Source organism: Pleurodeles waltl, chromosome 2_2 (genome assembly GCF_031143425.1).
Source record: "Pleurodeles waltl isolate 20211129_DDA chromosome 2_2, aPleWal1.hap1.20221129, whole genome shotgun sequence".
Classification (NCBI taxonomy): Eukaryota; Metazoa; Chordata; class Amphibia; order Caudata; family Salamandridae; genus Pleurodeles; species Pleurodeles waltl.
The window spans coordinates 687,619,095-687,763,273 of NC_090439.1; the positions used below are offsets into that span (position 1 = coordinate 687,619,095).

The window sequence follows — 144,179 nt, forward strand, 5'->3', positions numbered from 1 at the left end:
GGACCTGAGACGCAGGACCCAGAAGATCGCAGAGGCCCAGCTGGGGACATCTTTACACCGAGGGAGTGGTGCTCGTCAGACCCTAAGCCCCCTAATGGCCCGCATACTGGCGGTGGCCAACCCAGAGTTGGATGGGAGTTTGAGGGCAGCATAGCAGCTACAAGGGAGTGAGTACTCACTGTGTACATTTGTTTCCTAAAGCTGGGCATGGTCTTTAGATGCCAAGGTAATAGTCAGTGTATGCCTCAGTATACCCTTGTAGATTATGTTGTATAGTTCTGCATTGCTATGGTGAGTGGTATGTACGATTGGTATTAGTCATTTGCTGATAGTTCAGCTTCAATAAGGGCCTACATCCTGACTCACCAATGTTGGAGTGATGCACTGATGTCCACTTCCTAGGTGGTGTAACCTGGCAATTGCACATTGTGCATTCACTGTGATGGAGTAAGTGTAGCTGTGCCTTTGTCAACAGGCAGACATGGATTAGTGATCCAGTAAATGTGCAGATGGTAGTGTCTTCAGAGTTCATTTCAGTTGTTGTTCCCTGGCAATGGTGTGGTATTTTGGTTGTCAGTGGATTGTGTAAATCACCAGTGATTCATTGTGATGTGTATGCCATATATGCTGTTATTGCTGTTACTGACCCTGTGCCCCCTTTCTTTTGCCCCCACCCTCCCTCCTTTTCTTCATCTGTACTTGCATGCATTAGCATCATCTGGCGAAGGAGCAGCAGCACTGGCGAGTGGGGGAGCTGCAGCCACAGGACTCAGAAGGCAGTGTCCACCAACACTGAGCGGACCAGTGGGTTGGAGTGCGATGGGAGGACCAGGGGGAGCTGATACTACTGACTCTGATTCTTCCTCTGATGGGAGCCCCCTGGTAGTGGTGAACCCCTCTGGGACCACCCCGGCATCATCTTCTTCCGCCACCCCCGTTCCAGCACTGCCTTCCCAGTAGCCCCCCACCCAGTTGCCCGTGCCTGTTCACCCAGGAGGGCAGGCATCTCCTTCATCACAGGCACCTCAACCCCCAGTTAGCCTTTCTGCCCTCACTAAGGAGGCTATTGACCTCCTGAGATCCATCTCTGTAGGGCAGTCAACCATAGTGAATGCCATCCAGGGTCTGGCATCCCGGATGCAACAATGCAATGCTTACCTGGAGGGTATTCACGTTGGCTTGGCTGGCCTACAGAGATTGTTTCAGGATCTGGCCTCCTTTGACGGCAGCCAGTGTCTCTAGTTCTTCTATCCCCCCACCAACTACCTGTACCCAGTCCCAGAGACCTCTTCCCCACCCATCCAAAGCACACAATCAGACGAGCATGCGCCCAAGACAACAGACAGAACTTGCAAAGACAAGCAGAAGCACCACAGATCACACCACAAGCATGCACACAGTCAACACACAGAAGCACACACTACAACAGTCACTGCCTCCACTGTCTCCCCCTCCACCTCCTCCCTCAGTCACATCGTAACTCACACCTGCAAGCACTGCATCTTCAGTCCCAGATCCTGCCACCTGTTCAGCCTTGCCCACAGTCACCACAACTGCAGATACACAGACTAGCACCCCATTTCCAACATGCGCAGTCACCACCACCACCATCACAACCACATGCAGCACACCCACCTCACTTGCAGCCACTACCCTAACATACATGCATTCAACCTGTTTGTCCTCTCCCTCCCACTCTTCCCCCTCCCAAAACACATATACACTGCCAGTCAAACACTCAACAGTCATCCACCTCACATATGCACACTTTGCATGCTCCTACAACCCAGTCCAGCACACCTACATGTCCCATGACCACTCCCTCTATCTCCATTCTCCTCCCACAAGCCTCCCCACTGTATCTAAGAAACTTTTCCTTTCCTGCCTTGATCTCTCCCCTACTCCTGACCCACCTCGTGTTGTCCCTAACATAAGGTCTTGCTCCCCCAGCCCAGTCCCTACATCTCCCAGTCCTCCCTTGCCCCCCCCAGTGTTTCCAATGTCCCTCCCCTGCTAAGAAGGCTTCCACTCCGGGACACAAGGCAGCCACTCCCACCCCCTGCTCCAGACACACTGCCGGTCCCTTTAGTAGAGGAACAAGAGCCCACCCCCTCCCAAATCCAATCTAAAGACCCTCCTTCCAAGAAGAAATACCCCCCCACCCTCTGCCCAAGTTGGGCCTATTTTGTTGCCCTGTGGGTTGCCATGGACAAATGGATTGGCCAATGGCCCATTGTATATAGTTCTTGTTTTGTTGTTGGCGCTATTCACACTGCAATACAGTGGTTGCATCACAGGTATTTGTCCTGGCTTTCTTTTTTTCTGCCTTTTGTATTTGTTGTATTTTTCAGCCGATTGTTCTCAATGTGTGTGGTATGTGTGTATGGTGTTTGTTGTGCATGTGGGCGTATCACTCTCCCCTCCCTCCCTTGTGTGCTAAACGGCTGTACTCACGGTTGTCGACTTCATCTACGTCGCTGCTCCTGGACTCCCATCGCGTGGTACAGCATCGGCAGGACTTCCAGTTTGGATTCCATGGTGACTGCAGACTCCTCTGTGTCCCTAGAGGTGAGTGTCTCCTTTTATATGGGACATTTCCACCAGGCTTTTCATGTTGGTGGTCCCCCGGAAATCCTGGCGGGCTGCTATGTCATATTATGGTGGGTGATGAATGGTGTTCTGCCAGGCTGAATATGGCAACCACCGTGGTCGGTAGCCAGACCGCACTAGCGGTTCAAGCGATGCATTGGCTGCATACAGGAGGGATCACTGCCGTGGTCATAATATGGCAGTCTGCACAGCCAGCCTGGTGGCGGTACTACCGTCATTGCCGGCGTGGTGGTCAGCTGACCGCCAAAGTCATAATGAGGGCCTATATCTTATTTTGATATAGTATATACAAAGGCAGCTTCCTACATTGGGGCAACGGTGAGATCTATGACTGCAATTGCTGGACTACTCAGCCAATACCTGATCACACAACTATATTCCAAAATTGCCTTTAGATTCAACTGATTTCTTAATTGGACAATTTTTCCAATAAAAAAAAAAAAAGTCCTTCTAGGGCATTGGCTAAGTCCCCTTTAGCATTTCTTTTTTAGATATAAAAGTTACTATAGTTAGGGGTTAGTAGCTAGAAGTAGTTTTTAGTTCCTAAAAGTAATCCCAACTTTAGTAACAAAATGAGTAGCTCAGAGGACATGGAGGTGGAACTCGACCTCACCCCTTACCTCCATCTTAAGATGAATTAGCTAAGGTCCCTCTGTGGCTTCTGAAAAATGAAAACTAGTTCCAACTCTACCAAGACACAGCTCCAGGAGCTCTTGGCAGAGTGTACAAGGGAACACCCTGCTGAGGAGGAAGACCTCCCCTCAAATGGGGAAGAAGTTAGGGATCAGGAGGATTAACTCCCCCCTCCCAACATAACTAGGGAGAACAGGCCCCCAGGGTCCCTGTCTCCATGGATAGTACTCATAGGATCTGGGTCTCCCACAGGGGAGTCCAGATCCTCTGGGAACAGTGAGGGCAGCCTCAATAAAGAGGACCTCCTTTTAGCAAGAATGGCCAAAGATTAGCTTAGGAGAAACAGCTCCTGTCTATAGAAAGGAAGAGAGTAGAAATGTGCCTTGCACCAATAAATGGTGGCAGCAATACAAAATCTAGGGACAGAGAGCAATCTGATACCCCTTAAATCCCCAAAGTGATTGTCCTCAAGTATGAGGATGGTGATGACATCACCAGGAGGGTCATAGCCTTTGAGAAGGCCTGTGGAACTAGACGACTAAAAATATCACACTGGGGAGCTGTCCTGTGGGAACTGTTCACTGGTAAGTGAAGGGATAGGCTCCTCAAAGTCTCTGGTGCAGATGATGAATCCTCTGACCACATGAAGGCTACCCTGATTGAGGGCTTTGGATTCACCACTGAGGAGTATAGAATTATGACCGGGGGCTCACAAAACCTCGAGCCAATCCTGGGTTGATTTTGTAGACTACTCAGTGAAAATACTGGATGGTTGGGTAACTGAAAATGAAGTGCATGACTATGATGTGCTTTATAACTTGTTTATGAAAGAACACATTTTGAGTAACTGCTTTGATGACAAGTTTCATTAAAATCTGGTAGACCTAGGTTCAATTTCTCCCCAAGAATTGGGAAGGAAGACAGACCACTGAGTCAAGACTAGGGTGACCAGGATGTCCACTGGGGGTGACAAAAGAAAAGGGATTACGAAGCCTCCCCAGGAGAAAGTGGGTGACACTCCTAGAAACAAAGAAATAGAGTCCTCTGTAGGCCACAGCGGGCTTTTAGCTTTACATATAGGAGTAGTCTGGCAGCAGAGTCCTGAATCTGTTGTAGTATATTCATAGTTGATTGAGATGGTCTAAGGTAGAGGCCATTGACATAACCCAGTTTAGACAGTACAAGAAAGATAGTAGCCTGGACTTTGTGGGTAAGTCCCAGGTGGGTGAAGATGCGTTGCACAGTTCTCATAGTGATGAAGCCTGAGCTTGCTAATTTGTCCACTTAGGCATTCATTGTTAGCTTGGAGTCCATGGTAATTCCAAGGTGTCTTACTTCCTTAGATACTTAAGGAGGTGGTCCCAGATTGTCAGGCCAGGCACAGAGTATGTCATAATTTGTCCAGTCACCACATGTGAGTATTTGCTATGGCTCCATGTCATCCAGTGATCATTGGCTCACACGCAACTGATGATTTGTGAGTTTCTAATGTGTTTTTGCTTTCCAGTTTAAGGAGAATGTATGTGTCATCTGCATAGTTGTAGCATGTGAGGTGAAATTCATTGATCTTTGCTGGTAATGGCTTCATCTAGATGTTGAAAAGCATGGATGAGATGATAGAGCCTTGAGGGAGCCCTGCTTTTGTGAAGTATGGTTTGATTGAGAAAGGTAGGAGAATGAAGGCATTAGTCCTGTTTTGAAGATAGGCTGTGATCCAGCCAAGAGCAGTCTCTATGCCAGCTTTGTAGAGTCTTTGTATTAGGGTGTCATGGTCAACTGTGTCAAAGGCATCTGAGAGGTCCAAGAAAAGTAGTGCAGCAACTCCATTGCAGTTTACTGTGTGTATAAGGCCATCCTAGATGGCCATAAGGGCAGATTCTGTGTGTCTTCCTGGGTGGAATCCAGTTTGGTAGTCTAAAAGTATGGAGTTATCTTCAATGAATTGTGACATATGGGCCAATGCTGCTCTTTCTATCAGTTTGGCCAGGAAAGGTCAGTGTGCAATTGGTCTGTTGTAGGGATCATATGCCTAGGTTTGTTTTCTTTAATAAAGGGCGTATGTATGGCTTTTTTAGGACTTCTGGAAAGCTTCCCGTAGTTAAAGAATTATTGATGACTCTTCCTACTGGTGCACAGGTAGATAAAAGACTGTTCTTGAAAATGGGTGGTAGACAAGGGTCAGAAGGGCATCCGGAAGCCTCTGTTTCCTTGCAGTGGAGATATTTCAGTTACGCTTCATTTTTTTTTAGATTTTGTGATATAGAACTTGATTATAGTTGTATTGTTTTATTCCTTGCATGCTCACACCACTACGTATGTTGATAGACCACCCTTTCCCTGGAGGAACAGTTATTGTAATGGGTATTTATAAAGCACAAGCTCACCTTCGTTTCTTTGGTGCTAAAATAACCAGTCTGGACACAGCAGCAGCCAGGTACTAACAGATAAATAGATACATTTTTTAAAATTTCCTGAAATGATGGAGTGATGATTGAGAGCATAAAGCCAGAGGTAGAGAATTCATCCTTCAGGCTGCTGCAACGTTCGTTCACCCAGAGATACTAATTTAGTTTTCAGAATGGCAAGAAGAAATTTACCACTGCCTTATCCTGGGGAGTGCAAAGCCACAGTCTCTCAAGTCTCTCCAGTGGGTTGTTTGCCCACTGCTTTATCCTGGGGAGTGCAAAGCCACAGTCTCTCAAGTCTCTCCAGTGGGTTGTTTGCCCACTGCTTTATCCTGGGGAGTGCAAAGCCACAGTCTCTCAAGTCTCTACAGTGGGTGGCTTGCCCACTGTTACATCCTGGGGAGTGCAAAGACACATCTTCGCAAGTAGATGCAGTTCTCTACTGGTACTGGGTGGGACTGGTGCCCAGACTGGATGAGTCTCCCAGTGAAAGTACATGTCCTGTCACAGTCCCAGCTGCACATGGGAGAACGATGCCTGATGTGCCGGACTATTCATACCCACACGGTCTTTGCCCTGTTCAGCGGTCTTCACCATGGCGGTCTTTGCCCTGTTCAGCAGTGCCTAGCCATGGCGGTCTTTGCCCTGTTCAGCGGTCTTCACCATGGCGGTCTTTGCCCTGTTCAGCGGTGCTTAGCCATGGCGGTTTTTGCCCTGTTCAGCGGTCTTCACCATGGCAGTCTTGGCCTTGTTCAGTGGTGCTTAGCCATGGCGGTCTTTGCCCTGTTCAGCGGTCTTCACCATGGCGGTTTTGCCCTGTTCAGCGGTGCTTTGCCATGGCGGTTCTGGTACGGATATTGGTGTGTGGCATTACGATTTCCACACTGGACATTGGTGTGTGGCATGACGAACTCCATACTGGACATTGGTGTGTGGCATGACGAACTCCACACTGGACGTTGGTGTGTGGCTTGACGTTCCATCATTGGCCTGCGGGCTGTGGGATTCTGGACCCTCATGGGCTGGGACTCCGGCGGTGGCGGTGGTCTCCTGACCAGTAACGATACTTGGGCCCTCCTGGGCTATGACTCTGGTGGTGGTCTCCTGACCAGTTACGATACTTGAGCCCTCTTGGGCTGTGACTCCGGCAGTGGCGGTGGTCTCCTGACCAGTAACGATACTTGGGCCCTCCTGGGCTATGACTCTGGCGGTGGTCTCCTGACCAGTAACGATACTTGGGCCCTCCTGGGCTATGTCTCTGGCGGTGGTCTCCTGACCAGTTATGATACTTGAGCCCTCCTGGGCTGTGACTCCGGCGGTGGTGGTGGTCTCCTGACCAGTAACGATACTTGGGCCCTCCTGGGCTATGACTCTGGCGGTGGTCTCTGGACCAGTTACGATACTTGAGCCCTCCTGGGCTGTGACTCCGGCGGTGGCGGTGGTCTCCTGACCAGTAAAGATACTTGGGCCCTCCTGGGCTATGACTCTGGCAGTGGTCTCTTGACCAGTAACGATACTTGGGCCCTCCTGGGCTATGACTCTGGCGGTGGTCTCTGGACCAGTTACGATACTTGAGCCCTCCTGGGCTGGGACTCTGGCGGTGGTCTCCTGACCAGTGACGATACTTGAGCCCTCCTGGGCTGTGACTCTGGCGGTGGTCTCCTGACCAGTGACGATACTTGAGCCCTCCTGAGCTATGACTCTGGCGATGGTCTCCTGACCAGTAACGATGGTGCTGGCGGTTGTGTCTGGACCGCCGAAAATGATGGCGCACTTCTCCGCCGTGACACTCACAACAGGTTGGAGAGACTTCTTTGGGACCTTCCCCACCTTCTTTTGAGTTACAGATGACTCACCAATCGCCTTTGATCCCATTTCACTGTTTGTCCCACCAGGAGTCTTGACACGGTCCCGTCCTCCACTCTCCAATTTCGGAGCCTTTACAGGGGGTGGGCTGACAGTGCCTTGGCTCCGGGTCCTACTGCCTGCCCTGGTGGACGGGGCACTCCAAAATCCTGGTACACGCACCACTGGTACTGGAGGCTTTTTGGCTGAGGCGCTATGACGGGACTGATGAATTGGAGGGGGGGGTGGGGGCAAAAAGGTCAATTTGACATAGGGACAGTTTCTGACGTACACTGGGATGGGTAGCTGGAGGGGCAATGGGAGTGGAGGAAGAGGAGGTGGTTGTAGGAGGTGTCACTTTAGCTGTTTTGGGTGCAGGTGCAGGTACTGGAGGCTGTCGTGAGGTGGATGGATGTTGGGTGAGTGATTGCCGGCGTTTGTGTACTCTGGGAGGGGGCGTCACAGACACACTGGGAGAGGATACAGGGGACGTGTAAATGGCAGTGGAGGTGGTGAGTGCAGGTGAGCGGCCTGTGGTGCTGGGTGTCCTGGTGCGAGTCCTAGTGCCTGTAGATGTGGTGCATGCAGGTGTGTGTGTAGACGAGACTGGGAGGGAGGAGGGAGAAGAGGAGGAGGGGGACACAGTGGAGACAGTGGATGTATGGGTCTGATGCTTGTGTGAGTGCCTGTGGTGTGTGTGCTGCCTATGTTTGCTTGAGCTACTTGTGTGTGTTGACTTGTGTGCATGCTGGTCTGTAGGTGTGCTTGGGATGGGCTGGGGTACAGGGGATTGGGTCTGGGTGGAGGAAGTTGGAGGGGGGAGGCTGGACACAGGGACAATGGCTGCCATCAGTGCTGAGGCCAGAGATTGCAGGGTTCGCTGAAGGACAGCCTGACCAGAATGAATGCCTTCCAGGAATGCATTACCGTGTTTCAACTCTCGTTCTACACCCTGGATGGCATTCACAGTGGTAGACTGCCCAACAGTGAGTGACCTGAGGAGGTCAATGGCCTCCTCACTGAGGGCAGCTGGGGTGACTGGGGCAGGGCCTGAGGTGCCTGGGGCGAAGGTGATGCCCATCCTCCTGGGTGAGCGGGCACGGGCGAATGCTGAGGGCCTGCTGGGAGGGCGGTGCTGGTAGGGGAGGTGGCGGCTGTACCTGTAGAAGTGGGGCGCACAGATGGTGCCGCCACCACAGGGGAGCTCCCATCGGCGGACGAGTCCGTGTCGCTGTTTGGTGATCCTGTGGCCGACGTGAAGCTCCCCTCGCCCTCCGTCCCACTGGTGAATTCAGAGTCTGTGGTGTGGCCCTCCATGGCCATGTGGGATGCAGCTCCCTCGTGCTCCGGTGCCACTGTACCTCCGCCTGTTGATGCTGATGTACAGAAGGACAGGGAGAGCAGAAAAAGGGTGGAGACAGAAGAAAGAGAATTTTAGTGCATGGCATACCGCTGCCGTTGGCGGACAAGACAAACGCAGCAGCCCCCTGCATTACGCCGTGCTCCTGCATTCTGCACATGCAATTTCTGGGATGTGGCCTACACGGCAATGGTAGAAATCTGCCCACATGGATGGCAAAGGGGCAACTATACATCAATTTGCCATTTTTTTGAGCTGGGGTAGAGTGCCACATGGCCTACATAATGGAGGGGCCTTGCCTACCTAACTCGCCCTGGCCTAGGGACACCCACAGCCCACCTCCCCCACCCAGACAGCTCCACTGCACGCAAAGTCCATAGGATGAGGTTGTACTCACCCCCTTGTGTCTGCTGTGATGTCCTTAAGCGCCCATCCAACTCCGGGTAGGCCACCGCCAGGATCCGGAACATCAGGGGGGTCATGGTGCGACGGGCACCCCTCCCACGTTGGGAGGCCATCCCCAGCTGAGCCTCCGCCATCTTCTTTCTGCAGTGGCGAATGTCCTCCCATCTCTTCCGGCAGTGGGTGCCCCGTCTCTGGTGGGCCCCCAGGGTCCGGACTTCCTTGGCGATGGCACGCCAAATGTCCCTCTTCTGGTGGGCGCTGACCTACATGACATGCACAAGGAAAGAGGAACAGTCGTTACCTACAGCACCGTCTTTGTAATTGGCCCCCTCCCAACTCTATCCCTGTGGCCCATTCATCCCCATGCATGACTGTTCTATGTACTCTGCCCCCTTCCCTCATCCACCCAGCCCTCTCCACCCAGGCCTAGCCCATACAACGTGCTCCCTGTGTACTAACCTGTTGGTCTGGAGGACCGTAGAGTAGCGTATACTGGGGGAGGACCCCATCCACAAGTTTCTCCAACTCCTGTGCAGTGAAGGCAGGGGCCCTTTCCCCAGACGCAGCGGCCATCGTCGCTTCCAGACCGAGGTCACAGCAGCACTAGCAGTGTAGGTCCTCTCCTGTCGAAGGTCAGGTATCTAGTGATTGAACAGATAGAAAATGGTGGTGACGTCGGCGGCGGTGACGTCCGCGGCGGGGGGCATCATCACCGTCAGCGCACCTGTTCATTGGCTCCTGGGACCCATAGGGTCCAATCTTAACCAATGCAGCATTGCGCTGCACTCTACGACCGCTTACTGCGACGGTGTCCAACGCCAGCGCAGTTACCCCACAATTCCAATGTCCCAGTTTAGAGGTCAGGCAGCCGCCATTTCAGGGGCCCACATGGCTTCAATTACTACTGCGTCACACATACCGAGGCCTACACTCAAAACCTTTCCCGGATGGGTTAATTGTCTGTTGTAGTCTTGTGTGTGACTGTGGGTACATACCTGGAGGAATGCTGACAGTTTCTTCGCTGTTGTCCTTCTTAGGCACCGTCAGTTGGGACATATTGGAAGATGGCGGAATCCGCTGGTGTATCGACCACTGGTGGACCTGTTGACAATGGAAGAGCGACATGTCATCGTGACCTACCGGTTTGACCGTGCCACAATCCAGGAACTATGTACCCAGTTGGAGCCAGACCTGATGTCTCCAATCCGCCATCCGACTGGAATCCCCCCAGACGTGCAGGTGCTGTCAGTGCTCCATTTCCTTGCAAGTGGGTCTTTTCACAGTGGCCATGGCATCAGGGATGTCCCAGCCTGTGTTTTCCAATGTGTTTTCCAGAGTGTTGTCTGCCCTGCTGAAACACGTAAGGAGCTACATCATTTTCCCTGAGGTGGCGGATTTGCCTACAGTGAAAGGTGACTTCTATGCCCTTGGACATATCCCCAACGTCATAGGTGCCATTGATGGGACCCATGTAGCTCTGGTCCCCCCCGCAGGAATGAACAGGTGTACAGGAACAGGAAGAGTTATCATTCCATGAATGTCCAGATGGTCTGTTTGGCAGACCAGTACATCTCGCAGGTAAATGCAATGTTCTCTGGCTCAGTGCATGACGCCTACATCCTGCGTAATAGCAGCATCCCTGATATGATGGGTGAACTCCAGAGGCACCGTGTATGGCTATTGGGGGACTCTGGTTACCCCAACCTGCCCTGGCTACTGACCCCAGTGAGGAATCCCAGGACCAAGGCAGAGGAACGGTACAATGAGGCCCATGGGCGGACTAGGAGGGTGATCGAGCGGACCTTCGGCCTCCTGAAGGCCAGGCTCAGGTGCCTCCATATGACATGTGAGTCCCTATTCTACTCACCGAAGAAGGTGTGCGACATCATCATCGCCTGCTCCATGCTCCATAACTTGGCATTGCGACGCCAGATGCCTTTTCTGCAGGAGGATGATCCAGATGACGGTGTTGTTGCAGCGGTTGAGCCTGTGGAGCCTGTGGACAGTGATGAGGATGAAGCTGATGAAGATGAAAACGACAACAGGGAGTCAGTCATACAGCAATATTTTCAATGAGACACAGGTGAGTACAATTTCATGTTTCACATTATGTTACATTTCACACTTCTACCTCTATCGTGTACCTACATTTCACTCCCTATTTGGTAACTGAGTTGTCCCCTTCCATTTCAGTTTCAGTAATGTGGTAACCTACGTGTCAACAGCTTGCACCCTTGAAAGGCTTGTGATGTGTGACATTGGTATGTTGACCTTCCAATGGGTAACCTTTTTTAACACTGTAATTGACAATACAAAGTACACAATCATTGACTGACTCCAATATTATTGAGGTTTCAAGGGTGTGTATTGAAGTGCATAAAAATGTAGGGGGGTTGTGAAATGGGGAGAGGTCATGGTGGAAGAATGTCCATGGCAGAGTCCAGTCTATTAGTCTCATAGGTACATTGCACATCTGCCCATTGGAAGTGGAGCTGGGGCTGTTCCAATGTGGACAGGGTAACAAAGTGGGACAGTGGGGGGACAATCAGGGTGGTCTTATTTCCTGGCGGGGGTCTTGCCATCTTGCTCTGTCCTGTTCCTGGATCTCAGGGCCCGCTTTCGTGGTGGTTGTCCGTCTGCAGGGGGTGGGGTGCTGGTGTGTTGGTCCTGTGGCGGGCGTCCTGTCCACTAGCGCCGGCGGGGGTGGTGGGCATTTCATCGTCCTGGTTAGTGTCAGGGGCCCCTTGGAGAGCCACGGTGTCCCTCAAGGTCTTTTGAATGTCCGTCAGCACCCCTACGATGGTGCCCAGGGCGGAGCCGATGTTCCTGAGATCCTCCCTGAACCCCAAATACTGCTCCTCCTGCAGATGCAGGGTCTCCTGCAACTTGTCCAGGACTGTTGCCATCGTCTCCTGGGAGTGGTGGTATGCTCCCATGATGTAGGATAGGGCCTCGTTGAGAGTAGGTTCCCTTGGCCTGTCCTCCCTCTGTCGCACAGCAGCCCTCCCAGTTCCCCGGTGTTCCTGTGCCTCCGTCCCCTGGACCGTGTGCCCACTACCACTGTCCCCAGGTCTTTGTTGTTGTTGGGGTGGTGGGTTACCCTGGGTGCCCTGTAGTGGTGGACACACCGCTGATTGACCTGTCCTGGGTAGGGAGGTATGGGCCCGCTGGGTGGGTGCTGTGCTGGGGTTACCAGAGGGTGTAAGCTCGGTGTTGGGCTGTGGCTGGGCAAGGGGAACCAACTGTCCTGAGGCCCACAATGGTCCGGGCTGTTCATCAAGATCCAGTAGGGCAGAGCTGCTGTTGTCACTGTGAGCCTCTTCTGGGGGTGGAGTGGTGTTGTCTGGACCCTCTGGTGTGGTGACGTTCCTTCGGGTTCCTGCGGGGGTATAAGTACATGATTATTGCATGTGTGTGTTTCATGGTGTGCAATGGTTGGGTGTGCATGAACCCCAGTGCAGGCATTCCTGTGTGGGGGCTTGTGTGGTGATGTTTGGGGGGTGTTGTGGGTATGTGCAGTAGGCATGCTTTAGTGATGGGTGTCCATGCTTAGTTGTGTCATGCAGGTCTTGGGGTTGGGATGGGTGGTTGGTGTTATGGGTAGATTAGTGAGGAGTTAGGGTGATAGGGGAGGGTGGGAGGGTGGGGGTGTGTGATAGCATGCAGGTAGGGTGGGGGATATGATAGTGAAGATTTGACTTACCAGTGTCCGTTCCTCCAACGACTCCTGCGAGGCCCTCAGGATGCAGGATGAACAAGACTTGCTCCTCCCATGTTGTTAGTTATGGGGGAGGAGGTGGGGGTCCACCCCCAGTCCGCTGTACCGCGATGTGGTGCCTGGATACCGTGGAACGCACCTTCCCCCATAGGTCGTTCCATTTCTTCCTGATGTCCTCCCTATTTCTTGGGTGCTGTCCCACAGCGTTGACCCTGTCGACTATTCTTTGCCATAGCTCCATCTTCCTGGCTATGGATGTGTACTGTACCTGTGAGCCAAATAGCTGTGGCTCTACCCTGATGATTTCCTCGACCATGACCCTGAGCTCCTCCTTGGAGAAGCGGGGGTGTCTTTGGCGTGACATGGGGTGGTGTGTGTGATGTGTGGGGTGGTGTATGTGTTGATGAGTGTGGTGAGTGTAGTGGTATGTGGTGTTTTGTGCGTGGATGTTGTGTGGGTGATGGTGTAGTGTGCCTCTTTGTGATGGTGTTATCTATTCTGTGCTGTCTCTATCTGGCCTTCGACTCTAATTTGTGGTCATAGGGGTTTGTGTGTGATGTGGGTGTGTGTTTTATATTGTGTTGGGTGTGTGGGAGTGGTGTGTGTATGTGTATCAGGTGTGTGTATTTGTAATTGTCCAATGTGGCGGTGTTTTGGAGGTGTGTGCGTATTTTGAGCGCGGCGGTGTGTACCGCCAATGGAATCCCGCGGTTGAAAGACCGCTGCGTGGATTCGTGGGTCGTAATAGCATGGGCGTGTTTCTGTTGGCATGGAGGTGGAGGATTTGTTTCCGCATATTTATCGCTGACCTTTGGTGTGGCGGACTTGTGTGGGTGTCTGAATTTCAGCGGAATCCGTGATGTGTGTCATAATAGCTGTGGCAGTCTCCCGCCGCCGCCGCCGTGGTGCATTGGTGGTCTTCTGCACGGCAGTAAGCGGCTTTTACCGCCAATGTTGTAATGACCCCCTATGTCTTTGTAAATATTTCTGTTACAGACAGGAAGCCTGTGCAGTTCTTTTAATTAAGGAATATATGCTGCCATCTAGGTAGATTGCCAATCAACCATGCTGCTGTGTTTTGAATCATCTTAAGTCACTTGATTAGTGTGACAGGAGCAGACAAATTGATGGCGTTACCATAATGCAGTAATGATTGCACCATATCATCGAGGATCGGGATACAGAACCTCTTTGTGAGCAAAGGGATGATGTTACAATGAAATAAAGCAGAACTAGTCACTTTGACAACTAGGGGTACAAGAGACATTTTAGAGTCCAGGGAGTGCCGATATTGTGGACCACCTCATAGGGCTTAGGGCAGGGGCCTATAAACATAGGCCAAGAAATATTAAAATAGGTTAATAAAGCATGGTTAAATGTTCAGTTTTGAACAGGTTTAACTTCATAAGATTATTTCCATTTATCAGGGAAACAGATGAAGTCTATGGAAAATTGTGGATGACTGAAGTGAGCACTGATCAAAGCTGAAGACCAACTCTGTCTAATTGGAGTACGAAAACTCACACAAATCAAGGACAACAGTTAAGCAAGAGGAAACATAGGTGTTGAGAAAGAGGTGGGTGAAAGAATAGAGCCCTGGGGAACATCACAGGTAAGAGGTTTGGGTTTAGATCTGAAAGGTGAGTGGTGAGAATGTGATGGCGCAATGTCAGATTTGAGATGAACGCGTGTTGTACTTGGCCTTCTGTGCAGGGTCATCCCCAAACATTTTTCCTTCACTCCTCCTATTTTTGCTTAATTTGATTTTGTTGGCCTTAAGACTTTGTGCACTTTACCATTGTTAATCAGTGCTAAAGTGCATGTGCTGTCTCGTATACACCCGGTAGAATTGGTTAACATCTATATGGCATATTTACTTTACATGTAAGCACCTAGTTCAGTCATACTACATCTACTTATGGCCTGTAAGTTAAAATAACACTAGTGGGCCTGCAGAACTTCTTGTGACACCAACTTAGGTGACCTTGCAATTGCAGCCTGTGTATGCAGTTTTAAGCTGCCATTCTACCTGGCAAAAAAAATCTTTTGCCAGACCCAAACCTTCCTTTTTAATATACAGGGAGTGCAGAATTATTAGGCAAATGAGTATTTTGACCACATCATCCTCTTTATGCATGTTGTCTTACTCCAAGCTGTATAGGCTCGAAAGCCTACTACCAATTAAGCATATTAGGTGATGTGCATCTCTGTAATGAGAAGGGGTGTGGTCTAATGACATCAACACCCCATATCAGGTGTGCATAATTATTAGGCAACTTCCTTTCCTTTGGCAAAATGGGTCAAAAGAAGGACTTGATAGGCTCAGAAAAGTCAAAAATAGTGAGATATCTTGCAGAGGGATGCAGCACTCTTAAAATCGCAAAGCTTCTGAAGCGTGATCATCGAGCAATCAAGCGTTTCATTCAAAATAGTCAACAGGGTCGCAAGAAGCGTGTGGAAAAACCAAGGCGCAAAATAACTGCCCATGAACTGAGAAAAGTCAAGCGTGCAGCTGCCACGATGCCACTTGCCACCAGTTTGGCCATATTTCAGAGCTGCAACATCACTGGAGTGCCCAAAAGCACAAGGTGTGCAATACTCAGAGACATGGCCAAGGTAAGAAAGGCTGAAAGACGACCACCACTGAACAAGACACACAAGCTGAAACGTCAAGACTGGGCCAAGAAATATCTCAAGACTGATTTTTCTAAGGTTTTATGGACTGATGAAATGAGAGTGAGTCTTGATGGGCCAGATGGATGGGCCCGTGGCTGGATTGGTAAAGGGCAGAGAGCTCCAGTCCGACTCAGACGCCAGCAAGGTGGAGGTGGAGTACTGGTTTGGGCTGGTATCATCAAAGATGAGCTTGTGGGGCCTTTTCGGGTTGAGGATGGAGTCAAGCTCAACTCCCAGTCCTACTGCCAGTTCCTGGAAGACACCTTCTTCAAGCAGTGGTACAGGAAGAAGTCTGCATCCTTCAAGAAAAACATGATTTTCATGCAGGACAATGCTCCATCACACGCGTCCAAGTACTCCACAGCGTGGCTGGCAAGAAAGGGTATAAAAGAAGGAAATCTAATGACATGGCCTCCTTGTTCACCTGATCTGAACCCCATTGAGAACCTGTGGTCCATCATCAAATGTGAGATTTACAAGGAGGGAAAACAGTACACCTCTCTGAACAGTGTCTGGGAGGCTGTGGTTGCTGCTGCACGCAATGTTGATGGTGAACAGATCAAAACACTGACAGAATCCATGGATGGCAGGCTTTTGAGTGTCCTTGCAAAGAAAGGTGGCTATATTGGTCACTGATTTGTTTTTGTTTTGTTTTTGAATGTCAGAAATGTATATTTGTGAATGTTGAGATGTTATATTGGTTTCACTGGTAATAATAAATAATTGAAATGGGTATATATTTTTTTTTGTTAAGTTGCCTAATAATTATGCACAGTAATAGTCACCTGCACACACAGATATCCCCCTAACATAGCTAAAACTAAAAACAAACTGAAAACTACTTCCAAAAATATTCAGCTTTGATATTGATGAGTTTTTTGGGTTCATTGAGAACATGGTTGTTGTTCAATAATAAAATTGATCCTCAAAAATACAACTTGCCTAATAATTCTGCACTCCCTGTATATGTCATCCATAGGTTAGACCCTGGACAGTCAAGAGGCTTAAAACATTGGATATGTAGTTTTAAGTTTAACATGTCCTGATAGTGAAACACTCTTTTACTGTTTTTACACTACTAGAAGGACTACCTCTTCCATGGGATAACATTGGAGCCACCTTATTACTTTTTCTAAGTAATAATTTTCAAATGAGAGCAGGTGACCACTTTATGTTTAGTGTCTATGGAATTGTAATGAAAAATCCTCTTTCAAGCTAAAGCTCGATTTTCAAATACTATTTTGAAAATACCACTTTCAGAAGGTTGGCTTTTTCCTACCTTAGCCATTTAGTGCCTGCAGACTGTCCCTGGGTCGCATGACTGGGTGTAGATGGTCTTTGTTTATTTCTCCTAGACAGCCACACACAATACAGAGCTTAAATATGCCTGGATTGGCCATCACTGGCACGATGGGAGGGTGGAGCAGGGTACAGCTCTACTTACAGTTGAATAGGATGTGTCATGCCTCTGTATAAAGGAGTGCATATCCCCTGTAGCTAGTCTGAAGCTAGGTGTCATGGCTACCCAGTTTACAGACTGAGGTGTCTCACAAAACATCCCAGGGGATTACTCTTTTTGGGTACATTCATGAAGGTGAAAAAAGAAGGTTCCCAAAGCATTAGGGGGGGGTCACAAGTGTTAAAATGTAATAGAACTATAATGATATAACATAATTTAAGACTGTGGTGAAAGTAAACAAGGTTGTCTACTAATCGCTTATAAATATACTTTGAAGTTTCTGGAACCAGCCATGTGATAGTAGCAGCCATCCTTAATTTCAAGAAGATACAAATACCACTCCCTCCGACTACACCCTTAGTTTGGCAATCAGAGTTCCAGAGAAGACATCACCCTTGTTTCTCCTGCTGACCCAGCTTACCTGCACAGCCAGGAAATCTTTCCCTCTGGGGAACATGTGCATCCTGGATAAAGTTCCTGACAATCTGCTAGTGATAAAAGAGACAAGAAAAAGCTAAGTACATTTAATGTTTACTTTCTTAATGTGTGCATGCAAGCAGGAATTTTAGACAAAGGAATCATGATTGAGCATCAGTAAAAGAAGTAGGTGGGCACAAATGCAAGATACTTCATTATTTACAAGGTCCTTCGTTATTATTTTTGAATCTGCACTAACCAGAGAGAGACATCATGAAAGCCAAGCAGTGTGCCAAATCCAGAGACTAGTTTAATTCTACTGAAGAAATGATAAGAAGAGAAAGAAATAACGTTTTAAAGGATTCTCATGGAACATAACAGGTATATTGAGTCTAGATTGAGAGAGACAATGTAAAGGATTGAAATTGAAAACAAAAGCTGTAAAGGTTTTTTTTTTTTGTTTAGAAAAAAGTAAATATTTGATATTTGTTCTTGTTGATCGGGCACTCACACACTGAGCAGCAGATGACAGGTGAGCTGGAGGGAGATACAAGGAAGCTGTCCTACAGTCAATGGTTGGCTATTTTTTATTATGTCCCATTTCCCCATTCTCTTTCATGTTCCTCCAGAATGAGTGATGTGTACAACTCGCTTGGTGGAGCAGCAGAGAGTGTCGAATGATATGTAGTATGCATCACTTCTGCCAGGCCATTTATCACAGGTTAGTCAGTCTCTGTTCAGGAATTGTGGTTTCTGACACCAGGAAAGGGAAGGCAGGATGCCTGGGGACCGAAAAAAGAAACCGCTAGAACCTTCTCCCATCTTCCAGAGATAGGGTAACAGTTATAAATATCGGACCTCAGGCACCACCTCTTCTGTACAGTTCTGGACCTGTGAATAGTCTGCGAGAAAGAAGGACTGCTATACTACTGAAGAGACTGCCACTTTGCTGGACTGCTGCCCTGCAGGACCACTGCCTTGCTGGACTGCTGCCTTTTACCTGGGTGAGAAGGACTGGATCTGCATCTCTGAAACCTGGACCCCAGAGTGACTCCAAGTGCTAGCTGGTTGGTCCCATGATCAGAAATCTCAAGGACATGACAGGCTTCCAACAACCTTGAACCCAGCACCTTTCTCTGCCATCTGTGAGTCCTGCCCTCCCAAGTGGTGCCAGCCCAGTCCTGGACCCTTGGTAGTGGGCCTGAAGGTGCTCTTCTTCCAAGCTCAGCTGTGGTCCCCATTGGAACCAATACAAAATGACTCAAAGATCTGCAAAGCCTTGCCGTACAGATGCCAGTAAAAAATGAACCAGCAAAAAGCCTCATGACACAGCTACCAGCCTCTTCAGAACAGCTGCAGAACAGCTGCAAAGCAGCACAAAGCCTTCAAAGCCTCGCCACGCAGCTGCCAGCTTCAGAGGAAATGATGCAAAGCTGGGCAAGATACACCACACAGCTCACCAGAACCAATGCACAGTGATGCAAAGCCTCAATGCACAGCTTCATCGAAACCAATGCCAGATGACTTGATGTTTTGCGACTGCTCGCAATACTGCTCAGATCACTCACCAGGATTTAAAGTACTTTATTCAGTGGACCTGAGTGGGTCCCTGTAGTCGGCCCGCACACCATCATGGTCGGCCTGAACTTGTGACTTTGTACTGGTCCAGTGCGACCAGGTAACCACAGCTGGCGTTTTATACCTTTTGTCACTATTTTTACTGCAAACTTTAACCCTGCATATCTCCAGTTCTACTGGTTGGATTTTTGTTATTTTAGTCTTGTTTTATTTATGAAAAATACTCTCTGTTTCTAAACTGGGGTGAGATCCTTTTGTGGTTTGTTTTCACTATGATACTCTTTGAAGTGTTGCACACATACTTTACACTTTGCCTCTGAGTTAAGCCTGAATGCTCTGTGCCAAGCTACCTAAGGGTTGAGCACAGGTTAACTTAGAGTTTGCTTGTGACTTCACCCTGACAAGAAATGTGGTTCCTGTTTGAGTAAAGTTTTACCCCTCTCAACCAATTTTCTTGCAGCCAGTCTCTAACAGTACAAGAAAGTCTGATGGATTCAAGTCTGGAAAATAGCATTGAATGCTTAATAGTATTGAAGGGAGTGGATAGGTGTAAGAGGACCAATGCCCCAATTTGACCACAGTTTGCAAGCCAACGCAGATCACCTAGGATTTCCAACCATGCAACTTCAGTACTGCATTGGGGTCTAAAACTGGCTTGAAATGGCCGTAAAATTCATTGTATTCTGTAAAAATTTGAATCTGATAAAAGGCCAGCTTTTCCAGGATTTTAGACCAATAAGGAAGCAAAGAAACTAGTCTCAAGTGGCAAAGATCAGATTTTTTTTTTAGAAAGGTTTACCCATTGCTGTTCTGCAGATATCTGCAATAAAAAAAAAAGATGAGCTGAAAATAGTTAACAACTCACTTACCATCATAATATTGAGAGCACAGCGTTATTTTGCTGGTGCTGAGTCTAAAGTAGAGCCAGACGGATGTCTCTTAATGATAGTTTGCCAAAGTGCTTCTTTGGAAAGGGTAGCAAAATTGGACAGATTACAGGGGCAAGATATATCAAAGGTTAACGGCCTAGAAGAGAGTTAAAATGCACTGGAATCAGTGATTTCAACATTTTTATTATAACTATTTGACAAGGTCTTCACAGAGGCTTTCAGAGAGTAAAAAACTATTTGCTCTCACAGCTGGAGCTTGACGTTTGTTGGAATTTTAAATAGCTCCTTAGGTAAAAAAAAGGGGGTGCATAGACATTCTGTTATTTTAGTCCAATTGTTTTCATAATTTATTTTAGGCTTATACATTTCGTATTTCTGGAGAATTGAGATCAGGGAATAAGATATCCTCTAGAGCCGTTTAGGTTGTCTAGTTTTATATTTTAGTGTACAGAGTTCAGGAGAGAAAAAAGGGCTAGACTCTTTATTGGAGTAAATTGTACATAGGTTTATAGGAATATACAAGTGTTGAGTGAGTTCCGAACAAGAGTTGAAGGAACAGTATTAATGGTGTCTCCAGACAGTTGTTACAAATCCCTTTAGACATAGAATTGGCAGCAGTGGATTCCAAAATGAACTATTTCTCCACTGTATCTTTTTGATATGCCTGGAAGTAAAGGCAACTGGGAAGGGGGCACGATCAAAAGGAACAGCAAAGTGAAAAGAAACGATAAAGTCGTCAATCTTAAGATTACTGCAGTCTGGAAAAATGGGGTCTAACAAATGACATATGATGTATGTAAGATAAATGCAAAGAATGTTAAATTAAAGCTTTCTAAATCCTCCTTAAACTCCATAGAAACACCCTGTGGGTTATCCAGCCATAAGTTTTAATCGACAATAATGGTCATGTTATTCTTGTTCATACAATAAAAACAGTGTCCTTCTTCAGCTCAAGGGGGGGAAAGCAAGGTAGCTTCCATGTTCAGTAGACTCAAAATGCTTACGTTTTCTTTCAAAAGTTCTTAATAAATCAAAACTACTTCACTACCCCACTTATCCATTAGATTCCCCAAAATATTGCAGTATAGATTAGCAAATTTTGCAGCACAGAAATGTAGATTGCACTATTTGCAGCATTATTGCTGCACTTTATTTTATTTGCAATCATTGCTTTTCAACCATAAATTAATGGAAACGACTCCTTCGAAGTATTCCACATTGGTATAGACAGGTTTGAGGCATCTGAGAATGCTCATTTGCTATTGCCATTTACTTTATCAACATCAGAAGGCTGAAAGCCTGAACTAATTCTGCTAGGCTTCAAACTCAAACTCCTACTTATCCTAAAAGGTAAGCCTCAAGGGCTCAATTCCTCAAGTAACTTGGTGCTAAAACACCCGGGCCTAGATGTATAAACGTTCAGAATAGTGGTTATGTTACTTTTTTTAGCGCAGACCAATGCAAAATCCTAACAATTGTCCCTTCAGGGACTCTACTGCATCCTGAGAATGTTCCCTGCAACAGCTCACAGCAACCCCTCACTCCACAATATACCGCTGCACCCCTCACTTCCCGGTGTCAACGTGACCTCCTTACAGTGCTCCAGCACTCTACTCAAACATTCCTCACAATAATTCATCGCTGCACGGGCTTCTTGCACCTCTCACAGCCCTCACTGCAGGAGCTCCTTGCACCACTCACTCACCTGTGTCTATACAGCCGGGCTGAGGAAAATGCACAAGCCCCAGGGTTGTGTCTGAGCGAAAGTCACTGCAGCTCAGACCAATCCTGACACTGCTTACATGCTATATTTGGCATATAAGCAGTTCTGGGATTGCTGGGGAGCCTTTTTTGGGGTCTCAGCAAATGCTGGGACACCAGAACAGGAAAGGAGGACGAGCGAGGCTGCAGAAGAGGAAGACAGCAGTGACGAACTGTAAGTTTAAAAAATATATATATTCCACTCCCTGCCCCATCGTCCCCGTCGCCTCTGCTCTTTCCTTTGATATCTGTGGTAGCTGCCGCTGAGCAATGGCGGGGGCGAGATTCTCCTCTGTCTGCAATTCACAGAAAAATGACTTAGAATTAATCCTATAAATGAACACAGCATAAATAGAAGAGCAATCAGAAACAAGGAAGGACGAAAGATGAGTAAATACGCAAGGGAAACGGAGAAGGAATAGTAAATTAAAGAAAGCAAAGAAGGATGGATGGGTGAGTGGGTGAATGTATGAGTGGGTGAAAGAATGAGCCCATGGATAGGTGGATGGATATGTGAAAAGAGGGCAGAGTAAAGGGATTGATGGGTAGGCAGATAGATGGAAAGATGAAAGGATAGCACAGTAAAGGGATGGCTAAGTGAATGGATAGGTGAAAGGATGGCAGAGTAAGGGGTGGATGGTTGAGTGAGTGAAAACATGAGTCAATGGATGGCAGAGTGGATGGGTAGATGGTAGATTCAATGTACGGATGATGGATTGCAGAGTGGATGAATGGATGGATAGATAGGTGGCTGAGTGGATAATTGGATCGCAGAGTGGATGGATGGATGGCAGAATGGATGGATCGATGGCAGAGTGAATGGACGGATGGATGGCAGGGTGGATGGATGAATGGCAGAGTGAATGAATGGATATCAGAGCGGATGAATGGCAAAGCAGATGGATGGATGGATGACAAAGTGTATAAATGGATGAAATGGGGGTAGACTGACTGATGATGAAAGAATGAATAGATGACAGCATGTAAAGGTAAAAAAGTGGATATCAACGGGTGGATGGAAGGGAAAAGAGATGAATGGATAGATGCTTGGACCAGAAAGACAAGGGAGCTCTTCTAGGGAGGATTGAGATCACTTGCTGCGCTTGGTTGGTGCCATCAGATCTTTTGTTCAAAGTGGGGAGTATTTTAATTTCCTGGCTACTCCAATGCTGTGCCATGTAAGTGACCTGGCCAAAGAGCGCATGAGAGAATTGAAATAGGACCATAAATTCAAAGCACTTCCAAAGTGGAGCCCCCCAAATACATTTGACCCACGGCCCCCTAAATCCTTTAAATGTTATTTACTGTGCACCTCTCCCTGAAGGAGCTCCCTGCATTCTTCACCGCCCTCAATAAGAAGTTCCCTGCACCCCTCGCTCTTCTGTTTAATACAGCTTCAGAATGTTTCCTGCAGAGGTACGCTGCAACTCTCACACACTCCCTGCAGAAGCTCATTGAATTCCTTAAACTTGTCCGTGCATGAGGAGAAATAAACGAACAATGACACACTCCCTGCCTCCATAGCTCTCCTCCCAACACCTCTTACAGTCCTCCCAGCAGGAGGAAATAGCATGGGGTCACTCATTCCCTGCCTCAGCTACCCATTCTGTCCCTCAACAGACAGTACCTATGTGTAGTGCTAGACGAGCTACTGAATGCTTGAGCCAAACTCTAGCATAACGCCTGGCTCTGGCTCAACTTAAGGTCCCGTTGGAACCTTGAGCCCATAACAAACCAAGATTTCATATGGCTTCTGCCTGCCACTGTCAGTCTACCCTAATGCACCAAGGGGTAAAAACAGATGTTAACATTTGAGCTAAAAAGGACAGACATTTAGTAGATGATTTGTACAAAGTGAAAGCAACAAATTCTGGGAATAATCACGTCTTCCCTGTTTAAGCAAATTATGTGATCTTAGCAGTGCTTCATTTGTAAAAGAATGAGTGCCAGTGCCCAGGGCTCTTGCCCTGAAGCCTGCGGCAGGTGCAATTGAATGTTAGGATGCCAAATACCAAGGCTGGTAGTCCTAAACCATCGTATACCTCTTCAATCCACTACTAGACACTCCCTGCCCCTTTATTTCATGCTTGCCGGCCCCTGCTTTCTCCTTCTGTGACAGTTTTTACATTATTCATGACCTCTGTGTTTCTGTTCTGCTTGTTTGTCTCTCTCGTCTTCTCTGTAACAGTCTGATGCAGAAAAATAAGTACCGGTCCCCAAAAATGAGTACCAGTGGCCCCCCATCTGCAATCACTAGTTTAAATTAAGCACCGGATCTTAGACAAATACATTTTTTTTACACATTCTCCTTTTTCTTTACTATCTCAGAGTACCTTCAAAATCTGTGAGTTCAGAATGCTAGCTGTACAAAATAAATATTGTGTTTGACTTCATACACTCTAATGTTGCTCTATCTATATGAACCTGGGTCACGTACAAGGTTCACATAGCTAGGCCCTGATTTAAAAGAAAATGACGGAGCGCGATGCTGCACCACATTTGGCAGTGCTGCGTTCCGTAATTTTCGAAATGCAGGAATGCGCCGTATTTAATAGAATATGGCACCTTCCTGTGTTGCCCCCTGCATCAGTGCTAAATTTGCTGTCAAGGGCCAATGCAGCCACCCTTGCGCCATAGTGCAGCGATGGCTGCTCTGTGGGTGAGATTGTTTTTGGGCAGGAAGGGACACCTTCGGGCACAAAAACAATCGTCAATAGTGATTTGCACTATCTATGTATGCTGCAGAATACGAGGAGAAATTAAAACACTTCTCCTCGTTGCACCATGCTAATGCCCCTGGGGTGGCGTTAGATTGTGGCGCAGCCTCAGGTTTATGAAAACTCATAAATCTGGAGCAGTGTCAAAATACAATGGCACAGCAACACCCATTGCACGCAAAGTGCTGTGTATGAAGGGGACGTACTTACAAGGTGGCGTTATCTTTGAACATTTTTGTGTTTCCAGTGCATTTCTAAATCAACATGTAGTCTGTTATCTTTAGGAGCCCATCGCTGTACCGGAGCTTGGCCTGTTTCCTAATCTGATTTAAATTGGGCAACTTTTGCCCAAGTCAGGTCTGGATATATGCTTTCATATCTGTAAGTAGATTCTCCTCCTTCCCTGCTCTCAACAGTTAACCACTCGCTGTCCAAATCTGCCTCCTCTTTCCGTTGTGAAGAAACATTTCTTTCCCTTCCTGTTCCATCCTCCTGCGTATGTGGCTGGCCCTGATTCACTTGTTTATTATCCTGATGGTTTACTTTTCTACTGCCTTCTTTTTTGTCCAGACCCCTTTTATGGTACATCTCCCACAGGCTTTCAGTATCTATGCCATCAATCTGCTCCTTGCTGACACCATGCTTCAGTAATGCCATGAACATGTCTCTCCTAGATACTCAGGCGTTATCTGTGTGACCCTCAGACCTCTCAAGTTTATTCCAGTCTCCAAGCTCTCCTACTTCACAAACTGCCTCCAACACATCTTTCAAAGACTGCCATGTTTGATTAATTAGGAGAGTCATTGTTACTTGCTTATAGGCTGGAGGAGTGAGGCAAATTATTTTATTTCATACTGATACAGAGAGCGATCCGTCTAAAAAACGGCGAGCATCACTCAAGAAAATTGCAGTTTCTATTCCCCTAGTCTTTAATTCTCTCCATTGAATCTCTTAAGGTGTACCAGGCTTTGTCATTTGGTGGCCAATCTGATTCTGTAGGATACTTACGGTTGCACCCCTCAACTGCTAACTGCAGTCGGATGATCTGTTGGTGACCCTGATAACTCCTAAACTGCTCCTGTACTATGAAGTCAGTGCTAAGAGTACAAAACCTAGGAGGGTGTCCTATATTTAACATTACTCCAGAGGATCTTGTGTCAAATAATTGTACCATCCACATGAGTAATGTTTTCCAAGCTCCCTGCTTTAATCTATCAATAATATTAACTTTTTGCTGTGTGTAATCTTCTAGAGAGTGTATCTCAATTCCTGCCGGATTCTGTGGGGTGCCCTGTATATGTTGTCTAAACATGGGCTGTGTTTGAACCATTTTTGGCTTGTCTGACTCAAACTGGCCCCCTACTTTTTTAACCCCTTTATCACTAAAATTTGAAAAGTCAGTATTATCCCAAGTATTCATATCCCATTCATCTGGATTCCAATCTAATCCTGCTTTGGCAATTGATAAATTAATTTTTTTTAAATTTATTTTACCTCTGCATTTACAAATTCTGTTCTGAGCAACTTTGATAGCTGCCCTTTCTGCGACAGACTGATAGGTATCAGCCTTATCTTGCAATAGCTTATTTTGACAAGACAGCATTGTTACAGTATTTTTAGCTCACCAAGCTGCCTCTCTAATTTCTGGTTCTCATGTTTCAATTGCTCATATTGTTCATGCATTTTTCTATAAGCCAACATCAGTATCCATCCCCTTCGACCTAAAGTAGATAAATTACCACCTTGCTCAATATGTTCTTTTTTTAAGCATAAAAGCACATCCTGGGGTTTAGCGTCACCAGGTCATTCATCCCACAACTCTGAAAGCCCCGAAAAACAAGACCATTTGTTTGCCAAGACATTATAAGGCTATTTAATCCACCCTGGAATATCGCATGAGGCTTCAGAAATGGCTTGTGAAGTTGCTTTTGACTTTTTGCCACACATATTTCACTTTTAAACTTATACTTTTAAACTTTCCCTTGTAAAATAAACTTTTCCTCGTATTGCCAACTACACTAGATTGTTCTGCTTTACTTCAGACTGAGACGAAATGAAAGGAATGCAGCACTCTTAGTCTGAGGAATGAATTTATTTAGATGCTTCTCCAGTATCATGCACATACAAAAATAACATTAGCTTTCATTTTAAAAGCAGTGATGTAAATCCAATTCTGAAAATAATCACAGCAGTGAAATAATAATGATCACAGAACTCAACAATGATTAGTATATGTATAAATATACAAATATATAGAATGCCCAACGCAAAGGTAAAAATAAGAATTAAAAATGGATCTCCATGGGGTTTGACAGCGACATCCCTTTTGCCAGCATCAGGCTGAGGAACCCTCACAACTGAGACAGAGGGAGTTTTTCCAACCGCATGAGATTCTTCTGAGCAAGGTGACCCCCCTCAGAAATGAACTTCTTCTAACCCGGTTGTCAAGATTCCTTCCCTTATAAACTTTAAACAAGCTGGAGAGGAGAACTCTAGAAAGCACCCCTCCCATCAGGTAAGTTGTTGTTCAAATGCTGGCGTCACCAGGTCAGTGTTGGAAAGGAGCACGCGTGAGACTGGCCAACTCTCACAGTGTTTTTCCAAGACTGAGCCATTCCCTGCCTTACCATAAACATTCTCCACCTGGTACATCTTATTATCAGTGCTCCTCACTCCTCCATGTTATCTACCCATCCTTCAGTGAGAAAGAGCAAAAACATGTTGCACAAGCTGTGTGCGGAAAAATACCTGACGGTGTGTGAAGCTAAGCTAAGCACAAAATGGAGTCAGTGGTCAAGAGTTGGTGGTTAAATGCAAATAACATTACAACTGCCCAGAGACTATTTTTCTTTTTGCAGCCAGTATATTAAATAGTGCAGCCTTTGCACTCCTTACCTAATTTTGCGGTTATCTTATGGACCTCAAAATTGTAAAATGACGGAGGCTGTGATCCATGCAATGTGTATGAATGCTCTTGCAATTAGTTGTAATTTGTTCATTAAAGAATGGCTCAGAGTGAGGGGTAAACCATGTTTAAGTCAATTTAAGGATATCAAGCTGTTAAAAGGTAAAAACACATGTAATTCCTGTCTGTGAGGTACCACCAAGCTGTATGAAAAGTAGCATTTCTATCTGACTTCTGAGGAAAACCTCTTTGTTAGTGTGGGATAGAGGGAGGCAGAATAAATGAGGTTTACATGTTGACATAATGAAAAAGCTACAAACCCTCTGTAACAGTCTTTCCAGTGAATACTCTATCTACCTGCAGATTCCTAACATTGTGAACAACTGGTGAACAACTCCTGATCCCAGTCCAAACCCAGAGAATTTTCTGGAGTACCAATTGACGTCAGCATCTATATTCTTGGTGGCATCACTGTAGGTCTGAGGTGCCCAAATGGCAATCCAAAAGCAGTTTCCTGTCTATTTTGACCACACAAACAAGGCAGGATAATGAGACATTTATAAATTTGCAAAACAAGAAGTAACAACTTGAAAATTATTGACAGTAAATATCTTAATGACAGTAGACCTTCTCCAAGACACTGAGAGGGTAGGTGAGGAATCTGAATGTATCTAGAGTATAAATAGAACAATCAATATGGAGGTAAGTAACAATTTATTCAGATTGATATTTCTACCTGCAGATTCCTCACCTTGTGAACAGATTACCAAGCAATACAGTACTTGGAGGATGGACCTGGAAGAAAGTTAAACCAAAAAGCCATGTAGGACAGAACAGGCAAGTTAACCACTCCTCTGTATCTCTGTATCCAAACAGTGGTGTTTGGCAAACGTGTGCAGGGATGTCAATGGCAAAAGTGTGCATGGATAGTAATGTAGCACCTCTTTATATCTCTGCTGGTGAGACTCCTCTTGCCAATGCAGAGGTAGAAGAAATTACCCTCCTACTATGGGCCTGTATGCTCTAAAGCAGATTTTTAAGTGCTTGTGAATAACAAATCTTAATGCATACATTAATACATTCTGCTAACGTCCTCCTTTGAATCAACATTCCTCTTCTCTTATCTATGTAGGATATAAAGACCTGAATATCAATATGGAAGTCTTTTGTTTGTTCAGTGTAAAAGCTAACCGCTGTCATTGGATCTGTGGTGTGCCGTCTCTCTTTCTCTTTCAAAGAGTGTGGAAGTGGGTAAAAATGAAAGAATGGATTTAGAAGGTTAAACAAGGTCACAGTCTTAAGTGAGAAATCAGCTCTGGTCCATAGGATCAATTTGTTGGGTAAAACAGACGTAAAAGGTGGACGGTCACCCAAAGCCTGCTTTCACTGTGTGATGCTATTAATTGTGTTTGACCAATGACTTTGTGTTTCACCATTGCGCATATTAGTTGCTCAATGTTCACCAGTAGCACATTACATGTTGTGTTCAGTTTAGCTGCCTATTGGCTTTGACATGGCATTAGACATTACACTCTGTATTCAGTTTAGTTGCCTATTGGCTTTGACATGATATTAGGCATTACATTTGATATTTAGGTTAGCTGCCTATTGGCTTTGACATGACATTAGACATTACATTTGATATTTAGGTTAGCTGCCTATTAGCTTTAACGTAGGGGTAGACATTGCAGTTGAGACATAACAGATGTCTGTGTTTTTTCCAAGCTGTGTTTTTCCACAAGATGGACCAAGCTGTTTTCTTCACACCAGACCTTAGCTGATAAGAGCACGTAGATTTTGTGTCTACCTCGCAATCTAGTCTGAGAACAAAGAGCTCAGGAGAATTGTCCGCTCTCCAAGGTTCTTTGGCTCTCACACTGAGTTTGCTTTTAAGGATGACTCTGGGCTACAGAGAGTTAGATTTGAATCTGCTTGACTTCAGACTGGAACTAGACGTCAGTTGCCAGTCTCCCGTTTGGGTAGAGAATCTCTTTCTCGCAGTTGACCGGAGTCATCAACTTGCAGACCCCAGAAAGATGAAGCTGAGTATAGGCCCTACCGCCTTGCCCATATGGTGATGAATTTGACTTTTATGTTTTGCTTTGCTTTGCAGTTATGTTATACTATAATCACCTATATTTGCTGTGTACATTGCAACTGAGAAGTACTTTGATATATTGTGCTTTCATTGCTGTGACTACTTTTGAACGTGTGCTTCCAATCTACTAATTTCGTCTCTCAGGAACTTGTGGGTGGGGAGTTAATAACAATAAATGTCTTCTTTAAACTCAGAAGTGCATTCCAGAGAGGATCTGTAAACTCCGATAGGAGATAAGCGGGAAAGCAGAACACACTGATACATTCTTGTTGAGAGAATGGCCACTAAGAACAGTGTTTTGAAAGTCAACAAACTTATTTGACAATTATCAAGAAGTTCAAATGGGAAAACCATCAAGAGTGTTAACACTAAATTAAGGTTCCACTTGGACCATAATAAAAGTAGTAGTGGGAAACTTGTAGGTAAGACCTTTTAAGAAACACAAAACAGTAGACAAGTTAAATAGGGATAGGTAGTCCAGAAAGCAGAGAAATGCTGAAAAAGCCTCCATGTAAACCTTGACCATTCCCCACAGCACAGACTTGTTGTGCTAATAAAAGAGCAAAGTGTATAATATACTGGCGATGGACTTTCAAGTAATCCATCGTGTTATTAGTGCAGCAAATGACAAACCTTCTGGAGTGACCTGTTTTCTCCAGGCAAGGAGGTGCAGGTACTGGAGGTTGAGGAGGAAACTCTCTCCCTCCAACTGGGAAAGAAGATCCACCTTGAGAGGAGGACATAAGGGAGGGCACAGTAAGAGCTGCAAGAGGTCTGTATCACACACTTCTCAGTCAATCGAGGGCAATAAGAATAACCTGTGCCCGGTCTTGGCAAATCTTCCAAGGAAAGGTGTAGTTAAATGTATAATTCCATTTCATTTTGAACACATCTCTTAAGGCACACAACAGGTACTAGATAGCACAGAACTGTGGGCAATTGATGTTGCTTCGAATGGTAAAAGGTCACCTGTGGTTTTCTCCCAAAGAACAAAGGTGTGATGGATCACTTTCAGGTGGAGACGCCATTCCTGGTCCGCAAGATGTTTTTTAAAAATATTTTTTATTAACATTTTAGTAGGGAAGAAACTTGATACAACATGTATTTTCATACAATTTCCCCTAACCCGTCCCTTTACCACCCTGCAAAACTTACTAGAGTGAACATGTGTATTGGATTTCTGCAGGGCGAATGTGTAAACCGGGCAATATCCACCCATGGTTGTGCTCCTGTAAGTTCGTGGGTCTTTGCTGATGTTTCTTTTGGAAAGTTGTCCTGCTTCACAAGCTGTTATATATGAGGACACTGCATATGTGCCGTCATTGTCCAGTCTTGAAGGACACATCATTAATGATTTATGATGTTTTATCATTGTTGTGTCTTCACTCTTTAAACCTGTGTGTTAGTTTATCCAATAGTTCTGCTATCTGATTTTTATGGATGCCTTTATTTTCTTCTGTTTTAAGGGCTCTGCTTTCTTTGTCTGCCCAGTGCACAAAGACCTGTTCTTGTTCAGCAAGATTACGTTGACTAAGACTGTCAGCTCAGCTATTTAATGAGTTGACCACATGTTTGGCTATCATCAATACACTATTCTTGTGTGCCTAGGTTCATAGTCTCAACCATTCTTGACAGAGATGACAAGATCCCTCTCCTCCTTATTTGTCGATATATCACACATGTATTGTCCATCAAAATCTGAATAAAGGGACTGCAAATGGAGGGGAGAAAGGTATTATGAATGCTAGCTAAATTGGCCTGAACTCTAGGAGGTTGATATGAAGAACATTGTCTTTTGGAAACCAGTGACCTCTGATCTTCAAATCCTCCAGATGTGCTGTCCATCCTTGGATGGAGGCATCTATCATTATTTGGTCTCCGTTGTGGAGGACAGAAAGGCAGTCCTTTGGTGAGGTTGTTTTTCACATCCAACCAAGTAACATCTGCCTCAGCATTCCAAGAGATGACTATTTGGCGGCACCACTGGAAAGCCCTCATATACCAGTGTGCATCCTTGGCCAATAGGGTGCAAGAAGTCAATAGACCTAATATATGTAAAACCTTCAAAACTGGAATCTGGGCCCGCCTCAAAACAGCATACCTATGAACTGAATGACTCAAATCCTCTGCACTGGCAGAAAATCTCGGCGAGATATTATATTATTGTATATGTAAGGAAATGCCTCCTTGGCATGGTTACCCCCTAACTTTTTGCCTTTACTGGTGCTAAGTTTTGATTGAAAGTGTGCTGGGACCCTGCTAACCAGGCCCCAGCACCAGTGTCCTTTCCCTAACCTGTACCTTTGCTTCCACAACTGGCACAGCCCTGGCACTCAGACCTTGTAACTGGTACCCCTGGTACCAAGGGCCCTGATGCCAGGGAAGGTCTCTAAGGGCTACAGCATGTCTTATGCCACCCTCGTGACCCCTCACTCAGCACATGCACACTGCCTCATAGCTTGTGTGTGCTGGTGGGGAGAAAATGACTAAGTCGACATGGGACTCCCCTCAGAGTGCTATGCCAACCTCACACTGCCTGTGGCATAGGTAGGTCACCCCTCTAGCAGGCCTTACAGCCCTAAGGCAGGGTGGACTATACCACAGGTGAGGGCATATCTGCATGAGCACTTTGCCCCTAATGTGTCTAAGCAAAACCTTAGACATTGTAAGTGCAGGGTAGCCATAAGAGTATATGGTCTGGGAGTCTGTCATACACGAACTCCACAGCACCATAATGGCTACACTGCAAACTGGGAAGTTTGGTATCAAACTTCTCAGCACAATAAATGCACACTGATGCCAGTGTGTAGTTTATTGTAACATACACCCAGAGGGCATCTTAGAGATGCCCCCTGAATACCAATCCAACTTCTAGCGTAGGCTGACCAGTTTCTGCCAGCCTGCCACACACCAGACATGTTGCTGGCCACATGGGGAGAGTGCCTTTGTCACTCTGTGGCCAGGAACAAAGCCTGTACTGGGTGGAGGTGTTTCTCACCTCCCCCTGCAGGAACTGTAACACCTGGCGGTGAGCCTCAAAGGCTCACCTCTTTTGTTATAGCGCCCCAGGGCATCCCAGCTAGCAGAGATGCCTGCCCCTGCGGCCACTGCTCCCACTTTTGGCGGCAAGGCTGGAGGAGATAATGAGAAAAACAAGGAGGAGTCACCCACCAGTCAGGACAGCCCCTAAGGTGTCCTGAGCTGAGGTGACCCCTGCCTTTAGAAATCCTCCAGCTTGAGTTTGGGGGATTACCCCAATAGGATTAGGGATGTGCCCCCCTCCCCACAGGGAGGAGGCACAAAGAGGGTGTAGCCACCCTCAAGGACAGTAGCCATTGGCTACTGCCCTCCCAGACCTCAACACACCCCTAAATTCAGTATTTAGGGCACCCCAGAACCTAGGAAACTAGATTCCTGCAACCTGAAGAAACAAGAAGGACTGCTGACCTACAAGCCTGCAGAGAAGACGGAAGATGACAACTGCTTTGGCCCCAGCCCTACCGGACTGTCTCCTGACTCGAAAACCTGCAAACAGCGACACATTCGACAGGGACCAGCGATCGCTGAAGCCTCAGAGGACTGCCCTGGACTAAAGGACCAAGAAACTCCAGTGAGCAGCGGCTCTGCTCAACAACAGCAACTTCTTTGCAACAAAGAAGCAACTTTCAAAGACTTCATGTTTCTCGCCGGAAGAGTGAGACTTCACACTCTGCACCCGACGCCCCCGGCTCGAGATCCAGAGAACAAACACCACTGGGAGGACTCCCTGGCGACTGCGAGCCCGTGAGTAGCCTGAGATGACCCCCTTGAGCCTCTACAGCGCCACCTGCAGAGAGAATCCAGAGGCTCCCCCTGACCGCGACTGCCTGTAACAAGGGACCCGACGCCTGGTACCAGCACTGCACCCGCAGCCCCCAGGACCTGAAGGAACCTAACCTCAGTGCAGGAGTGACCCCCAGATGACCCACTGCCTAGCTCAGGTGGTGGCTGTCCCAACCTCCTCCCTCCTCCTGTGCCTGCCTGCACCGCTAGAGTGACCCCCGGGTCCCTCCATTGATTCCTATCTGAAACTCGATGCCTGCTTTGCACACTGCACCCAGCCGCCCCTGTGCCGCTTAGGGTGTGTTTTGTGTGCCTACTTGTGTCCCCCCCAGTGCTTTACAAAACCCCCCTGGTCTGCCCCCCAAGGACACAGGTACTTACCTGCTGGCAGACTGGAACCAGAGCACCCCTGTTCTCCATAGGCGCCTCTGTGACCTCTGCACCTGACTGGCCCTGAGCTGCTGGTGTGGTAACTTTGGGGTTGCCTTGAACCCCCAACGATGGGCTGCGTATGCCCAGGAACTGAGACTTGTGAGTGTCTTACTTACTTCACAAACTAATCTTTATTTACCTCCCCCAGGAACTGTTGATTTTTGCACTTCGTGTCCACTTTTAAAATAGCTTATTGCCATTTTAACAAATACTGTATATCAGTGGTTCCCAACCTGTGGTCGGGGACCCCTATGGGTCCCCTAAGCCTTCTCAGGGGGTCCACGACTGCTTAGAAAATGAAAAAATATTGACAAAAATTTACAATTTTGATCCCAAACTTCCAGTAATGACTCATTAAGGGGTCCCCGGATTCCAATGATGATTCAGTAGGGGGTCCCTGGGTTCAATTAATTATAAATTGGGGTCCACAGAATTCAAAAGGTTGGGAACCACTGCTGTATATGATATTGCTTTTATTCAAAGTTCCTAACTTACCTGTGTGGAGTACCTTGCATTTTATGTATTTACTTCAAACCTTGAACCTGTGGTTCTTAAAATAAACTAAGAAAATATATTTTTCTATCTAAAAACCTATTGGCCTGGAGTAACTCTTTGAGTGTGTGTTCCTCATTTATTGCCTGTGTGTGTACAACAAATGCTTAACACTACCCTCTGATAAGCCTACTGCTCGACCACACTACCACAAAATAGAGCATTAGAATTATCTAATTTTGCCACTATCTTACCTCTAAGGGGAACCCTTGGACTCTGTGCACACTATCTCTCACTTTGAGATAGTATATACTTAGCCAACTTCCTACAGTATCCAGTACCACCCTATGTAGGTGAGATTTGGGCATGGTTACAGAAAGAGGCAGGTTGAATAGCAGGGATGCTGTGGACTTCCAAGGGCAAGACACCACGTCTCATGACTGAGCTTTCAGAAGCCAATTGCCTGCATATGGAAATACCAGGATCCCCAATCTTTTTAGTTGAGCCGCTACCACCTCCATTACCTTTGCAAAGACCTGTGTTGTAGTTGGGCCAGAGGGAACTACTGCTAATGGGTTGTAAGTGCACCCTACTATGAAACACAGCTACTTCCTATGTGACTGCAGGATCAGTATGTAGACATACATGTCCCTCAAGTCCAGTGACACCATCAAGTCTTGTCCTTCTAGTGCCAAAAGTACCTGAGCCAAGGACAGCACCCTAAACGTTTTGTCTCTTTGCAGGGAAAAAGGTTAAAGATCCTGAAGTCTAGAACTGAGCAGAAATCACCTTCCTTTTTAGAGATCAGAAAGTACAAGGAGCAGCAACTCTGCCCTATTTCTTGTTGTGGCACTGTAGGAGGCTGTCCTAGCTTATAGTGGGTACCTGATGGTACTTATACCTTGTGCCAGGTCCAGTTCTCCCTTATTAGTAGACTAGTAGTGTTCTAGCAGCTTAGGCTGATAGAGATAGCTATAGCATAGCAGCTTAGGCTGAACTAGGAGACATGCAAAGCTCCTACTATGCCACTTATATCATATAGGTACTATATGACAAGAAACACAATGCTCAGAGTTACTAAAAATAAAGGTACTTTATTTTAGTGACAATGTGCCAAAAATATCTCAGAGGATATACTCCCTTAGGAGGTAAGTAAAATACACAAAATATACACACAAACCAAAATCAGGTAAGTAAAACAGTCAGAAAGTAGTGCAAACACTGTAGAATACAATAGGATGCAATAGGCCTAGGGGCAACACAAACCATATACTCTGAAAGTGGAATGCGAACCACAAATGGACCCCTAGGCTAGTGTAGTGTTTAGAGGGTGGCTGGGAGTGTAAGAAAACACTAAGGGTGTCCAAGATACCCCAACCCAAGACCCTGAAAAGTAGGAGTAAAATGATACTACTTCCCCAGAAACACACTAAACTCGTGATAGAGGATTCTGCAAAGACCACAACAGACTGCAAAGCACTGAAGACGGATTCCTGAACCTGAGGACCTGCAAAGGAAGGGGACCAAGTCAAAGAGTCGCGAAAGTGTCCGGGGGGGGACAGGAGCCCACTGAACCCCGGATGAAGAGGAAATTCTTTGTACTGCATCCTGGGACTGGGATGACCAGACCCCAGGAGGGCAGAACCCTCTCTGTGGGTTGGAAGCAGCAGTAGCTGCAGAGAAAACCCCAGAGAGCCGGTTTGGCAGTACCCAGGGTCCATGGTGGAGCCCCGGGGATGCATCGGATTGGCACCCCAATACCAGATTTGCCATGGGGGGGACAATTCCATGATCTTAGACATGTTACATGGCCATATTCGGAGTTACCATTGTGAAGCTACATATAGGTATTGACCTATATGTAGTGCACATGTGTAATGGTATCCCCGCACTCACAAAGTCCGGGGAAATTGCCCTGAACTATGTGGGGGCACCTTGGCTAGCTAGGGTGCCCTCACACTTAGTAACTTTGCATCTAACCTTCACTAAGTGAAGGTTAAACATATAGGTGACTTATAAGTTACTTAAGTGCAGTGTAAAATGGCTATGACATAACGTGTGCGTTATTTAACTCAGGCTGCAGTGGCAGTCCGGTGTAAGATTTGTCTGAGCTCCCTCGGTGGCAAAAGAAATGCTGCAGCCCATAGGGATCTCCTGGAACCCCAATACATATACTAGGGAATTATAGGGGTGTTCCAGTGTGCCAACTAGAATTGTTGAAAATGGTCACTAGCCTATAGTGACAATTTTAAAGGTAGAGAGAGCATAAGCACTGAGTTTCGTTTCTGGTTAGCAGAGCCTCAGTGACACAGTTAGGCACTGCACAGGGTTACACATACAGGCCACAAACTATGAGCACTGGGGTCCTGGCTAGCAGGGTCCCAGTGAGACATATAAACCACAATGAAAAATAGGGTTTTCACTATGAGCACTAGGGTCCTGGCTAGTAGGATCCCTGTGAGACAGTAAAAACACCCTGACATATACTCACAAACAGGCCAAAAGTGGGGGTAACAATGCTAGAAAGAGTCTACCTTCCTACAGGCACCAGCTCCACTGTTCCTTTTTTCAAACAGTAGAGCAAAATGGTGTCCACCAGAAGTCTACGTCTCTTAAATTAGAGGTGCATTAATGTGCTTTGGATATCCGTAGAGAGTCTCAGAGAGCTCTATGATCCCCTAGCTTTTGCCACAGTATCAGCAGTGTCTGGCCCAGAATGAATGATATGTTTAGAAGCTGCTTGCCCATCCTGGTATAATTCTGCAAAAATACCTTGAAGATGTTCAGGGAGATTGGAGACAACTAGATTAACTATATCCTACAGTTTAATGCCCTCACAAACAAGTGGCATTGAGCGATTTTAATGCCAAATGCCTTGCAGAGAACTTATTTTTCCCACAGCATCTAGTTGCTTAGACTACCACTCAGCACGGGCTGCTATGAATGGTCAAGGAGAGAATCTAGAAGAGCATGATGCCTGGACAACAAGACTTTCAGTAGAATGGTGAATGGAAAATGAGCTAGGGTCTGCAGGAGCAGGTCTATAACTTCTTTCTATGGTTTTGTTCACTGCAAGGTTAGTGTGGGGTCTTTCAGAGGCAGTTAGAAATGGGTTCAGTAAAGCCTCAAAGTCTCATTGAAAGGCAGGTGATCTTCATTTGTATGGAAGGCAAACTGAACAACCTCAGCTAGGCTGTTGAATGTTGCCTCAAAAAAGGGAGCTGTTCTGCCTTTTGCACAACCAAATGATAAGAAGCTACTTAAGGTGTTAAGATGCCAGATGGATTTAAAATTTATAACTGAAGCAAATTATTCAAACCACTTGTCTCTCCTAAATCCTAAAATTCATCAGGGATCTGATCTCATAAAGTAAAATATGGAGGTTCTGGCTCCCTATTCTAATCAGGATCCTCCTTGGGATCTGAATTGGTACCAAACAAGTCATGGAGAGTTTCTGCTCTCCTAAATTAACTCACCTCTAAAAGTATTTGTGCTTTTCTTCTAGACCTGTTAGGCATCCCCGGAGGAATACAGAGAGATACCCAAGGCTTGAACATTTAGCACTTGTGTCAGAATCCGCACTATCAATGCCAGGACAGCAGAGAAGCCTAGAGCTGCACCGGGGAAAGAGGTGTCAGATGGATGGACAACAGTACTGATTGTAGAACCAGTTGCTCCAGAGGAACCAAGGGTTGGGGCGCAAAGGGGACGATGGGAGATTCATAGGTGGGAGTCCGCATGGTGCCACCTCTGATCCCATGGGAAGGAACCATGGACATTGAAAATATCCTTCAGTAAAATGTAATAATGGCATGCAAAAAGAGCATTGGATCTGCCCCTAGAGTATGAAAGTCTAGGTAGTGTTGAGAAGCACTAGGCCAGGTGTCTCCAACCAGTCAATGACAAGCTACCAGTAGCTCCCACACCTCTTCAGAGTAGCTCACTGCCTAGAGTTCATTTTTAAATTACACCAGGGTCACATATTCATTTTAAAGTTGAGGGAAGGCTGTGTTTATTTTAGATTATTATCACCACACTGCAGATATCAGGAACTGATAAGGAGCAGCTCTGGAGTCAGATTTATGACCCAGGGCATAGAGGTGAAGAACTGAAGCATTAAGGTATTTAACTCCTAAATAAAGTCCTTGTCAACTCAGATTTGGAAGTGAGAACAAAATGGTGTTTGTCAATGCTTTTAAATCAGAGAAAATGAAAATGAAAAGTTACCTTTTAATTAAATTAAGTTTTCGTTTTAATTTCTCAAATTATTTTTCAAAGTGTTGCACTTAGAAACAGCAGGCCTCTTGCTTCCAGTGGCCATTAGACATATGTGCAATATTCATAACTGACAAATACAATAAAAAAATTTGGATGGGAGAAGTTAAAAACATGGCTGTATGTTTGTGCTAGACAAAAAACGAAGGGGGACAAGGAGAATAGTTAAGGACCAGTGTACAGTCTCCCAAAATATTAAACACATCAAAAAAAGGGTACACAGTTCCTAAACAACAAAAATAATGGCACAGGTTCAGCACCAGCACTTCTCGTAATCAGAAATACAGGCCCTCACACATCCATTGGATGTCATGCTTCATCATAGGGCCCACTCCATGCCAGACCGGTGCTGCAATGTCTGACGGATCCCCCCTGAGGGGGCACTTAGCAGGAGAACTTCAACAAAAGTGTGTGCTAAAGATGGGGTCTGGAATATATTCAAACCTACCCTCAAAGAATGAAAGGCACAAGAGAGAAAAAACAAGAGTTAAAATTGGCTCAAGGACCTCCTAACAGATAGTTTTAATGAAGTGGAAGGCCTTGGTCAATATTAAAAACAAATCGGGAGTGGGCAAGGAGTAAGCTTCCTCCACTCTCTAAAAATAGGAAAGAAAGAGCTGCTAGGGATGCTCTTCCCTACAGCTTGTATATACAGTCAACATGTTTCATGCCCTTGGAGTCCCTACGGATCGGGCGGAGCTTCAGCAGGACCAGCAATCACAACAATGCTTCTGCTATGCTGCATGCCCCTAATGGGTTATTAATGTACGAAATTTACTTACATAAACACTACACTTTGAAAGGTCTAAATAAGCGAACCTGTGTGGAAAAAGGGGCAAAACGTTATAAAGAACTAGATTGAGGTAAACAAACTGATGAAAACACCCAAAAATGTAGTGACAATCTATGTGATAGGTGTCACCAGAAATAACCATGCTGTCGCGCCGCTGCACGCGGCACAAGCCGAACATTCGGCTCGGGCCGCAACACGCGTTTCCAAGACGGGGAGCACCCCCAGTCTGTTGTGTGCTTTCCGAGGCCCCAAATTGGGTATGGGCCCTTGCTCTTTTTCTGAGCACTGCGTTTTCAGGCATTTCTGACCCCCACTCACCTGTTCTTTTCTTCTCTTTTTTTCTTTTCTTCTTTTCTGGGACACCTGTTGTACCTTCCTTTATGTTTTTTCCCCCTTCCCATGTTACCTTTCTTTCCCCAGCATTCCTTGTTCCCTATTCTCTATGGTTCCTAGTCCATCCTGTTCTATGTACTTTTCCCTATCTAAGATGGTGTCCTTTTACTTCCTGTTGGTCGTTTCCTGTTTGTTGGTATTTAAGGGCTGTGATTCTTTCTCTCCTTGCGCTGCAACACTTTCTGTTTGGATGGTGTCTTCGCTCCTGCTTCCTCGTATTCTTGTGCTGGTTCTCGACAGTTCGGAAAACTTTTTTCTGTATTTGCTCTTGTTGTTATCTCTTCCTTTTTGTTCTTGTTATAGAAACTTATCCTTGTGGAGGTGTTTTCCCCTTTTCTGGGTTTTATTCCCTCTGGCACTACTTCTGAGGGACACGGCCTGCTCTAGGAGTACCCATTGCCTGCAGCACCGTGGTTACCAGAAAGAGTCACCCCTACTTGGGCCAAGGCCGAACATTCAAGAACAGGATCCACGCCACTCGCTCTGCGGCCTCCAGGGTAAAGCAGCACGTAAGTTGTGACACATGCATCACTAGGCACAGTATTGTACTCCTTACCCTTCCCTCCTAAGGAACGAGTTCCTTGGGATCAGGTGGACCTTAGGACTCTCAATACTCTGAATAGACAAGAAAAAGGATAAACAAATATGATTTTTTTTCAAAGAGAAAGGTCTCTGACTCAAGTTCAATTCACAACAGTAGTTCACCATGAAAATATAAATTCTCCATCAGTTGGAACAACTCCAATATTATCATACATGAGGTATAGAGAATCTTTGTCAATTGTGAAAACCGATTTGAACTAGTCAGGGACAACTCATGGAATGAATCTCTTAATAATGTAGTATCTTACATATGACAGAATCAGTGAGAGTCAACTTATTCGGTGTATTATACATATGGCCTTGCAGGGACAACGAGCAATGTGAATAAGAAATAAAATAAAGATCAAGCAAAAATTCAATCAAAAACAATATAACCGGGCACAGGGCATAAATATGTGCGACCACCGGTACAGTCGTCAAGAAGAAATGTGGCAGTCAGTTACGCTTTCGCCGCAGGTGAGCGAAAACCTCGTGTGAGCTAAAGGAATACCTCATCATAAATGTTCTCCAAAGGGCACTGAAACCTATAATATCACAGTTAGCCGGGGTAGGGTATTCATAAGGTAAGAAAGGAGAGCACTTACTTATTCCGTGTGGTCCCGGAGCCGGAGACCTACCCGGCGTACGCTGTCCCAGAAGTACTGCATAGGAAACAGCGTGCCAGGTAAAGGTCCCCGGCAGAACGTGGACCAATCAGAAGGGGAATTCCCCTGAAAGGAGGGGCTGGCGAGGGACGGCAGATACGCCCAACTAATGCAATCGAGGAAGGACTTGGATTTACAAGCCTATTCTAAAACGTATGGTAACTGTCCGGAGCCGACCAAGCCCCAATTAGTAACGCTCCAAAAATGTTTATCGAAGGTAGTTGGAGCGTCCCCCAACTAATGGGGGTGTATTCAAAGTAAAAAATAATATGTCATCCAAAATCCCTCAGAATAAAGAGGGTAATGAAAAAAAGGGAATATCATAATAGATAATCACAAAAATCTGGAAATGACAAGAGGGGTACTAAATCAGGTTGCAGTACATCCAAGAGGAGTTGTAAGCTCCATTTTGGGTTCTAGTGATCACTCTAAATAAATGTAGGCAATCACGATTTGATAACAGGAACCCCTAAATATCGGATTTCCAAATTAGCACGTAAACACCTACAAAACAAAAAATATTGTCTGATGTCATGAAAATAGTCAACCTAGAATTATCAGGGCTGTCTGTTGAGAGTAAAATGCAACTCAATAGATTCACTTGTAAATGACAGACCTTAAAAGAAAGACGTCCATGGGATATCATTGTTTAGCCCATGGATGTAAATTTCCAATCTGTGCACCCAACGTTGCTCCCTCTCAAAGAGGCTGTGGGGATTGTTGTTATAATTGACAGACTCAAGGACAACCCACCACAGATCATCTGGGGTATGATGGGTCTCACAAAAATGGGTGCTCAATTTGGTAGTGGTATGTCCACATCTAAAATTACTGCGATGTTCATTGATCCTTATCTTTACAGGACGTGTTGTCATCCCTACATTACGTAACTGACAGGGACATTGGATCATATAGATGCAGTTTCGGGTGTTACAATTAGTATGTTTTAGAAGGTGCCACTGTCCAAACGGTTGAAGGTCTAAGACTTCAGTGCGTGTGGTCAAAGGACAAACATTGTAATTCCCACAAGGATGATGTCCCTTAACTGGAGGTAATTCCCATAAAGTTGTCTGTCTCTTTTCCGAGGGTGGCAGCCTGGGGCGAGTGTGAACCACCATATCTTTGATGTTGTCAGTGCGTTTAAATGCGAATAGAGGTTTCGGGATATCAATTCCCCTGCTGCCAAGTATCGACCATTGCTTATTTTTTTGATGTGTTTGTTTGTGCTATGCTTGTATAGCACATGTATGGCTAAAGGTATACCCTGTGCCACAAGTACATATGACACCGGCTCTCAGTTACCCATACACATATATCCCATTCATATGCACACATTTTCATATATCCCCAAATACCACACTCTCACTGACACACATGGCAACCCTGCCATAGTGCCCCTAGCCAAAGTATTTTGTTCAAACCATAGTATCTGGCTCTATGAGCATTAGGCTTAAAGTCAAGAAAGTTTGGCGTAGAGGTGTTTGGTAACACCTCCACGCCTGTTTAGCCTTCGGTAGCTACAGAAAAGGTTGGAGAACCCTGCACTGGACCCTGGAATCAGATCCTGTAATGGAGTCAGGCTGGGTTTTGACTATGCCAATGCCATCAGATCCACTAGTATTGCCACGAACACTGGCTTCAAAGGAAGAGTCCAAAAGGTGAGGAGAACCCTTGGGAGACTTGCCTCATTTTCTATATGCCTCCTCCTCTTCTTCTTAAGTTTGTGTATCCTAGAAGTTTTTGGGATCTGGAGGAAGAGGTATTGCGCGCGGCGCGCGGCACGAGCTGAACATTTGGCTTGGGCCGCAGCGCGCGGCACAAAGACACGCCACGCCCCCAGCCTCTTGTGCAGCATACAAGGCCCCAAATTGGGCATGGGGCCTCGTTTCTTTCTAGCGCGGCACACATTTGGGCATAATTAACCCTTCCCCACTTACCTGCTATTGTTGTCTTTTTCTATCTGTCACCCTCATTTGTGCCTCCCTTTATGTTTTTCCTCCTTTCCCATTATTCCCCTCTCTTCCAAGCATGCTTTGGTTCCCTTCTTTCTATGGCTCCTCCTCCCTTACTTTCTATGTGTTTTTTCCCTATCTAATATGGTGTCCTTGCACTTTCTGTGGGTCGCTTCCTGTTTTTGGGTATTTAAGAGCTGTGATTATTTCCCTCCTTGCGCTGCAACACTTTCTGTTTGGATGGTGTCTTCGCTCCTTCTTCCTTTGTGTCAGATTCTGGTTCCCATCAGTTCCAGTGTTTTTTCCTGTTCTTTTTTTATCTTATATTTACTTGTTGACTTTTGCTCCTGTTCTAGGACATTTTCCTTTTTGGAGGTTTTTTCCCATTTATAGGGATTTTTTCCCTCTGGCACTAATTCTGTAGGACACAACCTTCCCTTGGCATTCCTATCGCTTGCAGCACCGTGGCTACCAGAAAGAGTCGCCCCTACCTGGGCCAAGGCCGAACATTTAAGAACAAGAACCTCGCCACTCGTTCAGCGGACTACAGGTTAAAGCAGCGCGTAAGTCGTGACAAGAGGAGATCTTGAATGTGAATGAGAACTTTTCCTACCCCCATTAGCCTTGACCATGAAGAGCTTTCTCTCAATCTCTTTAACAGCTTGGGAGTGCATGCTATTACAGGAGTCACCCAAATGTGTGCTGTGATCTATGATGGCCCTTACAGTCTCTTCATGGCTTGAAACCTGATATTTTTCGGAAGAGACGTTTTGAAATTTTGAATTTCGGGTCAGAAATAAAGATGAGCCAGCTACTGATCCACTGTGGGAGCGTGGAAAAAAGGGAACTGCCATTGAAATGCTGGTTTGGTACCTTGTACCTTCAGTGGCATCACCAGGATTACAATTGCTGACGTCAACAAGGAGTTGGTACCCTCTAATATTTCAGTATATTTTTTCGGTCCAGACTGGCACCAGGGGATGTTCACATGGTAAGGAATCTGCAGGTAGTATCGTCTGAAAGGCCCATTTTAGTGAGGGCTTGAAACACCTACAGTTTAAGAAATTAGATAGATCAAAAAGTGAAGATGAGAATAGCTGCAGCATAAGACACACAAATTGTACTTTCTGGGAAATCAAACGGCAGAGAGGCAGCACGGCTGGACGATGTGGGGAGTAGATGGGTGCAGTGAGGTTTGCCTTTGGTGTATCTTTAGTGCCCCATTAGCACAACTGATAATGCATTTAAACCATGAACCCATTAGAGTTGTACACCTGGAACAAACAGTCCACCTAATATTAAAGCAATGGGCAAAAATAAATGCTGCAGCCAATCCTTGCACTGACACAGCTGTGGTTTAGCTGAAGTGTGGAGAGTAAACAAGTAAAATCATTTGCTCTTTGCCCATTTACTGTGGTCCAAAAAGCCCAAACTATGTCTCTCATTGCCTCCTCAATATCCAATTCACTCCTGACTGCTATCTACAATGTGTCTTTTACTATCCTATTCACGCTCTCCACTTGCCAATTGGATTGGGGATTATATAGCGAGGCTCTAAAATACTTTATGATATGTTTACCTAAATATTCCTTGATTTGATTGGAAACAAACTGTGTGCCATTATCCATGACAATATACTGAGGCACTCCTTCCCTTGTCCTTTAATACCTTCATTGTACTAAGAGTGGTAGTAATTCTCATGAAAAGCACTTCAACCACTAACAAAGAATATATGTTATTATAGTTGCATATTGTTGTGTATCAGGCAAAGTGGTAAAAAGGACCAATATAGTCCATACAAATCTTAAACCAAGATGCACCTGGATATATCATGTGTTGCGCTGGAGTACCAGCACCAACTCAACCTTTTTTCACCCTTATTACTTATGATACAATGAATCAATACACTTTTGCATCCATTCTTGACCCCTATCTTTGAGACTCTTCTTTGTCATTATCTGACTCAGATAATGGGATGTCCTAATGGAAATAACTTACTCCTAACATCAGGGGGAGGCATAAACATATCTCCTCTTATTACTATTTTTTTTTATTTCTTAATTGAACATTCAAACAAGCTATGAAATGGATAAAGATAAATTCCACTGATATAGACTTCATACAGAGTTAATCAAACAAAGCAAACACAGATTCTGAACCAAAACAAAATCCCCACAAACCTCAGGACATCTGTTTCTGTGCCTACAACCATTATCTGGTGCCAAGTCTCTCCCGCAGGGCACTCTCACACACTTGGTACTCTAGTGACTCAGCTTAGTTGACGTCCAATCCATTATTTTCTGACCCTTACCTCCCCATCAACAAGCTGTCCCGAGTACGTGACACCTAGGACTGTGCATGCCCAGTTCAACCATTGTGTGGTGCAGAAGTGATACCCCCTTACTTTTTACTCTGTATATTACCAGCCTGGAGATGGCACTTTTAGCTTCTGAAGCAGACGTACCTATTACAGGCATCCACCGCCTATCTGTCCTCATATGCTGACGACGCTGTACTTTTATCATGTACAGCGAAGGGACTGCAGTATCTCATTGATTGCTTTACCACCTTCATGGATGGGCTTGATTTTACCAGCAATTATTCTACATCTCATTTAATAGTGGTGGAGCATGGAACACCAGGTCTAAAAGCTTTTTGATTTAGAGTCGGTCCATTTATAGGTTCGACTATTTCACATATTTAGGGATTTTGTTAGACTCCAGATTTTCCTGCCATCCTTTGTTGAAGAAAAGTACAGTTTTTGACACACTCAAGTGGAGGTTAAGCTAAGAGTCTATAAAGCCAAGAGTGTCTCAATTGCCAGTAATAGATGCAACATTTGTGGCTAGGTGCACTCTTCTTAGCTTCAGGTAGCTGAGAATTTCTTTTTGAGAGCCATTTTCAATGTCCCCCAGAGCCCACCTTTTGAGTTTCTCCTTGAGGCAGTGGGTCTGAATTGACTGCATTGCATCCTCTGTTATTTTGGTTGTCCATTTGGTTGAAAGAGGACTTGTCCCTTAATAGGTTCACCCTATGTGATTGTCTGGTCCTTGATAGCATGTCTCAATTTCCCTGGGTCATCCTGAGCTTTTTGCAGACTCTGGATGTATAGTTAAGAGAGATATTTTATGGTTAAAGAAGGCTTTCCTTACCCAGGCAGCTGGGAAGCGAGAAGACGGAGCCCTCCAAAAGTGTACTGTGTGCCGCTTTCTTATGGTGAAAAATGTTCAGGGATTGGAGCCCTACTTGACTCTCAAGATTTCCAACTTTCACCAAAGGTTACTCACTTATTTTAGATTCAATTTGCTCTACCGACTTTTGTTGCCCAATGGGGTTTGGTGTAAACAAAAGGACCTTTTGGCATGCCTGTGTGATGATGTTTCCCTTCCAGATACATTCTATATCATCATGATATGTCCAAGATTCAACTACCTTCCCCACAAGTTTATTCTCCCCCTTTTTGTTATCCATGAATTTTATTCAAGTAAGGCTGGCATTTCTTTTTCTTCAGCTGTTAAAATTGCCCACTATTTGTTATTTCATGAGCTGCTTTCTCTCTGGAGTGCTGCATGGGCATAAATCTTAGTGTATGTTTTGGGAGGGCTCTTGGTTTTCTTTCAGCTTATATGATGTGATTTTTACTTGTTTCTACTCTGTTTTTTACATAGTTTATTTGTTGTTTATTTTGATCAGTTGTAATTATCATATGTGGATGCACTTTAGAGCAGTGGTTCCCAACCTGTGGTCCTGGGACCCCTGGGGGTCCCCGAAGCCTTCTCAGGGGGTCCGCGAGAGCCTAGAAAATTAAAAAATATTAACAAATATAGACAAATTAGGTCCCAAGCTTCCAGTAATGACTCAGGCAGTCCCCGGATTCCCATAATGATTCAGTGGGGGTCCCTGGGTTCCATTAATGTTAAAGTGGGGGTCCACAGAAATCAAAAGGTTGGGAACCATTGCTTTAGAGTGTTTATGGTTGCTTTTTACTGTGTACCCTGTTGGTGTGTTTTTTGTATACTTTTATGATTTCATGTAAATCAAATAAAGTTTATTATCACTCTCAGATAGGGATTCGGCATTTAAAACTCATCCATCTGTGACCTCATTACTAATTGACTGTTACACACAGTCAATTTCTTCAAAATTTTGCAATTTGGTCTGACACTTACTGGCAAAGAACTTTCCCTTCTTGCTCCTCTATGAGTCATATTTACCACCTCTTTCATTATTTCATCTTTTTCTATCACAGCGGCCCACTCTCTTAATTACCACACTATACAAACCTCATCACTCATATATCCATCACCTCATTGTTTTAATATCTTCAACAAGTTCATTCTCCTCAGGTAAGTGGGATAAGCAATTTACTAAACAGTTCTCAACCTGAAATACATTCCATGGTGTATGGGAAGTTTTATAACCTAGTAGCAAACCTTGTTAATCTGTTGGAAATCTTTTCCGTTCCCCAGGGATCATAAACCAGTGGTTTATGATCAATTTGTAAACTTAGCTTGCTTTCTCAGACATAAATTCTAAAATATTCTGTACCCCAGGCCGCTCCCAATGCTTCTCTTTCTATGAGTGAATACTTTTTTTCTCTGAATCATTCAACATAAAGAAGTCTGAGTGTTTTTTTTTTATTTCCCTACACTTCACCATAGGGAGATTTTACAGTTGGGGTGGATATCTCAGCATGGTGAACTATTGGGAAAAATTAAAACGTATATTTTACTTGGAAACAGATATTAAAAATATGTGTATATTAAATAATAGCATAAATCAATTTAAAATATGTATTTTAAATGCAAAGCAAACTAAAAAAATGCAACAGCACTATTAACATATTTTTTAAATACTTCTTTTATTAATAGAACCATAGTAATTTAAATTAAAAGATTTTTCCACAATTTAAATTAAAACATTATTCCAACCTAAAGAAAAAAAAGATTTTTTATCATGCCTTAATATTTATCCACGGGATGCACAGAATTAATGTTCATTTTGTTATATTAATTAAAATTTATTTTTATGTTCATTTCTAGATTCAAAATAGGATATTAAAATATTTTGTAATTAAAAAATAAATATGCACTATTTTTATACTTTCGTAACATTAAATTATAATTATTTATATGTTTAACTATTTATAAAATAATTTAATCACACATGAGCAAACACTTGTATTGCAACGCCATGTCATAGAAAATAATGAAGGTAGGAAATTAAAATAAACCCCCATAGAAAATTAGGTTACATGAGATTTAATTATGTTAAATAGTTCTCAATCTAAATAAATACAATATAAGGTTAAAAAAAGGTAAGAGAAGGACATATTTATTATTAAATTGTAACATATGTTAACCATTTTTAATGTAAAAAGTAATATAAATTCTTTAAATATATTTTTAATAAAGTTTTATATTGAAATTTAATAAAACATCAAACAGGTGTGTTCACCCCTCCTCTTAACAGTGTAGACATTGCAAAGTTTTATATGTTCATACCCCTTAGCACCGTCAGTTTGACTCCCATCCCGGAGTGTGCACTATATAGTTAACAATGCAGCTTACCTCACATTACTATTTAGGAATTAGCTTCTTGCCACAGTAACTGCTATTATTACAAACATATAAACTTTTACATTTTAGTATGAATAACCCAGCAGCCTCAACATGGTATTTCAAGGCCACCGTAGTATGCACCCCCCTGTCCTGCCTCTTTGTCCTTTGCACCCTAGGGGTCTTATGATCTGCCATCAGCTCTGGCTGTGTTTCACTCACCTCGAAGTCATAAGATGAATTCAGAGTGGCAATTGTGGCGACATAGCGTTCCTAATCGTAGGAATCCTCTATTGTCATCTGATGCATTCCTCATTGTAGGAATAGCTCAATTGCCAGCTGAAGTGGCACTTTACATATCCAGGTAAACTAAGCACCACCGCAAGCTGGTTATTTTGGCACCATTTTGATACTTCTATACCCATGTGGTCCCTGAATTAACTCAAGCACCTCCCAGGTCATTGTTCGTCCTGATGAGACTCTGGTACCCTTTTTTTAGGGTCAAAACATCGTTGAGAGCTAAACGGGACAGACCTCTTTGGCTCAGAATGATGTTAAACCATTGAATGGACAATATATATCCTAATTGTAACAAGAGGTTGTTCTTATGAAATACACCAGAGATCAGCATAAATACCTGCTATTTTTTCTAATGTGATTTTGATGTTGCTTTGACAGATCAGTCTGTACATCCTTGGTATATATTTATGTATGAAAATAATTGTACATGCTTTCACAAATATATATTCATTAAGAAGCATGTGTCTATTTGATCTGTTTTGGCATTATAATAAGTATCATTCATTGAAATCTTTTTCCTGGAAGAACGTTTGTTTATTTGGGTCATCTAGTTATTACATTGTGGTTTAAATCAAAGAGCTCATGGATGTCTTTGGGCTCCACTTACACAGTACAAAGAAGTATAGTGAGTATTGTTTGCATGATGTCTTTGTGAAGCAACAGTGTTCCCCATCGTCACCAAAGATTTGAGTTTCGTAAGTGCTAGTGCTTTTTTTGCTCTGTAAGTGTGCCAGATTCGACCCCATACCATCTAGGTTAGTCTCCTTTTGCAAGTTGTGGGTTTCCCTAGTAGCTGTCTCCTTATAGTCCATGAGGTCGCCCAGGAACTGCACCTTGTCCAAAGTATTGAATCTCAAGAGCCCAAAGTTCTGATGCAAATGTGAAAATAAATATTACAAATATGTTTATGTTAAATTTTAATGTTTTTTTTATATTCATTTTACATGTAAGACAAAAGAAAAAATGCTACACCAGTATTATATTTATTTTTTTAAATAATTATTTAATTAATCTACATATATTAAATTTAATTTAAAATATTTTTTGAAGTTTAAATTGAATAATACATTCCCCATAAGAAATACAATATTTTAAAATGCTATAATTTTTTTTGAGCCAATTTTAATTGTTTTCATCTTAGAGATACAATACAATATATTAGTTAATGCAAAACTGTTTACAGATTCTGTATAAATATGACACAGTTAGTATTTTGGCAGGAATAGATGGTTCATAACATGTATACAGAAACATTTTCAAACTTCAGATCACAACAGTGAGGATCCCACCCCATAGACCCACGCCACCGTGTCTATGCCCTCTTCTATATTTAGGCCACTCCTGTGTGCACAGGTAGGCGAACATTGTGAAAAGTTGCGTGTGACTTTTGGCGGTGGATCACTTGGTTTGGAGGTCGATGAAGAACCCAGCTAGCTGCGAGAATTAATGTAAATTGCAGGACACATTTATCATCAACACTTCAAACACACCTTGCTGCCCAAGATTTCTCCTAGGGCTATGTCAGTCTGTGGGTTTCTTGACCGTAAATCCCTCTGGGGCTTTTCCTGTGGTGTGGCCGGGGCCTGTTTTCCCCCCTCCAAGGTCAGACCCCCGATTGCCCACATCAGGATCCCACCGCCGTCCTGTCCTGGAAGTATTCGGCTGGCACACCTAAGTCTTGCCACATTGGCTCACCCGTGTGCCCAGGACATATCCCAGAGCACCTGGAAGTTGGAATCCATTAAGTAGCGTGTAACAACTCACCTGCCAAATCAACTAGCCCTGAAAATGAATGGTCCTTGAGTGTCAGGCCCATACCTTGTAGTTTTTTGCAGTAGCCAGTGCTGAGAGCCACATGCCCGAGCAGCGACAAGTGAGAATACTGCTGCGGTGCACACAGAAGCTTTGGGCATGTTCGGGGTGCCTGGCTGTGTGCCTGTCTGTGGTGTCCCACGGCTGCCCATGTGCACCGCCTCAGGTGCCTACCTCCACATCGGGCTCCCTGGGGGTAGGCCAACTCCCCTGCTGTGCCTGCAGGCACTGTTTGCCTTGTGGGCCACAACCTCTGATCTGGGAAAAAAAGGTATGGTGCCGTGACCCCCGGTCTCAGCTTCCCCCCAGTGCTTCAGCATCTGAATACGCCCTCAGATCAAACATGGTAACCCACTGAATTTAAGCATATTAATAAGCATAGGAAAAGAAACTAACGAGGATTCCCTCAGGAATGGTGAGTGAAGACGGAAGAGCCCAGTGCTGAATCCCTGCCTGGCAGTGGGCATGGGAAATGTGGCCTACAGAAGACCAAATCCCCAGGATCACTCAGGGGTCCAAGTCCTTCTGATCGAGGCTCACCCAGTGGACAGTGTTAGGCTGGTAGCAGCCCCCAGCATGCCAGGATTGGGTCTTCTTGGAATCAGGTTGCTTGGGAATGTAGTCCAAAGTGGGTGGTAAACTCTATCTAAGGTTAAATACAGGTGTGAGACCGAGTTCCATCGTACTCCACTGATGATGTGCTGTTGCAATAAAAATGATGCTCAGTACAAGAGGAACCACAGGTTCAGAAATTTGGGCCCATAAATAAAAGAAAAATACAGAGCGCGACGCTGCGCCAAAAAACACAGGGATGTGCCATATTTAATTGAATACAGCGCACCCCTGTGTTGTCCCCTGCAACTGCGCTAAATTGAGCTGCCTACTGCCAACGCAGGCATCCTTGCATCATTGTACAAGGATGTCTACGTTAAGAGGTTTGATTGTTTATGTGTGGGAAGGTGTCTCTTGCTGCACATAAACAATCACTAATGGCAATTTGGCACTTCTGTGTGTGCTGCAGAATGGCAAAACATAATTTTGAAATAATTATTTATGTGCAGGATGGGACATGTTCCAGCACATAAACAATCATGTCTGCCATTTTACTCTTTCTATGAGTGCTGCAGACTGCAGCACTCATAGAAAAAGAAAAGAAACGAGGAGTAAAAAAAAGTATTCCTCCTCGTTGCACCTGTTATATTTTGTTGATGCCTCTAGTTTATGAAATCTCATAAATCTGAGGCAGCGTCATAATGCAATAGGTGTTGCTGTGGCACGCCCATTGCAACACCCATTACACGCCCCTTCCACACAAAGTGCTGCATGTAAAGGGGTCGTATTTACAAGGTGCATTAAGCCGCAAAATATATGCAACGGCGTAGGGCATAGCGCCACTGAAGCATCACTAAAAGTGACGCTCTGGTGGCGCTAGGGGCTCTTAAATATGCCCATTGGTGTTTGGGTGAGAAGCCAATGGGGTGAACCTGCCATCTGTGGGATTATGACTGAATACCTCTAAGTCAGAATTCCCTCTAAACTGTAATAATACAGCAGTGCTGTGGAGCCTTGTTTGGCCTAGGATAGAAGGCCTCTCGCTTGGGGACCAGAGTGTGGACGGAAAAGGGACACCTCCATTGCCATAAGTGCACCGCATGTTCGCCACCATGTGCCACCCAGTACAGGGGGGCCTTCCCCTCCTGCCCTATGTCCCTGGGCGCATGGTTGGGGGCTTGATCCCTTGTAGGTCATGAGGGTGACCAAATGGCTGGAGCAGGGTCCCTACCTCTCAAAAGTTGCCCAGAGGCAGGTAGTCCCAGGAAGGAGCCTCCCCAGCGCCGGTTTCAGAGTGCACAGGCACTCTGCCCTTTGCTGATGTCCATGATCTTGGGTCATCTGGTCACTGGGTCATCCCGGGCTATCTGGTCTTCGTGCTGGATGCCCAGATGGCCTGGTGGGCTGGCTGACCAGATGGCCGACTGGCCGGCAAGGCTAACTCTAACTTTTGTCCCCCAACGGGGATTCTGTAAGCTCCCACTTTGTGGGGGATTAATAATTTAGGAAAATGGGCTTCCCTGGCAGGTCCATGGGGAGAGGTGGCAGTCACTATCCAGGGCTGTGTGACTCTTGCTTCCCCACTGGGTTTGGGGTAGAGAGCAGAGACCAAACCTGCAAGAATGCCCAGCCCCCGGGGCGCTGAGCTGAAACACGAGCCCAGGAGAGTGCCCTCGGTTGATGCCTGGGCCCGGTCTTGCATGGCAGCAGCTGTCGATGTCCTGTGACACCCAGCAGGACCAGAGCAAAGCTTACCATTCTCTTAAGAACAAGTGGGGCCTGGAAAGAGGAAGCAGCAGGCCCGGGAAGGCCTCTCTCCCTTCTCCGGCAGGGAGGGAGGCTGTGGTAGTGCCCTCGGTCAGAGCTCCGAAGGGGCCAGGGGTCCATCTGCTTGGCAGTCCACCCCCTGTATTGAGATGCTGGCGGGTCTACGTATGAAAGATGGTCCCAATCCCGCCAACTCCTAGGATTGTTCGCTATCTAAATACAGCAGAAAGGACTCCATAAGCTTGACGGAGTACTTGAAACTGCTGCCATGGAGGGACGGCTGCCACCACAAAGGGAATCCGCCTCCACAGAGGAAATTCAGCTGCCACGGAGGGAGTCACTCCAAGGTCGTAATTAGGCCCTTATAATTATAACATTGGCCTCACCCATTTTTTGATGGGGTGGAGAGATATAAGTTACTCTTTTGAGTAACTTTGCACTTGGATTTTGTAAATAGCTAAAAAGTAGTAAATTCATTCAAAAGTGTTAACTACTAAAAAAGAGTTACTTTTGTGAATCAATCCCAATGATTTTAACGATGATACTTAATACTCATGTACAATCTATATACTAAACAGTTTTTTGCAGGCCTGAAGGTGGTACAAAGTTTATAATTTTAATGTTTAATGGTTCAAGGAATATTGTGTTAATTGCTATCTTAAAAAGTATTTCTCTATTAACTACTTGACTCCTGCAACTATTTTTAGCACCTGTAATAAGCAACAAGGTGTAGGAAAGTGCCCTTTTGACATGGTCATCCCTCCACTTTTTGCCTGGTTTTGGGCATAATGTCAAATGAAAGTGCACTGGGTTACTGCAAACTAGGACCCCAGTGCCAAATCGCGTTCACAAAAAACTGCACAGTTGTTTTTTCTCAATTGGAAAAACCTTTAGCACCCACTGTAAGTCCCTAGTAAATGGTACCCCTGGTACCTAGGACCTGGGGTACTAAGGAGGTTCCCTAAGGGTTGCTGCACAAATTGTGCCACCCTAAGGGACCCCTCACCAAGCACATGACCTGCTGCCATTGCAAGCTGCATGTCTTGGTGCAGGCAAAAGTGAAAACATGACATGGCACACAGCCTCTGTGCCATGTCCTCTAACCTCTGCATGCAATATATGTAAGTCACCCCTCTAGCAAGCCTTACAGCCCTAAGGCAGGGTGCATTATATTACATGTAAGGTTATATCTGCACGAGCAGATATGCCCTGCCATGTCTTTGTCGATTCTCAGACATAGTAAGTGTCAGAGAAGGCCGGCCAAACATACATGAGCCACAACACAATTGTGACCCTGCCCCTTTTAATACAAAAGGATAATAAGCTTAGTTTACCATTGTTTTGTAATAGCTGCTTCTGCTGGCTGGGGGGCGAAGCTCCTCCGCCCTAATGGAGGAGACACACCCGGTAATCAGTGGAGAACATGTCCCAGTGGAAAAATTCATGACATTAGAAATGGTTTGGTTGGTTTGCTACATACATAGAGCCTGATTTAGAATTTGGGGGAGGGTACTCCATTGCAACTGCGACGAAGAATATTCTGCAGTAAACCCTCTGTCCACTGGCATGATTTACATTTGGGCGAACCTTAAGTATGACAGTGACAGACCCTACTCCAGATCTGTTGCTGACATACTCCTCCGACAGCCCGACAGAGCACTGCCCAACCAATTTCAAGTGGACAGTGTTATATTTTTTTATTGCTATTCGTAACTGCCAGGTTTGAGGGACAATAAAAACAAGCATTTGCAATACAACGGGTCTCCCATTTGCTCGAATTAGAGCTATTAGCATTGTAAACTCCTAACCAGACATTTCTTGTCACACAAATTAAAAGAAAAAAATGAAGTGTGATCGCGCTATGTAAAATGCAGCGCGATCGCGCTGAAATTGAAAATGGAAAAACAGAACACGATTGCGCTATGTAAACCTGAGCGCAATCACGCTGCGTGGCAAATAAAAAGATAAAGTAGTCCGCAAACCATGCTGAAAACATGGAGCCTCATATGTTTTCAGTAGTTTACCAGTGCTGTGTAGGTGTGCTAAACACCAGAGAAGGCATGACATATGCATGTATGCCTTTCACGAATGAAAGCAAGCAGATTTTAAAAGGCAAGCCCACAAACTAATGAAAGTGACTGGCGTGACATGGGTGTGGTTAGAAGCCCAAAGAGAGATTACTGCAGGGAACTGAGCACTTTGCGCTCACCCCTAAAAAGTAATGACCCCATCACATTAAGAGATAACTGCTCTGGTGTGGGGATTATTAGTCTTTGCTTTTTTTAAACCAAAATCCCTCTTACAAAGGTAAACACTTAAACTTAAAGTTTGATGGGTGCCATCATGTTTGAAGGAGCTGTCTGTCAAACTTCAACACATTGACAAGAACGACCAAAATGGCAGTTTCGACCATTAACTAGATATGTCCGCAAGCCCGACGAACATTCCTAAATGAGGCGGACTCTGTCACCGTGGAAGAATCCAATCTATACTCCATGACTTAAATCAGGCCCTAAATCCAATATATTGCCTGTAAACACGTTGGCTTGATGCCACATGGATCTGTGTACATATTTGTTTTTCCTGGCTTTATGTTAATATATAATGTTCTCAGTAGTGTTCATGGAACTAGGACAATGATTAACGGATAGCACTACTGTCATGTCAGTTTTCACTGATAAAAAAGTTACAGAGTCCATCGAGCAATAAGGATGTTATTGATCTTCTAGTTGAATTAAAATTGTTTATACATCCTTTGATAGTTGAAAAGTTCGAAATAAAATTATTTTTGTGTGACTATAAATTAAAAGATGTTCTGAAGTATTTTTAAGTTTTAAGTTTAAGTTTCTGGAGTCAGTATCAAGAGCCTTGGAAGCAGAGTTCACATTTAGCTGTACACTGGAAGATTAGCAGGTCAATGAGAAGCAATACTGCAGCGGTACAAAAATTCAAAATGTGCACATCTCTCTGCATAGTTGTAAAACCTTTCCCGCCTTGTGCACCTACATGGCACCTGCAACTCACTACTTCTGGCTGTTCATTTGGGGAGCTCTGCTCGTGTGACCTCGGCACAATCCATCCTCTTTTACAACGTATATGCACAGCCTCAGCACAGCTGATTTTGTTCTGAGGTGGAAGTAACATGGTTGTGAATAAAAGGTCACTACCATTATCACCACAGAAAATTATACCACTTCTAATTTCAGACTTATTCTAGGAAAATCACCAGACCTAGTTCTGCATAGATTCAAAAAGTGACGCTCAGCCTCTGCCACACAGCCCTCTAGAAACACTTGATTCAGAAAGTAAAGCTATGGAGCTCACTGTGGACCCATAAACTGGAATGATTTTAATAGAAATGCCTTTAATTGGTATTCAGTAAAAACAAAAACAGAAAGTAAGAGTGCTCCAAGCCTAGGAATTTAATGGGAGCAATCGGCACTAGTACGGACATTTCTTTGACCGCGGATTAAATGTTGTACAATATGCATACAGAGACTTGTAGCGGTGAGAAAATAAGACGGCCGATTCACAAAGGGAATCGTAACTTTAGACTTGTAAAAGTATTCTGACTCAAAGGATGCCTGGAAAAGTGTGCCACTTTACTAACGTACTAGTGACCGAATCGTGTTTTTACATCACTGTTATTTCTTCAATGCTTTATTCCACTGCCTGGAAAGGCAGACCAATGTGCAATTGCGCATCTTATTTATTTCGTTTCAACAGAGAAAATATTTTTCCTTGTGGAGAAACCACTTCTCCACCATCACCCAATATGTGGGTGTTCCACTACCAGTTTCGCTCTGGAACAGGAATTACTCAAGACCTTTGTTAGTGTAAAATCTCTGACGTTTTTGAGAATGGGAAGTGGTCAGAGCCATTGTAGCCATTCACAGGAAAGTCACGTTTTGGGCCTCCCACTACCCACCCAATAGGTGGAGTTTTTCATGTCACAATTGTACGCACTTTCACAATTATGGAGTAGCAAAACAATTTAGTGTTGATATGGATCATTTTGTGGATAGCTTTCCAGCGTAAATGTATCAGATATCCTCACTTGTAGACTTTGGAAGCCTGATTCCACTCCTCAAATCCATAATGTGCTACCCATCTCATACCAAAGATTTGTGTTTTTGGAATCTGAGGGTAATGGCAGTAGACTAGCTTCTTTCATGTGAATCTTCTGCATAATACCTATTTCTTGCTTGACTGCAATCAATTTAGATTATTTAATAAAATACATGTATTAGAAATTTCACAAATTTCATAACATGACATACTTGAAAATCAGTACCATGTCCCTCCCATCGCCCATGGGAAGACATACATTTGTACCAGGTTCCTACAACAGCAAGACAAAATACATTCTAATGTGTTGGAAAAAGCACACTTCATTCAGCCGAGACAGCATTGGGCCCCTTCGTCCTGTAAAGACTGACTGTCTTCTCCCTCCCATAGTCAGTTCCTGTATAACTTTGCCATTCAGCCCATATCTTGAAGTTCTAGCACAGGCCACCCATGGACTCACAGATAGGCAATTCCAAAGACATACTTTAGCTTAGTCCCTTGGCACACCTCGCCAAGGATGGGCTAGATGCATTCCCCCATTTGCTGGTGATTATCACTGTTAGAAAAGGGGTCTTTGGTTGGTAGTCAGGTTGACCCCTGTCCAAGCAAGGACCCTCACTCTAGTCAGGGCAAACGAGAAGCATACCCAGTTAACCCCTGATCATCCCCTTGGTAGCTTGACATGAGCAGAAAGGCTTAACCCAGAGACAATTTGTAAAGTATTTGTACCAACACACACAGTAATACAGTGTAAACACTACAAAAGGACTCAGCACCAGTTTAGAAAAATAGCCAATATTTATCTGAACAAAACAAGACCAAAATGGCAAAAATCCAATATACATAGGCAAAGTTATGAATTCTTAAACATTAAACTCCAATATAATGCTTAGAAACACGAATGCTTCGATAAGGTGATATCACGGTGCTGTGACGGAGTCGTTCCCAACAATCTGACGCTAAGGGTGCCGGTCACAGAGTCACACGGACTCCCAGGTACAGTACCTTGTGAAAAATGAGGAAACAAGCTGATGCTGCAACCGAAGCGGCAATGGATCCTGCGATGCCTCGATCCCCGACTCTGTATACTGGCTTCTTTCCTCATTTTCACAAGGTACTGTATCTGGGGGTCTGTGTGACTCAGTGACCAGTGCCATTAGCATCAGATTGTTGATAACGACTCAGTCACAACGCCGTGATATCACCAATTCGAAGCATTTGTGTTTCTAAGCGCTTTGTCGAAATGTAATCTTTAAAAATTCATAACTTTGCTTGTGTATGTTGGATTTTGTCGTTTTGGTCTTGTTTTGCTCAGATAAATATTGACTATTTTTCTAACCTTGTGTTGAGTCATTTTATAGTGTTGTCACTGTATTACTGTGTGTGTTAGTATAAATACTGTACACATTGTCTCTGAGTTAAGTGTTTCTGCTCATGCAAAGCTACTAAGGGGCTGAGCAGGGGTTAACCAGGTGTGTTTATCCTTTGCCCTGACTAGAGTGAGGGTCCTTGCTTGGATAGGGGGTAACCTGACTGCCAACCAAAGACCTCATTTCTAACATTGGTGGCAGCAGTGGGACTGAATTTGTATTTCTACTTGACATACAATGATTAAGTGTACACTGCTACTTTCAGTGCAGACCATTACGTGACCACATAACACTTGTTTTTGTGATATTGCTTTTTTTCTCTTCTTGGACTTCATCTGCTTCAGTTTTTTGACTTGTGAACTTCTCATTGGGAACTCTTTGTTTTGCCTTTGTTCTGCAATTTTGACTTGCCATAATGTCTCAATCTGGAGATGCACCACCTGGAGCTGTTTTTGAGTTGTAGAAGCTAGAGATTTATACAGTTGCCCAACTGAAACAGTTCAGTAACTATCTTGCCTGTCCCATTAGGAGCTCCGCCAGGAAAGAGGAGCTGCAAAAGGTACTAAGGGCTTGGGTTACAGCCAAGGAGGTTAGGGGCACACAGAGGAGGAGATTGAGGGTGAGGAGGTGCAAGACAGCCATGAGGGTGAGGCAGAGGTGCCTGCAATACCAGAGGGGAGGGTCTCCAGGATGGGTAGCATTGTGTCCTCTATAGGTCTGACTCCTGAAGAGTTGCAGGACAGACAGGCAGAGAAAGTGCACCAATTTGAGTTGGAGAAGCTCAAAATGCAGATTTAGGAAAAGAGGCTGGCCATTGAGGAGAAGAAGATACTGCTGGCTCATGAGCTCAGTTTAAGGGAACTAGATCAGAGGAGCCAGTCTAGTAGAGATGGTGGCAGAAGTACTGCAGTGCAGCCTGAAGGGAGGTTGCACATTCCCAAAGACCTAGTTAAGGATTACAAGAGGGAGGATGTTATCTACTTGTGATTTAAGAGGTATGATTCTGCTCTCCATGTGAACATGGTCCCTGAAGAACATTGGGGGGCAGGTCTGTGGAAGCAGTTTGAAGTAGAAGGGAGGGACACCTTGACATCCTTAGGGGATCCTCAGGGACTCACCTACACTATAATGAAGGACAACCTACTCACCAGGTATAGTCTCACCCCTGAGCAGTATAAGGGAAAGTTTGGGTCCTACATGAAGAAGGAATTCCAAACATGGTTAGAATGTCTTGACTCTTTCTGCAGGTCACTGGATGGTTGGGTGAAGGGCAGTAAGGTAACTTTAATTGCCTGGGAGCACTTGTGCGGTCTTTGTTTTCCAGAGCAGTGCTAGCATCTGATTGACTGCAAGCTGACTGACCACAGGAAGCTTGCGTAGGAAGTGGACCATTGGGAGAGCACCAGGGTCCAAAAGAGGTATGGGGAGACCACGCCAATGGTGGTCAGGATCCCTCTCAGAAGAAGTGGGGGATAAAGGTAAACAAGGGGAGTTCTCTAAATGGTCCCAACCTAGATCCCTGGGTAAGGATTTCCAGCCACTAGTTGAAAAGAAATCATGGTTTTCTAAAGGGAAACCTGCGGAGTGGGGTTTATGCAAGTGTTATGCATTTGATCAGGTGGGTCATATGAGGGGGGATCTCAAATTGTCGGGCCGCACCGCGCGGCGCGAGCCGAGCGTTCGGCACAAGCCGGGCGTTCGGCTCGGGCCGCGATTCGCGTCCTTAAGACGCGGCGCGCCCCGAGCCTTTCCTGCACCCTACGAGGCCCCAGACCTTACATGGGGCCTCGCTCTGCTCTTTCTCTCCGCATTGTTGGGGTCTCCTGACCCCTCTTACCTGTTCTTGCTCCTTCTTCTTTCTTTTTTCCTGGATCTGTTTGTTGCACTTTCCTTTATGTTTTCTCCCCCTTCCCAGGTTCCCTTTCTCTTCCCAGCATTCCTCATTCCCTATTCTCTATGGTTTCTACTCCATTCTGTTCTATCTACTTTTTCCCTACCTAAGATGGTGTCCTTTTTCTTCCTGTGGGTCACTTCCTGTTTCTTGGTATATAAGGGAGGTGTTTTCTTCTTTTCTTTGCGCTGCAACACTCTCTGTTCAGATGGTGTCTTCGCTCCTGATTTCCTAGCTTTTTGGTTCTGGAATTCGCCAATTCTGTGTATTTTGAATTCAGTTCTTTTTGATTCCTGTCTTCTGTTCTTGTTTTCAGGAATCATTCTGTTGGAGGTTTTTTCCCCTTTTTCGGAAGTTTTTTTTTCCCTCTGGCGCTATTTTCTGAAGGTCACGGTCTGTTCTTGGCGTATCCATTGCCTACAGCACCGTGGCTACCAGAAAGAGTCGCCCCTTTTTGGGCCAAAGCCGAACACTCAAGATCCACGCCACGAGATCTGCAGATTCCAGGCGCAAGCAACACGTAAGTCGTGACACAAATGTCCCAAGTGGACACTAGCACCCACTGGTACTCCGTCACAGGGTCTGGCCAGTGTAGTGCTTGGGTAGGAGTTGGTTCAAGGTGGAAGGGAGCCAGCTGAGATGACCCATGTCTCACTAGGGGACAGTGAGATGGTCCAGAGAACCCTCGTGCCTGAGAACACTAAAATGTACAGGCAGTGGGTGACCATCAATGGATAGAGGGTGGGGGCTCTGAGAGACACAGGAGACAGTGTGATTACTGCGAGAAGTCATCTGGTGTCTGAAGAGCAGGTAGATCCCCATGTACTTCACCAGATAGACAACTCAGAGCACCTGTGCAGAGTGGCGCAGGTTCCCTTTGAATGGAAGGGGTCTCAGGTGCTTTGAGAATAGCTGTGAGTCCAACCTTGCCTGTAGATTGTCTGCTTGGCAATGACGTGGAGGATTCCCCTGGGAAGGAGGTAGAACACAGATCTCACTTGGAGATGTTGGGTCTGCCTGGGTGGGTTTGTGTGTCCACCCGGTCAATGGCAGCCCGTCAGGGTGATCAGGAGACCCTGGAGCCTGAAAGAGTGGCCCAGGTGTCTGTCAGAAGGAGGAAGGGCAAGGGGCATGGGAAACCCACTCCAGAAGTTACCACGATTCAGGAGGAGGCTGAACCTTGGGGGGAAGCCCTGGAGCCTACAGGGGAACAGGTGGCTGAACTAGGGGAGGTTCTCGAGCTGACTCAGTGGCAGCAGGAAGGAGGACCCACCAGGGAAGCATTCTGTGAGGCACAGAAGGCATGCCCTACTCTGGAGATTTCCCAGCAGCAGGCCGCAAAACAGGCATCTGGCGAGGAGTCTGGTTCACATCTGATTTATTGGGAGGGTGGCCTCCTGTATAGTGAACCTAAGGTTGCTGAGCCTGGGTCAGCCTATGTGCTAGTGGTACCCCAGTGCTTCAGAGCCTTCCTACTGGGTCTGGCTCATGATGTGCCTTTAGCTGGACATTTGGGGCAGGAAAAGACATTTGGGGCAGGAAAAGACCTTTGAATGGCTTGTCACCCACTTTTACTGGCCCCAAATGTACAGGCACTCAGATGCACACTGCAGGTGTTATCAAACTTGTCAGGCAAGTGGCAAGAGTGGGGGGAAATGTAAGGCTCCCCTCCAACCTTTTCCTGTGGTCAGCATCCCCTTTAAAAAGGGTTGGTATTGAGTTTGTGGAACCTCTGGATCCCAAGACAGCCATGGGCAACAGGTTTATCCTTGGTGGACCATGCCACCAGGTACAATGAAGCCATTCCTGTAAGATCAATCACTGCCCCTGTGGTGGGACGTGCTTTGATCGGGGGTTTACCCACATGGAGTTCCCCAAGGAAGTGGTATCTGATAGGGGTACCAACTTCTTATCTATATATATGAAGTCTCTCTGGAGGGAGTGTGGGCTAACCTAAAGGTTTACTACTCCTCACCACCCCCAATGGTTAAGAGATTCAACCACACCTTGAAGGACATGATCATAGGGCTGTCAGAACCCTTGAGGTGTAAGTGGGACATCCTCTTACCATGCCTTCTGTTTGCCTACAGGGATGTGCCACAAAGGGGTCTTAGATTTAGCCCTTTTGAGTTGTTGTATGGCCACCCTGTCAGTGGATCTTTGAGTCTGGTTAGGGACGGCTTGGAGAAAGCCTCCAGTAAGCCTCCCAGAATGCATTCAGTTACATGCTGGCTTTTAGAAACCAGACAGCCTGCTTCAGGAAGCTCGCTCAAGAGAACCTGAAAGCAAGCCAGTGAAACACTGGTATGACCAGAATGAGTTTTAACCTGGCCAGAAAGTCTGGGTGATGGCCCCATGGGAGCCTCGGGCTCTCCAGGACAAGTGGACTGGGCCTTTTGAGGTGGTGGAGCACAAGAGTGATGTCACCTATCTGATGAAATTGCGGACTCCTAAGTACCCTTTTAGGGCCCTACATGTGGACCGCCTCAAGCCTCACTTTGAGAGGAAAGAGGTGACAATGCTCCTAGCAATGGATGATGGGGTGGAGGAAGAAAGTGAGCCTCTTCCTGACCTCCTGTCTGCTAAGGAGAAATATGGGTCTGAGGAGGGTGTGAACCTTTCCCCCTCACTGACCCCAGAGCAACACATGGACCGTCGCCAAGTGTTGGGGCAGTTTGCCTTATTGTTTTCCTTGATCCCAGGGGTCATGCACTTGTGCATACATGATGTGGACACTGGGGACAGTCCACATGTGAAACATGAAATTTACAAAGTGACTGACAAGGTTAGGGCCAACATTAAAGATTAAGGCCCATATTTATACTTTCTTTGTGCCGCATTTGCGCCATTCTTTGACGCAAAAGCGGTGCAAACTTACAAAATACAATTATATTTTGTAAGTTTGTGCTGTTTTTGCGTCACAAAATGACACAAATGAGGTGCAAAAAAGTATAAATATGGATATTGGTATCCAAAATATTAGCTCTTGGGGTTATTGAGTTCTCCAGTAGCCCATGGGCCACTCCTGTTCCAAAAGCTGCGGCTCCTGGTTCCACTTCAGAATTCAGGTTCTGTGTGGATTACCAGGGACTCAATGCGTTCACTAAGACTGACGTGCACCCCATCCCCCGAACTGATGAGCTAATTGATTGGCTGGGGCTGCCAAATATCTAAGTACATTTGACCTGACCTCTGGATATTGGCAGATTGCTCTGACTGAGGAGGGTAAGGAGAGGTCTGCATTCTCTACCCAGCTAGGCACTACCGGTTTAGGGTGATGCTCTTTGGGATTAAAAATGCCCCTGCCACCTGTTACAGGCTGGTTAACCAGGTGTTGGCTTGATTGGATGATTTCAGTGCAGCCTACCTGGATGACAAACCTGTGTTCAGCTCCACTCAGAGAAACACTTGCAGCACCTCTGCAAAGTGTCAAGAGGCCCTATAGAAGGCAGGCCTCACTATTAAGGCTAGCAAGTGCCAAATAAGCAGGATTCTTTAGTGTACTTGAGGCACGAGGTAGGGAGTGGCCAGGTGGCACCCCTAAAACCCAGCATTTACACTATTTCGGCTTGGGAACCTCCCAAGCCCCAGAATGAGGTGAGAGCCTTTTTTAGGTCTCACAGGTTACTATAGTAGGTTTGTTAAGGGGGGTGGCACCATTTTTGTTCCCTTACAAGAGTTAACTTCTAAGAAGCAACCAAAGAAAGTGGTCTGGACAGAGTCTTTCCAGACAGCGTTTGATGCCCTGAAGGCCGCCCTGTGCAAGGCACCGGTGCTGAAGGCACCTGACTTCTCTCTAGAATTTGTCCTGCAGACTGATTCTTCAGAGCATGGTGTAGGAACAGTGTTGTCACAGCTAATGAAGAGGGCCTATATCAACTTGTAGCCTTCATCAGTAGGAGGTTTCTTCCCAGGGAACATAGATGGAATGCAATTGAGCGTGAAGCTTTTGCTGTGGTGTGGGTGCTGAAGAAGCTAAGACCCTACTTGTTTGGGAGTCACTTCTGGGATCAGACCGACCACAGGCTCCTCAGATGGTTAATGCAGATGAGGGGTGATAATCCAAAACTGTTGCAGTGGTCCATTTCCCTACAGGGGATGGACTTTACAGTGGAACACTGCCCTGGAACAGAACACTCCAATGCTGATGGTCTGTCCATATTCTTCCGCCTTAGTGAAGAGAACTCCAATGAGGTTGGGTAGTTCTCCCCACTTTCAGCTGGGGGGGCACGTGATAGACCTGCCTTTCTTGGCTTGGTCACCCCTAACATTTTGACTCTGCTTCCCAAGTTGTTGCAGTGTGCTGGGCTCTGTTTTTGCTGTTTTTGTTACTCTGGGCACTTTACCACGGCTGGCCAGTAGTAATGTGCAAGTGTGCCCTATGTGAAATGGTATGCGCAATTGGCTTTTCCCTGATTGCCATATTTGAATTACTAGTAAGTGCCTAGTAAAATTCACTAGAGGTGCCCATGGACAGTAAATCAAATGATACTAGTGGGCCTGCAGTACTGGTTGTGCCACCCACATTAGTAGCCCTGTAAACATGGCTCAGACCTACCACTGCAGTGTCTGTGTGTGCAGTTTTAAACTGCCAATTAGACATGGCAAATGTACCCACTTGCCAGGCCTAAACCTTCCCTTTTTGTACATGTAAGGCACCCCTAAGGTAGGTCCGAGGTAGCCCATGAGCAGGGTGCAGTGTATGTTAAAGGTGGGACATGTACAGCTGTGTTTTACATGTCCTAACAGTGAAATACTGCCAAATTAGTTTTTCACTGTTGCAAGGCCTGTCTCTCTCATAGATTAACATGGGGCTGCCTTTAAATATCCTTAAAGTGCAGATTCCCTTTGAGAGCAGATAGAGATGGAGTTTTGGGTCTCTAAACTCACAAATTAAAAATACATATTTTTGTGAAGGCGGTTTTTAGATTGTTAGTTTGAAAATGCCACTTTTAGAAAGTAGTCATTTTCTTGCTTTAACCATTCTGTGACTGCCTGTTTGTTGATTCCCTGTCTGGGTCAGACTGACAGTTGGGCTGTTTGCGAATCTCCTATAGACAGTGACACAAAGGGAGATAGGGTGTAGCCTGCATATTCTGACAAGCCCTCTGGGCTAGAGTGGAGGGAGGAGTGGTCACTTACACCTGAATGGGCTGTGCCTGCCCTCACACAATGCAGTATCCAACCCTCTGGTGTGTGTCTGGGGCCTGGCCTGGGCAAGGCAGGATCCTGTAAACAACAGAAACCTGTTCTTTGAAGTTGGGCAAATTCAACAGCAGAAAGGGGTATAAGTATTGGACCCAAAACCCCAGACTTTAGATTTCTTCAAGATTCACTTCTGGACCCAAGAGGAACCTCTGTCAAGGAGAAGAGCTGAAGACCTGAGGAGAAGTGCTGCCCCTGCCCGTGACTGTTCTTTGCTGGGCTATCCTGCAGTTGCTGCTTCAGTCTGAGGGAGGGGACAAAGACTAGACTTTGTTGTATATTCATGCTTGAAAAGAATCTCCAAGGGCTTGGACTGAGCTTGTCCTCTGTTCTGAAGTATCAGGGCCATCAAAGACTCCCTCTGGCAGCACCTGGACTCTTTGCTGAGACTCCTTCCCTGCCAAGTGTTGCCTAATCCAGTCAATGGGCCCTTGAAAGGAGAAGCTGGTGGAAAATCAAGAAGAACTGTAGCCACTTCAGATGACTCCGGACTGACGCCACTGCCGGATTCTGCGACACCGTCTGCACCTGAAGCCATGGTCCTCATTGGAGTACAATGACCCTGCAGGTCCGACGCTGCAGCAGCCCCGCCGAAGTCTGCAACTCCGTGAGTCTTGAAGTGCTGTGTCACCGATGTCCGTGACACCCGACCGCCGTACCACACTGTGACCGCCGGATATCAACCCCGTCGGATGTGCACAGATCTAACGCTTTGCACCCCCGCTGCCTCACCTCCACGTCTCCGCAACAAGGTCCTGATGCCTCTTCGTGAAGCCTCCGCTCCTTTGCTCTGCAGCACTAGAACCAATGCCGCATCGGATCCAGCGACACTGCAATCCCCAACTCTGTACCTGGAGGTCCATGTGACTTTGTGACCCACACCATTAGCGTCAGATTGTTGGAAACAACTCCGTCACGATGACGTGATGTCACACATTCGAAGATTTTGTGTTACTAAGCGCTATATCGAAGTTTAATCTTAAAAAAATCATAACTTTGCTTTTGTATGTTGGATTTTTGTGGTTTTGATCTTGTTTGCTCAGATGAATATTGGCTATTGTTCTAACCTGAAGTTGAATAATTTTGTAGTGTTTGCACTGTATTACTGTGCGTGTTGGTACAAATACTGTACACATTGTTTCGGGGTAAGCCTTTCTGCTTGTGCCAAGTTACGAATGGAGTGATCGGGGGTTAGCCAGGTGTGTTTCTTCTTTGTCCTGACTACAGTGAGGGTGCTTACTTGGACAGGGGGTAACCTGACTGCCAACCAAAGACCCCATTTCTAACAATCTCTTTCTGCCGCCAAGAGGCCATGAGGAGAAAAGCTAGTTTGTAATGATTAGAGTCGAGATCCTCCATGGCACACATTGATGTGAATTTGGGGTCGGGGTCCAGGGGCCAGCCCAGCACCTCCCCCGCCATCCTGTGCACACCAGTCCAAAAGTGCTAAAGTGCCCAGCAGGATCAGATTGTGTGGAGAAAATCACCCTCCACTGAGCCACATATAAGACAAACTGGAGGGGGGAACCTTCCAAAGCACCAAAGCTGGGACTAAGTAATGTATATTCTATCAAATATCCTTAACTGTATCATTCAGAGGTGTGTTGCAATAACAATCTTTTGGGTAGGCATCCTGGCATCTCACCAGTCATCATTGTCAATCATCAAGTTTCCCTCTCTCAAGTAGACCTCCGGTTATCAAAAAAATCTGTGCAATTATTCACAATGGTCCAAAATATCAAAGACGTTTGTTTGTGTCCTATCTCGCCCTGTCAGTAGGTCAGAGGCGGTCGCTGCTCCAAAAAAAGGGGAGGGGCAGGTGGGAGGGGGGTGGATAATAAAAAAAAAAAAAAAAAAAAAAACATACCGTTTGCTGTCACTGCCGCCCCCTGCCACATTGCTCTTCTTCTTTCCATCGATGTGGTGTCCAAGCATTCACTGGGACACCAGCACAGACTCCCCAGCAATCTTGGTGCTGCTTTCATGCTAAACCTAGCCTGAAAGCAGCACCAGGACTGGTCTGAGTGACTTGAGCTGCTGCTCAGAATCAACCCTGGTGTCTGTGCAGTTTCTCTAGCCCTGCTGTTAAAAACACAGCCGGGCTGTAGAAACCTAAGTGTGCATGTGTGTTTGGCAGGCCTGAGATAGCCAGCCAAACACACGTGCACTTAGGTGCACTTTCTCCTCCTCCACCCCATCTCCCGTGGTCCAGCCCCACCTACCCCTGAACATGCTGCTGGCTGAGCCAGCAGATGAAAGATTAAATGATAATGAAATATTGTTTTATCTTTCAGATTCTGACTTAGCCAGGGGGGTGACTCTCCTTCACCATTTAGGAGGAGATGCTACTGCAGTAAGCGGGTTTCCAGCATACTGTAATCAGGGAACTAGGTCAGGCTCATAATGTGTGGGTGGAGGGTGTGTCAGAGTTGTAGTTAGTGAGGATACTGACACCTGTGTATAGTGAAAGGAATCCTGCAGTAGTGTGAAGGAGGCCATATGGGACCCTTACATGACATCCACCAATGTAGAGATGCCAATTGCATCCCATCCCATAAATCCCTGCAGGATTGCAACATCTTCTAAGTGCAGTTCGCATCTAGAGTAGAGTCTCCCTAGTGAGTCGCTCAAGCCATCCCAGATCACAGGCCAAAGCTTCAAAACTCGCTGCGTTGCCAGAGTTGTCACTTTTCTATACCTTGTATTCTGGCTTAGGAATATCTTAAGGGTCTCCAACATCTGTTCTTAAAAGTTCTGGTCCATCCAATGTAAGGGTGACTCTTTCTGGTAGCCACGGTGCTACCAACAAAGAAATGTCCCAAGAGAGAAAAAACCCCAAGGGGAAAAACCTCTGCTTTGAGACGGAAACTCCTGAAAAGGAAAGACAAAACAATTAGAAGGCAGAGGAGAGTCCAAAAGAAGACAACTAGAGACCCAAGCTAAACAACAGAAATACACAGAAAATGAGGAGGATCCAAGTAGTGGGAACCAGTAGCATGCGAAGATACACCAGACAGAAGTAAAGTGCGTGGACACCTTAACAGAAATGATAAGTGTTGCAACGCAAAGAGAAAGAAGAATTTGGTGTCTTATATACCCAAAGAGAGGAAGTAAGGTAATGTAGGAGGCTGGCCTAGTGTGTAGTGGGTACCTATGGTACTTACACCTTATACCAGATCCAGTTATCCCTTATTAGTGAAGTGAAGGCAGTGTCTAGAAGCCAGGCTATCTAGAGGTAGATGTGGATGAGCATCCAAGGCCTATCTAGGAGACATTCATAGCTCATGCAATACCATGGTAGTCACACAGTACTCACACACCTGAAAGAAAACACTCAGTGTGACAAAAATAAAGGTACTTTATTTTGGTGACACAAAAACCAAAAATACCATAGAGACTATGCTCCCTTAGGAGGTAAGTCATAAACAAATGATTTACACTAGTATGCAGAAATAGGCATAAAACAATTAGAAAACAGAGCAATTAGTGAAAATCACAATAGTTAGAAATGTGCCTCGGGGGAACACAAACCATATACTAAGAAATTGGAATGCAAATGTCGGTTTCCCACCTAGGCAAGTGTAGTTTGTAGAGGGGTGCTCGGAGTACTAGAAAACACCAAAGGTACGTACTAGAACCCACCCCAGTGCACAGGAAAGAAGGAGTAAAACACAGTAACTTTCCCAGAACACACACAGAAACGAAAAGAAGGATTATGCAAGAACCAGAAGGTTCTGCAAGACACCAACAGTGGATTCCTGGACCTGAGGACCTGTGAAAGAAGGGGACCCAGCCCAAGAAGCACAGAAGAGTCAAGTGGGAGAACAAGAGCCCCTGCTAACCCAGATGAAGGTGCAAAAAGAAGAACCACCGGTGAAGAAGAAGAGTCAGTACTGCACCCAAGACGATGGATTCAGGTTCCTGGTTGGTGCAGATGATGTTCCACGCCAGATGGAGGATTGCAGTCTGGTTTGCGTCGCTGGAGTCCGCCAACAAGCCTTGGCACATGTAAAGCTTGCGGTTAGCAGAAAATGGCGCTGCTTGCGACCTGGAAGGACCAGGTGAACTCGACCCAGGAGAGGGAGTCAGAGAGGGCTCTCAGCAAATCAGAAAGCCCACAGAAGACCAGGCAGCATGCCAAGGAGTCCCACAGCATGGGGACAAGGAAGGTGCAAAAAGAGGTCCATGCAGCACTACGACAAAGGCTCCCATGCTGCAGGAGAACCACTCAGGAAGATGTGCGTCGCAGGATAGAGTGCTGGGGACCGGAAATGCAAGATACTTAGAGAACTTTGTGGAAGGATGCCAACAAGCCTTGGCAACTGTAAAACATGCAGTACCCGGGGGTACAGTCTTGCGTGGGGAGGCAACTTCTTACCTCCACCAAAGTTGGACAGTGGGACGTCAGGAGCGTCAGGACTACTTCAGTCCACCACCCGCGATGCAAGGTCCACGCAGCTCAGCAGGGGAGGGGATCCACGCAGCCGGTCGTCATTGCAGTAGGTGCCTGCTGAAGCAGGGGAGTGACTCCTTCACCCCAAGGGATATTACTTGGCTTTTCTGGTACAGGCTGAAGACGGACTGTCCTCAGAGGATGCATGACTGGGAAAAAGTTGGAGTTGCTGGCAGAAGCTGAAGATACAATGTTGCAGAAGGGCTCTTGCTTCTTTCTTACAGTTTGTAGAGTTCCTGAAGGATCCAGATGCAGTTTCTTTGGTGAAAAGTTGAAATGGAGGATGCCTGCTGGAGTCTTGCAATCCGAATCGGAAGAACCCTAAATAGCCCTGAAAGGGTGATGGGTCACCTAACCAGGTGGAGGGCTTTGACATCACCTGCTGGCATTGGCCACTCAGATGCTCCCAGAGTTCCCTGCCAACCTTGAATTAAAGATGGCAAAACCCAGGGACCCTCTGAAGGAGCTCTGAGCACCACCCCTGGTGTGGAGATGGACAGGGGAGTGGTCACTCGCCTTTCCTTTGTCCGGTTTTGCACCAGAGCAGGGACTGGGGGGGTCCCTGAACTGGTGTAGAATGGGTTATGCAAGGAGGGCACCATCTGTGCCCTTCAAAGCATTTCCAGTTGCTTAGGGAGGCTACCCCTCCCAAGCCTGTAACACCTAGTTCCAAAGGGAGAGGGTGTAACACCCCTCTCCCAGAGGAAATCCTTTGTTCTGCTTTCCGGGTCGCGAGCTTTTCAAGCAACAGGAGGGCAGAAACCTGTCTGTGAGGTGTCAGCAGCTGGGGCTGACTGGAAAACCTCAGAAAGCTGTAATGGCAATACTGGGGGTCCTCTAAGGAGCCCCCAGAGTGCATGGAATCATACAACCAATGCTTGCAAAAGCCTTGGAGTATGATTCCAACATGTTTGATACCAATCATGCCTATGTTTGGAGTTACTATTATGTAGCTGGACATAGGTGGTGACCTATGTCCAGTACATACGTAAAATGGCATCCCCGCACTCATGAAGTCTAAAAAAATAGTCCTGGAGGTCGTGGGGGCACCTCTGCTATTGCAGAGGTGCCCTCACACACAGGTACTTTACACCCTGCCCTCATGGCTGGAGGGCCGGCTATAGGGGTGACTTATAAGTGATCTGGTGCAGTGTAAATGGCAGTGAAAGGGTGCATGCACCTTTTCACGCAGGCTGCAATGGCAGTTCTGCAGAAGCCTTTGTATGGGCTCCCTATGGGTGGCAAAATATATGTTCCAGCACATAGGGATCCCCTAGAACCCCAATGCCCTGGGTACCTAGGTACCATGTACTAGGGACTTATAGGGGGCACCTGTATGCCAATTGTGGGTGAAGTACTGTGTTAACAGTATCCTACAGGAAATTTCAGAAGGAGAGCTGGGGTCCTGATTAACAGGATCCCAGTAGACACAGTCAAGCACACTGACATCAGGCAGAAAATGGGGGTAACCATGCCAAGAAAGATAGTACTTTCCTATACAACCCCTCGCCAAATGAGGGACAATAAGGCTAACCTTGCCCAGATGAGTCTTCATTGTCTACGTGAAAATATCTGGAGAGTCTATCTGCATCGGAGTGGCTACTCCCAGGTCTATGTTCCACTGTAAAGTCCATCTCCTGTATGGAAATGGACCACCTCAACAAGTTTATGGCTGACCAACACTTTTCTCTGGGGGTCAACCTTCTGCTGATAAAAGCAACTGGTTGGTCCTGGCCCTCTGTATTAAGCTGTAAAAGAACTGCCCCAACACCTACCTCTGAATCAACATCCGGAACTATGAATGTCTTAGTAGTAGTTTGGGCTTTTTAGGACAGGTTCAGAGCTCCTCAAAAGCTTTTTGACAGCTGGCTGTCCATAATACCTTCTTAGGCATCTGAGGTGAGCTCATTGAGAGGGGCAACAATGGAGCCATAGTTCTTAATGAACCTCCTGTAATACCCAGTGAGACCAAGAAAGGATCTGACCTGGATCTTCCCCTGCAGTGGCTCAATCTGTCCCCACTAACTAGGTGTCCCAGATAAACTATCTTCCCCTGCCCTATCTGGCACTTTGAAGCCTTGATAGTAAGGCCTGCTTTTTGCAGAGCCTCTAAAACGTTCCATAGGTAGACCAGGTGGACATCCCAGGTGGAGCTAAAGACAGTTATATCATCCAGATATGCTGCACTAAAAGCTTCCAGACATTGGAGGACTGTATTCACCAACCTCTGAAAAGTGGCAGGTGCATTCTTCAACCCAAAGGGCATAACTGTAAACTGATAATGCTCTCCAATGGTTGAGAATGCATTTTGGGTTTTACATCCTGTGACAATTTGATCTGCCAGATCTCTGCAGTCAAGTCAAATGTGCTTAGATACTTGGCAGATGCCAGAGTATCTATTAGCTTATTTGCCCTGGGTATAGGGTGAGCATCAGTCTTAGTGACTGTGTTGAGCCCTCTGTAATCTACACAGAACCTCATCTCTCTATTCCCATTTTGGAAGTGAGGTTTTGGTACCAGTACCACTGGGCTAGCCCATAGGCTGTCAGAATGCTCAATCACTCCTAGGTCAAGCATCTTCTGCATTTCAGCCTTGATGCAATCCCTAACATGATCAGGTTGCCTATAAATGATACTTTTAACAGGCAAACTGTCTCCTGTGTCAATGGTGTATTCACACCATGGAGTCTGACCAGGTGTTAGAGAGAACAATTCAGAGACCTGGCCTAGGAGGTTCCTACAGTCTTCCTTCTGAGATTCAGTAAGGCAGTTTGCTAGAACAACTCCATCTACTGAGCCCTCATCTGCAGTGTTGGAGAAGAGATCAGGGAGAGGGTCATTCTCTTCCTCCTGTCCCTCATCAGTGGCCATGAGCAGGGTTAAGTCAGCCCTGTCATATTAGGGCTTTAGGCGGTTCACATGAAGTACTCTGAGAGGACTTCTAGGAGTGCCAAGGTCAACTAAATAAGTGACCTCACCCTTTTACTCCACTATTATGTGTGGTCCACTCCACTTGTCTTGGAGTGCTCTTGGTGCCACAGGCTCCAGGACCCACACTTTCTACCCTGGTTGGTACACTGTCAGGACAGCCTTCTTGCCTGAAGGTTCTTAGTGTCCTTCTTCATGTACTCAGCCATTCTAGATCTTAGGCCATGCACATAATCCACTATATCTTGTTTAGGGGGCTTCAGCGGTTGCTCCCAACCCTCCTTTACAAGAGCTAATGGACCCCTAACAGGGTGTCCAGAGAGGAGTTCAAAGGGGCTGTAGCCCACTCCTTTTTGAGGTACCTGCCTGTAGGTAAAGAGGAGGCATGGTAACAGGATATCACATCTCCTCCTGAGTTTTTCAGAGAAGCCCATTATCATGCCTTTGAGTGTTTTGTTAAAACACTCAATCAACCCATTTGTCTGGGAATGGTAAGGTATAGTGAATTTTTAAGATACACCAAACTCTTTCCACATTGCTTTTAAATATACAGGCATGTAGTTGCTACCGCTGTCTGATACAACCTCTTTTGGGAAACCCACCCTGAAAAGATTCCTAGTAGGGCTATTACTTCTGGATACCTGGTGGCATGGCCCACCAGCACCAGAATGAATCTGTTTCCAGAAGCTGTGGGGGGGTGGAGGGGGCCAACAATATCAAGGAACCCTACCGTTTCAAAGGGTACCCAAACCACTTGCAGTGGTATTAAGGGGGCCTTTGAAGTGCCACCTGTCTTGCCACTGTCTTGACAAGGGTCACAGGAGCGACAAAACTCCTTGGTATCTTCAGGCATGTGAGGCCAGTGAAAGTGAGGGACCAGTCTGTCCCAGGTCTTGCTTTGCCCCAGATGTCCAGGAAGGGGAATATCATGTGCCAAGGTTAACACAAAATATCTGTATGGCAAGGGAATGATCAGTCTCCTGGTGGCACCAGGTTTGCGCTACCTTGCCTCAGAATACAAGAGATTGTTCTCCCAGTATACCCTGTGGGCGCCACTGATATCCCCTGCCTCTTCTTGGACAGCTTGCTGTCTCAAACCCTCAAGTGTGGTACAAATCTGTTGAGCCACACTTAACTCCTCCCTGGCAGATCCCCCTGCACCTAAGAGTTCAGCTGTATCAGCTTGAAGCTCCTCAGGCGTAGGTTCTGTCCAGGTAGTTGACTCCTTTTCTTCAAAGGGGGAATCATCAGTGGAGGGAGGGATAGTGGATAACATTTTACCGTTTCTACCTCTGCTTTTGGGAAGCTCTTGATCCAAATTTTCAGGATCACAGTTTTCCTGTCCTCTTTGCTTCTTGGCCTGAGCCCTGGTTAAAGCAGAGATACGCCCAGGAATGCAGCCCAGTATGGCTGCATGGGCCTCCAACTCCACTTCTGCCTAAGCTGAAGTCTCCAGGTCCACTCTACAGGTAGGTCTGTGGAAACCACAACCTTTTTAGGATCTCCCCCCCCCCCCCCAACCAGTTGAGATCAACAACAGCCACGGGGTGGCTTAGTGTTGTTATGGACGTCAGTCACTTGGTACTGATGACCAAGTAGGTGTTGCTCAGGGGACACCAGTTTTTTAGTCACCATTGTGACACTGGCACCTGTGTCCCTATAGGCCTCAACCTGAACACCATTTATTAGGGGATGTTGCTTGTACTTATCCATATTAAGGAGACAAACAACAAGGGTGGCAAGGTCAATGCCACCATCAGAGACTAAAACACCCTCAGTGGTTTCCATAACTAAACCAACCCCAGATACCCTTCCCAGGGTGAGGTCTGCAACACCCTTGGGCTGACTATTTGTAGTGTTATTTTTCCTACCACCACTGCTATTACTAGGGGCACTAGTTGAAGCAGTGAGGGTAGTAGTGCTGGGAGGCTTGGTGCTTTTCTTAGGGCAAGAGCTGCCTCCTCCCCTGTGGCCTTTATTCTTACAGATATAGCATCAAGGTTTTTTATTCTGATGGTTGTGAGAAGAGGATTCCGACGCACCCCCAGAATAGTTTTGTGGGCCTGATGAAGACTCTTTGTTTTTATCTTTGTCCCCCACCTTTGTCATGTTACTTACCATCCTTCTTCTTGTCCTTGTCACCTCCTGTATGAGCTTTTCAGCTCAACCTTGTTCTGACCCATTTGTCTACCTTCTTTCCAAATTCTTCATGAGAGGTCAGATCTGAGTCTACCAAGTACTGGTGCAACAAGTCAGACACACAGTTATTCAAAATATGCTCTGTCAGTAACAGATTATTCGAGCCCTTATAGTCAAACACTTTGCTGCCATGTAACTAGCCTTCTAAAGCTTTAACAGAGCAGTCCACAAAGTCAACCCAATAACGTGAGGCCTCTTTTCCGGTCTCCCTGAACTTGATTCTATACTGTTCAGTGGTGAGACCAACACCTTCTAAAAGAGCTGTTTTTAATATACTGTAGTTGTCTACATCCTCTTCTCCGAAAGTGAGAAGTCTATCCCTCCCCTTGTCAGAGAAGGACAACCTGAGAATAGCAGCCCACTGCCTTTGAGGGACCCTCAGAACTTTATAGGCCCTCTCAAGTGAAGCAAATCACTGGTAGATACCATCCCCTACCTTGTATTAGGCAAGCATTTTGGGCAAGTTTCTGTAATCAATGGAGTCCTCCCTGACTCTATAATCCCTGAAACTGCTGCTGTTGCCACTATGGGGTACTAACCCCTGCCTTTCCCTCTCTGCTGCCAAGTCCTCCCTATTGAGGGTGAGCTGTTGCTGCTGCAGCCTCAGCCTGGCCTCCTCCTCTCTCAACATTCTGAGCTACCTATCTATGGAGTAATCCCCTGGAGTTATGCAGTGTGATCCCTCAGACACTGAAGTGATATGGGAATGGAAAGAGGTGGATCTTTCCCTAGTCTTTGGGACCCTAGCTGCCTGTCCTCTGGGTGTAAAAGGATCCCTACCTGTGTGGCCTCCCCCCCACTACCAGCTACACTAGTGGGTCTACTAGGTACAAGAGCCTTGGAAGAACCCTCCCCTGAACCTGGAAGACTGTTATGTAATCCACTGGGATCAGATTCTCCCTTCCCCTCCTCCTGGCTATCAGCATGCTCCTGGTCATCCTGGAGAAGGAGGCTCAAAAGGAAATTCTTATTTGGATTCTTCCCCACATCTAATTTCCTGTCTGAACAAAGCCCCTTCAATTCCTCGAAGGTCATCGCCTCATATGGAGTGCCCATGACCTTAGATCTAGGTCCAGCAGTAGACATGGTGGGTGTGTTAGAGTGGTGTAGGGTGTACCTACACCTCTAGTCTCTTGGAAAGGAAGCTAAGAGACTACATCCCTGTATTAGGTATATTGTATATCTCTAGGTATAGAGTGGTCTTTCCTGTGGAAAGCACCAAGTGACAGAATGATAATAAGGCAATTGCAAGTACTTATCCCACAACTGCACCACCAATGTAGGAGGCTTGTCTGGTTTTTAGTGGGTACCTATGGTACTTACACTTTATTACCAGACCCAGTTATCCCTTATTTGTGAAGTCTAGGCAGTGTCTAGAAGCCATGCTCTCTAGAAGTAGCAGTGGCTGAGCAGCCAAGGCTTATCTAGGAGACATGCAAAGCTCATGAAATACCACTGTAGTCACACAGTACTCACACACAAAAGAAAACACTCAGGCCCTCATTACAACCCTGGCGGTCGGTGATAAAGCAGCGGTAATACCGCCAACAGGCCGGCGGTAACAAAAATGGAATTATGACCATGGCGGAAACCGCTCAGACAGACAGCCACTTAAACATACCGACCGCCACGGCGGTAGCAACAAGCACCACAGCGGTAACCACCAACAGCCAGGTGGAAGACAATGTACCGCCCACTGCATTATGACCAGCCTATCCGCCAGCTTTTCCAGGGTGGTACCAACAACATGAAAAGCACGGCGGAAACAGAACACAGAAGTCAAAGGACTCACCTCTGGAGACGAAGGGATCAACCATAACACCATGGAACCCCAGTTGCACATATTTCCCATGCTCATCTACCTTTTCCTGCATTATGAATACCAAAGCCGGCGAAGACGACCACAGTGAGTACTGCCACCTAGCACACAAGGGAGGGGGGAGGAAAAAGAGAGTGACTCACACACCCAACACGCAAGACCCCTACCCCCAACACCATGCACACAACCAGATGCAGCCACACTACATATCCACCCTGTACCCCTCAGGAATAATGCAAGGACAAAATGATTGGAAGAAAGTGAGTGTAATATGATTAAAGAACATGAATAAGTGCAATAAATTACAAACGTATATACATATTTACAAATGGAGGGACACTGCCCAGTCCTCAATGTCCGTGGGCCACAGGGCCACAACACATAGGCCAAGCCCCATCTCACTCCTGCAACAACACGGAGAGAACACTGTAGGAGCATCAGGTAAAAAATACACAGGCACCTCAGGGGGACAGGGAATGGGGGGGCACCTCAGCCGGAAGATGGTACAACACCACTGGTCCTCGAGGGGGGGGCTACATGCCCTGTGGTTGATCCTGGGGAGTGCAAGGCCACAGTCTCTCAAGTGGGTGGTTTGCCCACTGCTTGGTCTTGGGGAGTGCAAAGTCACAGTCACTCAAGTGGGTGGTTTGCCCACTGCTTGGTCCTGGGGAATGCATGGCCAGTCTCTCAAGTAGGTGGTGTGCTCACTGCTTGGTCCTGGGGGGTACAAAGCCACAGTCTCTCTAGTGGGTGGTTTGCCCACTGCTTGGTCCTGGGGAGTGCAAGGCCACAGTCTCTCAAGTGTGTGGTTTGCCCACTGCTTGGTCCTGAGGAGTGCAAAGCCACAGTCTCTCTAGTGGATGGCTTCTCCACTGGTTCTGGAAGGGGCATTGTGCCCAGTGTGCTTCATCTTGGGAAGGATGGGGTGAGTGGATGGCTTCTCTACTGGTTCTGGAGGGGGCATTGTGCCTTGTGATGCAGATCTTGGGGAGTGCAGGGTCACAGTCTCTCACCTGGGTGTCAGACCCAGTGGATTTGCATGGGCCAGGACGCACAACAACCCATGGAGGCAGGACTACACACTGTCCGCCAGCGGTGACAGCTGCTCAGTGGTGGCAGTGGCGGGGCTGGTGTCAGGGCTGGTAGTGGTGGTGGGAGGCTCCAGCCCATCCCCTGCAGCCTCGGACAGCTGCCTACTGGGGCTGCTGCTGCTGGCAGTAGTGCTGGCGGTGGTGCTGGTGGCGGTGCTGGCAGTGGTGGGGGGAGGCTCCAGCCCATCCCCTGCAGCCTTGGACAGAGGCACACTGGGGCTGCTGCTGCTGGCAATGGTGCTGGTGGCAGTGCGGCGGTGCTGGTGGTGGTGCTGGCAGTGGTGGGGGGAGGCTACAGCCCATCCCCTGCAGCCTCGGACGGCTGAACCACCATGGTTGGTGGTGGGGGCTCCAAATGAGTCCCAGCACCAGGCCTCTGGTCCTTCCTGCCTGCTGGTGCAGGCTCCTTGCCCTTCCAGTCAGCATCCGGGGATTGCCCCCTGCCCTTCACACCTGCAGCTGGTGGTGCCTCCTTGCCCTTCCTTGATGCACCTGGTGCAGGCACCCTGTCAGTATTGCTGCCTGGTGCCCAGGATCCTCTCTCACCTGCAGTAGCTGTTGACACTACTGTGCCCCTGGACTAGGTGGCTGAGGTACTTCCCTGGGTTTTCTTCACCCTGGCCTGATGTGAAGAACGGGGGGGGGGGAAAAGTGAGGAAGAGGTCAATGGTGGAGAGGAAAGGCTTCTTAGAGACACTGGGGCAGGAAGAGGGTGAAGGTTTGGGAGTTGAGGAAGAGGAAGTGGTTACAGAAGGTGTCTGTCTGCTGTGTTTGGGTGCAGGTGCATGGGCTGGATGCTGTTGTGAGGTGGATGGCTGTTGGGTGGCTGAGTGCCTGCGTTTGGGTAGCTTGGGAGGAGGGGGCACAGACACAGTGGGAGAGGACACAGGGGGCGTGTGCATGGAATTGAGGGTGGTGACTGTCAGTGAGGGGCGTGTAGTGATAGGCATGATGGTGGTAGTGGATGAGGATGTAGTGCATGCAGGTGTGAGTGTAGATGCTACTGGGAGGGAGGTGGACGAGGAGGAGGAGGGGGGCACAGTGGAGGCAGTGGATGTTGGTATGTCTGCATCCGGATGGAGTTTCTGTGAGTGCCTCTGTGATGATGTGTGGTGCTTGAGTTTGCCTGAACCACTCCTGTGTTTTGTCCTGGGTGCATGCTGGTCTGCCTGTGTGCTTGGGATAGGTTGTGGTTGAGGGGGATGGGATTGGGCAGAGGAGGTTGGAGGGGGGAGGCTAGAAACAGGGACAATGGCTGCCATCAGTGAGGAGGCCAGAGCCTACATTGATCTCAGGTGGGCCGCCATGCCAGAGGGAATGCCCTCCAGGAATCCATTTGTTTGTTGCAAATGGGCTGCTAGCCCCTGGATGGCATTCAAATTGATTGCCTGCTAGTATCAGGGGCCCGGTGGTGTGCCACTGCCGCCCTCATGGTGTTGGCCATGTCTGCCAGCACCCCTGCAATGGAGACCAGGGTGGTGTTGATGTCCTTCAAGTCCTCCTTGATCCCCAGGTACTGTCTGTCCTGCAGCCGCTCGGTCTCCTGCAACTTGTACAGTATCTGGCCCATCGTCTCCTGGAAATGGTGGTATGCTTGCAGGATGTTGGTGAGTGCCTCCTGAAGAGTCGGTTCCCTGGGCCTGTCCTCCCCTTGTCGCACAGCAGTCCTCCCAGCTTCCCTGTTGTCCTGTGCCTCTGTCCGCTGAACCGTGTGCCCACTGCCACTGACCCCAGGTCCCTGATCGTTCTGTGTTTGTGGGGTTGCCTGGGGTCCCTGTAGTGGTGGACACACTGCTGATTGACGTGTCCTGGGGACAGAGGTATGGGCCTGCTGGGTGGGTACTGTGCTGGTGTTTCCTGAGGGGGGAGGCTCTGTGGTGGTATGGGACTGTGCCTGGGTTACCGACTGTCCGGAGATCCCTGATGGGCCAGGTTGGTCATCCAGAACCAGGCATCCAGAGCTGCTGTTGTCACTGTGGGCCTCTTCTGGGGGTGGACTGGAAGTTGCTGGCACCTCCTCTCCGGTGACGTTGGGTGGGGGACCTGTGGGGATGTAAATGCAGTGTTATTGTTTCTGTGTGTGTCATCTTGTGCATGGGTGTGTTGCCCTGTATGGTTATTATTGCCCTGGCAGCTTTGCCTTGTGTGAGTAGTGATTTTTGTGGGCTAGGTGATTCTCTCTAATGTGCATTCTTTAGTGATGGGTGTCCATGCAGGTCTGTGAGGGGTGTACATGCATTGGTGTTGCATGCAGGGCTTGGTAGTGGGATGAGTGGATTGTGATGGTGGGGTATGTGGGAGGTGGTGAAGTGATGGGAGTGAGGGTAAGGGTGGGGGTTTGTGATGGCATGCAGGTAAGTGGGGTGATAGTAATAGAGATTTGACTTACCAGAGACCGGTCCTCCTCCTACTCTTGCCAGGCCCTCAGAATGCATGACTACCAAGACTTTCTCCTCCCATGCTGTTAGTTGTGGGGGAGGAGATGGGCGTCCACTGCCAGTCCTCTGTACAGCGATTTGGTGTCTTGCTGCTGTGGAATGTGCCTTCACCCGTAGGCCGTTCCACCTCTTCCTGATGTCATCCCTTTTTCTGGGGTGCTGTCCCAGGGCGTTGACCCTATCCATGATTCTCCGCCATAGCTCCATCTTCCTAGCAATGGACGTCTGCTGCACCTGTGATCCGAATAACTGTGGCTCTACCCAGATGATTTCCTCCACCATGACCCTTAGCTCCGCCTCAGAGAACCTGGGGTGTCGTTGCTGTGCCATGGGTGTATTGTGAGTGATGTGGGTGTGTTGGGTGCTATGTTGGGGTGTGTGATGTAGGGTGCGTGGATGGTGTATAGGTGATGGTGGTGTGTGTCTGTGGTCTTGCTATCTCTCTTGTGGCACTTGTTTGTATTGGTAAAGGGTTGTGGGTAATGTGGGTGTGTGTTTTATAGTGGTGTGGGTGTGTGAGTATGGTGTGTGTATGTGTGTCAGGTGTGTGTAGTTTGAATTGTCCAATGTGGTGTAGTTTTGTTAGGTTGTGTGTATTTTGAGTGCGGCCGTATGTACCGCCAATGATTTAGCACCATTAAATGTTCACCGTGGTGATTCGTGGGTCATAATACTGTGGGCATAGTTCTGATGGCTTGACAGTGTGGGTTTTGCTACCGCCAGTTTATCACTGACCTTTTGTCTGGCGGACTTGTCCATGTGGCTGTATAGTGATGGATTGCATGGTGTGGGTCATAATATAGGTGGCGGTGATCCGCTGCGGTGCCGGTATGTTGGCGGCAGTCAGCATGGCGGTAAGCAGTACTTACCACCAATGTGATAATGAGGGCCTCAGTGTTACAAAAATAATGGTACTTTAATTTGGTGACACAAATATCAAAAATACCAAACAGACTGTACCCCCTAGGAGGTAAGTAATACAAAAATTATATACACTAGTATGCATAAATAGGCATGAAAACAGGGCAATTTGTTAAAATCACAATAGTTTGAAATGGGCCTGGGGGAACACAAATCATATACTAAGAAAGTGGAATGCGAATGTCGGTTTCCCACCTAGGCAAGTGTAGTGTGTAGAGGGGTGGTGGGAGTACTAGAAAACCCCAAAGATATGTACTAGAACCCACCCCAGTGCCCAGGAAAGCATGAGTAAAACACAGTAACTTTCCCAGAACACACACAGAAACGACAAAAAGGATTATGCGAGAACCAGAAGGGACTGCAAGACACCAACAGTGGATTCCTGCACCTGTGGACCTGTGGAAGAAGGGGACCCAGTCCAAGAAGCACAGAAGAGTCCAGGGAGAACAGCAGCCCTTGCTAACCCAGATGAAGGTGAAAAAGAACCACTGGTGAGGAAGAACAGTTACTGTTGCACCCAAGAAGATGGATTTGGGTTCCAGGTTGGTGCAGATGATGTCCTACGCTGGATGGAGGATTGCAGTCTGATTTTTGTCACTGGAGTCCGCCAACAAGCCTTGGCATTCGCAAATCTCACGGTTAGTGGAAAATGGCACTGCCCGAGACCAGGAAGAACCAGGTGGACACTACCCATGAGATGGAGTCAGAGGGGGCTCTCAGCAACTCAGAGAGCCCACAGAAGACCACGTAGCATGCACAGGAGTCCCACAGCACGGGGATAAGGAAGGAGCAAAAAGAGGCCCATGCTGCACTATGACAAAGGCTCCTACTCTGCCGAAGAAGCACTCAGGAAGATGTGCTTCACAGGATAGAGTGCTGGGGGCCGGAGTTGCAAGATACATGAAGAACTACATGGAAGGATAATATCAAGCCTTAGCACCTGCAAAACATGCAGTGCACGGGGGGGACTGTCTTGTGTGGGGAGGCAAGCTCTTACCTCCACCAAAGTTGGACAGGGGGACGTCAGGACTGTCGGGACCACTTCAGTCCACCACTGAGGGGATCCATGCAGCTGTTCGTCATTGCAGGAGGTGCCTGTTGAAGCAAGGGAGTGACTCCTTCACCCCAAAGGAGATTCCTTCGCACTTCTGGTGCAGGCTGAAGACGGACTGTCCTCAGAGGATGTACAACCGGGAAATAGTTACAGTTCCTGGCAGCAGCTGAAGATACAATGTTGCAGAATGTGTCTTGCTTTTTTATTGCAGTTTGTAGAGTTCCTGGAGGGTCCAGATGCACTTTCTTTGGTAAGAAGTTGAAGTGGAGGATGCAGAGGATTCCTGCTGGAGTCTTGCAATCCAAATCTGAAGAACTACCCAAAGGAGAGACCCTAAATAGTCCTGAAAGGGGAATTGGGCACCTAACCAGGTAAGCATCTATCAGGGGAGGGCTCTGATGTCACCTCCTGGCATTGGCCGCTCAGATGCTCCCAGAGTTCCCTGCCAACCTTTGAATCCAATATGGCAAAACCTCAGGACCCTCTGGAGGAGCTCTGTGCACCACCTGTGGGTTAGTGATGGACAGGGGAGTGGTCACTCTCCTTTCCTTTGTCCAGTTTCACGACAGAGCAGGGACTGGGGGTCCCTGAACCGGTGTAGACTGGATTATTCAAGGAGGGCACCAAATGTGCCCTTCAAAGCATTTCCAGGGGCTTGGGGAGGCTACCCCTCCCAAGCCTGTAACACCTATTTCCAACACCCCTGTAACACCCCTCTCTCAGAGCAGATCCTTTGTTCTGCCTTCCTGGGCTCGAGCTTTTCAAGCAACACGAGGGCAGAAACCTGTCTGTGAGGTGGCAGCAGCTCGGGCTGCCTGGAAAACCTCAGAAGGGTGTAATGGCAATACTGGGGGTCCTCTAAGGAGCCCCCAGAGTTCATGGAATCATACAACCAATGCTTGCAAAAGCCTTGGGGTATGATTCCAACATGTTTGATACCAATCATGCCTATGTTTGGAGTTACCATTATGTAGCTGCACATAGATAGTGACCTATGTCCAGTACATATAGTATAGATATAGTATATTAAAGCATACATCTCCCAAAGTGCACTGCCAATACCCTGTGATTGATAGAGTGGAGGTGAGAAAGGGAATGAGAGGAGAATATTCTCTTTTCGACTTTTCCAGGCTGCTAGCATTCCGAGATATTACATTTGCAGCATTTTACCTAATAGACTGAGAAAATGTTTTAACCGGACTGTTTATTTATGAAATCACGAGATGCATCTACCACATATTGGTGCACTGAACAAAATGAAACTTTTACATCATGCAGGATGTTAAAACGCAATAATGCTGTATTTAAAATCTATTCTGCCTTCAAAGATATATCGGACTATGCTTGGCAGTGCACTATGGGAGATGTATGCTTTAATATTACTATCACGTGACAGTTTGGTTACCAGCACGCAATCACTTTATAAAAATAGAATCACCTGTGTACAAGGCTCTACGGAGCTGAAACGCGTCAGGAAATTAGATAATAAGATTGGAAATGAAACGTGCTGTTTGATAAAAGGATACAGAGAATGCTGCTTAAACATGATGGAATAAAATGCTATGCAGCACTGGAGTTGGGCTTCATAATCTCCGTTCTTTTGTTTGTGAATTTATGGGTTGCTCCGTACCCATATGATGAGGCCGCCCTGCAGAGTTGGGGGCTCCCTTTTTCGGAGGTTATTTTTGGAATTAACTTTGGGAGCATGACTTGCTTGCCTTCACGCAGTGAAAAGGATTTACCCTGTGATTGATAGCGTGGAGGTGAGAAAGGAATGAGAAGAGAATATTCTCTTTTCGACTTTTCCAGGCTGCTAGCATTCCGAGATATTACATTTGCAGCATTTTACCTAATAGACTGAGAAAATGTTTTAACCGGACTGTTTATTTATGAAATCACGAGATGCATCTACCACATATTGGTGCACTGAACAATATGAAACTTTTACATCATGCAGGATGTTGAAACGCAATAATGCTGTATTTACAATCTATTCTGCCTTCAAAGATATATCGGATTATGCTTGGCAGTGCACTATGGGAGATGTATGCTTTAATATTAATATCACGTGCCAGTTTGGTTACCAGCACACAATCACTTTATAAAAATAGAATCACCTGTGAACAAGGCTCTACGGAGCTGAAACGCGTCAGGAAATAAGATAATAAGATTGGAAATGAAACGTGCTGTTTGATGAAATGATACAGAGAATGCTGCTTAAACATGATGGAATAAAATGCTATGCAGCACTGGAGTTGGGCTTCATAATCTCTGTTCTTTTGTTTGTGAATTTATGGGTTGCTCCGTACCCATATGATGAGGCCGCCCTGCAGAGTTGGGGGCTCCCTTTTTCGGAGGTTATTTTTGGAATTAACTTTGGGAGCATGACTCGCTTGCCTTCACGCAGTGAAAAGGATTTACCCTGTGATTGATAGCGTGGAGGTGAGAAAGGGAATGAGAGGAGAATATTCTCTTTTCGACTTTTCCAGGATGCTAGCATTCCGAGATATTACATTTGTAGCATTTTACCTAATAGACTGAGAAAATGTTTTAACCGGACTGTTTATTTATGAAATCACGAGATGCATCTACCACATATTGGTGCACTGAACAATATGAAACTTTTACATCATGCAGGATGTTGAAACGCAATAATGCTGTATTTAAAATCTATTCTGCCTTCAAAGATATATCGGATTATGCTTGGCAGTGCACTATGGGAGATGTATGCTTTAATATTACTATCACGTGACAGTTTGGTTACCAGCACGCAATCACTTTATAAAAATAGAATCACCTGTGAACAAGGCTCTACGGAGCTGAAACGCGTCAGGAAATAAGATAATAAGATTGGAAATGAAACGTGCTGTTTGATAAAATGATACAGAGAATGCTGCTTAAACATGATGGAATAAAATGCTATGCAGCACTGGAGTTGGGCTTCATAATCTCTGTTCTTTTGTTTGTGAATTTATGGGTTGCTCCGTACCCATATGATGAGGCCGCCCTGCAGAGTTGGGGGCTCCCTTTTTCGGAGGTTATTTTTGGAATTAACTTTGGGAGCATGACTCGCTTGCCTTCACGCAGTGAAAAGGATTTACCCTGTGATTGATAGCGTGGAGGTGAGAAAGGGAATGAGAGGAGAATATTCTCTTTTCGACTTTTCCAGGCTGCTAGCATTCCGAGATATTACATTTGCAGCATTTTACCTAATAGACTGAGAAAATGTTTTAACCGGACTGTTTATTTATGAAATCACGAGATGCATCTACCACATATTGGTGCACTGAACAATATGAAACTTTTACATCATGCAGGATGTTGAAACACAATAATGCTGTATTTAAAATCTATTCTGCCTTCAAAGATATATCGGATTATGCTTGGCAGTGCACTATGGGAGATGTATGCTTTAATATTACTATCACGTGACAGTTTGGTAACCAGCACGCAATCACTTTATAAAAATAGAATCACCTGTGAACAAGGCTCTACGGAGCTGAAACGCGTCACGAAATAAGATAATATGATTGGAAATGAAACGTGCTGTTTGATAAAAGGATACAGAGAATGCTGCTTAAACATGATGGAATAAAATGCTATGCAGCACTGGAGTTGGGCTTCATAATCTCTGTTCTTTTGTATATATATATATATAATAATATATATCCCCTGAGCATCCTGGGAACAAGAAAAAGGAAGAAGAGGAAAAGAAAAAGGACATGATCATGGCCCAAAAAGAAAGGTGAGTTTGTGTTGGAACCGCTGCTTCAAATGGAGCTGAGACGTAAATTTAATGTGTTAAGGGCCGCTGCAGGGTTTCACCGTGTGCCCAATACTTTTCATATGCAGGCATTGTGAGGTTGATCCACGACACCAGAATAATCTCTTATCCTGTTTTGCCGTTCAGCTTCCGATAAGTGCCAAACCGCAACGCTCTCTGCAGGAAGAAGGTGACATCGCGGACTGCACTGCGGTCTCCAGTGTTTGGGTGACAAGAGAAAGAGCACGGGGGGAGTTCCTTAAAGATAAAGTAAGAAGCAGACATCACCTATGGTCAAGCACTCTGTAGCGAAGGCCGGGCCATGCCTATGGCCTCATCTCAGAGCGACTTGGAACTGTACTCATGAATATTCTGGGTGCCCTCCTCCCGTCAAAGAAAAGCCTGTAACATAGCTGTTATGCAAGTAAAAAAGACCTATGGGCTATAGTACAGATAATGTTGCATGTGATATAGGAGCAGTGGCATCGACTCCATTTTAAACATAGCAGCTCTGTCCATCCGACAAAATGGAAGGTGGGACCAGATTTCCCGGCCCTAATCGGATAAACCACTGGTTCATGCCATGCTTGTATGCAAACAAATGGAAGCCTAATTTGTAGAGTAATAGTGACTGCAGAAGACTCCTAAACAAATCTGGCTTGGTAGACCCTGCTGTAGCCAATCTCTGCAATAAAGGACATTTAGAGCCCAGGAGACATGTCACCTGAAGAAGAAGAACATCTGCGTCATACCACTTGGCTGACCTAAAAGCACTTCACTTTAGCTTATCCAATATATTCCATTGATGTTCCGGAAGACAACAAGGAAACAGTTAAGAGTAGGAAAGTAACATTTATGCACCATCATCAATTGTATATGAGTGATTCTGTGCTTCCCATATATCCCACTATATGCAATAACAATACCCATCAAAGGCTGGCGAAAAAATGTCAGAATGAAATCAACAAAAAACAACCAACAGTAACTCTATCCACTCTTACCCATTCTGCTTAAGCTAGAAGCATCTGTTGAGGGGCTGTGGATTGCTGTAACACCCAAACACATTCCTAGATGAATCACAAACTAAAACTACAGAAACCCTAATAATAGGAGTTGGCGTCACCACTTCACACCTAGTCCAGTGTAGCCACAAATCCATGGCATCATCTGCAAAAATGGCATTAGCCAATTGGAGGTGCCTCTGGATTATAGTCAGCTGGTTCTCATCCAAGGGCAGGAATGGTTTAACAGAGGCTCAACGTGTAAGGGATAGAGCATTGGGCATGGCACGGAATATTCAAGTAAATGTTGAGAGCAATTCCAGTTGGGGGTGCTTGAGCCCCAATACCTTTTCCAGTGTCCCTGCTGTCCCGCAGACTGTCCCAAGGGTGGGCCCAATTCTGTCCCAGATCCACGACCCATGTTGCCCTCGCCCCCCTAGGTCCTGAAGCAAAGACAACGTCATCTCCTCTGCTCCTTAGATTTCACTTGAGGTGAACTCTTTACACCGGTCTCACTGTGTCCACGTGAGCCAGGCATGCAACTTGACTTTTGTTCAGCTACCCAAACTTAAACCATTTCAAGAGTTTTGAAGAAGGTGGTCTTACATTGCCAAATGATTTTGAGTTTGGCTGGGTTTAGTAAGGGTTAGTCCAGTTTCATTGCCCTCATCTTTTACTTGTCACCCTGGAAGTACTGACCCTTGGCCATCCTGGTGCCATCTGGGATATATCCATTCATGTGTGAGTGGGTCTTTTTCCTACTCTCCTGGAGTATAACATCTTGATTTTTGTGGTTAATAATCCTGACGGTGAGCGGCCTAGGGGGAGACTCAGGAGGCGAGCACAGCCAGAGCCTGATGAGTCCTTTCCATGATAAAACAGGATACAGGATATCCACGGGATCTATGAACACTGCCACTGATGGAAAAATTGTTAAGGTTTGGTTCCCTTAACTCCCTTGCAAAATCCACTAGACAGGTGTTGTAGCAGGAGGTCTTGTCTTCAGCATCCTCAGCTCTGTTGAGCAATGCTTTGTTGGAGGAGGCAATATGCTGGATCTCAGACTGCAATTGTCATACTAATTTCTTAAGTTCTCCAATTCTTTCTTGTGCCTCTGTGATTCTATCTATGGCATTCTTCAAATTGTTCCATAAGAGCAATATGTCTGATCGCACCTCATTTATTTGAGTCTCCAGAGCGCACTTGGAACTGTCAGTCACCAGTAGTATGACTGTCATGTCAGGAGATGCACCGGGCTCCCGCTCTTCAATTCAGGCTACACTGTTCCATCGTTGCCACCTCTGACACCTCCTGTGGACACCCGGCCCTTTCAAACATGTCCATTAGGAGTGAATGACGCCCAGGCACATTCTTATCTTTTATTAAAATTTCTTCATGGAAAGGCTTTTGTGCCTACCACAAGGAGTATTTTAGCAAGCCCCACTGGTGGGGGAAGAGAAGGGGGTGTCCAAATCAGGTTTTCAGAAGCGCCAGAGGACCAGAGGAGACAGGGTGTAATGGCTGCAGTGGTCATCTACCAACCTAATCTCAGCCACAGTTGACACCTCCAGGCATACCTTAAAATAAAGGGGGGGGTGGTCCAGCCCAATGCTGCCCTAACAGTAATGTGTCCTTCCTTGTAACAAGTGCTGGGCAGGGTCAATATGGAGCATGGGACCACCCTCCCTAGGCAGCACTGCAAGACATAACAGACTTACCAGGTGGCTGCTCAGTCCAGCCCATGTGAGTAGTGTCATGCTTGGCAAGCCCAAACTAGCAAATCACTTGGCTGTGCCTTCACCATTACCAGCTGTCTGAGCCTGCATGTGTATCACAAGCCCCTCTATTCCCTAACAAGGAACAGGATAGAGTGTTCCAATCACATAGGGCCTTTAGGGGGAGTCCGTCTAAGAAAACTGGGACCAGGACCCAGATTGCTCCTCATCCTCTAACAGCAGCAACAATCAGGCTGATACTCTTGATGGATGTGGGTCAGCACTCCTTGTGGGGTGAGGCAATGCCCAATGCTAGTTCTGCTTCATCGCCATCTATACACCAAAGCATGCCACAGCCACTGCTTCACAGCAGACTCTTCTGCTCACCATCGACCGTGGCAAGGCCCAAGTTCCATCACAGATAGATCCAGGGTCAGTGTTATTGGGGAGATGTGCAACACCAGTGCTATCCAGTCGTCACACAGGGCTTGACCACCTCTCAGGCCCACCACACTCCTGGCTCCACTGTAGTAAGTTTGGCTCTGGGCAAGAATGTGGCCCTTCAGGACCCGTGATTTAAGGTATAGGGTGCTTTTGATGGCAATGCAGCACGAGAGCACTCAAATGGAGGTAGAGAGGGTTCTTGATGGGAGGATCAAGAAGGATTTAGCTGGACTCAAGGGAGAGCCACGGTATCAAGTGGCTGGCTAGACAATATGTCTGAAAGAACCTTTGAGTCTTAATCCAACAAGAGCAATAAATGTTCATGCACTTCCGTGGATCCACGTCCTACCTTACACAGTATGTTTGTTAGTAGGAGACCTAGGGAAAAGGGGCTGGGATAAGAGAAAAGAGAGACAATGGACAGTGCAGCACTGAATCAGCACTCTGCTGCTCACTGACACCTACATAGTGAATATCTACATTCAAAATAAATATCTTTAGTACTGGTCATTATATTGAACCTTCTACAGCTTGTACAAGTTATAAATCTTCAGAATATCTGCATAACCCAGACGGTTCCCGTGTTTTAGTGAAAACTATCTGCTTAACCAATATCGTTCAAGACTTTTATATAGTTTCACTTTCTTTACTTGCAAGGTGCTACATTTTGTTTCGGGAGTGCATTCTTGCTGATAGTTATTTATAGTTGTCTTTTAATAAACTTCTTAGGCCTCTATGTAAACCAACCCTGAGTGGGCACCTAGATAAAACTCTCACCATTTTGATGAGTCAAGCATGCTTCCTCATAGAGTTTTCACGAGGGAGCTTAAACTCTTCCCCCTTGGGCTTCTACCTGTTTCCTCACAGGGCATAGTTTTTCAGGGTCTGTGTGATAAAATGTTACAGGGCTGCCTCGGGAGCCCAAGGAATCCTTTTTGTTGCCCAGGACAGTGTTAAAACAAGGATGAAACTTTGCAGGTTATGATATGACCTCGGTCAGGAGTTCGAGGCCCTCCTCCACCCTCAGGCTTCTGCCTGCGTCTCATCCCTGGTGTCTAGTGGAAGAGCTCTGCTCTTCTACCGGGCTGGCCTCTGCCTCTTTTCTCTTTTCTCCTCATTTTTCTTTTAGTGTGCTGTTTTTGTGCCTCTCGCTTTCTGCGCTTTCCTCTATCTTTTTCTTGTTTTTCTTGTCACTCCTCTCATTCTCACTTCTATCTCTCTCCTGTCTCTCATGCTCCATGCCGCTGCTGCCCCCACATCCCCACCACCTTCCTCTCTCTCATTCACCCCACCGCTGCTGCCCCCGCAGCCCGCCCCACTTTTTTGCACTGTTTCCCGCTCCCTCCCCCTCCTTACTTTATAGCGGCTGTTGTGCAGCCACACCGTTGGCGCACCGAAGGTATGCCAAAGGCAAGCCCATCTGTGCCCGTCCACAACCCAACAGCAGTCAGTGCCAGCACCCCTGGTCCTGCCACCCGCCGCCTCTACACGTCAGCAGCACTCATCGCACTCAACCCAGGACGCAACAACAACTGCAAGCAAGCATCAACAGCTAACACCCATGGACCCTTCAGCTGCCTCCAATGCCACCAAACCTACACCACCAAGACCTTGGACTCAGCACAACCAGCCCCCAAAAACACACTGAAGTGTATTCTCCTCAACATCCGCTCCCTACATAAACACACTACCGAAATCTGGGACCTCCTTCGCCGACTCCATGACAGACTGCATTTCTACACAAGCCATCACAGCCACCAACTACACCCTGCTGGGAGACCTCAACTTCCACCTCGACAACCTACAAGACACCAGCACCGCATCCCTCCTAGACAACCTCCACAATATAGGGCTCCAACAGATCATGATGGAGCCAACACACTCAGCAGGACAGACCTTTGATCCCATCTTCACAACAGGAACCTCCGTTACCTTCAGTCACACCTCAGAACTCTCATGGACAGACAACTGATGCATCCATTTCACCTTCAACACACCCACCGTCATCAGGCCCCAACTCCAACCATCACATAGAAACTGGACAAGAATCACCGACGATCAGCTCACAGCCGCCCTTGCCAATGCCACCCCCACCATCGCACACAATGACAACCCAAACACCGCAGCACGCACCTTTCACAAATGGATCACCGACTGCGCCAACACCATAGCCCCCCCAAAAAGAACAACTGCACCTATGCAAAGAACGCCACCCCATAACCCCAAGAATCTAGATGCACTTGTCACCGTCTCAAGAAAATCTGGAGAGACACCAAATCCATAGAAGCCCATAGCAACTTCAGAGCTGCCACCACTGCACACCACCAACTCATCAGAAACACCAGAAAAAAAGCTATCCAAGACAGAATCTTCTCACACGCACACAACAGCAAGGAACTCTTAAGCATCATCAAGGAGTTTGCCCAACCGAACAGTGAAACAACAGACATCCCACCCTCACAGGACCTCTGTGACAGACTCAACACCTACTTCCACCACAAAATCAAGACCATCTACGACAGTTTCAGCAAGGACAACCTACTCGCAGAACCCCCTTCACCAAAACCTGACACCAACAAACCAACAATCACCACCTGGACCCTCCTCACCACCAAAGATACTCTGAGAACAATGGTGTCCATACACTCCGGGTCCCCCACAGACCCATGCCCCCACCACATTTTCAACAGAGCCACAGACACCATCACCCCCAAGCTCCGCCTCACCATCAACTGCTCACCAGCTGCTGCCACCTTCCCCGATAACTGGAAACACACCAAGATCAACCCCCTCCTCAAGAAACCCTAGACAGACCCTACCGACCTCAAAAACTTCAGGCCCGTCTCCCCGCTCTGATTTCTTGTGAAAGTCATCAAAAAGCGGTCAACAGCTAACTTGCCACGTTTATAGAAGACCACAACATCCTCAACATCTTCCAATCCGGATTCAGAAAAAAATATAGCACCGAAACAACCCTCCTGGCCGCAAGAGATGACATCCGCTCACTGCTGGACAAGGGAGAGACGGCAGCACTCATCCTGCTAGACCTCTCGGCGGCCTTCGACATAGTCTCCCATCACACCCTGATACAAAGACTCCACAAAGCTGGCATCAGAGACAAGGCCCTCGACTGGATCCAATCCTTCCTCTCTGGCAGAACTCAACGAGTGAGGCTCATCCCCTTCCTTCCTCGCAGACCCCACAACCACCTCCTGCGAAGTTCCCCAGGGATGCTCCCTTAGCCCCACACTGTTTAACGTCGACATGGCCCCGCTAGCCACCATCGTCAGAAGCTATGGAATCAATGCCATCTCCTACGCAGATGACACCCAACTCATCCTCTCCCTCTCCAACGAACCCAACAAAGCCAGACACAACTTCTGCGAAGACATGGAAGTAGTCGCCAACTAGATGAAAAACAGCTGCCTTCAGTTCAACGCAAACAAGACAGAAATACTCATCATGGGCCTTCAATTCAACGCGTGGAACGACTCCTGGTGGCCACCCACCCTCTGAAACCTGCCCACCCGCACAAGCCAAGCCTGCAACCTTGGGATAATCCTGGACTCCAATCTCAGCATGAACCATCAAATCAACTCAGTCACCTCCGCCTGCTTCAGTACCTTCCACCTCCTACGCAAGTCCTTCAAATGGATCCCCCTTGAACATAGAAAGACTGTCACACACGCTCTCATCACCAGCAGAACGGACTACGACAACACACTCTACGCCAGAATCAACAAGAAACTCACCTGCAAACTACAAAATATCCAGAACGCCGCCGCCAGACTGTTCCTTGACCTACCTCGACACTGCCACATCTCGCAACACGTGCATACACTGCACTGGTTTCCTACAGAGAAAAGAGTCCCCTTCAAGATCCTCACCCACACACACAAAGCCCTCGACAACACCGGACCAGCCTACCTAAACCAGCGACTCAACCTCCACGGACCCCACAGGGCGCTACGCTCAGCCAAGCTCTCTCTCGCAGAAGTACCCCCCATCAGGAAAACCAGAATAGGAGGACACTCCTTTTCCTACATTGCAGCCACCACCTGGAACGCTCTTCCTCTCCACATCAGACAAGCCACCTCCCTCCTCTGCTTCACAAAGGAACTGAAGACATGGCTTTTTTAAGACCTACCTCACCAGTGAATGCTACACTTTCCCTTACCCCAACGCCTTGAGACCCTAATGGGTGAGTAGTTGCACTTTACAAGCAATGATTGGTTGACACAGTCGTCACTTGCAAGTCAGGATAAAATCAAGAATCATTCAGTTTCGTAAAATTATAGTTCTTTCCACCATCGGCGGATCATAAATCTGTCCTAAATCTACTGCAGATGAGTTCACAACCTCTGCTAATAATGGAAAACCTGAATCTCATAGATTGATAGTTCTGTTCCTTAACTAGGTAATGGGATGTCAAAGATGCTAACAGCCTCAGAAACCTCTATGAACAGTCTTCTTATGGAGAAGAGGGTCTTTGGCTTGAGTTTCTTTAGGGCAGATGAAAATAAGCAAGGTAACGGGGTCTGGACTGGTCCTTTATTAAACTTGAGTAGACCCGGTTACCAAGGGTGCAGCCATGGATACAGAGTGCCCCTGATGGGAGTTTGAAGAAGTAGGGTGATAGTTCTGAAACAGGCCAAACAGGGAAGGAAAGTCACATTCATTATGGTCATAAACATACTGTTATTTCCAGTTTCACGGGCCACTCCATTGGCAGTGTCTGCAAGATGAACAGTGCGGAGTGAGAGGTGCTAGTCTTGAAAATGGAAACCTCCAGTTTAATGGGGAATGAGGACAGCAGTAGTGTCACATTCAGATGTGCAGTGCCCATGTAAGGTGTTGTAGTTCTTTGTCGAAAGGGACAGAAACCATTGCTTCTTTTCTGTTGGGGTTAGTGGGCACAGATACAGAGGTTCTGCTTGTACTGTTCCAGGAAATGTATCTTTGTAAAGGAAACAACAATTTCAGATGAGGGCAACAGGCTCAGTGTGGTCGATTTCTTCATGCCTGCTGCTTGGCCCCTTCAAACAAAGCCACACAGAGAGCTAATCAGCATGGCATCCAGAAAGGAGGACGAGCCAGACACATTAAGGGATTAGGTAGGTGGAATACTTTCCACTAATGGGGTTTCAGGTCTTAGAGTGGGCAGAAGGAGGTGCTTCACAATTAGGTTTGTGCAACTGGGCAGCAGTAACATCAGTACTTCTGTGCGTTAAGAGAGAGACACAGCACTTTGCTAGAGCAGGACCAGTTTGTTTGGCTGGCTTAGGATCCCATTGAATGACAGGAACAGGTGTAGGGGTAGCTTTGTTGGCAACCCTGAAGTCTCTCAGTTAAGTGGTCCGCTTGAAGTGTGATGCATGAGTCCATGTGGGCAGTCTATTGCACTTCACAGCCTTGTTTATTGTGAGCAGCATCTGGTCTGGATCTCGCCAACAGGGTTGGAGTGCTGATTTCTGCTGGTGATCCTCACATGTACCCAATCTCCAGGCTATACATCATGACAGGCTCCAGTTGCACTGAACCTGAGAATGAAAGGTGTTGAGACAATAACACAGAATCAAATCATCATTCAGGTGGAAATTAAGTAAAGGTGGAATCATCAGTGAGGTGGAAGAAAGTATCAGTGGGCATTTCATTATTCGTAAGGGGCTCATTTTAGACCTTTGATTGAGAGTGCCTTGAATTGACCAGAGTCTAGCCATCTAAGCCCTGTTTCACTACAAATCTTTCATATTTTATTTTCCAAAGTTCCAGTAATCCTTTCTATCCTCTCTGAGGGCTTGGGGTGATAAGCATAATGAAAAGGTTGTTTGATTCATAGAGCTTTGCATAATTCTTAAACCATTGATAATACAAAGTGAGAACCCTTTCCACACCTTATCCGAAGAGGAGTTCCAATCCTTGTGGTAAAAATTCTAAGAAGGTTCTTGGTGACATTAATTGTATGAGATCAAACTTATGAGTAGGGGACCAGCAATCTGGGATATACAAGAGTTGTGAGGGTCAATCTGATCAATAATTTCACTGTTCACAAATAGAACGGAATACAGATGTGGAAAATTATCTATTATTTATTTGTAATGCTGTAGAGAGCCTGGTATACTTCAGACCAGCAACTCTGCTGAATGAAACATGCACATAATATATATATGTTCAAGACACCATTGCTTATAATTGAAACAGATGATTCAGGAAATAAAAATATCATAGTGAGTGCAGACATCCTTGAAATGATGTGGCTATAGATGTTCTTGATAGATTTACCAGTTTTCAACTTCTTAATTTTAGGCTTCTCCTCTTTAATTTCAAAATTAAATCAGAAAAGGCCTAATCAAAGACTTTCTATGGTAAAAAATACATAACTCAGTAGAATTTCCTACAGACTTCAGCTGACTTCAGCTATCCCCTTTGGTAAAGATAAAAGCCTTGAGCTATTACATTACAGGAAAGAATAACACTAGTCAGCTGTTCCTGAGTATTAGGAACATTTGGTGGTTAGCGGTATGTGAACAGATAAGCATTTCTCAGAAACAGAACTACATGTCGAGGGGTCAACAAGCAAACGGGAATAATTGAAACTTGGGTGGCACACACTAAATGAAAGCTGCATGAAATAAATGTTTTTCAGACCTTAAAAGTCGTAGGCAACAAGGTATCAGGAATCAACACAGGACATTGTAACAAGGTCATATGAGAAGCAGGCATTGGCAACATTTCATACTCTGACAACCTAGAGATAGAAAGATGCTACATTTTAGTAGTCAATAAAGTTGCTGTGATATGTGGGACAGTGACAAAAAGAATTGACCCTTACATAATGTTTTCAAAAGATACAAGGACTTGGGCAGTCCCAGCACCATCAGCAGGCATGGAAGCAGACCTGCCAAAACAGCACCAGGTGCAAATATATACACTACTGGCTTCTTTTTTTATCTCCATGATCTTGAACCAACACCTCCAAAATCAAGCACTTTCTCTCATGACAAGGGAATGTGGGAGTCTTATCATAGTCAGGTAATCCCAAAGCAGATGTGGATGACAAGGCTTGTTTCAAAGTTGCAAAGCTTTGTTCCTCCTCTCTGTACCAGGGCAGTGGTTCAGCCTTATCTTTCTTAACAAAATCTTGCAACAACATGACAATATTGCCATATTCCAAATTCTATTTGTGACAATACCCTGCCGTGCCAAAGACAGTGTGCCTGTACAATGGTTATGGATCATGGTAACTTTTAAAAATATATCTTTTTATTAAGCGTATACGAGCAGGTACGAAATTTAAGCTTCGAGATTACAAATCATGATTACGAAATATGCATAAAGATCAATACAGTGCAGCACTTTGTGCTGAGTTTTGATGTGCTTTCTTTACATAATAATAATAATCTGGTAATTCATAAAGACGTGCTAAATCATTATACATTGGATTGGATTTTCCCAAACAGAATGATATCTCTGTGTGGCCCCGATTCTTTGTGCATACAGGAATTCTTTAGCTTGGACTGCTCTCATTTTCTTTTCCCAGAGATAATATGATGGAGCTAGGGTGGTCTTTCATTGTTGTAAGATCAGGGATTTTGCTATCAATGTTGCAATAAAGAAGTATTAGTTTGCACATTTGGACAGACTGGGATGATTAGATATGCCAAAAAGTGCCCCCAACGGTTCTGGTGTTATCGCTACCTGAAGTTTCGAACTAATCGATTGGAAAATTTGGGCCCAAACATTAGTGACAGCAGGGCAAAGATAACAGGCATGTAGCCAATCCCCAACCTCACAATGTCATCGGAAGCAGTTGCTTGGCATTGATGGATCCAGCTTACTAAGTTGCGCAGGTGTATAGTAAAGCATCCACTTTGTGAAGAATGACATTCTCTTAAAATTTTCGCCTCTTAAGGCTTTGGAGGAATATTCTTTATAATGCTTCCATGTCTGGGGATCAATCATGCAAGCTGTAGTAGATACTATTCTGCTTAATGCTTCATGCAGGAAGGAGAGCTTTAGCAGGCAATTCTTCTAGAAGGATACTGTACCAGTTACCGACCCCTTTCCATTTCTGAACCCACATGGCTTGTGTAATTCTGAAAGATAGTGATTCAGCTGGATATTGACCTAGAGAACCCATTGATTGGATAAAGTGAAGAATCTGGAAATACGAATAGCTTACGGGTGATGGAATATCTGGATTGCTACTTTGGAGTTGTGCCGATATGACGTTATCCCCTACTAGGAAGTCCTGAAGCTTTCCCAACCCTCCCTAGATTTTCCCAGTTGTTTAGGGCTTTGGTAGTGAGAGGAAGCCCAACGCACTAATGGGTCTTGGTAACTTATTGATTGCTTCAATGTCACCCACAGACAGGTGTTGTTCTCTTGCTGAGGTACTGTGACCTAAATAGTGAAACAGGAGTAACTTATTCAGATGCTTGCACCCCTTTTTAGCAAATTCATTGTGAAGAGCTAGGAAATAAACCTTGCATTTGCACGAGTCAACAGCCTTTAACATATCCTCAACACATTGAACTAATTTAGATCCTTCAGGGAAGCTGACAATCTCCATATCATTCTTGAGAGCATTTGAAAAGATGGAAGCTGATTTTGTAGACCCTTGAGGTAGAGACTGTGTTAGTTATTTTAGGAACCAAATCCCCTTGCTGCAGCAAAGCAGTAATGACAAGGTGAATCCGTACCTCTGTCTAAGAGAATACTGTGTATTATGGTATCCTGAGCAGTTTTTTCATAAGGTTTACTTTGATCTTAACAGGTCCTACTTCATTAACATGTTTAGCCTAAAAGATAGATGGAACTAGGTCAGGTATAGCAGACATTGAGTGTGGCTAAGATTTCCTACAGTCACCATGTTCACAAATATCAATATACTTATGTAAAATAGATATCAGCATTTTCATTTTCAGATGGGAAATTTAGATATACACCAACACGAAACAAATCAGTTAGCATAGTAGATCCATCTCAAGGGAGTTTGCAGGTGAGGTAGTGCTGTAAGTAAAACATGTTGATCAGTGATAGGTCCCAAGGAAATAGATACATAGGGGCACATTACGACCCCAGTGGTAAAAACCGTTTACCGCCGTGGCTACCAGCCGTCAGTCGGATTATGACCACAGCCGGATTTCAGCCAGAAGGATGGCGGAAATCTGGCTGTGGCCATGCCGGCGGATGGCTGTAAGGTGGCGATGCTGCCAGCAGCAGTGCCACTCCAGTAGACCGCCGCAGACCATTGTGGTGTACCTCAAGCATCTCCTGTTGGTAAAGGGAAGCTCAGAATATCTAATATAGCCTCCTCCTTTTCTTCTACCTTTTCTGAGTTTTCACTGGTGATTTGAAAAAAAACATATTAGGAGGTGGTGGTGTGGTAGGGCCACTAGCCCTAACACTTTCTATAAAGTGACTAATTTGATATCTCAGTTTCTTTCAACCCCCTCCCACTTGAGATTCTTGCTTATGTTTCATAGCTTTCTCAAGCAAATTCGAAAAGACTGCCTAATGCTCTGGACTGGATGTATATCTAAGATCCTTCAGTTATTTTATAAGGTTATTGAAGTACTCAATGTCACAGGTCCAGTCTTCTTGAAAATACTTTTTATCCTCATCATAATTGCACTTAACCAAATCTTCAGTATACATACACATGTTTTTCCATACTGGTCTTACAATGCATGGGTGGGAGTCCCTCATGCTGGCGCTTTTTCAACCTTGGATTTTTTCTGCCCCATTTCCTTCCTATATCCAGGTAGCTTTGTAACCAGGCACAAAGGAGTCTGTTGGCATTGTCCTGCAGCTCATCCCGTGGAAGGGTTAGTGGTAGAGGGACAAAAAAGGTAAAAGTGGATCTAACAGCCCTTCCCATATGTTCTTATTGAAGGAGGTAGGAGATTGTTTTTTAATGCCTGTTCACTGAGCTCCTTGTGTGCAGACACTCCTGGTCACAGCTTTATGAGGCTCGCAGAGAATCTGGGTCAGCAAGTTTCGTGCATCTTTTACATTCATTCACTAATGTTTGTGTACACACACACATTTACTTTTCTAACTCCTAATATCCTCGAACTCCCCCCATACCTATCAAAAAACTGATTTATCTCATCTTAATCTGTCCAGGCAACAATTTCAATTTCAGTACAAATCTTTATGCTGTTGATAAACATAATGAGACTTCACATCGCATACAATTTGAAGCATACTTGCGCTCTCTGACTGCTTATTGAGTCGAGCACCATGCTGTCCTCCCCCTCTCGTCCACTTGGAGAATCCTCCATCTTACCTTTGTGGCTTGTGATGTTGTGTGGAGTGCAATCCAACTCCACTTCCCACATCTAATCAAGTGCAGACACTTCCTGGTACTAAGACACAAGGACTCATAGAGAAAATCTTTGCACTTGCCAATCAAATTCTGAAATAGTTTCTTAGCAAAAGAAAAGGTAACTCTCTGTGAATCACTGATTCCGTCAATCAGGGTGTCTTCCACCAGACTGTATTTGAGCAAACTATGGAGTCAAAGAAAAAGTGCATATATATAGAGGATCTACAAACAGATTTCCAATGTAAATCACATCATTTTGTGAAACAAAGGTTGCACAGAGGTGCCTAAGTCTGAGATCATGAGAAAGGAAAAAAATGACCTTCAGATTAAAAAAGTTTAACTTTTGAGGTGTGCAATCTGACCTTTATCATTTCTTGTGTCCGGAACAAAAATGGTGAAAGAAAGGCTTGTGGAAGGAAACATGGTTTCATCAGTTACAATTACGCTAAGGTAATCACTTAAATTTAAAGATACCAGCCAGTCCATCACTTCTCATTTTTACCTGATGTTCCTTGAGAGTCGGACAGCCAATCTGGATAATGTGTCTGGAGACTGTACAGTGTATGCAGATAGACATTTCTAATGATGAATATAATAGATTATTCATGTATATTTTGTCTAATGTGCTGGTGAACCAATCAGTATTAGAGTGCTTTATGTAGAAACTATGACATATGCAAGTATAGGTGTAGACAAGGATGGAGTAGATTGAAGGGAGCTTCTTGAGAGAAGAAGCAAAAGCATCTCAGGCTAAGTAGCCAGGGACAAATGGGGTAGAAGGGTTATGGAGGAAACAAAAGGGAAGACCAGATCTAAACATCTAACCATGAACAACAATTCAGTCAAGGGAGCATGCAATAAATAAACACTAAGAACTACATTTTCAAATCTAAGTTCTTGATCGATAGAGTTCTCTGTCTGAATGCATTGTTAGCTACAGGCCCACTTCCATCAAGGTATACCTTGAAAAGATGAGTTGTAGCGTTTTTCGGAATGACAGGATATTTATATGTTCTCAGATAGGGTGTCCAGGTGATCATGGCAGATCCAAAACAGGTTTGCTTTTGAGCTTGTGACATTCAGTATTTTAGTATTCCCAGTCTTGCTCCCGGTTTCTCTTAATCCCTGATGGTCAAAGGTTTACTAGGTATGTACTTTTTAGGTCTCATCTATGGACAGCTTTACCTATCGCTTGGTAAAGACTTTTTTTGTACAGTACAATACTTACAGTGTGAGAGTGTGAATTTTCTAATATGTTTTATTAATAATTTTAATGTATTAACCATATAGTGAATTAATATACAAAAACAGGTGATTTTTTAAAATGGTTGCCAAAATTCATTTCTGTTCTGAGCAAAATTATAACTAAATGTTGTGGTTATTTTCCATAGTTTATTGCTTACATAAAAGAGTGTTAAATGGTTTAATAGATGTGTACATAGCCCCACCTAGTTGGTTGCTGCATTATGACTTACAAGGTCAAGTTTGATAAAGTTCCTGCATAAGTTGAATGTTCTATTGTCTGAAATTGTCATTAATACATGGTTTCTTCCTCGATGATGGAAGTAGATGATACAATGTGGGACGTGTCTTCCTGAGAAGAAAAGTTTAGACAAGATGGAACAATTAAGCCACAGACAAGACTGAAGAGGAAAAGTTACTGTTATGAATATGTCCTGGTTAATGTGATGTCACTGTATTTTAGGTTATCAATTAGAGCTACTATTGGTTGAATCATAACCACCCCATGTACTGACCAATCATAAACTTTTTGAAGATTAGTATAACAACCTTTGTAGGATTTTCTTCAGAGAGGGATTCTGAAATTCGTAGTTCGAGTTCCTGGTGGTTCGAGTCATACTAGCAGTGTGGGTTTAGCTGTCAATAGGCCTGATTCTCTGAAGACATACCTGATGGTGTCCCTTTGCTGAAATAGACTGCATGTTGTTCTATGGGTAATGTATGAAATTGTATTGATATATGTGTCTCTTTTGCTCTTATGCAACTTATAATTTGACTGCTGCCTATTAATAATGTTTTTTTTATAATAACCCGAGTTAGAGTGATTTTTTAAAATTTGTGTTTCTAAATTCTTTTACATGAAGTCCAACATGTTGATGCCAAATTGTGGTTAGTGAGGGTATTAGCTTCCATATAATCATGATTCATATTGACACTCTTTGATTGTTTGTACTAATGTATACACTGCCATTATTGCCAATTCTGGTGTTATTAATCAGTATTATGATTTTGGAGATTATTTGCTTGATTGTTTTGATTAAACTGAGATATATGACGTTCTAATCAGCCACTATTGCTTACCACTTGTGTTTGAGAGTTATTTTCGTGATATTAGCATTGTTAATCTAGGGAAATAAATTAATAATTCTTCCTAATAAACTGGTGTGGTTATTGTATGATGTTATGAATTCTAAATATTATGTTTACTGATGATAGTCACATTGTCCATTGATGACATCCTCTCAATCCTATGTTGCCTCGATCCATTGACCTCTTGCACAAAATCCACTATTCAGCTTAAGTAATAGCTAGGGTTTCGTGACGCTGTAGCAACAGCGAGTTTTGGGTCAGTCCATTGCTTACTGTTGGTTGGCTTTCTCATCAATTTAATTTGTTTGATTCTAATTTGATAGCTTCCCTTTCTCTTCGGGTTTTTGTACCTCCCCTGGAGGGTAGCTTTTTTACCATCCGATTGATGGGATGACCTGTAATCTTCCACTGCTTACATTTTGAGATCTGCTTTGGCACATGCTTTCTTGCTCTTACCCTTATGTGATGCTTTGTCACTCAACTCAGTGCCTCTGCTCACCCTCTCTGTTTCCCTGCCTGCTCCACACAGCTCACCCGTAGTTTCCCTCATGTCTACTGGTCCATCTACATATCAGCCTTTCATTCAACCACCACCAACCCCTCACACAATCCATTATTGCTCCCTCCTTCCCACATGTTCTTTCTTTGATTTATTTATGTTATTTTTACTTTTGTAGATGGTCTAGCATGTGCACTTTGTTATCAGGCTTCTCCTTTGTAGCACTTTTTATGTATCTTTAAATTATCACTCCAAGATGGGTGTGTGCCATCTTGGAATGATAAATTAAAGACAAAAAACAGAATGGCATCTGTATCATGACTTATGTATGTACATACAGGGCGACCCATACATGCATATGTCACCATGCTAAGGCTTCCATTGAGTGTTTGCGCATGCATCACCAAGCATGTGTGTGTACTCATCATTGAGTATTTTGCTGTTTTATCATCAGCAGTACCAATGTTTTTCCAAAGCTGAAGAGCATCTACAAAAGCCACTAGCAAAGCCAGCAGGTCTGTATTGCTGTCATACCCCTCCCCAGTTTGCTTCACTCTCGCTGCTCTCAAACTTGTTGTGTTGCATAGTAGAAGTGAACCATGACACAAAACAACATTGCACTTAAAGGACAGGTAGTGCCAAGTTTACAAATTGAAAATTATTGCATGTCCATACAAGATTTCGAAATCCCATAGGTCTTTTTGGGAGTGGTCTTACAGAAAGACCGTGCCCTACTGGGCTTCTGGTGCAAGTGCTTAAGAAGCAGTTTGAGGGGTAGCATTGTAGGCTATGCACTGCCAAACAGATTCAACAGTTTCTGAACTTACCTGTTTTAGTCATCAGTTGTAGACTGAATGGGGCGTCATTGGTTTGGGGATTTCTCGATGATCGTCGCATCACCCAGGTAGCTACAGCAAAAACAAGAAGATACAAAGCATGTCAAAAGCAAGAAGGAATCTTGAAAGGGAAAAAGTACAACTGGTTGCACTTGTAGACTTGTAAGAAATAACTACTGATGTATGGTATATGAAAAATATATCCAGTGCAAAGTTGTTTTAAATTAGCACAGTCAGGTGATGCTCCAGTGACTTAACAAGCGACTTAAATAGTTTAGGAGAATAACACGTCACAGGTAAGGACTGGAAATTTGAGACCATAGAATGATAATACTGTTGTATCAGGCAATAAATCTATGGTACAGTACAGTGTTCTGGCACAAAACAGCCTATGGATTCATAATGAGAAACTCATCTCACCGAGGGCGCAGCCAATACAATAACAGGTATCGTAGGGGAAAGGTTAGAAAAATGCGTTCTGTTTAAAATGTGAATCGAGTCTGAAATAGTGAAATCAGGCTGAGCAGAAATAGGGAGAATTGAATCTGCTTGTAAACTCTAATTTTAATGAAGATGACCTTGAAGAACTATTTGAAAAGAGGCGTGTTCGATAAGACTCAAGCTCCATTCTAAGTTCCGAGAAGCTGGTGGTTCAATTGAACTACAGACGACACCAATATTCTTTGGCCCCCTGCCCGCTCTAGTGTCACAGAAAATGATATTGCTATATAGAGTTGTAGTGGGACTCTTTGTCGCTCCTGTCAGAGTCTGCAATACAAGTTATTGGTTGCATTTATTGTTACCCAACTGGCAAAGTAAACAAGCAATTGCAATGCAATAGTTCTCGCATTTGTTCGAGTTAGAGTTATTAGCACTGTAAACTCCTAACCGGACTTTTCTTGCCACATAAATTGAAAATGAAAAGTAAAACAGTTTTACATAACTAACCAGACTTTTCTTGACACATAAAATGAAAAGTAAAAGTTTCACATAAGTGAGGCTGCTGTCAGCACAAAGCAAACACACAAAAATAAACAGAAGTTTGCTCGGAGTGAAACGCATGAGCAAAAGTACGTTTATCCATGTAACTAGCAATAGTGCAATAATCTATGTAACTGGCAAAAGTGCAAATATCCTTATAACAGGGTCGATGTCATGCAAAGTGCTCGACTACTGCCCAGCGAGATCGTGCAGCGAAATAAAGTGAAAAAGGAGTCCAGAAACCATATGGAAACATCGAGCCTTGTATTTTTTCAGTAGTTGGTCGGTGTGCTGAAGGAAGCTTAAATACCGGAAAAGGCATGATATATGCATTCCTTTTGCCAATGGAAGCAAGCATATTTTAAAAGGCTAGCCCAAGAACCAACCAAATTCTTGGGAGTGAAATGGGCGTGGATACAAGCCCAAAGAGAGATTACAGCAGGGACGGAGCGCTTTGCGCTCAACCCTAAAAAGCAGTGATAGAAAACTCACCAAAATTCGTGATTCAGTGAGACACAGCTGTGAAGTTTGCGATTTTACTGATCGTGCATAGTTGTACAAAAAAAAAAAAAACTGAAAACGTGAGATTATGCATTGTGACTATTTTAGCATTATTAATAACGACACATATATACATTACGTGGATTCTTCTATGTAAAGGAGCAGATAGGGAATGGTGCTTGTGACTTCACCATGAGACTAGTCAATGTCATCGATAATGGATCTAAATTATACCTTAATATCTCCAACTGCCCAACGTGTACCATAGTGAACATGCATTTAGAGAGTTGTTACACCTTGTCTAAACCTAAATGATGGCCATAGTGTTTAAGATGTCCTTGTTGGAAATGCTATTCCAAGAGAGAGTGTTTTAGATCTTTGTTGAATGTGTCATGAGAGGCAGTTTTCTGGAGACGAAGGAGTTCTACGTGTTCAGAGCACAACCTGAGAAAATCTGTGACATGGTCTTCTGTATTTTATATCTGGCAGATTGTAGCTTCAAAGAAACAAAGCTCCACAAAAACGACTATTTCTTTGGTATGTGGAGGGGCAGCAGTGTGTATTACATTTTACATCAAGCAATCATCATGCATCTTTTGGTAACCACTGGGGCAGGATAGGGAAAGTTGTGATATGCTCAAAATGTTGACTCCCAGTGACGTGGCATGCTATAATATCATCAAAACAGCTTTCAGAGCTGCAAGAATCAAAGTGAGAAGGAAGATTCCAAAGTTAGTCTTGATAGTACTAGTGACTGAGCTAGTACCTAGAGGGCTTATTCCTGTATATAGCATGTCACATCTAGTTGAAGCACTGTATGGAAAAGTACACTTAGGCATGTGTTTTATGCGATTGTGAGGGTCGAGTCTCTTGTCGAGGATGGAATATAAGAATGTTCTGCATACGATCCAGAAAATGTGACAAAGAATTGATAGGTTAATTGGCACATGAGGAAATGCACTTTTCTCTCCTGCACTCCATGTTGCTCTCTGTCATCCGTGTGCTTTCTCCACCCCTCCATATTGTGCTCACACTTACTTACCTCCACTGTTGCTTTCACGCTCATGTGCTTCTCTCCTGCTTGCTACACATTGCTCTCTTGTCTGTTGCTTCTCCTCTTAACCCATCCCCCACCTTCCATGTTGCTTCCCCCACCTGCACCTTCCTCTTCTCTGCGACCCCACACTGCCCTGTTGCCTGTTAGCCCATGTTTCTCCCTCACCCACCCCACATTTCTCTTTTGCCCATTGCTTCTGTTCCACTCCCCTGTGCCCTCCAAGTTGATCCTGCCATGTGCTTCAATTCTGTTTTTTTTTTTTTAAACAGAACACCTTTGTATGTTTTTTATTTTGAGTTATTGAACCACCTCTCAGATCAGTTCTAAAGAGAACTAGAAAATTGGGGCCAGTGCTTTTTTTTAGAGTTGAGCGCAAAGATTACCACTATTGTGATTAATAACTCTGAGATTACCACTGCTGATATTACCACTACTGGGATTACTACCTCTGAGATTACCGTAGCAGGGGTTACCACTGCTGAGGTTACCACTACTGGGATTACTACCTCTGAGATTACCCCCGCAGGGGTTACCACTGCTGAGGTCACCACTACTGGAATTACTATTTTTGAGATTACCACTGCAGGGATTACCACTGCTGAGATTACCACTGATGTGATTACTACCCTGTCTACACACATCAATAATCAATTAATGAAACCATGTTTAAATGAGACAGTTATTGTCTAACAGCTTTTGTTTAGAATATAGTAACATTTTTCTTGTAGTATATTGAATTAAAAATATTGTTTTATTTCAGTGTGTGTTCATTTTTGTAAGAATTTTTTTAAACACTGTGTTTAGAAGCCTGAGCATATAATATGTGAGCCTTCAGGCCTCATACAATGCAAATCGGGTAAACCACCCAAATTCATGTATGTGGTTGAATCTAAAAATAATCTTTTTCTACAACATATTCGTAAGTGGACTTCTTGGGGTGAAGACAACTATAAAAAAAGAAAGTGTTACTGTTGCTCCTCCCCCCGAATTGTATGTACATATTTATTGGCTCAACACCACAAGCATGATGGTCTGGGTGGCCCTCCCGGGGTTCAAACTTGTGGCATGCTGGTGAAAGCGATCCTCAAGGCATGCACAGCAAGCACCTTGGGTGCTTCTCTGTCAACTTGTATATTTTATTCGCGTTACTGAGTGAGAGACAACATATACAGATGTTGTCACATGTTTTGTGTAACCTCTGCTTTGAGTTAGTAACTGCACAGAGGGAGTGTGGAGTTTTTCTGCGTGATGAACTGGAGCCGTTTGGTGACCCTTTACTAAGCAGCACATGAACTGAGTGAGAGGGAAGGGGGGTCACAGCAAAACGTATGGAAACAGTATTGATTGGCAAGGTAATAAAACAAAAACACCACCGGCCGTTTGAGCACTCGTAATCTGAGGCAGCAGTTCCCCTTGGGGGCTGACACAAACCACGAGGATGCGGGAGGAGGCCCAGTGCCGTGTCAACACTGAAGGCAGGGAGGAAGAAGTAAGTATAACAAGCATTTGCAATGCAACGGGTCTCGCGTTTGCTCATGTTAGAGCTGATAGCGTTGTAAACTCCTAACCCGACTTTTCACCTATCGGCAAAAGTGAATTTATGTACGTAACCCGGAAAAGTGCAATTAACTATGTAAAGCGCTCAACTTCTGGCAAGCGAAATCGCGCTAGTAAATTAGAGAAAAAGTAGTCCATGAGCTGGACAGAAAACAGTGAGCCTTGCATGTTTTCTGTACTTGGTCGATGCACTCGAAGGAGGGCTAGCCACCGGAAAAGGCATGACGTATGCATGCCTTCGACTAATGAAAGCAAGCAGATTTTAATAGGCAAGCCCACAAACCAATGAAAAACACTGACGTGACATCAACAGGGCTCCGAGCCCTTTTCTAAACACAAAAGCGTCTTGCTGCGATACGCATGCGAGAGCGCATGCAACGCAGGGTCGACCCTAAAAAACACACATCTGCTGTCTGGCGGAATAAAATGCTGTAAACTTTGAAAGACAGGGGGAAAAAAGCATTTGCAATGGTCTGGCATTTGCTCGAGTCAGAGCTATTGGCGTTTTAAACTCCTATCTGGACTTTTATTGCCACATAAATTGAAAATTAAAAGTAAAACAGTTTCAAATAAGTGAGCCAATGGCCACCATGAGCATTAACGTGGAGGAGACAGACAAAAGGAAAAATAAGTTTGCTTGCAGCCAAGCCCATGGGCAAAAGTACAATTAGCCATGTAACATGGCCAGTGGCCAAAGCGGTAACCAAACCACCCCAGGGAGGGACAAACATAAAGTATTTGCCAGTGATAACAAAGGACTTTTGAAAGGCAAGCTCACCAACGAGTGAATTTGATGGGCGTGGGATGGGTGTGGTTAAAAGCCCAAATAGATAACTACACGTCGGGAAAAGCAGCGCTTAGGCGCTGCTATGCTCAACCTAAAAAGGTTAGATCTATAGACTGTGCCAGGGCATGTCGATATGTGATGGTATGTCATATAGGTGTAGTGTTTGGCAATGTATGAATTAACTTGAGGAATCAGGTCTCAATGCTGCTATGCCTTTTACAAAAATTCACAGCCAAATTACTAGATCCTATCCTAAGAACTACAGTGTCATAAGTGTACACATACATTACATCTCGGAGACAAGCAAACCAAGACTCAAACATGTGTTCCTTGAAAACATTCAAAACAGCTAAATGAATCCTCGTGTGCTGTCTGATCCATAGTGGGGTTGACAGAACTGTTCAATACCGAGTACTATTATTAGCAGGTGTTTGACAGATGCAGTAGTATTAAATTATGAAATTCTTGTCACAAAGACAACTCATTAGTGATGCACCAAAACAAGGAAGAATCTATCAAGGCCTCTCAGTATAAGAAGCTGGACTTTGGAAAAGTCATCAAGCGCCCAAAGGACTCTCTTTGCAAAGTAAAGCTTTCACTGTACCAAGGGACTATAGGTACTATTGTGATGGAAATTCCAAGCAAGCGGTTATTTTTCTCGTTGATACAGATGGCTTTTTGGAAAATGGAGTAAATGTGCTTAAATTTCATAAATGTGGGGAACATCAACAAGTCTTGACGTTATAGGAATTGACGAACATTGGTAATGATTTTTCCTACATACATTGCACATATAGGGGGTGATTATAACCTTGGCGGACGGCGGAGGCCGTCCGCCAAGGTACCGCCGCCAAATGACCGCACTGCGGTCAAAAGACCGCGGCGGCCATTCAGACATTTCCTCTGGGCTGGCGGGCGCTCTCCAAAAGAGCGCCCGCCGGCCCAGAGGAAATGCCCCTGCAACGAGGACGCTGGCTCAGAATTGAGCCGGCGTAGTTGCAGGGGTGCAGTTTGCACCCGTCGCGTATTTCAGTGTCTGCATTGCAGACACTGAAATACACAGTGGGGCCCTCTTACGGGGGCCCCTGCAGTGCCCATGCCATTGGCATGGGCACTGCAGGGGCCCCCAGGGGCCCCGCGGCACCCCCTACCGCCATCCTGTTCCTGGCGGGAGACCCGCCAGGAACAGGATGGCGGTAGGGGGTGTCAGAATCCCCATGGCGGCGGAGCGTGCTCCGCCGCCATGGAGGATTCCCCCGAGCAGCGGGAAGTCGGCGGGAGACCGCCGACTTTCCGCTTCTGACCGCGGCTGAACCGCCGCGGTCAGAATGCTCGTGGGAGCACCGCCAGCCTGTTGGCGGTGCTCCCGTGGTCGGTGGCCCTGGCGGCCACCGGCCGCCAGGGTCAGAATGACCCCCATAATGTCTCATCTAATAGAAGAAGGCTTAACTGGTGCACTGAGTGTGTATACATGCCATTCCATCTCAAATTTTAAAGGGCCTTAGATAAGGGATTTTATGAGGTGTGCAGTAGGTAAATGCACAAATCAGTAGCATTCGCAGCCTCCCATCTGTGTCATGAGCTAACGCTAACTAATGGAACATGGACAAGATGCCAATAGCTGATATATCTATTTATTTATTGTATTTAATAATCACATTGTGCCGCTTTCCAGCACCTCAAAGTGATAATGAAAAGAAAGGACAGCAGGGAGAGCTTCTCTGCAATGGTGGAGGAGCGTCACTGCTCTGGCTAAGAGCTAGCAACAAAACAATAAAATGATATCTGAATATTGTTTTATTTTTCTGCTGCTGTCTCAGCCAACAGGTAAAGGGAGAAGTGGGGCTAGGCCATGGGAGGTAGGATGGGGGATGAGGAAATGTCTGCACTATGTGCGCATGTGTGTTTGGATGGCCTAAGACAATCGTCCAAACAAACATGTACATTACTTAGGTTTCTCCTGCCTGGTTTCTCCAGCCCTGTATACACAGCTGGGCTGGAGAAACCGCACCGGCCCCTGGGTTGTGTCTGAGTGGTAGTGACAAATCCTGACACTGCTTACATGTTATGATGTCCCTTTGATGTCTGCGGCAGCCACTGCTGAAGAACAGTAAAGAAAGGAAGAGGGAAATTCAATTGATTTGTTGATGAATTTATCCTTGGCACATGCTGCTAATTCGAGGAATTGCTGACCAATTATAAAGACTTCAGATTAGTGTAGACATTATGTAAAGACACCTTAAAAAAACGTCAAATCCTGCAGAGTACAGTTAAAATATATCTGTTCTTAGGCATCTGACTTGTGATGATGATAGTTGGCATGTAGACAGACATAAGACTTTATAAGCAATCCGCAGTTCAGTGGTGCATGAGCTTACAACAGGCACTGTACAGCCTGACTCTCAATAGTGCAAAATGCCTTCAATAAGATGCCACTAGATAAAGATGAGAAGAGGGATAAAATAAGGCAAAACGTCTAAAAATCTTCAAGATGCAAGAACATGAGAAGCCTAGCAAAGAGAACTGCAGTGTAGTCAGTTCCATAGGGCCCTATCACCAAGCTTCTTATTAAATTGCAGTGGGAATGCGAGCGGTAATACACGCAGGTCCTGAACCTTGCTCTCCCGCTGCCAAGCGTGCTGTATTGAGCCTTTCTCGTGCCTTCCAATGCCTTCTGCTTCTGCCGTTTTCTGCCTTCTGCTGTCCTGCCTTGAAATGCCGTCTGTTTTTCTTGCCTTGGATTGCCCTCTGTTTGTCCTGCTTCTGTCTTGTCTTGCACTGCCCTCTGTTATCGTGACTCATATTGCCTTCTGTTGTCTTGTCTGGTATTGCCTCTTTGTCTTGACTTCCTGGTTTCTGACTCCCCTGTCATTTTGTTTTGCTGTGCTCCCTAATCCTCGTTTGCTGTCTTGCTCACATCCCCATTCCTTTTCCTGCCGTTTTGCATCCCGCTTCCTGCTCCCGTCGCCCGCCCTCGCCCCACTGTGCCCTGCCCTCCACAGGACCTACTTAATGGCGATCACTGCGTGACCACACTGAGCAGGCCCTGAACCTTGCTTCCCCGCTGCCACCCAGAAGGCTTCAAACTGATTCACAAAGACCGCCAAAACAAGCAAGGAGGAGGCATCACCATCATGCACCACTTTTGAGGAAGAGTCATCCCACCTCATGGAACACCTCAACTACCTCATCAGAATCGATGACAGAATCACATCAGGGGAACCCTCGAAAACAGACCCCCAGGACTCAACCCAGTCTTCAGCAAAGATATCACCGACTTCATCGACCCATTGGCCATCAACTCAACAGACTTCATATTCTTAGATCTCAACTTTCACCTGGACGATCCCCTCGATGACAACTCCACCAACCTCTAGGACAACCTCACCAACATAGAACTCAAACAACTCGTCACCAGCCCCACCCACACAGCAGGACACATCCTTGAGCCCATCTTTTCTGCCAGCAACAAACTCAAGTTCGTCCCACACCTCAGAACTCACGTGGACCAATCACAACCTAGCGCATTTCTTTATAACCCACAGACCAGCAAACCCCACCAATCCCCTGCCACCCTCCCTCTGCAGGTGGACGAAAATTACTGTAACCCAATGGAGCAACACCCTACATGCCAACAGACCCACTCTTTCAGACAACATAGAACAAGACGTAAACTGCCTATCCAAATGGCTCCTCAACTGTACCAACAAAGTAGCCCCCATCACGAGCTCCACCTCTAGAAGATCCAAGAAACCATTGATATGGTTTACCCTCGAACTCTGCACACTCAAAGGAGACTGCGCAAAGAGAAAGACGGTAGGGCACCAAACCAACCGCACAGTCTATAAAGAAGCGCTGAACAAATACCATTGCCACATCAAAGAAACAAAGAAGATCGCCCTTCTCAACCACATCGAGGAAAGTGCCAACTGCATAAAGGAACTTTTTAAGATTGTCAAAGAGATCTCCTGCTCAGCAGCAACCGAAAACTCCACTCAGCTGTCACAGACCCTCTGTGACTCGTTGGCCCAATAATGACACAGCAAAATCACAGCTGTGTACAGTAACTTTTTTCTCCAACCCATCAACATCGAACAGCTACTCTCCGCAGCAGGAGGATCTCACTGCCACCAGATCACAGACTAAAAGCCCCTGTCCTCCCAGGAAACAGCAGACCTCACAAGATCAACTCACTCTAGCTCACCGAACGACCCCTGCCCCCATCACATCTTCAACATGAGCCAGAAGGAAATCTGCCACGTCCTCACTCTGAACATCAACACATCCATCAGAACAATCACCATCGCTAAAGCCTGGAAACAAGCATAAGTGATGCCACTCCTTACAAAAATAACGCAGACTCTAACAAGCTCAAAAATTATCGACCCATTTCGCTGCTCCCATTCACTGCCAAAATCCTGGAAAAAGCCATCAACAAACAGCTCTCCGAAAACTTGGAAAAATACAACCTACGAGACACCTCCCAATGTGGTTTCTGCATCAACTACAGCACAGAGACTGCCCTCATTGCCGCAACAGATGACATCAGATCCCTCCCTGATGAAGGAGAGAAGGTGGCACTGATCCTACTGGACATCTCTGCCGCATTCGACACCATCTCCCACAACACCCTCACTTCCAGACTCCACCACATAGGGATTATTAGCAACACCCTCAAATGGACCCATGCCTTCATCACAGAACCCACCCAGAGAGTCCACCTTCCACCATTTACTTCAGAACCTAAGAGCACCATATGTGGAGTCCCCCAGGGCTTCTCCCTCAGCCCCAACCATGTTTAACATCTATATTACACCACTGGCGGAGATCATGTGCTATCACAGACTCAGCATCATCTCATTCGCCGGTGACATGCAACTCTTCCTCTTCCTTTCCAAAGACCACACCGCCCCAAGAGACAACTTCAGCAAAGTCATGAGCCACACCGCAGATTGGATGAAAACCAACTGCATAAAATTGAACTCCAAACATAAAGAAGAAATCATCTTTGGGAATGACTCCTGTCACTGGAACGACTCAGTGTGGCCCTCTACACTCAGACAACCCCAAACCCCATCAGGACATGCCCGTAATCTCAGCATCATTGTGGACAACAAACTCACTTTCAAACATCAGGTAAATGCCGTGGCATCAGCCCACTTCCACCAACTCTGTATGTTATGCAAGATTTTGAAATGGATACCCGCTGAAACCAGAAAGACAGTAACCCAGGTGACCATCACCAGCAGACTGGACTACGGAAACACTCTCTACCTTGGACTCCCTGCCCAACTCTACCGCATACTCCAGACCATCCAGAGCACAGCAGCAAGACTAGTCTTGGATCTACCCAGAAGAAAACACATCACCCCCCACCTCAAGGACCTACACTGGCAACCTGTGCACAAGAGATGCAAGTTCAAGGTCCTCACCACTGCCTTCAAGGCCCTCCATAACATCAGACCCAACTTCATTAACCACAGATTCTCTTTCAGCTGCCCTGTCAGAGAGCTCCGATCAACTCTCCTCGCCCTTGCCCAAATCCTGATAATTTGGCACAGCTGCAGCGGTCACTCCTTCTCTTACCTCTCTGCCAAGAACTGGAATGACCTTCCCACCCACTCCGGACAACAAACTCCTTCATCGATTTCAGGAGAAAACTCAAAACCTGGCTCTTTGAGGAACAACCACCCAGCTCGCAGCCACAACACTCAGCACCGCCTGGATATCCCCTGGGTTGATAAGTTGTCCTTCATAAATTGATTTCGATTTAGATTTACTTTATGAAGGAGGCCGTAAGAGGAGGCTAAAACAAAAATGTTTTGATCATTATTACTGTCCTACAGAGGCTCATGTTATATGTCCATGCTTAAACCATAGTATAGCTTTTTGGATGAATGAGAAGGTATTCCCATACCGAGATGGTGACCCATAATCACTACACAAGTCTAGAGGGAGAGAGCATTCCTTCTCCAGGGCAATGACTACCTTCAGTAAGTAAGATAGCCGCATTGTGGTGGCTTTGCATGAACAGTGACAGTTGAGGAACTCCAGGCGTTTGACCAGCATTGATACAGCACTGGTACAGTGTAGTAGGTGTGTGGGCCAGTACAAGCATGGAAAAGGTCCTCACCCACCTGCAGATTGAGCGAGAAAAGAGCAGCAAAAGAGCCATAATTGGGTACAATGGAGCCCTTAAATCCCAGGCCCCGTGCTACTGCACATGCTGCATTAGTGATTTGTTATGTCCCTGGTTTGTTTCTCAAGTAGCACTACAAATGGGATGGTAATATATAAACAAGAAAATGCCTCAAAATTCATACAGCATCTAATATAAATGGGTTGTATGATATAAAAATCATGGTACACTGGCTAATCACTTGGGGACTCATTTACATAGAACTGGTGCATCATCACCGATGCACCAGTTTCCTTGAGACGCCCTGCGCCTCCCTAATGACACAATGGTAGCACTGTATTTATAATGCAGTTCCCAATGTCTCTTGTTAGCACAAATACGTCAGCATTTTTGAAGCAGTTGATGCTGGACTAACATAAAAAATGTTGACGCTAGTCCAGCAAAGCTTGGGGAGGCTCATTGAAAAGAGCCTAGCGCCAATTTAACACCTGGCCTGGAGAGGCATTAAATAATGATGCTAGAATGGCTCAGTAAAATCTTGGAAATTTCAATGTGCAATTTTTTAGGCCTCCATGCGGGGGAACGCCTTCCTTGCATACATTATACCTGGCACTGGTATAATGTGACACAAGAGTTCACGAACTGGTGAAATGGTGACATTGCGCTAGTTTGTAAATACGGCGGGGGGGGACTGTTTTGCGCTGCCATAGCGACAAAGTAAATGATGCTATGGTGGCACAAGGCACTTGTAAATGAGCCAGTTTGCTTGTGTCGCCCTGCGCCCCCCTATCAACACCATGGTAGCTATGTATTTGTGGTACAGTGCACTATGGGGCTCATTAGGACATCTGCGTCAGAATTTCTGACCCAGTTGTGACGCTTTGCTGGACTAATGTCAAAAATGTTGACGCAAGTCCAGCAATGCTAAGGGGGCCCCATTGAAAACAGCACAACGTCCCTTTAACACCTGCCCTGAGCAGGCGTTAAAAAATGATGCTAGAATGACGCAGTGAAATCCTGTAGATTTCACTGCACCATTCTTAAGGGCCTCCTTGCGGGGCAATGCCTCTTTTGCATACATTATACCTACAAACTGTCCATTCAGAATAATTTTGCTTGTACTTATTGAAGGCCTGGATGGAAGTCACTTAGCCTTCTCTTGCTAAATTATCAGTGTAGCCGTCTTTGTGAGATGAGAATAACAGACTTTGCTGTTCTCTTTAACAATGAACTTCAAAGTGCAGGGCTATATTATTTCTCTTCATTCTGGTTACAATTCATATAGTCTGCATTAGACAAAGATTTTGATTTCAAAATAAATATTTAAAATGTATTCGTTGTGTTCTGGTATTCTTGAATGTGTTATTTATTAATGAGGGAAGGGCTGAGATTTCACTATTGGTCCCTTTAACATCTACTGTGATTGATCGTTATCTAGAATATATCTCACTCTAATATTGCAGCGGGTTGTGCAATAGTTACAGTACAACTGTTATTCTGATTTGGGTTGACACACTAACTTAGAGCCTGATTTACACTTTTGTGGAGGGTGTACTCCATCGCAACCTCTCCGCCAAAAGTGATGTTCCGTCTGTCTCATCCAGTGTTGGGTGGAACTTCAGTATGTAGATGGCAGAGACTACTCCATCTTTGCCCACTACATACAACTCCCACACCTCTGACAGCCATATGGAGTGAGGCCGTCAGAGGTTTGGCCATGTGTTCTCACTTTCATTGACACTCTCAAACACATTCACACGCAGTCTAGCTCAATCTCAGTCAATGGCAATCACTCACAAACACACTCACACATACATACAAGAACGAAGAAACATTTGTTTTTACTTACCCTGTTTCATTAGATGGCATCATGGAGGTTCCATGGCAGCAGCAGAGCAGGAATCTGAAGTTGAACATTAGAATTTGCAAACTATGATCCATGATGAGGAGCTAGTCAGAGCAGCAAGGCTGGGTTTACAAAGGGGAAGCCCATCTCGGCCTCTCTCCTACTGTCTTGATAGGACTGGAAACACAGTCATATCAGAAGCTTGGACAGTGCTTGGGATCCTGCCCCTTCTGCAGTGTATGTTTCTCCACTGGCCTGAGGGATGCACTGACATGCTCCCTGACAGCTGCATTTTAGCAAATACATTGTGCTGCCTGAAGAATGAACAGTATTTCTGTGAAATAAAATTGATTTTAACTATTTGAGGGGATCGTAGTTGAACTACCCTCCTCACATGCAAAATCCAGATATCCAGCTACAGAGTGCTGCATTTTGAAACAAGACTCTCTAACTGGATAGTGCCTCAGCCCCAATTCTCCTCCTCCTGTCCTCGGGAGCCTGGACTGAAGGCTGCGAGTGATGACCTGCGAACTGAGAGTGCTCATGAAAACACAAAACTAGTGTTTTCATGAGGCAAGGGGCAGTGTTGCCTCTCTGGAAGCAGAGCCCCCAGATAACTAGCCATTGCTGCATTTATTGTTGCAGGCATGGCCAAAACATATAACCAAAAGTGCTATTGGATTAAAAGTCAGGATTCAATGAAAGCGTCACATATAGAAGGGGCCATTTAGTAGTTATGATTCAGTTAATATATAGGGCCGCAGAGCTCAGACACTCTAATTAGTAATACTAAACATAAAAAGTGTTTAAACTTGCAGTTAATGGCACTGGTGGATTGAGAGAAGACAATGCAAAGATGTGTGTGTTAAGTGTGGGTCACTGCCTGCACAGGTTCAAATGAGACTTGCCCTGTGCATTCAGACAACCAAATTTGAAGCTAATTTTTGTAGGAGTGACACACAGAACACACAGTTCCCTAAACACCTCACTGCAAATTAACTTACTGTGTATAAAGCCCATCCCACACACGTTTCAAAACAAGTTACTTGGTTGGTTTAGCGCAATAGACAGTTTCCAAGTGAGGAAGAACATCATTTTGAACCGGACTCATTCTTCATTTAACATCTTTAGGTTAATCCATCCAAGCAGCTCTATTCGGTCCGTGTCTGTGCATGTGCCAGTATGTGTTCCATCATGCAAACGTGAGGAATGGAAAGTGGCAACAGCAGCCCTGAGATCACAGGGCTCCTCTTACTAGAGAGAATAGTGTGTTCTCTTAGTGAGCTAAGTGGCATGGCAAAGTTGTCAAGGTCCCCAACGCAAACAAGGAAAAACACCTGTGACTCTGATTTACCAGTAAAAAACTGCTACAAATTGGGGTACAATTGGCCCCTGGCATCTCTGGTCCAGGGTATCACTGTCAGTCCTGCTTTATTGCTAGCCACCACCCTGAATGAGCAAGATTCTTTTGCTTAGTTGATGCAACGCAGCATGATATTCGGACTAGGTGCGCTGTGCCCATTGGGCTAGAAGGCCCCACCCGTCATGGGTCATGGTCAAGGCTGCATCTTTGAGGGTACTTGCCTCAGGGAAAACTCGCTTATGACACTTAGGCCCTCATTACAACATTGGCAGTAAATGCCACCTACCGCCGTGCTAACGGGCGCCAACATACCGTGACAGCGGCGGTATACCGCTATGGGTATTATGACCCACACAGAGAAATCTGCCACAATACAGACACCCACACAAGTCTGCCAGCCCAAAGGTCAGTGATAATCCGGCGGTACCAAAACCCACACCGTTACACCAACAGAAATACGCCCAGAGCATCATGACCCACGAATCACCTCGGCGGTCATTCAACTGCGGTAAACCATTGGCGGTACACACGCCGCGCTCAAAATACTCACGCACTAACAAAACAGCACCACATTGGACAATTCAAACTACACAACATACACACACCACACACTCAATCCAATATAAAACACCCACCCACAATACCCACAACCCCTTACAACGAAAAAAATATTGCCAACTGAGAGAGAGACAAGCCAGGGGCACCCACTGAATCTGAGCAACATAACACCATCACCCATACACCATCCAAGCACCTCACAGCACACACCCCAACACAACACCCCACACACCCTCACACATACCACTCACACTACACCCATGGCACCACAAAGACTCCCCAGGTTCTCTGAGGAGGAGCTAAGGGTCATGGTGGAGGAAATCATCCGGGTAGAGCCACAGCTATTCGGATCACAGGTGCAGCAGACGTATATTGCTAAGAAGATGGTGCTATGGTGGAGAGTCGTGGACAGGGTCAACGCCATGGGACAGCACCCCAGAACAAGGGATGACATCAGGAAGAGGTGGAACGACCTACGGGGAAGGTGCGTTCCGTGGTTGCAAGGCAACAGGTAGCTGTACAGAGGACTGGCAGTGGACCCCCACATCCTCCCCCACAACTAACAACATGGGAGGAGGAAGTCTTGGCGATCATGCATCCTGAGGGCCTCGCAGGAGTAGCAGGAGGACTGGATTCTGGTAAGTCAAATCTTTACTAGTGTATCCCCCACCCTACCTGCATGCCATCACAAACTCCTACCCCTACCCTCACCCCATCACTCCACCACCTCACATATGCCCCACTATCACAACCCATCCATCCCAATACCAAGCCCTGCATGCAACACCAAAGCATGGACACCCATCACAGACCTGCATGGACACCCATCACCACAGCATGCACACTAGTGAAAATCACTTAGCCAAACCAAGCACAACTCACACAAGCCAAAGCTGCCTTGCTAATACCAACCATAGAGGGAAACATACCCACGCACAAGATGGCACACGCAGATACAATAACACTGCATTTACATCCCCAGAGGACCCCCACTCAACGTTACCGGAGAGGAGGTGCCAGCCACATCCAGCCCCCCCCCCCAAGAGGCCCACAGTAATGACAGCAGCTCTGCACACCTGGATCACGATGACCAACCTGGCCCATCAGGGACCTCTGGACAGTCGGTTACCCTGACACAGTCCCAACCCACCACAGAGCCTCCCCCATCAGGAAACACCACCACAGCACCCACCCAGCAGGCCCATTTCTCTGTCCCCAGGAAAAGTCAATCAGCAGTATGTCCACCACTACAGGGACCCCAGGTGACCCCACAAACCCAAGACAATCAGAGACCTGGGGTCAGTGGCAGTGGGCACATGGTTCAGGGAACAGAGGCACAGGACAACAGGGAAGCTGGGAGGACTGCTGTGCGACAGGGGGAGGACAGGCCCAGGGAACCCACTCTCCACGAGGCACTTGCAGGGATCCTGGGAGCATACCACTATTCACAGGAGACGATGGGCCAGATACTGTACAAGTTGCAAGAGACCCAGCGGCTGCAGGAGGGACAGTACTTGGGGATCAGGGAAGACCTGAAAGACATCCACACCACCCTGGTCACCATTGCTGGAGTGCTGGCAGACATGGTCAACACCATGAGGGAGGCAGTGGCACACAAACGGGCCCCTGACACTAGCCACGCTGAAGAACAGCCCTTCACCTCTGCCGGTGCTAGTGGACAGGAGGCCCAGCCACAGGACCTACAGGCCACCAGCACCCCACCCCCTGGAGAAGGAGAACCACCCCACATATGGTCCCTGCGATCCAGGCAGAAGCCAGAGAACATTGCCAAGGCCCCCGCCAGGAAATAATACTCTCCTGATTGTCACCCTTCTGTTCCACTCTGTCACCCTGTCCACCTTGAGCTTCCATTGCTCCCCTTCCTATGCCCCCTTGGACAATGCACCTGTGATACAAATAGACTGGACTCTATCCTGGACTTTCCTCCATCAGCAACCCAGCCCATTGCAATACCCCCTACACTTATTAGCACATAAATAAACACCCTTTGAACAAATTCAAGTATGGAGTCTGTGGATTATATGACACATGTATTAGTTTCACAAACAGTAAACGTTTCATTTCTAATCTACTGTAATATTAACATAGGTATAATCTGTAGTGGGCAGCAGTAAACACACCAGGAGCCACAGTGGGGCACAGAGATCTGAAAATAGAGATGCCAATGGGTACAGTAAGTGGCTATAGACACAGGGAAATCAGGCTGTCATGTTCAATGTCAAACACAAAACTACAATGGAAGGTGAAGTTACAGTGTCTTACCTGTGTGTCTCTGGAAGTACTGTTGAATGAGTGTACTTCTGTTGTCCACATCTTCTTTCTCTACCTCCTCTTTGTCACTGTTCACGGGCTCCACCGCTGCCACAAGACCATCTCCTGACTCATCCTCCTGCAGAAAAGGCACCTGGCGTCTCAAGGCCAGGTTGGGCAACTTGCAGCATGCAATATGCAACGATGATCTGGCACACCTTCTTGGGTGAGTAATGCAGGGACCCACCTGTCAGATGGAGGCACAGGAATCTGGCCTTCAGGAGGCCAAAGGTTCTCCCAATTGTCCTCCTTGTTTGCCCATGTGTCTCATTGTAACGTTCCTCTGTCCTTGTCCTGGCATTCCGCACTGGGGTCAGTAGCCATGAGAGGTTGGGGTAACCAGAGGCACCTGTAAATATTGAGGGATACATGATAGCCACACACTCACCCTTAGGGCCAAAGCTACAGTTCTTGGATTGTGGCCCTATTAAGTCTGTAGGTCAGGATAATGTGCCCGTCCTCCATTGTCGCCAGGTCCACCAGGGGTCTGTACATGGGGGGGATATCTCCATCACCTATTCATCCTCAGCGGTTGAACTCTAGGGTGGAAAACGGTGAGCAGAGGGTCATATTCACACATATGTGAAAATAAAAATGCATTTCTTCCTTTACAGAAACAGTATGTGAATTTGAGAGTCAGTTGATGTGCCGATGTCTGCTGTGATGCAGTTAGGTGCCATGGCCTGTGCCCCCCTGAAATGGCAGCTGCCTGACCTGTGAGGAGAGACAAGTGGAAATTAGGTAATTCCGTTGGCGTTGTGAACCGTTGTGGTCGGCGGTCAACGACCGCCGCGCAACTTCGCATTGGTTATCAATGGGCCCTATGGTTCCAGGAGCCAATGGCGATGTACGCCGACGGTGATGGCACGCACCGCCGCGGACACGACTGCCATTTTCTATCTGTTCACTCACTTGATACCTGACCTTCAACAGGAGAGGACCTACACTGCAAGTGCTGCTGTGACCTGTGTCTGGAAGCGACCATGGCTCGAGTGTCTGGGGAAAGGAGTTGGAGAGACTGGTGGATGGGGTCCTACCCCAGTACACTTTACTCTATGGTCCTCCAGACAAACAGGTGAGTACGCTGTGAGCATAATGCGTGGGCCATGAATGTATGGAGTGCTGTGTGTGTAAGCCTGATGTAGGGGGGGTTGAGGTGTCCTGGGCAGAGTGCTGCATGTTTTGTGGTCAATGTCTGTGAGTAAGGGGATGGGAGGAATATTGTGGGCTATGAGTGTAACAGTGCAGACGGTATGACTAATCCCTTTTTCAATGCATATTTTCCTGAAGATCAGCGCCCATCAGAAAAAGGGTATTTGGCATGCCATTGCCAAGGAGGTGCGGACCCTGGGTGTCTTTGACAGGCGGTGCACCCTCTGACGGAAACGGTGGGAGGACCTGCGCCGCTGGGCAAGGAAGACAGCGGAGGCCCAGCTGAGGCTGGCCTCCTAATGAGGAAGGGGTGCCCATCGTACCCTGACCCTCCTGATGATCCGCATCCTGGCGGTGGCCTATCTGGAGTTGGACGGGCGCTTGAAGGCATCACAGCAGCCACAAGGGGGTGAGTACAGATTCAGAATCTTGACTTTGCACACGTTAAGTGTTTACCAGGGTGGGGGATGTGGGCTGTGGGTGCCCTAGGCCAGGGCGAACTGGCAGGCTCTGAAGCACTCCAACCCCAATAGTATTAGTAGGCATCTACTACTGTGCAGGGTCCTTTTGGTTTCAGGTGTGCAGCTAATGCCGTTAGGCAATGTACCCCACGGCCTGGTGACTTGCTTTGTAACTGGTAGTGCATGGCCTAGTGCATAGGGCTGATCCCTGTGTGTTGTGTACGCCAACGGAAGAGTTGTTGCTAGCATTGACCAAGTGTATCCTATGTCTCTCCCCCTTCTTGTTTTGTCACCCTGTCCTTGTGTGCATTAGCATCATCTGGTGGAGGAGCAGAGGCACCGGCGACGGAGGGAGCTGCATCCCACATGGGCCTGGAGGCCGAATCCACCGACAGTGAGGGCACTGGTGGGACGGAGGGCGAGGGGAGCACCACGAGGGAGACAGGAGGGGACACTACCAACAGCGACTCCTCCTCCAATGGAAGCTCCCTGGCGGGGGCAGACACCTCTGTGCCCACCCCCAACAACAGGTACAGCCACCACCCCCATACCAGCACGGCCCTCCCAGCAGCCACTCAGCGTGTTTCCTGTGCCCGCTCGCCCAGGAGGGTGGGCATCGCCTTCACCCCAGGCACCTCAGGCCCTGCCCCAGTCAGCCCTGCTGCCCTCAGTGAGGAGGCTATTGACCTCCTGAGATCCCTCACTGTTGGGCAGTCAACCATAATGAATGCCATCCACGGTGTCGAAAGGCATTTGCAACAAACAAATGCATACCTGGAGGCATTCCCTCTGGCGTGGTGACCCAAAAGAGAGTATTCCAGGCTCTGACCTCCGCACTGATGGCAGCCATTTTCCCTGTCTCCAGCCTCCCCCTCCAATTTCCTCTACCCAGTCCCAATTCCCTCAACCCCAACCTATCCCAAGCACACCTTCAAACCAGCATGCACCCAAATCAACAAACAGAAGTGGCTCAGGCAAACACAAGCACCACATTTCATCTCACAGGCACTCTCACAAGCAACATCCCCATGCAGACACACCAACATCCACTGCCTCCACTGTGTCCTCCCCGTAGCATCTTCAATCACACCTGCATGCACTACATCCTCATCCACTACCTCCATAACCAGCACGCCTATCACTACAAGCCCCTCACTGGCAGTCACCACCGCCACATCCATGCAGATGTCCCCTGTGTCCTCTCCCACTGTGCCTGTGACCCCTCCTCCCAAAGTACAGAAATGCAAGCGCACACCCACCCAACAACCATCCACCTCACAACAGCATCCAGCTCATGCACCTGCACCCAAACACAGCAGACTGACACCTCCTACAACCACTCCCTCTTCATCCCACCCCCAAACCTTCACTCTCTTCCCGCCTCAGTGTCCCTAAGAAGTTTTTCCTCGTCAACATTGAACTCTTCCTTACACCTACCCCACGCCCTTCACCTCAGGCCAGGGTGGCCAGAACCCAGCCCAGCACCTCAGCCACCCAGTCCAAGTCTGCTGTGGTTTCTGCAGCTGTGAGAGGCTGCAGGGAGGCACCCGTCAGCCCAGCCAGTGTGCCACCAACACCTGCCAAGGCCAAGAATGTTCCACCACCTGGCAAGGGCAAGAAGGGGACAGCATCCAGCAAGGGGAAGGAGGCACAACCAGCCAGCAAGGCCAAGTCAAAGACTCCAGCTGGCAGAAGGACGGTGGAACCACCATCTGCCAAGGGCAGGAAGGGGCACAGAACACCAGCCATTGCACTTCAGCTGTCCAAGGCTGCAGGTGAAGGCCTAGAGGCTACCACCACAATCGCCAGTATCGCCACCTGCACCGCGGCCAGCACCGCCACCTGCACCGCAGCCAGCACTGCCGCAAGCAGCACCACTGCCAGGAGCAGCAGCCCCAGTGGGCAGCCACCTGAGGCTGCAGGTGAAAGCCTGGAGACTACCACCACAGCCGCCAGTATTGCCACCTGCACCGCAGCCAGCACCGCCACCTGCAACGCCGCAAGCAGCACCACTGCCAGCAGCCGCAGTGTGCAGCCGTCCGAGGCTGCAGGTGAAGGGCTGGAGGCTACCACCACAACCGCCAGTATTGCCACCTGCAACGCGGCCAGCACCGCCACCTGCACCACGGCCAGCACCGCCACCGGCACCGCCGCAAGCAGCACCACTGCCAGCAGCAGCAGCCCCAGTGGGCAGCCATCCGAGCCTGCCACCACCACTGCCAGAACCGCGACCTGCAGCGTAACTGCGATTCACTTAGCAGCCGTCACCACCGGTGAGCAGTGTGTAGCGGTGACTACATGGGCTGCAGTGTGTCCTGGCCCCTGAAAAAGCTGTTGTTGTGACACCCAGGTGAGAGACTGTAACCTTTCACTCCAAAACATCTGCATCACAGGGTGCAATGCCCCCTCCAGAACCAGTGGAAGAAGGCATCCACTCAGACCCTCCTTGCCAGGATGAACCACACTGGGCACAATGCCCCCTCCAGAACAAGTGGATGAAGGCATCCACTCAGCCCCTCCTTGCCAGGATGAAGCACACTGGGCACAAGGCCCCCTCCAGAACCAATGGAAGAAGGCATCCACTAGAGAGACTGTGGCTTTGCACTCCCCAGGACCAAGCAGTGGGCAAGCCACCCACTAGAGAGACTGTGGCCTTGCACTCCCCAGGACCATGCAGTGGGGAAACTACTCACTTGAGAGACTGTGGGCTTGCACTCCCCAGGACCAAGCAGTGGGCAAACCACCCACTTGAGAGACTGTGGCCTTGCACTCCCCAGGACCAAGCAGTGGGCAAACCACCCACTTGAGAGACTGTGGCCTTGCACTCCCCAGGATCAAGCAGTGGGCATGGAGCCCCCTCCAGGACAGTGGCGTTGTACCATCTTCCGGCTGAGGTGCCCCCCCCCCATTCCCCATCCCCCTGTGATGCCTGTGTTTTTTAGACCTGATGCACCTGCAGTGTTCTCTCCGTATTAAGGTGTGGGCTTGGCCTATGTGTTTTGGCCCAGTGGGCCATGGACAATTTTTGAGTGGGCATTGTCCCGCCTTTTGTATATATTGTATATATTGTACATACTGCTTTTGCTTTCTGAACGTATTTCTAAGAATTACTAGTATTACACTCATTTGACTCCATATTCCTTTTGTCCTTGCGTTATTCCTGAGGGTTATAGGGTGTATATGTAATGTTGGTGCATGTGTGTGTGTGTGTATGGTGTTGTGAGTGGGGGTAGGGGTGAGGGTGTTGCGTGTTGCGTGTGTGTGTGTCACTCTCTCCCCCCACTTGTGTCCTAGGTGCAGTACTCACCGTGGTCGTCGTCGCCGGCGTTCATGCTCCTGGTTTATGAGAAGATACACCAGAATGGGGAAAACCTGCAGCTCGGGCTCCATGGCGTCCTGGTTCTTCCTTGAGTGTCAAGAGGTGAGTCGTTTCCCTTCAGAGTACTGTTTCTGCTGTGCTTTTGATGGCATTGGTACCACCCTGGAAAAGCTGGCGGATGGGCGAGTTGTAATAGGGTGGGCGGTACATTGTCTACCGCCGTGGCGGTCGGTGTGTTAAAGTGGATGTATGTGTTCACGGTTTCTGCCGTTGGCATGATTCAATTTTTTTAACCGACGGCCTGTTGGCGGTGTTACCGCCGCTTTAACACCGACCGCCAGGGTTGTAATGAGGGTCTTCATTTTCTTAGAAAAGACAGGGTCAGCAACTCCTGCTGCTATACGGGCGGGAGGTAAATTGTGATTCCCAATGTCTTAGGTTGCAGACCTCATGGTGGTGGCTCTCAAAGTCCAGGGTTTTGTGTTTGAGCAGTCACTATTATTTTAAAGGAAAGCTAATCATTGTCTATTAGTACTGGCATGTGAGAGACAATCTGCACTTACAAGGTGATCTCACCCCCCCAACCTGAATAATACCTTTTGAATGCTTCGATGAAAACAAGGCAGAAAATGACAAATGTATACAACTGCATTTGTATATAGCGCTTATTACCCAAGAGAAATGCTAGATGTAGTGCCTTGCATGCTTTAGAATTAAACCTTTCTGGCTCCTAAAGGACTCCACATCAGAGTGAATGTAATTGGAATAAATTGCTAGAATAGAATGTAATGAAAGCTTGGTTTAGAATGTTGCAGTTCATAGATACACACAGAGGAATAAAGACGTGTGATTTATATCTTTGTGTGTGTCGCATTGGCGGGTACCCAGGCTGGGGAAGACGCTACAACAGGCAACGAGATAGGGGATGAGTAATCCAAAGAAGAAAGAGCTGTCCTGGAGAGCTTGCCATGGTTCAAGCAAACTGCTTGTGCATGCCACGTGTGCCTCTGTTTAAGTGCTGAGTCAACGGTTGGCGCCTGTGGGGTCAAAGAACAAGTTCAGCCAGTCTGTAGCATTTAAGTGGAAAGAAAGCTTCACTGAGAAGTCTACACATTGTTGGTCAAGAAGCTATGATCAAGATCATAAAAAAAGGTACTGCGCTGTCACACAAAATAAAGTTTTACAGTGTAGGAAGCTTGACCCTGAAAGTGGATACAACCAGGTTTACAAACAGCAGTTAAAGACAATTATCAATAACCACATAATGCTGCAAACGAAAGTGCTGCATGGCAGAGCTCAACCAGGTGTCAGAAAATGCAAACTGACATTTAGAAAGGAGGAAATAAATAACTTACCAAGCCTGTTAAAAAAGAGTCATCGTGCCACAACATTCAACAGAGTGGCACAAAAAGAAGTGTTCAGTCTGAGCTTACGAAACAATGGGGCTCAGAACAACTTCATAGGTCTTCAAAGAGTTGAAGGTAACAGTTGGATCTGTGAAATTTAAAGATTGCAGCTAAGAGAAAAGACATCATTCAGGTTAAGGTTAAAGATGAATCTGAGGCTCACACATCAAAAGACTTTAATGACATTTTTCACAGACAAGGTCATCAGATGGTGTCAGGAAGCATGCTACTGTCAACGTTGGTAAGTTCCGCAGTTGTTTATAATTCTGCTACTTTCCTTAAACCACCAATACCTTTCAGTACGGCCAAAAAGCAAAATATTGGCGATAGATGGACTGTTTGGATAGAGACATTTGCAGATTTCATTGATGCACTTGAAAAGACTGATAACAGGAAGATTATCAAATATCTAAAAAATCTAGAATTCCAAGAACTGATGAAGAAGTCATGTACTGTCAGATTAAAAATGTGTTGAATCTCAAGTGCAATCCAGTTCCAGACGCTAATTATGAAAGATAAGTTTTCAGTCAAGAACATCAAAGAGTTGTGAAACAATCACTGAATTTGTGGAAAGACTCGATGCACTTATCAAACACTGTAAGTTCAATTAATTTAATGATGACAAAACAATCCATCTTAGAGCTTTTGATGGATGTTTGCCCGATTCATTCAGATGACGAATGCTGAAAGAAACTCTTAGTTTGGAATGAGTGTTGATAGCTGACAGAGCTGTGGAACGTGCTAAGAGATAATCTGCCGACATGGAGGACTGAGGTGCCAAAAGCGAGTAAGTCATGAGTGTAAAAAGTAATCCATAACAAAAGCCTGGAGGACACAAAGTGATGTATACATGTAAAAAGAAGTTGTGTTTTAGATGCAGATTTTTGTTTCCACGCAAAGAAAGGTGTCCCGCCATTGGACAGATATATAAAGGCTGTGGGAAAGAGAACCATTTTGTGATAGTGTGTGCGCAAAGGAAAAAGTGAGCGCATCATGTCAAGAAGACAAAATGGCTGGGCGGACCGTTCCGGAATCACCGTTCAACGCATGCCCAAAGGGCCAAGTAGCAACATAAGTTGAGGCAAATGGATACTTATCAAAGTTGATTGTCATCTAAACCATTGTCAAAAAGTTCCTCCACATCAATAAGTGAAAGTGAAGGATGTGATTGTGCAATATCAATATTTGTTTCAGAGAAACATACATATGTTGGGCTGGTCCTATGTGAAGAAAATGTAATTATAAAAAAGAATCAACATGTCAACGCAGCCAAATCATACAAATACTGTTGAAAGATTACAATTAAAAAATAAATGGGTGATCAATACCTTTTATCATCAAAAGTGGTGCATCGATATATATATAGTGTCTGAAGAGAAACACAGTGAACTGTCTCCATTACTGCGGCTTATGTAATGGAAGACCAAAGTGTATACTTGGGCTGCATTGAAGCTCATAAAGAGTCAGGGTTCATTTTTAGCGGCAGTAAAACACAAGAAAACAAAGGTACAAGCACTGATCCATGTGCTTCAAGGTATGATGCCTAGTGCTTGTTTGCTCAGTTTTGACACAGCTGCTGATATGAGACTGATTTCTGTGAATTACAACATGAATGCTCATCACAAAATAGTAAGCCAATTCCCTTCATTGTTTTATAGTTTAGGAAAACGAAAGACTTTGAAAGTGAAACTGCACATTAATGAGGATGTCCGTCCTGATGCTCAGGGACACAGATGAGCTGCTTTTCATTTACAAGAAGTTGTTGAAAAAGAACTTGAATTGTTACTTAAACATGACATTATTGAGCGTTCACTGGTCCCACACCATGTGAAGGAGCTGTGGGCATTTTTGTTGACATGCTTCAGGCAAACAAAGCAATTGAACGAGAACGACATCCAGCACCACATATTGCTGACATGATAACACAATTGAACAGTGCCAAGGTCTTTACTCAACTTGATTTAAATAGAGGTTGTCATCAGTTAGAACATACAGAAAGCGGCATGATTTAGTGTTTGGCAGAGGGGGTTAGTAAGTCACAAACTTGGCAGAAATCCCATCCACTGTATTACAATTCCATTATAGCCTATGGAACTTGTAATACGGAGGACGGGATACCTATCCTGTTTGGAATGGAGTAACCCCTCTGCCAAACACTAAATCAGGCCACTAGTTTTTGTGTGTCATCGGCAGCAGAACTTTTTCAAGATGTCATTCAACATAATATCCAGTCTGTTGTGAACGCATTCGACTATAGCATATTAATTTTTGGAGCTACACAGAAGGAGCATGAGAAAGCTTTCACACAAGTATGTCAATTAATCAATGATGCTGGTTTGACTTTAAATGCAATGTGTGTTCAACAAGACATAACTGAAAGGGGGTATGATGCATGATAGTGAAAAAGTACAAGCTCTGTCAAATGCTGATCCACACAAGATGCTTTAATGGTACGTCCTTTTCTTGGGAAAAAAAAAATATTTTCAATGGTCACAAGAATGTGATAGAAGTTTCAAAAGAATCAAACATGCCATTGAAAATGCTACTGAAATGCCATATCTAAATCCATAGCTTCATACAGAGGTGTGGTTGATGCTAGCCTGGTAGGGATAGGCGCTAACTTTGCATAGCATAGTAGGTGCACAAATGCTAGATGACATATTATGGCCTATGCTAGCAGCAGTTTGTCCCAAACAGAACAATTCTTACTCACAACATGAGAAAGAAAGTTTGGTTGTGGTATGGGCTTACGAACATTTCCATGTACTCCTGTATGGAAATCCTTTCACACTGGTAACTGACCATCAAGCTTTGATGACCATCTTTGGCAATCCAGGAGCCAAGATGCCTCCTCACATTCAACGATGGGGGCTTAGATTACAAGAGGATGATTATACAATTGTGCATCGTCCAGGAAAAAATGAGAATCCTGCTCACTGCTTCTTGTGGGTGCCTATACAAGGTCATGGTACTCCATCCAAGATGACTGGGGCTACATTCATTTCATTGTCAAGTCAAGTACACCAGCTGTTATATCGTTAGCCCAGATTGTGACTGCCACCAGCCACGATAGTGACCTGCTGGAGTTAAAAGACTTAATTATGCATCAGTTGTGGAACAAATACATTCACCCTCTCAATAATGATGGTGAATACCAAAAATACAAAAATATCAAAGATGAATTGTCCATAACTCAGGAAGGAGTTATACTGAGATGGTCAAGAATCCTGATTCTGGAAAGTTTACATCTGAAAGTGATTGAAGTAGCTCACGAAGGAGATTGTGGAATTGTTGCCACAAAGAGAGCTCTCCAAGACTGGGTTTGGTTTCCATACCTAGATGAAAGAGTTGAAGAGGAACTTAAGGACTGTTACATATGCATTTGCCTGTCAACCAATGTCACTCAACATACTCCGAACATGTCAGAACTCCCCAGACATGCACAGGAGAGAATAGCCATTGATTTATTTGGTCTACTTGATATCATCTAATGGTGAGTGAAGATGAATACTCATGTTTCCCTTGGTTGAGGATTTCTCATCCATGACTCACAAGTCTGATAATGTCCCACCCTTTATTAGTAAAGAATTCAAAGAGTTCTTGGAGCAATTGAACATCAAGTGTCAAAAGAGTATGCCCTTAGGCCTGCAGGCCAATGGACTTGTTGAGCCTTTTATGAGCACAGTAAAGAAAGCAGTAAAGCTCTTGAAAAGCTCTGTTTGAAAACAGTATTGAATTCTACTTTCCAAGCTTATAGTTCACTACCTCACTAGACCACAGGTGTAAACCCTGCAACTTTGATGTTTGTGAGAGCAATGACCACCAAGTTACCTCAATGGACTACCAAATAGAGACAAAAGTGAAAACAAGCTTCGTAAAAGGGATTTGATTAAGCAGAATATGAAAGCTTGTGCAGACAAGAGGCCACATGCATCTAGAAAATGAGATGTAGTGATTGCCCGACAGATGTGCAAAAGGAAAACTTCATGCTCCCTGCGATGCTGAACCTTACCAAGTGGTGTCTGTCAAGGGACACATGGGACACATAGTGACTGCCTAGCACCCTGGAAAGTTTGTTACCAGAGACTCTTCTCAGTTTAGGCCCGATTTTTATCCGTCTTCAACATGAAATGGTGAAATAAAGATTGACTGACTGAAAATGTTGTGACTGCTGCTGACTCTTTACCAACTATAGCAATTCCTGACAGTGAAGATGACAGCTTCCAGCAACCAGATGGGGTCATATGATCAAAGCGCCACCTCCACAAAGATTGATTGAAGAGATGAAGTTGTACCTGTTTTTATGTGTGTGTCTCTACTGATTTTCTAATAATTGCACTTTTTCATTTAACAGGGTGGTGCCTTGCATGTTTTAGAACTGAACCTTTCTAATGGACTCCATATTAGTGTGACAGTCACTAGTCTAGAATGTAATGAAAGCTTGGCTTAGAATGTTGCAGTTAACAAGCACACCCGAGGAATAAAGGTGTGTGATTTGTAGCACTGTGTGTGGCGCAGTCATTGGTGGATACCCATGCTGGAGAGGATTCTACACTAGCAAGCACTATATAAATGCAACAAACAGGAGAATTTATTTTCTTTTTAAATGAGTTTGCAATGGTTCAGTGTCCACCAGACAATCCAGACTTTTCCTGTCAATAGCATTACCTCTTGCTTTCTGTTGGGGGCGTAGGGGACTTGTGGTGTTTCTTCTACAAAATCTGAATAGTATTAGCTAAAAAAAATAAGAACTTGCAAAGGCGTTTTGGCAAATAAGGTTATGGGCAGAACTGTGTTTCAATGGTTGCTGGTGGAAGTCAACCAGTGCCACTGGAAATATGCGACAGGGGAGGACCTAATTATTCAGCAGGGTTGACTAAATTATGGGGCATAAATAGGGATACTATGTGGTGTAATGTGGCACATTTTGTGATAGTATTACTTCATTATTTCATTGTTTTTATGCATCTAGGCTAACACCAAAAAACAGGAATAAGCAGCTAATAATGGCCAGTCAACCTTTGTTGAAGACCTTCCCCTGCGTATCAATAAATGCCCCTGCATTTTCAATAACTTTTGATCCGTTTAAGCTGGAAACACATTTTTCTGCTAAAATCTGCAATATGTGGCAAATCCATAATGAGGCAAAATAAAGCTGGGCCGCAAAATTTCATAATTCCAGTGGCACTTCCTATTAGTGCGGACAGTCTTTTAAAAAAGGTCCCACAGACAGCAGTTCATATCCTCTGAGTAAAATATCCCTGGCTGCTTGTTCTACCTCAGAAGGAAGATCAGCAAGGCCCAAGCACTGATGTTGCTTGTGAGTCTGTCATGCAGTACTGCCTTCAGGATGATGGCCCGGCAATAACTTCTTGTCACGCAGTTAACTAACAGTGAATACACAGGCAGTGGCACAGAACAGCCCATCACTGTGCCAATCTGCCTCATGCTTGCTCTGTGGCTACGTTTGGCTACAGCTGGACATGCACACTACAGAAGGGACACACAATGGGTGCAATATTCCCATATGCCTTGTCAAGAACTACTGGGGGTTAACCTCTCATAGTCCACTTCACAGAAGGCCCTTGTGTGCCTAAGACCGTGTGTGTTTGGTGGACGGTCACATAATAGACTGAAGAGGTGGATCAGCTTGGGTATAGCGAATTACAGTACAGGCCCTGATAGATTTCCCCACACCGAAAATGGCTTGCATATAGAGAAGAAACAGGAAGAAAATGTAAAAAAAAATGCTCTTTTATAGTCTACAGATAAGTTTCTATGGGGGAGGAGCTGGTTCCTACTGGGCGTTTCAAGGCTGGACTTCTGTTAACAATGTGTGCACAACAACAAAATTAGTTTTCTATGTATTTTCAAAAAACTACCTTTTGACCCATCTTTGAAAAACTTGGAGAAATATTTTTGGAGAGAGCTTGACTAAACACTTTTCCAGGGTGAGAACAGAGTTTGACACTCCCATAATTGGAGTGTAGCTAAAGCTTTCCCCACAGTGTGGGAAAATAATTTGCACACATTGCTTGGATGGCATTCCCCCCCCTGCTCAACCCTAGAGTACACACATTATGAGACAAGACATACAAACACAGCCCCTCTTAATCTTTTTAGGTCGAGCCTGCCAGCAGCATGCATGCGCTGTTGTTATGGCGACAATCTTTTGTGTTTAAATAAAATTCTACTGAAAAGGGGCTTTTAGTCCGCCCATTACTTACCATTGGTTGGCATCATAATCTCTCTTCTTTGCTGCCTTCTAATTCGTCAGAGCGTGCAGTAAGCCACTTCCTGCATCCCTTTGTGGTCTTTCCACGGAGATTGGGCAAAGGACACATTGATTAAATTTAATAATTATGTTCCGTCCACTTCTCACAATATGATTTGGGCACTATTTCTCCTTTTTAGAGCTTTTTATTAGTTCAAACTCAGACCCAAAGATATTGGAGCGCTTATGCACTTATCACAAACAGAAGTGTTTAGGTATCTTACGCTGCTGTACGTGCATAGCCTACATGTGGTCTGGTTGCATTCCCACCTTTATTAGTGCTGTGTAAAGACTACAGTTTAGATGCAGATAATTGTAATGTTCTCTTGCAGTACCTAGAAAAGTGTATCATGTGATTGCTGCCACAAGTTACACTGCGATTTTTTTGGTGGCAGACATTTTTCCTTTTTCGTTAATTTTGTATGACCAATTGTGACTTTGATGCATGTTGCATCACGTGTGCTTACTATTAGTCTACTCACCATTATTTTATTGACAGTATTAGCATTTTGACTTCTTATTACAAAAAGGCCGGCAACCTAATTGTCAAAGTCCACTCTGGAGTGTTGCTGCGCCCGCTGCTTTATTGTAGCGCAAGACACTTTTTGGTGCAAAGCCTTTGACATAGTTGGGCATTGATGAACCAAAATCAGGCTGCTGTACACTTCTTTAAAGTGCCCATCCTTCACAAAAAGACCTTGTGTATCTGCTGCAGATTCCTGATTTTCCTTGTTTTAGCCTCGTGTATATTTGTAACGCAACGTTTTTGAGGCCTTTTTAGGTTGATCCTGCAGACAGCACGCTTGCGCTGCCACTTGACCAGCTACTGTGTTTTTAAAATAAAAACAACTCTAAAAAGGGGTTTCCTGCCTTATAGTTCATGTGCGAGGGTCCTTCCCTTTTCTTACTGTCACTTGGACCAAGTACAGATTGATTTATCTTAATTTCTGCCCTTTCACTACTTGTGCTTTGATTGAGGTACTATTTCCTTTTTTTGGCATTTTTATATAGCACAAATACAACTGTATTTTGTAAATTTGTGCTGATTTTGCGTCAAAAAACGACACAAATGCGGCACTAAAAAAGTATAAATATGGGCCCTAACCTCTCCTAACGTCCACGGGTCTGCATAAACCCTGATATTTGTTACAGAAATTTGATGGCTCCTCATATCGTTTTGTATCACTCCTCCTATTGTAAACTATTCTGAATGGAAAATTCCTTAGATTCAGTCTTTTTATTATTTGAAGATTCAAGCATGCACAGCAAGTTTGCATCTGCATTTACAATGAACAGCCAGTGGAAGTCATTTGCTCTGGCCACCAGTGCAAAATTACACCTGTTTGCTCTCGACAGTCTGTGAAAATATGTGTGCACATTTGGTGCAAATTTATGGAAACTCTGCAACTACATTTCCAATAGTCGAGTGAAGAATGCAGCTGATCTAATTTCTCTAACCATACCACAATATACAGTGACAGAACATATCATACCATACTATACAATAATAGACCATATAATACCATATTATAAAATGACATACCATATCGTAACATATGATACAGTGACCCACCATACCATGCCATAACAGGCCAAACATTCCCGTACTAAACAATGACATACCATACTATATAATAACACACTTAGGGCCAGATGTAGCAAATTGGCAATTTGCGACTTGCAAATTGCGAGTCCCTGCGACTCGCAATTTGCAAGTCGCAAATTGCTATGCAGTACGGTGTCTCAGACACCGACTGCGACTCGCTATGGGGTCGCAATGACCCACCTCATGAATATTCATGAGGTGGGTCGCAAATTGCGGCCCCATAGCGAGTATAGGCACTCGCTAACATGGAGGCCTGCTGACGTCAGCAGACCTCCATGTTCGTGACCTGCTTTTCAATAAAGCAGTTTTTTTTTTTAAGTGTAGCCCGTTTTCCTAACAGGAAAACGAGCTGCACTTAAAAAAAAACCGAAACCTTTTGTTTCGGTATTTTTTCAGGGCAGGGAGTGGTCCCTTGGACCACTCCCTGCCCTGAAAAAATATTTTTGGGTCCAGTCACAAACTGGAAGGGGTCCTATGGGGACCACTTCCAATTTGCGAGTGGGTTACCATCCACTTGAAGTGGATGGTAACTGCGATGCCATTGCATCCCAATGCGACTCGCAAACAGGAAGGGAACACCCCTTCCTATTTGCGAGTCGGAAATGCATATTGCAAGTCGGTAACGACTCGAAATATGCATTTCTGCATTGGGAAACGCGTTTAGCAAGTCGCAAACGGCAAACTTTGCCGTTTGCGACTCGCTAAACGTTTGCTACATCTGGCCCTTAATAACACACCACATCGTATTATACAATGACAGGCCATACTATACTATACAATGACAGGGCATACCACATGATAATGACAAGCTATATCATACAATTACAGACCATAGCATACATGCAGTGACAGGCAATAACGTACCATACGATTCAGTGTCACACCATACCACATCATAACACACTATGCAAGATAACTAATACCATTGAAAAAGCCAATAGATCTCACATAGACGAGACCTATTGGTTTTGCCAATTAGGTGTAGAAGGGGAAGGAACCCATCCTCATCCCACGTCTTCCCCTCAGTACCCGTAAGCCACTAATAACCACTTGCAAATGCAGCTGGATTTTTCTCCTTAGTGTTGGGAGGGGAAACTATTTGTAACTGGCTGATTAGATTTTCTCCTGCTATATAAACATATCGGCATTAAGCAATCCACAATCACCCTATGCATATTCACTCTCAAATATCAGAGTTGTATCGTTGCGACTGAAATCTATGCAGTTGGTTCTACTCTCGGAATTAAACTAGAAGACACAGTCGGATTTGGAAATCAAACATAGGCCACAAAAATTTAACAGCGAATTTCACACTATGAACAGGAGCATACTTTTGCTTTAAGTAGCAGCACCATCTAGTGGTGCTTTAAACACTATCTAAATTTAATTAAGCAGTATTGGTAAGGTAGCTGCACTAATTAAAGCTGTGCTTTAGTGAAGGCATCATTGAACATTTTTGTGTCCTATCTCTATGTGAACAAGGAAGAATAGTTTTACGCAAGGGGAATGTACACGTGTTTGCGTTGCGAGCCACTGAGGCCAATTTGCGTAACTTTTCAAGACTCATTTATTTTAGGACTCATGCTTCATTGGTACGAACTGTTGACGATCAGGGTAAATTGCAGAGTGTCCTGGCCACACTGCGAAGGAGAGTTCTCATATTATTAAAGGCAAGGCGGAGAAGGGGAGGGGGGCAATACTATGCAGTTTTCAAATTATAACTACGTCTCATAATCGTGCTCCTATGGGTAGGACGTAAACAATACAGATAAAGGATGCTGTGGTGTTTGCCTGTGTTCAGGCAAACCCATTATGGTGATTTCTTGAGGGGTCAGCGCGGACACACCCCTCCTTTGCGAGGAGCCGTGGTAGTGTTGCTGTGATGTCCAGCCAAAGGATTTAGGGCCAGATGTAGGTAAGTTAAATTTTGCGACTCGCAAATTGCAACTTGCAAAAGTGCATGCAGAAAGGTGTCTCAGACACCTTCTGCGACTCGCTATGGGGTCGCAAAGACCCACCTATTGAATATTAATGAGGTGGGTCGCATTTTGCGACCCCATAGCGAGTCCATGCACTCACAGGGATGGTGGCCTGCTGAAGACAGCAGACCTCCATGTCTGTGACTGCTTTTTTCAATAAAGCAGTTTTTTTTTTTCTTTTTGCAGCCCGTTTTCCTTAAAGGAAAACGTGCTGCAAAAAGAAAAACTTCTGAAACCATTTGGTTTCGTTTTTTTCAGAGCAGGCAGTGGTCCATAGTACCACTGCCTGCTCTGAAAAAACGTTTTTCTCGGCATTCACAGAGGGGAAGGGGTCCCCTGGGGACCCCTTCCCTTTTGCGAATGAGTTACCACCCACTTCAAGTGGGTGGTAACTGCGAGTTGGTTTGCGACCGCATTCGCGGTCACAAAGCAACTCAGCATGGAGATGCGGTCGCAAATAGAAAGGGAACACCCCTTCCTATTAGCGAGTCGCAGCCTCAAATTGCGAGTCGGTACCGACTCGCAATTTGAGGTTGTGCATCGCAAACGGCCTTATGCATGTCGCAAACTGCGTTTTTCGCAGTTTGCGACGTGCAAAAGGCTTCCTACATCTGGTCCAGAAACAGGAGCCCGCGGCAGTGTGAAAGTTAGTATAACAGTATAGCGAGTGTTAGATTGCATAAATAAAGCGGTTGTTAAGATCATCTCTGGGCTCTGTGTCGTATGGGGTAGGGCCCCACTCTACATTGGCAACGAGGGTGAGTCACCCTGTGCTGCTTACCTGCTCCCGTGCAAGCATTCACCCCAGGGACACCGCAACGTGGCATCCGGATCAGCCTCCGCCTGCTTACACCGCTGGCGATGAGGACTGCGTAAGCCCCGACTTCCCTTCAGCGGCTGCTGGCCTGCAAGTGGTTGCCATCGTCACGGCAAGGCCTGCCTCCTGACTCGCTGTTGCCAGCGTGGACGTGCACCTCCTGTCTATGCAGCTGCTCCCCTGGGCCTGAAAAAGTGCCCTGCCTGCTTGTTTTTCTTGCTCTGCCGGCCGCAAGGATCAGCTGCGGTTCCCTAGCAATAAGGGGCCGCGTTTGCCTTGGACTGCGCCGAAGCTGCCTGACATGTGCTCCAGTGCACAGCAGCTCTCTCAAGGTACTGTGCCTGCTGCTACCTCCTAGTGCACCCTGTGAAAGCCATTGTGGGAACTGCGTGAGGGGGATGCACCCACCATTAATATCCTGCCACCACAGCCAGGACTCCTTAGACACAAGCTGTGTACAAAACCTGACCTCACACCAGACAGGCCCCAAGACTTTTACCTGTGAGAGACAGAGGTGACAGGCCTCAACACTGGCCACTCTATCTAGTCAAAGGACCCCCCCCAAGTATAGCCAGCAACAGCCTGCTACTCCCTACGACATGGCCAGCATACCAGCTTTTGAACCTTTCACAGGTTCGAATGCCTGGAAACCTACTTCGAGGCTCTAGAAATCAAAGATGAAGAGAAAAGGCCTTTCCTCCTACACCTGGGTGTGGCTGACATACACAAAGTATCCAAGTCAGTAATCAAAGCAGCCCCCCACACGTACGCCACGCTGAAGTATGTCATCTGTGTGCACTTTGAACTGTATGCGAACCCCGACTATGTATGCTTTTATTGCGCCAGGCGCGTGAGAAGTCGGAGGAGTTCGTAGACATCTTCTATGCACGCCTCCGTGAGCTAGCCAGTACGTGCACACTACCAGATGAGGAGGACAAGATCAGGGCCCAATTTATCCAGGGATGTGCATCCTCAAAACTCCGCGAGCACATTCTGCAAGAACCTAATATGTGTATAAGAGATATCCTTACACTAGGGTGCTCTCAGGAACTGTCAAAAGCAAGGGACTCCCACATGGAACAGACAACAACAGTCCAAGTGAAGTCTGAGCCTAGGAAGGCGGTGGTCACAGGTAACGCCAAGGGCCGGGCAGTGCATGGTGGGGCAAAACCGAGAGTCAGAACCTGCAGATGGTGTGGCGGCTCCCTGCCCCACCCAAGCGGCTGCCCTGCCTGAGGAAAGTCCTGCAGTGTATGTGGCAAACACTATAATTTTTAGAAAGTATGCCATTCGATGCCCAAAGCGCCGCCCAGCCCCAAAAAAACCAAACTGTCAAGGCTGTAGCTGCCCTCCCCAACACATCATCAGAAAGTGACATGGACGATGACCCGCAAGTTGTCTATGTTGTAAGGGCAGTAGACAAAGGAGCGGTCAATAACCAATGATTACCTTCCTGTCAGGTCACCAGGCAGAGCCAGTCCATTCCAGCTCTAATTGACACGTGGGTCTCAATTAACCTTATGGCTGCCGAGATGTACCACAGCCTAAAAACACAACCCCCACTTCAACCTACCAAGATACTGGTGTATGTCGGGAACACCCAACCACTAAAGACAGCGGGTGTCTTCACAGCAGACGTCCAGCACAAGGGCATGAAGCTCGCCACAAAAGTCTGTCGCAGGAGGGATCAGGCTTCCTGCTTAGCTGCCAGACCGCTCAGAACCTAAGCCTGTAAACAAAACAAATGAAAACAAACTGTAACAAAAATCCAAGAAGTAAGTGTTGTGTCGTGCGCGTGTGCTGCGCCGCTACTGCTCTCTGCGCCCCTCTGTGGTGTCAGGGCAGGCTGCACATGGACACGCCTGGTTCTTGAAACAAAGTAGACAGACACCGTGTTTAGTTTTACTCTCGTGCTGACGGCAGCTCTAACCAACTCCTGTGCATCAGGACGGAGCTATATCAACTCAGCCCACGTGACTCTGGGGCTGCACCAACTATGCCGTGGAGCTAGGAACACCTAAAGCCCACTCCAGTGGGGTGTTGTAAATTAACTCCCCCTGCCAGTTGCGTCATTGGTACGACACTACATACCTCCCGCATTTTGAAATAAAAACACAATTTGAAAAGAATACTGACTGTGGTCAGACAATAGCATCATTCCAGTCTGATTACTGAGTCACAGTGTGCACAAACAAAACCTAGCTGTTGGTAAACCAGCCCACCACGAGCCAGCCCGAAACGTTTACCTTGACCCATGTTACTTCCACTGACAGATAATTACACTGCATGATCTTTCAGGGGAGATGGGAGAGCCGGATTACTTATCAGGCTCTATCGGGTGCACGCATCACATCTGAGAGGCGCAGCTGAAGACGTGCCCCTCTCTCTCTACGCATCACAGTCCCTGGGGTTGGGTATTTCCCTCTCTGATCTCCCTGACTCAGAAGGGCGGTGGTGGTGGTGCATTGGTTATAGAGGTATCATCTCCATCACGTCTGTCTGGGTCAGACACTTCCGCCCCAGGGCTGGCAAGGCATGGCACATGGAATCTTTTAAAATGTGAAATGTTTCTAGATACTTCCTCTCCTCCCTGTTGGGCAGTCAACTTGGTGCCATGAATGTGAGTAATGGTCCATGGGATTTGTTCAAAGGGCAATCTGAACTTGCTGTCAGAATATATACCCTTCACTAGTACAAAGTCGCCTACTCTGTGGACAGACTGTTTGGCCTTGTGACATTGTCTGGCTTGGGCTTTGGAGCGTTGACGTTTGGCCAGGACCTGCTGATTATGCACTGGCATGGGAATCCACTCAGGATGATGGGGAATAGAGCCTTGCACCACTCTCCCCATCAGTAGGTGTCCAGGGGACTGCTCTGCAGTGGAATGGGGTGTCCAGTGGTATTCACAGAGGAATAGATACATAGCCCATTTGTAGGGTTGTCGGTTTGCATGTGCAACTCTGCTAAACTTGTTTCAAGTTCTCATAAATCATTCCACCTCCCCATTCACGTGCAGCCAGCAAGGAGTAACCTTTCTGTGGATGATGTTCAGGGATGGGAGATAATCAGCCACTTCTTGTTCCTGAAATGGTGAACCATTGTCAGTTTTCAGTTCTCGTAGAGGTCCATGGGTGGCCATAGTCTTCTCCAACTTCAGCAGCACTTTATGAGCTCCTTGTGATGCGATGATTTCTACTTCAGAGTATTTGGAGTAATCATCAATGATCACGATCGCATATCTCCCATCCAGTAGACTTCCAAAGTCGAGGCTGGCACACACCCAAGGCTGTTAAGGTCCTCTTTCTGTTATTATCATTGTTACTCGGGCCGGAGCTCCGCCAGTGGCCTAACACCAAGGGCAGGATTTTATAAGGGTTTTTACCTGCTTATCCATGAGTGGGAACCACACCTTTGGGGACAGTCAGTTCTTTAGTTTGACCATCTCCTGATGACCAGCATGAGCTAGTTGCATAACTTGAGTAGTGAGGCTGGCAGAGATTACAAACCTGTGGCCTTGAAGGAGGCAGCCGTCTGGGTCAGCAGCAAGCTTGTGACTGATATTGTAAAGACTCTCCAGGACGCTTCGAGCTTCAGGTGTTTTCTAGGCTCACCTCTCTTTGAATCGATGCCACAGGATATTTCGGACTGCTTCCAGTGCTTGTTGCAAACATTCATAATGACTAGTGGCTTGTTGGATTTGCCCTTCTGAAATTGGCAAGGGACAAGACCTATTTGCTGCATACTGCACATATTCTTTGGTCTTGTTGTCTTCCTCTTCCACTCTAGGGGTCGCCACTTTGGGATGTCTAGATAGATAGTCTGCCAGGTTGGTGGTGTCTGGCTGATATTCCACCTGACAGTTGTATTCTTGGAGCTGAAGCATCCACTTTTTAAGTTGCAGTGGAGTTTTTGATGCTGTTCCTCTGAAAACTGGAATGAGGGGTTTAAGATCAGTGGTGACCACGAATGGCCAGCCATAGACATACAGATGGAAATGCTGTCATCCCCGGTGGATGACAATCGCTTCCTGATCAATCTGAGTACCATTGCTCTATGTCTGTGAGGAACCGGCTTGCAAATGCCGCGGGTGCCCATTCCACATTCTCTGGCCGTTGCATCAGAACGTCCCCTAGTCCTTTTGGACAGGCACCTACCATAATGGTAGTTTCCTTTTGTGGGTCAAAATACATCAGCGTGGTATCAACTGACAAAGTGGCTTTCATGGCTTGGAATGATTGCTCCTGAGCTTCTCCCCAGTGCCACAGGGTGGCTGACTTAGTGATCTCTCGTAGAGGCTGTGTCAGGATAGTCAGACTGGGGATGGACCGGCAACAATAGCTGATCATGCCCAGGAAGCTACAGACCTCTGACACAGTGACATGTGGGATGGCATCTTTGATGTTGTATACTTTGTCAAGGTCTGGGGCTACACCTTTGGGATGAGAATGTACATCCAAAGAAATGTAGCCGTTGTTTAAGAAGTTGTACTTGCTCGAGTGAAGTGTGAATCCACAGCTCTTGATCCACTGAAGTACACTCCTTAGTCGATTGTCGAGCTCCTGAGTGGATTTTGCATGTATTAAGATGTCATCACTGATGCTTATCACACCAGGGAGGTCAATTAAGAGTTCCTGTATCATGTTCTGAAACACCTCAGGGGCACTGGAGATGCCAAAGTTCTATTTGCAATAATGGCTTAGATCCACATGGGTGGAGAAGATGGTAGTATATCTTGACTTTTCGTCCAGGGTGAGCTGATGGTGCTCGGCCCGGAGGTCAACCTTCGAATACCAACATGCCCAATTCAGCTCTCCTAGCAGGTCGTCAACCGTAGGGATGAGGTATCATTCTCTTCTGATCACCACATTGAACAACCTCATGTTCAACCATATGCGGACCTCACCCGGCAGCTTTGGTTTCCTGGTCACTACAATTGGGAACACCCACGGGGTGGGTCCTAACACCTTCTCTAGGATTCCTGCAGCTTCCAGCTTCTCTAGCTCCTTTTAAACCTGGAACGCTGTTCTCTAGTGTTGCAAGGCAACTGGATGTGCGAGACTCCTTCCTGGTGAACTCCAATGGTGAAGGTCACAATTCTAGAGCCTCCGCTGTGCAACACAACAGCTGGATGACAAGTGGTTTGCTCTGTCCATATGCAAAGAGTTAGATAGTTATTGTCAGAGGGATGGTCATAGAGTTTGGTAGACTTCTGCAGACAGCACATTGATGGATGCCCCAGTGTCTACAGTGGCGAGGACTGAGTGGGCTCCCACTTGTATCTGACACTGTGTGAAGTGAAGTTGAGTTTGCATTGTTGTCCCTATCAGAACAGAGAGTGGACAGTGTGTTAAGCATCTACATCATCATCCATATTGGTGTCTGGTTCCTGTTCATTGGATACCCTGTTGATGGGGGCTCGGTTGTTGTCTTTTTGCTTGAGCAACACACTTTTGCAAAGTAATTATATTTCCCACCTGCTGCACACTTCTGGCCTTTTGTGGGGCAGTCAATTGGGTGCTGTGTGGGGCCGCTACAATACCTACAGAATCTAGGTGATGGCCTCCTGTTTTGGATTTCCTGAGTGGTGGTCTGGGTTTGACAAAGTTGACCGGTTCTGAATTGATAGTCTATTAGAGGGCAGCTTCCCTGTGGGAAGCCCAGGCTTTGGACAGTTCCTTGGTCCTGCCCATTGTTAGAATGTCCATAAGGGATTTGCCAGATTCTGCTAGGATGCACTCCCTTAATTTTTCTGATGCACAGCCCTGGATTATTTGGCCCCAAATTTGTTCTCGCTCATAGGCAAATTGACAGCTGGTTGGTAGCTTTTTCAGCCTTGTGTAGAACACATCGATGGACTCATCAGCTTGTTGTCTGGCTTGACAGAATATGAATCGCTCATAATCCTGGTTGACCATGGGTTCAAAGTATACATTAGCCACTCTTATGAAGGTCGTATGCATTTTCGGGGTTGTTTTGGGGAGGGTCCTAGAGATCCAGTGAAGGGCTTTGCCTCCTAGATGGAGAAGTATGGCTCATTTCCTCTTATCTTCCACCTCAGTCGCTTCAAAGAAGAGTTCAACACTTTCTACCCAAAACTTCCAATTGGAGGCTTGCGCAGATGGGGTGCCTTCAATGATGAAAGCTTTGATGGGAGCGACATTGTTCATCATGGGGCCTCTTGTGTGGATTTGGGGTGTGTGCAGGTGTCAAGGGTGACAGGCTGGTGTATACTCCTTGCCCTTGTACTAGCTTCTCTCGACAGGGCCTACTTACTGGTGGCCCGTTGTGTTCTTTTTTTTTTCAGACAGGGGTTGTTTCTCTGGGTTCAGCTGCCTGCGGGCTCGCTTGTGAGTGTGTTGCCTTTGTTCCACAATCTGGCCTACTATTTTCTTGCTGCCACCTGTCCTGGGTGCTGATCTTGTGGACTCATGCGGATTAAATGCCTCAGGTCTCTGCTAGGACTTTCTTGGGGCCTGTGTGAGTAACAGCACCTACCCTGTCTTCATTCTCATGAAACAGGGGTGCTGGGGCTCCCAGATACAGTCCCCTCATGCTCCTCTGACCTGGCTCACATGTTTTTTTTCAGGCTGATGTTGCTGCCTAGGACTGTTGGCTGAGCTGTGCTTGCAGTGAGTTCTCCTTCTGCTTGCTAGCTGGCTCCAGCAGTGGATGTCACTCCTCTGAGGTGCACCCCGTGCAGCACAAGTACTGTGACTCCTCACTGAGCAGGTGGCTGCCACTCAAGGACCTACAGACACCAGGTGGCGTTAAAGGAGGGCACGCCCACCTTTGTTGCCAATTCGTTGTGTTGTGT

At 46.0% G+C, this 144,179-nt stretch overlaps 1 pseudogene; it reads left to right on the top strand.

The window, feature by feature from the left end:
- Positions 1 to 50,123: 50,123 nt before the first annotated feature.
- On the top strand, positions 50,124 to 50,277 carry LOC138283130 (5.8S ribosomal RNA; annotated as a pseudogene).
- Positions 50,278 to 144,179: the final 93,902 nt, after the last annotated feature.